General features: G+C 44.5%; 2 protein-coding genes across 15 annotated transcripts; one reads left to right on the top strand and one right to left on the bottom strand.

Annotated features, from left to right (window-relative positions):
* Window positions 1-1,515: 1,515 nt before the first annotated feature.
* On the top strand, window positions 1,516-90,153 carry LOC140717437 (mitochondrial import receptor subunit TOM40B-like). Of its 14 annotated transcripts, XM_073031035.1 has the most exons (11): window positions 1,522-1,775; window positions 37,340-37,407; window positions 37,741-37,830; window positions 41,184-41,285; window positions 42,834-42,939; window positions 44,516-44,638; window positions 49,931-50,007; window positions 56,904-57,006; window positions 57,577-57,707; window positions 78,726-78,780; window positions 89,912-90,153. In XM_073031035.1, the coding sequence occupies exons 1-11, from the start codon at window positions 1,700-1,702 to the stop codon at window positions 90,049-90,051; spliced, it is 1,071 nt and encodes a 356-aa protein (XP_072887136.1). In that variant the 5' UTR covers window positions 1,522-1,699; the 3' UTR covers window positions 90,052-90,153. The 14 variants fall into 14 exon arrangements, 13 of the variants coding, with proteins under 13 accessions (XP_072887125.1, XP_072887136.1, XP_072887126.1 ...); XR_012096545.1 differs by lacking the exons at window positions 1,522-1,775; window positions 57,577-57,707; window positions 78,726-78,780; window positions 89,912-90,153 and adding exons at window positions 1,860-2,181; window positions 58,725-58,864; window positions 65,485-65,582; XM_073031024.1 differs by lacking the exons at window positions 56,904-57,006; window positions 57,577-57,707; window positions 78,726-78,780; window positions 89,912-90,153 and adding exons at window positions 58,725-58,864; window positions 65,485-66,001 and having other exon boundaries at window positions 1,516-1,775.
* Window positions 90,154-106,307: 16,154 nt separating this feature from the next.
* mpz (myelin protein zero) lies at window positions 106,308-114,461 on the bottom strand. The gene is made up of 6 exons (XM_073031021.1): window positions 114,277-114,461; window positions 110,877-111,043; window positions 110,207-110,420; window positions 109,482-109,629; window positions 108,672-108,720; window positions 106,308-107,822 (listed from the first exon to the last, which is right to left on the bottom strand). The coding sequence occupies exons 1-6, from the start codon at window positions 114,335-114,337 to the stop codon at window positions 107,724-107,726; spliced, it is 738 nt and encodes a 245-aa protein (XP_072887122.1). The 5' UTR covers window positions 114,338-114,461; the 3' UTR covers window positions 106,308-107,723.
* Between the last annotated feature and the right edge of the window lie 7,435 nt (window positions 114,462-121,896).

The raw sequence follows: 121,896 nt of genomic DNA, 5'->3' as shown, positions 1-121,896 counted from the left end.
AGTTTTGCCATTCAGGATGGAATGGGGAGAAATTTCTTCCCCAGAGGGGTCACGGTTTTTGCTGATTGAGGCCAGTGAGTTATAGTTATTGTTACAGTTGGAAGCTTCCACCTACTTCATTAGGGCAACAATCATACAGTGCCCATGAAAAGTAGAGTGATTTGCCATAATAACTATTGTTCAGTGGCTCTCACATTTATGGCGATGCAGTGCCTTAAGAGGTTGGTTATGGCTGCAATCAACTCCTGCCTAAGGAAGGACTTGAACCCACTGCAATTTTCCTATTGTCAGGTCTACTGTGGATGCAATCTCATTGGCTCTTCACAAGGCATTAGATTACCTATACAATACCTATATAAGGTTGCTGTTTATTGACTACAAATATGTGCTTAACACAATCATTCCTACAGCTCTGATTGAAAAAGCTCCAAAATCCGGGGCCCTGTACTTCCCTCTGCAACTTGAGCCTCGACTCCTCACCAGAAGACCACAGTCTGTGCTGATCGGAACTAACATCTCCACCTTGCTGATAATCAACACTGCCGCACCTCAAAGATATGTTCTTAGCCCAGTACTCTATCTCTCTATACCCGTGACTGTGTAGCTAGGCACTGCTCAAGTGCCATCCATAAATTTGCAAATGATGCAACTATTGTTGACACAATTTCAGATGGTGACAAGAAGGCATACAGGAATGAGATAGATCAGCTGGTTGAGTGGTGTCACAGCAACAACCTTGCACTCAATATCAGTGAGACAGAAGAATTGATTGTGGACTTCTTGTGGACTTCAGAAAGATAAGAGGTGGGAACACATAGCTGTCCTCGCCGAGGGATCTGAAGTGGAAAAGTGAGCAATTTCAGGTTCTTGACTGTGAACATCCCCGAGGATCTATCCTTGGCCTAACATATTGATGCATCTCAAAGAAATCACAACAGTGGCTATATTTTATTAGGCATTTGAGAAGATTTGGTATGACACAAAGACACTTGCAAATTTCTACAGATGTACCATGAAGAGCATTCTAACTGGGTGCATCTCTGTCTGGAGTGGGAAGGGGTCACTGCACAGGATCGAAATAAGCAGCAGAGAATTGTAAACTCAGTCAACTCCATCATGGGCACCAGCATCCTCAGCATCCTGGACATTTTTAAGGAGCAAAGACTCAAAAAGATGGTATCCATTGTTAAGGACCCGCATCATCCAGGACATACCCTCTACTCATTGGTATCATCAGAAGGAGTACAGAAGCCTGAAAGATCACACTCACAAATTCAGGAACAGCATCTTCCCCTCTGCCATCTGATTTCCATGAACACTACCTCACTGCTTTTTTCTCTTTTTGCACTATTTATGTATTATATATTTTTATTGTAATTTATTATGTATTGTAATGTACTACTGCCGCATAGCAACAAATTTCATGACATATGCCAGTGATATTAAACTTGACTTTGGTTCTAAAATATTAGTGCCTGTGACGTAACAGGCGGACGCAGAGTGACGTTGGCCGCAGAGAGCGTCTGACGTCTTGGGAACTAGTTGACGCGGCGTGCGCACAGTGCAGGATGGCGGCTTCCACTGCGGTGTTATTGGTAGCTGACGGTGGGAGAACAGCGGGGCTCCCCGGGGTATAGGTTGGAGGAATCATCGGACAGAGCGGAAATCGGCGCTGTCCGCTCCGTTACGGTACAAGCCGATGGGCAATGGCACGAGCACCGAGCGGCGGCTTCGCAACCCCGGCAGCTTCGAACGGCTTCACAGGCGTTGCAAGGGTGAGGGACCGGGTGCGTGACGTAATGTGGGCGGGTCGTAGTAGTGGTAACCATGGCAACTGTACTGCGAGGGATTGGGCACGGGAAACCTTGTGGTGTGGCTTATGTCTATGTTGGGATGAGGTTTGAGGCTGTCACTGGAACCGTGACCAACCTCTCAGTCTATAATGGGTTATGGTATGCTGAGGTCATTCACGTGTCCATGTCCTGGGGTCTGTGTGTTTTGATGCTCGTGTCCCAAGGTCTGTCTTTATGTGGGGACCCACATCCATGTTACAGCGTCTGTATCCTGTGGTAGGGACCTTGTTCCACGGTGGAGTCAAGTCTGTCGGTGGTCCCAGAGTGCGTCATGTGATCAGTTTCTCAGCGGTTGATGCGGGGGTGATGCCAAGCCTCTTGATAAAGGGTATTTAATGCTTGCTTCCATTTATTCCATTTCCCTTGACCTAGCACATTCTGATAGGTTAGTAGTTTTTGCTATTGGCATCTGGAGCATTTTGGGGCTACTTAGTCTGTTACTTGTAATGTAGTTCCAGAAAGGCACAGAGTAGGTCTGCAGGTTTGAGTTAGACAGAAACCTGCAAAGATTAATTTTTTAAAAATTCAAAAATAATTGTGATGCAATGTGGTATAGGCTGTTCTGGCACTTTGAGCCATGTTGCCCAGCAACCCAAATTTTAACCCTGTGCAATTTACAATGACCAATTAACCTACTAACCAGTACACTTTTGGAAACTGGGAGGAAACCAGAGCACCTGTTGAAAACCCATGCATTCCACTGGGTGGATGTACAAATTCCTTGCAGATGACACCAGAATTGAACTCCGAACTCTCACACCCGTGCTGTCATACGCTAACCGCTATACTACTGTGGTGCCCATTGGGCTAGGATGTTTGCAGACAAATGGATCTGTGACAAGTGAGAAGTTTTTGAAGTAAGATAATAAGAGCTCAAGAACTACATGTTCCTGTTAGAGTTGAGGGCAAAACTGCTGGGAGAGTGGAGACTCTGGATGTCAAGGATATTGTAACTTTTGTCAAGAGAGGGAAGAGGTTTGGGTCAGATATGTACATGCAAACTGAATCACTGAGCTAAAGAGAATACAGCGTGTATTCAGGGTGGTAAAGAATGTGTATGGAATGCATGCCTTCATTTGTTGGGATGCTCAGAATAGCAATTGTGCTGTAGCTATATAAAACTTAAGTCAGACCACACTTGTAGTATTGAATCTGAACAGTACAATGCAAAAAGAGGGAAAAATAGTGAGATAATGTCCATGGGTATGTGGAACCTAAAATGCTAGTGTGTGTATTCAGGCACTTGTACTTCCTGATGATAGTAATGAGGACATGTCCTGGATGGTGAGGTTCCTTAATGATAGATGCTTTTTTGCTTATGTTCCATACAAACAACAGATAACTTGAGTGGATCAATCATAAGTGCATTTATTTTACTTACAGCAAAGGGAGACCATCACACAAGTGCAGGTGATAGCAGCCAAAAAAACAGACAGCATAGTCATTCCTTTATACACAATTGCAGGCACCCACACCTCAATTTAAGGAAAGGGTACATACTGGCTTGCTTAATTAGTATACTTGGCATTCTTCCAGTAATGCATCTGCTGGTCTGCAGTTTGTCAGGGATTCAGGTTCTGTCAGCATAATGTTGCACAACATTATTAGCAAAGGCACAGCACGTACAACACGCGGGAGGGACTCAGCAGGTCGGACAGCTTCTGTGGAAATGAGCAGTCAACGTTTCAGGCCGAGATCCTTCGTCAGGACTGAAGAGAGGGGGGGCAGGGGCCCTATGAAGAAGGTGGGGGGAGGGTGGTGTTATGTGTGCTGAACAAACCAGATGGAAATGGGGTCCAGAGCTGCCCCCCCCCCAAGAACTATGCTGCTAATGAGAGAGAGAGATAAAGAACAGAGGTAGAGCATCTGCTACAGATGAGAGAGAGAGAGAGGACTGATTTATGTATAATGGCTTCTTCACTGATTATTTACCTTTTGCTACAAGGACACTTCTTTGCTCGTTAACATTCTTGCTGAGACAGCAGGGAGTGGACTAGTTTGATAGACATGGTCATGTGGAGTTGATGGATGGCTGATACCCCGTCAGTGAAGATAAAAGACTGGTCTGGGGAGACACCCTCAGACACACCAGTGGACACTGAAAGAGTGTTGTGCACCCACAGGAAGGTGGAGGCCTGGAGGATCGGTTCAGGGGAATTGGTCTGGAGCACAGTGGATGAAGGCAGATCAATGGGGACTTGTGTGTGTGTCCACCCTTGCCTGGGTGACGAGTCCATCACTGAAGAATGGTGTAACCTGGAATGGAAGGGTCATACTCGGTGACCCCAACGGTACAACGGAACGAGAAGACGACGGAAGGTTTGCCTGCTGCAGCTGCTTATCTCTCGCTCTCTCTCTCCAAAATTGCAACACAACAACTACCTCAGCATAAACTCTATATTCTCCTGTGACAATTCATTTACCCCTAGACTTTGATAGAGCTTGTTTTTTTACTGTTGCTCATTATTCCTACACTTCTGTTTTTACTATTGCTAACCTGTTTTATATGTATATTTTCATTTTTGAGACTGTACTGTTTAGTTTACTAATAAACACCTTTAGTTACAGTACCACCAGACTCCAACGTATCATTCCATTTCTGCTGGTCTGTTAACCCAGTTACGGGGTATGTAACATAATGCATCTGCTGGTCTGCAGTTTGTCAGGGAATCAAGTTCTATCAGCATAATGTTGCACAACATTATTAGCAAAGGCACAACACGTACAACAAGCTGGAGGAACTCAGCAGGTCGGACAGCATCTGTGGAAATGAGCAGTCAACGTTTCAGGCCGAGACCCTTCGTCAGGACTGAGGAGAGAGGGGGCAGGGGCCCTATAAAGAAGGTGGGGGGAGGGTGGGAAGGAGAAGGCTGGTAGGTGCCAGGTGAAAAACCAATCAGAGGAGAGATCAAGGGGTGGGGGAGGGATAGGCAGGAAAGGTGAAGAAGGAATATAAGGGGAAAGCACTGTGTAGTCGAAGAAGGCAGAATCATGAGAGAGGCAGCTGGAGGAGGAGACAGAGTGAAACTGGGATGGGGGAGGGGAGAGGGAGGGAATTACCAGAAGTTGGAGAATTCAATGTTCATGTTAATAGCAAAGGACTCTGCTACAATACAGGTTCCATGTTGTTACAGTCAAAAATGCACGTGGGTAAAGTACATTTCCACATTCCCTCCTTTTTGTCATTTCATGAGAACATTACATAATCACCAAATACAGTAATTGAAATATGTGTATATATGTCAAGAAGAAAAAGGGAAAGTATGTAAAACTTCAGAACTTAGGACCAAACAAAGCACAAGAAGATTATAAAGAAGCCGGAAAACAACTCGAGTGAATTTGGAAAGTGAGGAGGGGCCATGAAAAGTCTTTGGCAAGTACGATTAAGATGAATACCAAGACTTTCCATACAAACATCAAAAGCTAGAGGATTACTAGGAAGTGGATAGGACAACTTAAGGATAAAGAGGGGAGCATTCGCTTGGCTGTGGAGGAACGGAGTGCATAAATATGTTAGGGCGTTTAGAGGTCAAGGAGGATGAAATAGAAAACCTACAGCACAATACAGGCCCTTCAGCCCACAATGCTGCGCCGAGCATGTACTTAGAAATTACCTAGGGTTACCCCTAGCCCTCTAATTTTCTAAGTTCCATGTACCTATCTTAAAAGGCCCTATGGTATCCGCATCCACCACCATTGCAGGCAGCCCATTCCAACTGTTGGGTCTTCTAATGAGTATTAATGTTGATGTCACCAGACCCTGATGAGATTTACCCCAGATTATTGAGGGAGGCAAGAGACAAGATTGCTGGGGCCTTGACCAGTATCTTTGTGCCTTTTCTCGGCACAGGCAAGGTCCTAGAGGACTGGCGAGTTGCTTAATGTTGTACCTCTATTTTAAAAGGGAACCAGAGAAACTCCTGGAAACATGAGACCACTGAGCTCATGTCAGGGAAGTTAATGGAGAAAATTCTTATGGGTAGAATCTATGAGCATTTGGAAACCCATGACCGAATTAGGGAGAGTCAGCATAGCTTTGTGTGCAGCAAGTTGTGTTTTACCAACTTCACTTGAGTTTTTTTGACAACGACAAGAGAGATTGATAAAGGTAGAGCAGTGGAAGTTGTCTGCATGGATTTTAGTAAGGCTTTGACAAAGTCCTTCATGAGAGGCTAATCCAGAAGATTAAGATGCATGGGTCCTGTGGCGAATTGACTATTTGGATTCAGAATTGGCTTGTTCATAGAAAACAGGCTAGTGGTTGAAGGGAATTATTTGAGCTAGAGGTCTGCAATCAGTGGTGTTCTGCAGGGATGTGTGCTGGGACCTCTGCTGTCTGTGATGTATATAAATGACCTAGATAAAAATGTAGGTAAGTAAGTTTGCTGATGATACCAAGATTGGTGGAGTTGTGGATAGTGTAGAAGACTGGCAAAGTATGCAGCATGATATATATCAGTTGCAGATATGGGCAGAGGAATGGCTGATAGATTTAATGCAGATAAATGTGAGGTGCTGTACCTCAGTAGTACAGATGCAAGGAGACTCAGGCTGAACAGGGGGATCTTGGGGTCCAATTTCATTGCTCCCTGAAAAAAGCTATGCAGGTCGATCGGGTGGTTAAGAAGGCTTAAGGAATTTTATAAGCTGAAGCATTGAGTTCAAAAGTCAGGAGATTATGTTGAAATTTTATAAAACTCCGGTTAAGTCACATCTGGAGTATTGTTTACATTTCTTGTTGCCCCACTATAGGAAGGGAGTTGAGGCTTTGGAGAGGGTGCAGAAGAGGTTTACCAGGATGCTGCCTGATTTAGAGGGTGCTATCATGAGAGGCTGGACAAACTTGGGACAGCAGAGACTGAGAGGGGATCTGATCGAGTTTTACAAAATTATGAGAGGCACAGATAGAGTAGACGGGGAGTATCTTTTACCCAGGGAAGAAATGTCTAATACCAGAGGGCATATATTGAAAGTGAGAGGGGATAGGTTCAAGGGGAATATGAAGGTTAAGTTTTTTTACTCAAGAGTGGTGGATGCCTGGAATGCACTGCCTGGTGTATGGTGGTAGAGGCAAATGTAGGAGTTTTTTAGGAGATGTTTAGATAGGCACAAGAATATGAGGAAGATGGAGGGATATGAACATTGTGTAGGTAGGAGGAATTAGTTTTTGTTTTTTTTAAATTTTCAGCTAATTTGACACAATATTGTTGTCTGGAGGGCCTATTCCTGTGCTGTACTCTTCTATGTATTTAAAGCAATGATGTAGTTTCAAACCCCTACCCAAAACAACACACAAAATGCTGGAGGAATTCAGCAGGCCAGGCAGCATCTATCGAAAAGAAGAAATAGTCTAAGTTTCAGGCCGAGACTCTTCATCAGGACTGCAAAAATTCCCTTTTCATCCGTCTACCTCACCGAGTACTCATTTCTTTGCAAATGTTACTCCACTATTTAAGAAGGGTGGAAGGCAGCAGAAAGAAAACTATAGATCTGTTAGCCTGACATCAGTCATTGGGAAGTTGTTGGAATCGATTGTTAGTGGTGAGGTTATGGAGTACCTGGAGGCACATGACAAGATAGGCCAAAGCCAACATGGTTTCCTGAAAGAAAAATCCTTCCTGACTAACCTACTGCAATTTTTTCAGTAAATTACAAGCAGGGTAAACAAAGGAGATGCAGTAGGTGTCGTGTACTTGGATTTTCAGAAGGCCTTTGACAAGGTGCTACACATGAGATTGCTTACTTAGCAAGATAAAAGCCCATGGAATTACAAGGAAGTTACTAGCATGGGTGGAGCATTGGCTGATTTGAAGGCACAGCGAGTGGGAATGAAAGGATCCTTTTTTTAGTTGGCTGCCAGTGACTAGTGGTGTTCTGCAGGGGTGAGTGTTGGAACCTCTTTTTATGCAGAATATCAATAATTTAGATGATGGAATAGGTGGCCTTGTTGCTGTTAGCAGATGATACAAATAGTGGTGGAGGGGTGGATAGTGTTGAGGAAATAGGTAGGCTACTGAAGGACTTGGACTGATTAGGAGAATGGCAAGAGGGGGTGGCAAATAAAATATAGTCTTGGAAAGTGCATAGTCATGCACTTTGGTAGTAGAAATAAATGTGCAGACTATTTTCTAAATGGGGAGAAAATCCAAAAATCTCAAATGCCAAGGGTCTTGGGATACTTGTGCAGAACACTCTAAAGGTTAATTTGCAGGTTGAGTTGGTGGTGAGGAAGGCAAGTGCAATGTTAGCATTCATTTGAAGAGCACACACAAAGTACAGTAAGAACTTGGCAGGCCAGGCAGCATCTATGGAAAAGAGTGTTGTCGCCATTTTGGGCTGAATCCCTTTGGCAGGACTGGAGAGGAATAAAACTGAACAGATTTAAATGGTGGGGAGAGGGGAGAGAGAAACATAAGGTGATAGGTGAAACCTGAAGGGGGTGGGATGAATTAAAGTGCTTGGATGTTGATAAGCAAAAGTGACAGAAGGCTGTGGAAGAAAGAAAAGGGGGAAGAGCATCAGAGTGAGTTGATGGGCAGGCAAGGAGTTAAGGTGAGAGAGGGAAAAGGGGATGGGAAATGGTGAAGCGGGGTGGGGGCATTACCAGATGTTGAGAAATCGATGTTCATGCCATCAGGTTGGAGGCTACCCAAACGAAACATAAGGTGTTGTCCTCCAACCTAATTTTGGCCTCATCATGATAGTGGAGGAGGCCATGGATAGACATATCGGAATAGGAATGGAATATGGAATTAAATTTGGTGGCCACTGGAAGATCCGGTTTATTTTAGCGAATGAAGCATAGGTGCTCAGCGAAGTGGTCTCCCAGTCTACATCAGGTCTCACCGATATACAGGACGCCACATCAAGAGGACCAGGCACAGTATATGACCCCAACGGACTCACAGGTGAAGTGTCACCTCACCTGGAAGGACTTTAGGGCCCTGAATGGTAGTGAGGGAGGCAGTGTAAGGGCATATGCAGCGCATGTTCCGCTTGCAAGGATAAGTGCCAGGAGGGGGAACAGTGGAGAGGGACGAATGGACAAGGGAGTTCTCATAGGGAGTCATCCCTGCGGACAGCAGAAAGTTGGTGGAGGGGGGAGATGTGCTTGATGCTGGGATCTCGTTGGAGCTGGCAGATAATTTGGAGAATTATGTGCTGGACACGGAGACTGGTGGGGTGGTTGGTGAGGACAAGAAATATCCTATCTCTGGTAAGGTGGCAGGAGGATGGGGTAAGAGCAGACATGGCTCCTCCCCTTTTTCTTTTTTCCCGTGGCCTTCTGTCTCTTTCACCTGTCAACTTTCAAGCACTTGCTTCATCCATCCCCCTTCAAGTTTCACTTGTCACCTTGCGTTTATCTCTCCCCTCCGCCCACCTTTTAAATCTACTCTTCAGGTTTGTTTCTTCAATCCTGTTTGTTTGTTTGTTTCTCCAATTCGGTTTTGATCCGAAATGCCAACAACGCTCTTTTCCATAGATACTGCCTGGTGTTGCTTGGATTTCCAGCTTCTGCAGATTTTCTGTTGTTTGTGATTGGTTCACTTCAGAAGGTCTAGAGTGCAAGAGCAGGGATGTGATACTGGGGCTTCATAAGGCACTGGTGAGGCTTCACTTTTATTGTGAACAGTTCTGGGCTCCTCATTTAAAAGATGTGTGGGCATTGGAGAGGTTCAGAAGAGATTCACAAGGATGATCTCAGATTGAAAAGGTTATTATATGAGGAATGTTTGATGGCTCTAGGCCTGTACTTGCTGAAATCTAGAAGGATGAGGGGGGATGTCATTGGAACCTTTCAAATGTTGAAAGGCCTAGACAGGAAAGTGGTGGAAAGAATGTTTCCCATGGTGTAGGGGAGTCTAGGACAAGAGGGTACAGCCTCAGGATAGAGGGGAGTCCATTTAAAACAGATTTGGAGAAATTTCTTTAGCCAGAGGGTGGTGAATTTCGGAATTTGTTGCAGCTGTGGAGGCCAGTTCGATGTGTATATTTAGGCGGAGATTCATAGGTTCTTGATTGACTGTGGCATCAAAGGTTACAGGGAGAAGGCCAGGGTGTGGGGTTGTGGAGAGGAAAAAAGGATCAGCCATGATTGAATGGCGGAGCAGACTCAATAAGCCAAATGTCTTAATTTTGCTCCTGTCTTATGGTCTGTGGTCTCGGATTGAGAGGAGATTTGATGGAGGTATACAAAATTATGATGAGTATTGATAGGGTAAATGCAAGCAGTTTTTTCCATTGAGGTTAGGTGGGACTACAACCAGGGGGCAAGAGTTAGGGTGAATTGTGAGAAGTTTAAGGAGAACTTGAGGGGTAACTTCACTCAGAGGGTCCTGAGAGTGTGGAATGAGCAGCCAGCGCAAGTGGGGAAGCGAGCTCAATTTCAACGTTTAAGTGTAATTTGGACAGGTACATGAATAGTCGGACTATGGATGGCTATGGTCTGTGCAGGTTGATGGGACTAGGTAATTTGAATGGTATGGCACAGACTCAATGGGCCAAAGGGTCTGTTTCTGTGCTGTACTTATGTATGACTCTATGACTCTAAATTTGTAATACGAGATCTCCCATGCACAAAACCATGACTCCTGATCAGTCCCTGTCTTTCTAAATGTGAGAATATCTTATCCCTTGGAATACTTTCCATTGACTTGCCAACCACAGGCGGTAGGCTAGAGAGTCTGTAATTGTCAGCCAAAGGCACATTTACTATCCTCCAGTCTTCCAGCACCCTCCAGAGAATTGCGATGTTGTGAAAATCCTTGAAGGGACTCTTGTGATTTCCCCCCCCCCACCCCCCCATTGTGTTGTTGGATATATGTTGTCCTGACCTGGAGATTTGTCTGTCTTCATATATAATATATGTAATCTCTTCCACTGTAACATTGTATGAAGGGGTATAAAGGGCTATAGTCCCAGTGCAGATCGATGGAAGTGGACAGTTTAAGTGGTTTGGCACAGACTAGATGGGCCAAAGGACCTGTTTCTTTGCTGTACTTATATTCTATGACTCCAATTCAGAATAGTTGCCCACCTTCCTCCCAGTGCTTAGAATGGCTACCATCCACCTCTCAGAGTGTAACAGTTGTGATACTGATCCCCTACTTATATTTTCAGATTCATCAGGTATGTAATTAAAGCATTCTTGCCTTATCAAGGCACGTGTCCCCTGATAGAATATAATCCAAAGCCATTCTGTTCTCTAATGCTACTGTACAAGCAGCCATCAGTTCTGCCAATGACTTGGTTAATACTTATTAGATTTGTTCAAGGGCATAGGCTGTCTCATTCGCTATTTTCTCCAAAGCCAATACCATATTAATCTGTTCCCAGAACAGTCTAGCAGTCCCATATACCAGAAAAGCAATAATCGAGAATCTCAGTCCCTATGGACCTCTGGTGCCACAAAATCAGAGGATGGTGAAGAAGTGACACAAAGGGTCGCATGTAAGGGACTCTGTGGGCACAATAATAGCAGCCCTTCCGGGGCCATGGCTCTTTCCACTTCCCCTCGTGCTCAGGGGACATGCCTGCCAGCTGTATACCCAATTCAGCGGATGGGAAAGAATGAGATTTGTCAGTTCCATACATGTACCTTTATTACACCCAAAAAGGAGCACTTGTCCTTCCGGTTGCAGTAACGTTAACTGATCAATGCCTTTTGCCACTGCACTAGACAGTTTCATGTGAGAAATCTAGTTCCCATACTTCCTTTGCTTAAGGGGGCGGGGAAATATGCCACCCATTAAAGTACAGTCAGTGCTGTTCTGTAACTCTTCAGGGTTTTCAGTTCAGCTCCACTCATCTCCAAGTTATTCCTGATTACATACCCAAGAGTTTAAATGGAGACACCTTATAGAGCAGGCGACAGAGTAGGAAGGCTTTGGCTCAACGGGGCTTCGGCGATAATGGGTTGAGGTGTGGTAGGTTGCCTGTGTAGAATACAGACAGGAAGAATGTGTGTGAGACCGGTGTTCTGTACTCAGTGTTAGATGTGGGAAGTCTGGGAGACTCCAGGCTTTCCTGGATGGCTACCTCTGCGCCAGGTGCGTCGAACTGCAGCTCCTTAGGGATCGCATTAGGGAACTGGAGATGCAACTCGATTACCTTCATCTGGTCAGGGAAAGAGAGGAGCTATAGGCAGGTAGTCGCACTGGGGACTCGGGAAACAGATATGTGGGTAACAATCAGGAGAGAGAAAGGCAGGAGTCAGAGGCTAGGGAGTACCCCTGTGACTGTACCCCTTGACAGTAAGTACTCCTGCTTGAGTACTGTTGGGGGGGATGGCCTACCTGAGGGAAGCAACAGTGGCTGCGCCTCTGGTAGAGAGTCTGGCCCTGTGTAGGGAAAGGAAGAGGGTGGCAGCAGTGATAGGGGACTCTATAGTTAGGGGGTCAGACAGGTGATTCTGTGGCTGCAGGAAAGAAGCATGGATGATAATTTGCCTCTCAGGTGCCAGGGTCCGGTATGTTTCTGATCGTGTCCACAATATCCTGAAGTGGGAAGGAGAACAGCCAGAGGTCGTGGTACATATTGGTACCAATGACATAAGCAGGAAAAGGGAGGATGTCCTGAAAGCAGACTATGGAGTTAGGAAGGAAGTTGAGAAACAGGACCACAAAGGTAGTTATCTTGGGATTACTCCCTGTGCCACGTGACAGTGAGTATAGGAATAGAGTGAGGTGGAGGATAAATGCGTGGCTGTGGGATTGGTGCGGGGGCAGGGATTTGGATTTCTGGATCATTGGGACCTCTTTTGGGGCAGGAGTGACCTGTACAAAAAGGATGGGTTTCATTTGAATCCCAGCGGGACCAATATCCTGGCAGGGAGGTTTGCTAAGGCTAATGGGGAGACTTTAAATGAGAATTGCTAGGGGGTGGGAACCGAACTAAAGAGACGGAGGAAGAGGTGGTTGGCTCACAAATAGAGAAAGGTTGCAGACAGTGTGAGAGGAAGGTAATAGAGAAGGGATGTGCTAAGACTGATGGTTTGAGATGTGTCTATTTTAATCTAAGGAGTATTATGAACAAAGCAGATGAATTTAGACTGTGGATCAGTACTTGGAGCTATGATTTGACCATTATGGAGACTTGGATGGCTCAGGGGCAGGAATGGTTACTTTGAGTGCCAGGCTTTAGGTGTTTCAGAAAGGACAGAGGTCAGCAAAGGAGGTGGGACTGTGGCACTGTTGATCAGAGATGATGTACTGCTGCAGAAAAGGAGGAAGACATGGAGGGATTGTCTACGGAGTCTCTGGGTAGAAGTTAGGGACAGGAAGGGGTCAGTAATTCTACTGGGTGTTTTTTATAGACCACTCAGTAGTAACAGAGACATCGAGGAGCAGATAGCGAGACAGATTCTGGAAAGGTGTAATAATAACAGGGTTGTTGTGGTGGGAGATTTTAATTTCCCAGATATCGATTGGCATCTCCCTAGAGCGAGGGGTTTAGATGGGGTGGAGTTTGTTAGGTGTGTTCAGGAAGGTTTCTTGACACAATATGTAGATAAGCCTACAAGAGGAGAGTCTATACTTGATCTGGTATTGGGAAATGAACCTGGTCAGGTGTCAGATCTCTCAGTGGGAGAGCATTTTGGAGATAGTGATCACAATGCTATCTCCTTTACCATAGCATTGGAAAGGGATAGGAACAGACAAATCAGGAAAGCGTTTAATTGGAGTAAGGGGAAATATAAGGTTATCAGGCAGGAACTTGGAACAGATGTTCTCAGGGAAATGTACGGAAGCAGTGTGGCAAATATTCAGGGGATATTTGCATGGAGTTCTGCATAGGTATGTTCTAATGAGACAGGGAAAGGATGGTAGGGTACAGGAACCGTGGTGCACAAAGGCTGGTGTAAACCTAGTCAAGAAGAAAAGAAGAGCTTATGAAAGGTTCAAAAAACTAGGTAATGATAGAGATCTAGAAAATTATAAGGCCAGCAGGAAGGAGCTTAAGACTGAAATTAGGAGAATCAGAAGGGGCCATGAGAAGGCCTTGGCAAGCAGGATAAGAAAAACCCCAAAGCATTCTACAAGTATGTGAAGAGCAAGAGGATAAATGTGAGCAAATAGGACCAATCAAGTGTGACGGTGGAAGAGTGTGTATGGAACTGGAGGAGATTGCAGAGGTACTTACTGAATACTTTGCTTCAATATTCGCTATGGAAAAGGATCTTGGCGATTGTAGGGATAACTTGCAGTGGATCGAAAAACTTGAGCATGTAGATATTAAGAAAGAAGATGTGCTGGAGGAGGTTTTGGAAAGCATTAAGTTGGATAAGTCATCAGGACCGGATAACATGTACCCCAGGCTACTGTGGGAGGTGAGGAAGGAGATTGCTGAGTTTCTGGCGATGATCTTTTCATCATCAATAGGGACGGGAGAGGTTCCGGAGGATTGGAGGGTTACCAGATGTTGTTCCATTGTTCAAGAAAGGGAGTAAAGATAGCCCAGGAAATTATAGACCATTGAGTCTTACTGCAGTGGTTGGTAAGTTGATGGAGAAGATCTTGAGAGGCAGGATTTATGAACATTTGGAGAGGCATAATTGGATTAGGAATAGTCAGCATGCTTTGTGAAATGCCAGTCGTGCCTTACAAGCCTGATTGAATTTTTGCAGACATGATTAAACACATTGATGAAGGTAGAGCAGTAGATATAGTGTATATGGATTTCAGCAAGGCATTTGACAAGGTACCTCATGCAAGGCTTATTGAGAAAGTAAGGAAGCATGGGATCCAAGGGGACATTGCTTTGTGGATCCAGAACTGGCTTGCCCCCAGAAGACAAAGAGTGGTTGTAGATGGATCATATTCTGCATGGAGGTCGGTCACCAGTGGTGTGCCTCAGGGTTCTGTTCTGGGACCCCTTCATGATTTTTATAAATGACCTGGATGAGGAAGTGGAGGGATGGGTTAGTAAATTTGCTGATGACACAAAGGTTGGAGGCATTGTGAACAGTGTGGAGGGCTGTCAGAGGTTACAGCGGGACATTGATAGGATGCAAAATTGGGCTGAGAAGTGACAGATGGAGTTCAACCCAGATAAGTGTGAAGTGGTTCATTTTGTTAAGTCAAATATAATGACAGAATATAGTATTAATGGTGCGTCTATTGGCAGTGTGGAGGATCAGAGTGATCTTGGTCAGAGTCCATGGGATACTCAAAGGTGTAGCGCAGGTTGACTCTGGTTGAGAAAGCATACGGGGCATTGGCCTTCATCAACCATGGGAATTGAGATTTGGAGCTGAGAGGTAATATTGCAGCTGTATAGGACCCTGGTCAGACCCCACTTGGAGTACTGTGGCTCAGTTCTGGTGGCCTCACTGTAGGAAGGATGTAGAAGCCATAGGGTGCAGAGGAGATTTACAAGGATGTTGCCTGGATTAGGGAGCATGCCTTATGAGAATAGGTTGAGTGAACTTGGCCTTTTTGCCTTGGTGCGACAGATGTTGAGAGGTAAGCTGATAGAGGCATATAAGATAATGAGAGGCATTGATTGTGTGGATAGTCAGAGTCTTTTTCCCAGGGCTGAAATGGCTAGCATGAGAAAGCACAGCTTGGAAGTCGGTACAGAGGGGATATCAGAGGTAAGTTTTTTATGCAGAGAGTGGTGTTTGCGTGGAATGGGCTGCCAGCAACGGTGGTGGAGGCGGATACAATAGGGTATTTTAAGAGACTCCTGGACAGGAAAATGGAGCTCAGAAAATTAGAGGGCTATGATTAACCCTAGGTAATTTCTAGGGACATGTTCGGCACAGCTTTGTGGGCCGAAGGGCCTTTATTGTGTTGTAAGTCTTCTATGTTTCTATATAAGCCGAATCCAATTCACTTTAATTAAGGTGAACTGCTCATAGCAGGATTCCTCCTTCATCATGAAATGGAAAGTGCATGTCCATATATTTCCTGACACTGTATTTCATCTGACACTTTTTCGCTCATTCTCCTTATCTATCAGTCCTTCTGTAGCCTTTCTACTTCCTCAAAACTGCCTATCCATCCACCTCTTTGTATCATCTGCAAACCTGGCTACAAAGCCATCAGTTCCATCATTGAAATCATTGACATATAACTTAAAAAGAAGAGGTTCCAACACAGACAACTGTGGAGCACTATTAGTTGCTGGCAGCCAGTCAGAAATGACTCTATTTATTCTCTTTGCCTCCTGCCAATCAACCAGTGTTGTATCCAAGCTAGTATCTTTTCTGTAAAACCATGGGCTTTTAACTTAAGTTGCCTCAGGTGTGGCACCTTGTCAAAGGCCTTCTGAAAATCCAAGTACAGAACATCCACCGATTCTCCTTTGTCTGTGCTACTTGTTATTTCCTCAGAAGGTTCTAACAGATTTGTCAGGCAAGATTTTTCCTTAAGGAAACCATGCTAACTTTGGCATATTTTTATCATGTGCCTCCAAGTACCCTGAAACCCCATCCTTAACAGTCGACTCCAACATTTTCCCAACCACTGATGTCAGACTAATTGGCCTATAATTTGCTTTCTTCTGCCTCTCGCCCTCCTTGAAGAGTGAAGGGACATTTGCAATTTTCCAGTCTTCCGGAACCTTGCCAGAATCTGTGGATTCTTGAAAGGTCATCATTTGTGCTTCTAAAATCTCTTCAGCTACCTGTTTCAGAATCCTGGGTTGTAGACCATCTGGTCCATGTGATTTGTCTAACTTCAGACCTTTCAGCTACCCAAGCACCTTCTCCATAGTAATTGCAACTTCACTCACTTCTGTCCCCTGACACTCTTGAACTCCTGGCATATTGCTAGTTTCTTCCACAGTGAAAACTAATGCAAAATACTTAATTCAATTCTTCCTCCATTCCCTTGTCCTCTAGTACTACTTCTCCAGCATTATTTTCTAATGGTCTAATATCTGCTCTACCTTTCTTTTACACTTTATATATCTGAAGTACTTTTGGTATCCTCTTTGATATCCGTGACTAGCTTACATTTGTATTCTTTCATTTCCTTCTTTATGACTTTATTAGTTGCCTTCTGTTGTTTTTAAAAGATTCCCAATCCTCTAACTTCCCACTAATTTTTGCTGTATTATATGCATTCTGTTTTGGCTTTTGTGTTGGCTTTGACTTCTTTTGTTAACCATGGTTGTGTCATCCTGCCTTCAGAATAGTTCTTCTTTGGGATGTATCAATCCTGCACTTTCCAGACTTCTCCCAGAAACTGTAGCTATTGCTGCTGTGCTGTCATTCCTGCTAGTCTTTCTTTCCAATCAATATTGGCCAGCTCCTCTCTCATACCTCTATAATTCCCTTTACTCCACTGTAGTACTGATATATTTGACTTGAGCTTCTCTTCCTGAATTTGCAGAGTGAGTTCTTATTATATTATGATCGCTGTCACTACGGTTGCTTTACCTTAAGTGCTCTAATCAATTCTGGTTCATTACATAACACTGAAATAAGTATAGCTCAACTGCTAGTGCGATCAACTGCAAGCTGCTGTAAAAAGCCATCTTGTAGACATTCTATAAACTCCCCCTCTTGGGATCCAGCACCAACCTGATTTTCCCAATCTATCTGCATTTTGAAATCCTCCATGATTATCGTTACATTGCCCTTTTGATTTGCATTGTCTATCTCCCATTGTAATATGTAGTCCACATCTTTGTTGCTGTTTGGAGATATTTATATAACTTCCATCAGGGTCTTTTTACCCTTACAGTTTCTTGGCTCTATGCACAACGATTCTACACTGATCCTATGTCACCTTTTCTAAGGATTTGATTTCATATTTTTTTTTACCAACAGAGCTACGCTACCCCCTCTCCCTACCTGCCTGTCCTTTCAGTACAATGTGTATCTTTGGATGTTAAGCTATAATATTTCAGCCACGATTCAGTGATGCCCACAATATCATACATCCCATTCTCTAACTGTGCTACAAGTTCATCTACCTTATTCCATATACTGCATTTAAACATAACACTTTCATTCCTGTATTCATCACTGTTTTTGGTTTTGTTTCCGTTTTACATTGCAGCTCACCCCGTTGACTGCACCTTTGCCCTATCATCAGCCTATTCTTGCTAACAGTCTCACTACACACTGCCTATTTGTAAACCAAGTACCCAATCCTCAACCCTATCACTCGAGTTCCCATCCCCCTGCAAATTATTCTAAATCCAGCCAAATTACTATAGCAATCCTGCCTGCAAGGATGTTAGTCCCCCTTAGGTTCAGATCTAAACTGTCTCTTCTGTTACAGATCATACTTTCCCCAGAAGAGGTCCCTGTGATTCAGAAGTCTGTACCCTGCAATTGTTTTTTAGCCATGTATTTATCTGCCAAATGCTCCTATTCTTACTCTCATTAGTGCGTGGCACCCTGGAAGTCTTGTTTTTCAGCTTTCACCCTTGCTCCCTAAAATCTCTCTTCAGAATGACCTCCACCTTTCCTAACTATGTCATCGGTGGCAATACGTACCAAAACTTCTGGCTACTCACCTACCCCTTTTTGGGTGTCTCTTATTGCGTCCACAGAATATTGATTGAATTCCTCTAACTAAAGAATCTCCTATCATTGCAGTGTTCTTCACCTCTCTTCTCTTCTGCAGTGCCAGACTCAGTTCCAGAGACCCGATTGCTGCAGCTTCCCCTAGTGGGTCAACCCCCTCAACGGTATCCAAAATGGTATACTTATTATTGAGGGGGCAGCCACAGGGGTATTCTGCACTGGCTGTCCATATCCCTTCCTTCTAACAGTCACCCTGTTACCCTTCCTCATGCAAACTAGGGGTGACTACTTCATGCAGCTCCGATGCATCACTTTCTCACTTTCCTGTATGAACTGAAGATCATCGAACTTCAGCTCCAGATCCTTAACACATTCTCTGAGGAGCTGCAGCTTGGTGCACCTGTTGCAGATGTGATTATCTGCATCTGGGAGGCTGGAGGTCTCCCAAAATTCCCACATTTCACACAAAGAATACAACACACCCCCTGAAACTATTTTCACTGCACCAACTGTGTCCTAACCAATTGTGGCACGTGGCCAAGTGGTTAAGGCATCAGTCTAGTGATCTGAAGGTTGCCTGTTCGAGCCTCAGCTGAGGCAGCGTGTTCTGTCCTTGAGCAAGGCACTTAACCACACATTGCTCTGCAACGACACCGGTGCCATGCTGTATGGGTCCTAATGCCCTTCCCTTGGACAACATTGGTGGCATGGAGAGGGGAGACTTGCAGCATGGGCAACAGCCAGTCTTCCATACGACCTTGCCTAGGCCTCAGTCATCATTGAAAATAAACGATGGACAGCCGAAGAGAAGATTTTGTCCTAACAGACAAGGAATGAAGAATAAAGAAGAGGCTAGCTTAACTCCCAGTTGTGCATCAAACAGTAAGCACCTTGGCTGCCCCATTATGATTTTGTTGGGTGGGGGGAGGAACAATCCAGTAGTCCTGTTGGCTGCAGCCCTAATGGTCATGAGGACCAAAGGTAATACTTGTTTCCGTATTAATCCAGTTTCTTCATACATTTTACTCAGCTTCTATTTAATCTTTCTATTCATCCTTTCTGCTAAGCCTTCCTTCTGAAGATGGAAGTTACAATGGAAATGTTTGTCAGTATGTAAGGCCTTCCATTCTTCTTTTATTACCTTCCTAGTGAAGAGAGTACCATTTATGCTAGATAGATAGATAGATACTTTATTCATCCCCATGGGGAAATTCAACTTTTTTCTAATGTCCCATACACTTGTTGTAGCAAAACTAATTACATACAATACTTAACTCAGTAAAAAATATGATATGCATCTAAATCACTATCTCAAAAAGCATTAATAATAGCTTTTAAAAAGTTCTTAAGTCCTGGCGGTTCCAAGGGATTCCAAACCTCAGGGTGATTTGCTTAAATAAACATTTAGTTACCAAATAAGCATTGGCTGAGTGAACTCGGCCTTTTTTTCTTGGAGTGACTGAGGATGAGAGGTGACCTGATAGAGGTGTATAAGATGATGAGGGGCATTGATCGTGCGGATAGTCAGAGGCTTTTTCACAGGGTTGGGATGGCTAGCATGAGAGAGCACAGTTTTAAGGTGCTTGGAAGTAGGTACAGAGTAGATATCAGGGGTAAATTTTTTATGCAGAGTGGTTAGTGGGTGGATACAATAGGGTCTTTTAAGAGACTCCTGGGCATGTATATGGAGCTCAGAAAAATAGAGGGCTATGGGTAACCCTAGGTAATTTCTCAGGTAAGGACATGGTTGGCACAGCTTTGTGGGCGAAGGGCCTGTATTGTGCTATAGGTTTTCTATGTTTCTATGTTTACTGTGACTGCATCACTCTTTCTACAAGGAAATATTTCAACCCATCGTGAAAAAACACCAGTAACGAACAGTACATATTTATATCCTTCACATGAGGATGTGCTGAAGGGTTTGGAAAGCATCGAGTTGGATTAGTCTCGGACCAGATGAGATATACCCTAGGCTACTGTGGGAGGTGAGGGAGGAGATTGCTGAGTCTCTAGCAATGATCTTTGCATCATCAGTGGGGACAGAAGAGTTTCCAAAGGATTGGAGGGTTGCAGATGTTGATCTCTTACTCAAGAAAGGGAATAGAGAGAGAGCCCAGGAAATTATAGCCCAATGAGTCTTACTGCAGTGGTTGGTAAGTTGATGGAAAAGATCCTAAGAGGCAGGATTTATGAACATTTGGAGAGGCATAATATGATTAGGAATAGTCAGCATGGCTTTGTGAAAAGCAGGTGATTGAATTTGTTGAGATGTGACTAAACACATTAATGAAGGTAGAGCAGTAGATGTATATATGGATTTCAGCAAGGCATTTGATATGTACCCCATGCAAGGCTTATTGAGAAAGTAAGGAGGCGTGGGATTCAAGGAGACCTTGCTTTGTGTATCCAGAATCAGCTTGCCCACAGAAAGCAAAGAGTGGTTGTAGACGGGTCATATTCTGCCTGGAGGTTGGTAACCAGTGGTGTGCCTCAGGGTTCTGTTCTGGGACCCCTTGTTGATTTTTATAAATGACCTGGATGAGGAAGTGGAGAGCTGGGATAGTAAATTTGCTGATAACACAAAGGTTGTGGGTGTTGTGTATAGTGTGGAGGACTGTCAGAGTTTGCAGCAGGACATCGATAGGGTGCAAAATTGGGCTGAGAAGTGGCAGATGGAGTTCAACCCTGCTAAGTGTGAAGTGGTTCATTTTGGTAGGTCAGCTATGATGGCTGAATATAGTATTAATATTAAGACTCTTGGCAGCGTGGAAGATCAGTGGGATCTTGGGGTCCGAGTTCATAGGACACTCAAGGTTGCTGTGCAGGTTGACTCTGTGGTTAAGAAGGCATACGGTGCATTGGCCTTCATCAACTGTGGGATTGAGTTTAAGAGCCAATGTTATAGCTATATAGGACACTAGTCAGACCCCACTTGGAGTACTGTGCTCAGTTCTGGTCAGCTCACTACAGGAAGCATGTGGAAACTATAGGATGGGTGCAACGGAGACTTACGAGGATGTTGTCTGGATTGGGGAGCATGCCTTATGAGAATAGGTTGAGTGAACTTGGCCATTTCTCCTTAGAGCGGCAGAAGATGAGAGGTGACTTAATAGAGGTGTATAAGATGATGAAAGGCATTGGATTGTGTAGATCATATATGTCAAACTCAAGGCCCGCGGGCCAAATCCGGCCCGCGATGGAATTATCTTTGGCCCGCAAGATAATATCTAATTACTATTAAAGCTGGCCCCAGTAATTGAAGCGCCTATGGCATATGATATGGCTAATGCTGAGTTTATTCAGGTACCAGGTTTTCAGGGTTTTTAGTGTTTATTCGGCAGTCTTCTTCATAAGAAACAAAATTTGTAAAGTGAAACACTTTGTAGTTATAGCAGAGACTGAGACACATGAGAGCAGGATGAAAAAACGGAGGCAACGAAAGCTGCGTTTGCACGTGTCCGACTGATCCGGCCCGCATGAAGCTGCATTTTGCTCAATCCGGCCCGTGACCTAAAATGAGTTTGACACCCCTGGTGTAGATAGTCAGAGGCTTTTTCCCAGGGCTGAAATGGGTAACACAAGTGGGCACAGTTTTAAGGTGCTTGGAAGTAGGTACAGAGGAGACGTCGGGGTAATTTTTTTACGGGGAGGGCATGGAATGGGCTGCCAGCGATGGCGATAGGGTCTTTTAAGAGAATCTTGGCTAGGTACATAGAGCTTAGAAAAATTGAAGTCTATGGGTAACCCTAGGTAATTTCTAAAGTAAGTATATTTTCGGCATAGCGTTGTGGGCCGAAGGGCCTTTATTGTGCTGCAGGTTTTCTGTGTTTCTTTGAAGGTAATTCTATAAATCCGTCTGAAAATGCATGAATGATCCATCAGAGGGAGGTGTTCGAGATCCTTTCACCATCACTAGTTTCCCTCACTCTGAAGACCGTCTGAGTGAAGAAGATTCCCCTCATGTTCCCCCTAAACTTTTCCCCTCTGTCCCTTAACCCATGACCTCTAGTTGTAGGTCCCTTCAACCTCAGTGGAAATAGCTTGCTTGCATTTACCCTATCTATACCCTTCATAATTTGTTTAACTCTGTCAAATCTACCCTCATATAAATGATCATTAGGTGAATTTAAGGCAGAGATTGATAGGTTCTTAATTGGACACAGCATCCAAGGTTACAGGGAGAAGGCTGGGGAGTGGGGCTGAGGAAAAAAGGATCAGCCAAATGGCCTAATTCTGCTTCTGTGTCTTTGCGTCTTGTACAAAATAAGTTGAATATAGTCGGCCCTCCATATCCGCGGGTTATGGAAGTTCTCTCTCCAGCACTCATTGTTTGAGCATGTACAGACTATTTTTTCTTGTAATTATTCCCTAAACAATACAGTATACCAACTATTTACATTGTATTAGGTATTATAAGTCATCTAGAGATGATTTAAAAGTACAGGCAGTCCCCGGGTTGTGAAGGAGTTCCGTTCCTGAGTCCGATTTTAAAACTGGTTTGAAGTCGGAACAGGTACATCCAGTGTTATTTAGCGTCAGTTAGTCAAACGTTTGTCATAGTATATATTTTACCTTTCTATGCATATAAAACACTTAAGAAACGTATGTATTTCAATAATCAAACCACTGCGTTGCTTAGTAATAATTGTAGCTTTCATCGGGGCAGGGCCTTTCACATTATCCATTAAAATTGTTCCAATCATTGACCAACTGTAGCCTAACAATTTTCCAATGACCGATGGCGTTTCACCTCTTTCTGATCGCTTTATTACTTCCACTTTATTTTCAATGGTGATCGTGATTATTTTTGTGAACAGAAACACTGTGGATTCAGAGCTGTGCTGGGTCCTAAAGACCACCGCACTGAGACAGGTTAAATAAGGGATTTGAGTATCCGCGTTTTTTGGTATCCGTGGGGGGTCTCAGAACCAATCCCCCGCGGATAAGGAGGGCTGACTGTATGTACTGAAATAGTATAGTCCACTGTGGCTCTCTAGAATACACACATTTAAATTCCTCAGGAATGCAGGTATTAGTAGCTCATGTTTTATACTATACAGTCGGCCCTCCTTATCCGTGGGTTCCACATGCATGGATTCAACCAACCACGGATTGGAAAAACCCGGAGGTTCTCTCTCCAGCACTTGTTGTTTGAGCATGTACAGACATTTTTCTTGTCATTATTCCCTAAACAATACAGTATAACAACTGTTTACATAGCATTTATATTGTATTGGGTATTATAAGTAATCTAAAGATGATTTAAAGTATACAGGAGGATGTGCATAGGTTACTGCAGATCGGGATCGAAAAAAAGCTGGAAGTTCTCTAAGTCGGAACAGGTACATCCGGTATTATTTAGTGTCAGTTAGTCAAATGTTTGGCTTAGTATATAGTATATATTTTACCTTTCTATGCATATAAAACACTTAAGAAACATATGTATTTCAATAATTAAACCACTGTGTTGCTTAGTAATAATTGTAACTTTCATCAGGGCAGGGCCTTTCACATGCTCCATTATTCTCACCTTATCCTTTAAAATTATTCCCATGATTAACCGACTGCAGTCTAACGCTTTTCCAATGACCGGTGGCGTTTCACCTCTTTCCGATCACTTTATTATATCCACTTTACTTTCAATAATGTTCGTTTTTCGTCAATGGAACAGAAACAATGCAGGCGGCAGGTCCCGAGCTCTGCTAGGTCCTAAAGTCTACCGCACTGAGACAGCTTAAATAAGGGACTTGAGCATCCGCATTTCTTGGTATCTGCGGGGGGTTCCGGAACCAATCCTCCGTGGATAAGGAGGGCCAACTGTATATCTCTTCCCCTTAAGTTTACAGATATCTGGAGAAAGTACAATGTTTGTAGAAAGGTATGATATAAATCCTGCTCTCCAATGCTAATCTCCACTGGGTCTGATTTTGGGACATTAGTAACCTGTCCCCTAATCTGGTTAAATAAGTATTATTAGCAACACACACAAAAATGCTAGAGGAACTCAGCAGGCCAGGCAGCATCTGTGGGAAAAAGTACAGTTAGCCTAAAATGTCGACTGTACTTTTTTCCATAGATGCTGCCTGGCCTGCTGAGTTCCTCCAGCATTTTGTGTGTGTTTCTTTGATTTCCAGCATCTGCATGTTTTCTCCTTTGTACATAAGTAATGTCCTTACCTGACCTTGGAATACAGTTGTCCTATTTTAACAAAGAATAATTGGCTCCTGTATCCACCAAAAACGGTTTGCACTATCCACTTGACCCATCTAGGTAATTGCATTGCTTCCTCAGCACTACCTACCCCTCCACCTATCTTTGTATCATCCGCAAACTTTGCCACAAAGCCATCAAATCCATTATCCAAATCATTAACACAAGCAATGTGCAAAGTGGTGGTCCCAGTGAGGAACACCACTTGTCACTGGCAGCTAACCAGATAAGGCCCCTTTTATTCCCACTCACTGCTCCTGCCTGTCAGCTGTTCCTCTATCCAAGCCAGTATTTTTCCTGTAATGCCATAGGATTTTATCTTTGTTAAGCAGCCTCATGTGGCACATTATCAAATGACTTGTATTAAATTGAATTGACTTTATTACTTGTATCCTTCATATACATGAGGAGATATGTCTCCATCTAAATGTGCAATTTAATAGTACACCAGGACAGTCAATATAACAGAGAAATACAATTGTATCTGGTGGCCTGGTGGAAGATGCTGACCCAGAGCCTGTTGGTTCTGGCTTTCATGGTACAGTACTGTTTCCCGGATGGTAGCAGTTGGAACAGTTTATGGTTGGGTGATTCGGGTCCCCAGTGATCCTTCAGGCCCTTTTTACACACCTGTCTTTGTAAATGTCCTGAAATAGTGGGAAGTTCATATCTACAGAGTGGCCTATTTGCACCATGCTCTGCAGAGTCCTGCGATTGAAGGAAGTACAGTTCCCATACCAGGCAGTGATGCAGCCAGTCAGGATGCTCTCAATTGTGACCCTGCAGAAAGTTCTTAGGATTTGGGGACCCATACTAAACTTCATCAACTGTCTGAAGTGAAAGAGGCACTGTTGTGCTTTTTTTCACCACACAGCTGGTATGTACAGACCACATGAGATCCTTGGTGAAGTGTATGCTGAAGAATTTAAAGGTTGTTCACCCTCTCAACCCCAAATCCATTGATGTTAATAGGGGTTGGTCTGTCTCCATTCCTCCTGTAGTCCACAGCTAGCTCCTTTATTTTTGCAACATTGTGGGAGAGGTTGTTTTCTTGACACCACTGTGTCAGAGTGATGACTTCTTCTCTGTAGGCTGCCTTATTATTATTTGAGATTAGGCCAATCAATGTAGTATCATCAGCAATTTTAATTAGCAGATTGCAGCTGTGGGTAGCGACACAGTCATGGGTATACAGAGACTAAAGGAGGGGCACCTGTGTTGAGGGTTAGAGGGGCAGAGCGGAGGAAACCTGAGATCCAGCTGCACGAGGCAGGGTGAAGGCCAAGGTCTCTGAGCTTCTTGTCAAGCTTGGAGAGAATTATGGTGTTGAATGCTGAACTGTAGACCAAGAACAGCATTCTCACATAAGCATCCTTCTCCAGTTATGTAAGGATGGTGAGTAGAGCTATGGCTATTGTGTCATCTGTCAATTAGTTGTGTTGGTAGGCAAATTGTAGGGGTCCAATGTGGGTGGTAGCATGCTGAAAATGTAGTCCTTGACCAGCCTCTCAAAGCATTTGCTTATTATTGAGGTGAGTGCAACAGGTCGCCAGTTGTTCAGATATGCTACCTTGGTCTTTTTAGATACAGGGACAATGGTGAATGTTTTGAAGCAAGAGAGCCATAAGACAAAGGAGCAGAAGTCGGCCATTTGGCCCATCTAGTCTGCTCCACCATTTTATCATGAGCTGATCCATTCTCCCATTTAGTCGCACTCCTCCGCCTTCTCACTATAACCTTTGATGCTCTGGTTGCTCAGATACCTATCAATCTCTGCCTTAAATACGCCCAATGACTTGACCTTCACTGCCGCTCGTGACAACAAATTCCACAGATTCACCACCCTCTGGCTAAAAAAAATATCTTCGCATCTCTGTTCTGAATGGGCGCCCTTCAATCCTTAAGTCATGCCCTCTCGTACTAGACTCCCCAACCATGGGAAACAACTTTGCCACATCCACTCTGTCCATGCCGTTCAACATTTGAACTGTTTCTATGAGGTCCCCCCTCATTCTTCTAAACTCCAAGGAGTACAGTCCAAGAGCGGTCAAACGTTCTTCATATGTTAACCCTCTCATTCCCGGAATCATTCTAGTGAATCTTCTCTGAACCCTCTCTGACGTCAGCATATCCTTTCTTAAATAAGGAGCCCAAAACTGCACACAGTACTCCAAGTGAGGTCCTACCAGTGCCTTATAGAGCATCAACATCATATCCCTGCTCCTACACTCTATTCCTCTAGAAATGAATGCCAACATTGCATTCGCCTTCTTCACCACCGACTCAACCTGGAGGTTAACTTTAAAGGTATCCTGCACGAGGACTCCCAAGTCCCGTTGCATCTCAGAATTTTGAATTCTCTCCCCATTTAAATAATAGTCTGCCTGTACCATACACTTTCAAATATTGTATTTCATGTGCCACTTATTTGCCCATTCTCCCAATCTATCCAAGTCTCTCTGCAGACTCTCTGGTTCCTCAGCACTACTGGCCCCTCCACCTATCTTTGTATCATCAGCAAACTTAGCCACAAAGCTGTCTATTCCATAATCCAAATGGTTGATGTACAACGTAAAAAGAAGCAGCCCCAACGCAGACCCCTGTGGAACACCACTGGTAGCAGCCAACCAGAATGGGATCCCTTTATTCTCACTCTCTGTTTCCTGCCAATCAACCAACGCTCTATCCACATATGTAACTTCCCCGTAATTCCATGGGCTCTTATCTTGTTTAGCAGCCTCATGTGCGGCACTTTGTCAAAGGCCTTCTGAAAATTCAAATACACAGCATCCACTGCATCTCCCTTGTCTAGCTTACTTGTAATTCCCTGAAAAAATTGCAAAAGGTTTGTCAGGCAGGATTTTCCTTTAAGGAAACCATGCTGAGTTCTGCCTATCTTGTCATATGCCTCCAGGTACTCCGTAACCTCATCTTTGACAATCGACTCCAACAACTTCCCAACCACCGATGTCAAGCTAACAGGTCTATAATTTTCTTTTTGTTTCCTTGCCCCCTTCTTAAATAGCGGAGTGACATTTGCAATCTTCCAGTCCTCCGGAACCATGCCAGGATATATTGGCTTTTGAAAGATCATTTCTAATGCCTCCGCAATCTCCACAGCTACTTCCTTCAGAACACGAGGATGCATTCCATCTGGTCCGGGAGATTTATCTACCCTTAGACTATTCAGCTTCCTGAGTACTTTCTCTGTTGTAATTGTGACTGCACACGTATCTCATCCCTGACACTCTTGACTGTCCGACATACTGCTGATGTCTTCCTCAGTGAAGACTGATGCAAAATACTCATTCAGTTCCTCTGTCATCTCCTTATCTCCCATTACAATTTCTCCAGCATCATTTTCTATCAGTCCTATATCTACTCTCCCCTATCTCTTTTACTCTTTATATACTTGAAAAAGCTTTTAGTATTCTCTTTGATATTAATTGCTAGCTTCCTTTCATAGTTAATCTTTTCCCTCTTAATGACCTTCTCAGTTTCTTTTTGTAAGCTTTTAAAAACTTCAGAATCCTCTGTCTTCCCACTAATTTTTGCTTCCTTGTATGCCCTCTCCTTTGCTTTTACTTTGGCTTTGACTTCTCTTGTCAGCCACGGTTGCATCCTTTTTCCATTCAAAAATTTCTTCTTTTTTGGAATACATCTGTCTTGCACCTTCCTCACTTCTCACATAAACTCCAGCCACTGCTGCTCTGCTGTCCTTCCTGCTAGTGTCCCTTTCCGGTCAACTCTGGCCAGTTCCTCCCTCGTGCCACTGTAATTTCCTTTACTCCACAGAAATACCGACACATCGGATTTCGGCGCAGTGAACTCTAATCATGTTATGATCACTGCCTCCTAAGGGTTCCTTCTCCTCAATCTCTCTAATCACCTCTGGTTCATTACACAATACCCAATCCAGTACAGCTGATCCCCTAGTGGGCTCAACAACAAGCTGTTCTAAAAAGCCATCTCATAGACATTCTACAAATTCTCTTTCTTGAGATCCAGTGCTGACCTGATTTTCCCAATCCATTCGCCTGTTAAAATCTCCCACAATTATCATAACACTGCTCCTGTGGCAAACCTTTTCTATTTCCTGTTGTAATTTGTAGTCCACATCACTGCAGCTGTTAGGAAGCCTGTACTGCCATCAGGGTCCTTTTACACCTGGGATTTCTTAGCTCAACCCATAAAGATTTTGCACCTTCCAACACCTTTATGTCACCTCTTTCTAATGATTTAATATCATTTCTTAACAATAAAGCCATGCCACCCCCTCTGCCTAACTGCCTATCCTTCCGACACACCGTGTATCCTTGGATGTTCAGCTCCCAGAGACATGCATCCTTTAGCCACATCTCAGTGATGGTCACAATATCATACCTGCCAATCTGTAGCTGTACGACAAGATCATCCACTTTATTCCTTAAGCTGCGTGCATTTAAGTATAACACCTTAAATCCAGTATTTCACGCAGCATGTACAGGAAGAAGCACAGTTGACGTTTCGGACCAAGACCCTTCATCAGGACAAACTGAAAGAAAAGATAGCAAGAGATTTGAAAGTAGGAGGGGGAGGGGGAAATCTGAAATGATATGAGAAGACAGGTGAAGGAAGGGTGAAGCTAAGAGCTGGAAAGGTGATTGGCAAAAGGGATGCAGAGCTGGAGAAGGGAAAGGATCATGGGACGGGAGGCCTAGGGAGAAAGAAAGAGGGAGGGGAGCACCAGAGGGAGATGGAGAACAGGCAAACAGTGATTGTGAGAGGGGCAGAGAGGGGAAAAAATAGTGGGGGATAAATAAATAAATAAGGGATGGGGTAAGAAGGGGAGGAGGGGCATTAACGGAAGTTAGAGAAATCAATGTTCATGCCATCAGGTTGGAGGCTACCCAGACGGAATATAAGGTGTTGTTCCTCCAACCTGAGTCTTGATAGTAGAGGAGGCCATGGATAGACATATCAGAATGGGAATGGGACGTGGAATTAAAATTTGTGGCCATTGGGAGATCCTGCTTTCTCTGGCGGACAGCGTAGGTGTTCAGCAAAGCAGTTTCTCTGTCTGCGTCAGGTCTCACCAATATATAAAAGGCCGCACCGGATGCAGTTTACCACACCATCTGACTCTCAGGTGAAGTGTTGCCTCACCTGGAAGGGCTGTCTGGGGCGCTGAATGGTGGTGAGGGAGGAAGTGTACGGGAAGGTGCAGCACTTTTTCCGCTTACAAAGATAAGTGCCAGGAGGGAGATCGGTGGGAAGGGATGGGGGGACAAATGGACAAGGGAGTTGCATAGGGAGCGATCCCTGCGGAAAGCAGAAAGAGGGGGGAGGGAAAGATGTGCGTGGTAGTGGGATCCCATTGGAGGTGGCGGAAGTTACGGAGAATTATATGTTTGGCCCGGAGGCTGTTGGGGTGGTAGGTGAGGACAAGGGGAACCCTATCCCGAGTGGGGTGGTGGGCACATGGGTTCAACAGAAACAACACTTTATATTCCGTCTGGGTAGCCTCCAACCTGATGGCATGAGCATTGATTTCTCTAGCTTCCGTTGATGCCCCTCCTCCCCTTCTTACCCCATCCCTTATTTATTTATTCCCCCTTTTTTTTCTCTCTCTGCCCCTCTCACAATCACTCTTTGCCTGTTCTCCATCTCCCTCTGGTGCTCCCCTCCCCCTTTCTTTCTCCCTAGGCCTCCCGTCCCGTGATCCTTTCCCTTCTCCAGCTGTGTATCCCTTTTGCCAATCACCTTTCCAGCTCTTAGCTTCACCCTTCCTTCACCTGTCTTCTCATATCATTTCAGATTTCCCCCTCCCCCTCCTACTTTCAAATCTCTTACTATCTTTTCTTTCAGTTAGTCCTGACAAAGGGTCTCAGCCCAAAACGTCGACTATGCTTCTTCCTATAGATGCTGCCTGTCCTGTTACATTCCACCAGCATTTTGTGTGTGTTGCTTGAATTTCCAGCATCTGCCGATTTCCTCGTGTTTGTGAAGTCCAGTACTTGATACTTTTTGCTTTGATTGCACTGCAACTCATCCCAATGGCTGCAAATTTGCCCCATCACCTGCCTGTCCTCCCTGACATCTTTACTGCTCACTATCTTAAGATTTATTTCTGTTTTCCCCCTCCTCCACTCTATCATTCCAGTTCCCATCCCCCTGCCTAACCCTAGTTTAAACCCTCCCTAACAGCTCTATTAAACCTTCCCACCAGGATATTGGTCCCCTTCAGGTTCAGGTGTAACCCGTCCTCTTTGAACAGGTCATACTTCCCCCAGAAGAGATCCCAATGATCCAAGAATCTGAAGCCCTGCCCCTGCACCAGTCTCTCAGCCATGCATTCATATGCCTGATCCTACTATTCTTGCCCTTACTAGCACGTGGCACAGGTAGCAATCCTGAGATTACTACCCTGGAGGTCCTGCTTCTCAGCTCCCTTCCTAACTCCCGGAAATCTCTCTTCAGGACCTCCTCCCTTTCCTCTCTATGTCATTGGTACCAACATGTACCAAGACAGCTGGCTGCTTGCCCTCTCCCTTCAGAATATTCTGAACCCGATCCGTGACATCCTGTACCCTGGCACCTGGGAGGCAACACACCATGCGGGTATCTCTACCAGGCTCATAGAATCTCCTGTCTGTTCCCCTGACTATGGAATCCCCTATGACTACTGCATTCCTCTTCTCCCTCTTTCCCTCCTGCACAACAGCGCCAGGCTCAGTGTCAGAGACCTGTTCACCATGGCCATCCCCTGTCAGGTCATCCCCCTCAAAAGCATCCAAAACGATACTTTTTTGTCCCCTGGGCATTTCCCTTCCCTCTCCTGACAGTCACCCAGTTTTCTGACCCCTGTAGCTTAGGATTGACTACCTCCCTGTAGCTCCGGTCTATCACCTCTTCAATTTACCTAATAAGCAGTAGGTCATCAAGTTGCAGCTCCAGTTCCCTAACATGGTCTCTGAGGAGCTGCATCTCGGTGCACCTGGTGCAGATGTGGCCATCAGGGAGACTGGAGGTCTCCCAGGATTCCCACATCTGACACCCTGAACAAAGCACTAATCCTGCAGACATGATACCTACGGTAATTCTACAGGAATGAAACAAAGAAAAATAAGTTTACTCACCCACTTACCTTGCCAAACACATGAACTTTCTAAACCATTAGCTATGTGAGCCCTGCTGTTCCTCCATCTGTCCAGGCCGATTCACCAAGGGGGGGGGGGGGAAAGAGTTGGTGCTCGCTCTCGCCTCTTCCCTTTACCGCCAAAGCCCTACACTTTGCTGCCACTCACTCTGCTGCCCGCTGTATAGGGTGGTCTTTTTAAATTCTCCGCCTGCGCAGTCGCGCCCTTCTTGTACTTGAAGTTTTTAAAGAAACTTGCCTTTCTTCAGAATTTAGCTCTCACGCCACCTTTCTTGACTCGATCCAAAAAACAACTGTTGGAAGTCCCCTTCCTTTTTAAACTCTCTGTGCTGTCCTGTCTACGTCACGCGCCTGCGCAGTTTTGCCCTTCTTGTACTCGGAAGTTTTTTAAAAAAACTGCCTTCCTTCAGAGTTTAGCTCTCACGCCATCCTTCTTGTCCCGATCCAAAAAACTCTACACTGGAAGAGGGAGAGATTAAAAATGCCTTCTGAAAATCCAAGTAAATGACATCCACTGTCTCTGATGTTTGACTCTGCCTGGCCATACAGTTGTCAGTGTAGAGAGAGTGCTGTCTACTATTCTGTTCACCCCATTATGTGGAGAGTCTACAGCAGAAGTTCACCAGTATGCTCCCGGGATTATAGTGTATTAGCTATAAGGAAAGATTGGACTAACTTGGGTTGTTCTCCCTAGAGTGTCCGTTCCAGAAAGGAGCCTACTAGAGGTTCATAAAATTATGAAGCATAGCCAGTCAGGGTAAAGATGTGAGACACCAGGAGACATGCTTTTAAGGTTAGAAGTGGCACATTTTTAATGTAGGGTGTAATAATGTGTAATTTCCCTCTTGGCACATATTACTGCAAGCAGCAGAAGTGCTGCACCTGTCCATTCACCTCCTCCCTCACCACTATTCATAGCCCCAAACAGTTCTTCCAGATGAGACAACACTTCTCCTGTGAATCTCTCGGGCTGTCTACTGTATCCAGTGCTTTTGATGCACCTCCTCTACATTGGTGAAACCCAGTATAGATTGGGTAACTGCTTTGTCAAGTTACCTCCGCTCCATCTGGAAAAAATAGGATTTCCTGATGGTCAACCATTTTAATTACAATCCCCATTGCCATTCCCTTTATATCCAAATACCCATATACCTAGTCCCAGAGAATACCTTTCAGTAACTTTCTCACTACTGGTGTCAGGCTCATTGGTCTATAATTTCTTAGTTTATTTTCAGAGCCTTTCTTAAACAGTGGAGAAACATTAGCTATCCTACAATCCTCTGATATGTCACCTGTCATAGAAACATAGAAAACCTACAGCACAATACAGGCTCTTCGGCTCACAAAGTTGTGCCAAACATGTAGAAACATAGAAACATAGAAAATAGGTGCAGGAGTAGGCCATTCGGCCCTTCAAGCCTGTACCACCATTCAGTATGATCATGGCTGATCATCCAACTCAGAACCCTGTACCTGCTTTCTCTGCATACCCCCTGATCCCTTTAGCCACAAGGGCCATATCTAACTTATCTAACTGTCGCCAAGAAGGAATTAAATGTCTCTGCTGGGACCCTTGCAACTTCTGCACTTACCTCACACAGGGTCCAAGGGAACACCTTGTCAGGCCTTTGGGGATGTATCCACTCTAATTTGTCAGAAGACAGCAAACACGTCCCCTGTAAACTGTATAGGGACCATAAAGTTGATGCCATTTTGCCTGCTGGCATAGACTCTGTGTCCATCTCCTGAATAAATATAGATGCAAAAAAATTCATTTAAAATCTCCCGCATCTTTTCTGGCACCACACATAGATTACCATTCTGATCTTCCAGAGGACCGATTTTATCCTTTGTAATCATTTAAATCCCTTAAGGTTTCTCCTTCAACTTATCTGCTAGGGCAACCTCTTGCCTTCTTTTAACCCTTGTGAGTACTTTAAGTGTTCTTTTGCATTTCCTTTACTCCATGAGTACCCCATTTGTTCCTACTTGCCTATATATGCTACACACCTTTTTTAACCAAGTCCTCAAATTCTCATGAAAACCAGGGTTCCCTAAACCCTTTATTTTTGCCTTGTTTTCTGACAGGCACATAAAAGTGCTGTACTCTCAAAGTTTTATTTTTGAAAGCCTCCCACTTACCAAGTATACCTTTGCCAGAAAGCAACCTGTCACAATCCACACTTGCCAGATCCTTTCTGATATTTCAAAATTAGCTTTTCTCGAATTTGAAATCTCAACTTGCATACCAAACTTCTCCTTTTCTATATTTACTTCAAAACTAATGGAATAATGATCACCAGTTGCAAAATATTCCCCAAAACAATTTTTTGTCACCTGCCCTGTCTCACTTCCTAACAGTAGTTTAAGTTGGTGCACTCTTTCCTTGGGCTTTCTGCATACTAATTAAAGAAATTTTCCTGAACATATTTGAGAAACTCTATCACATCTATTCCTTTTATAGTATGGGATTCCCAGTCAATATAGGAAACTTAAAATCACCTACTATAATAACCTTATGTTTTTAGCAACAGTCTGCAATCTGCCTACAAATTAGTTCCTCCAAATCACGGGGACTGTTGGGTGGTCTATGATATAACCCAATTAATGTGGTTGTACCTTTCTTATTCCTCATTTTCACCCGTAAAGCCTTACTGGATAAGTTCTTCTGTCTGTCCTGACTGAGCACTGTTGTAACATTTACCCTGACTAGTAATGCTACCTCTCCCCCTTTAATCCCTCCCTGTCACATCTAAAACAATGGAACCCTGGAATACTGAACAGCCATTCCTACCCCTCTTGCAACCAAGATGCAATAATGGCTACAGTATCATAATTCCATGTGTTAATCCATGCGCTGAGTTCATCTGCCTTTCCTGCAATACTACTTGTATTGAAATATATACAGCTCAGAACATTAGTCCCACCATGCTCAACCTTTTGATTCCTGACTTTGAGGCCTTAACATCTGTCTCCACAACTACTCCACTCTCTGTTCTGGCACTCTGGCTCCCATCCCCCTGCAACTCTAGTTTAACCCTCACTCATCCATGCAGCAGGAGCAAACCTTCTGGCGAAGCTATTAGTACCCTTCCAGTTCAGTTGCAAGCTGTCTCTTCTGTACAGGTTCCACTTTCTCTGGAAGAGAGCCAAATGACCCAAAAACCTGACGCCATCCTTCCTACACCAACTCCTTCGTTATACTGTCTAAACTCTTCCTATTTCTGGCCTCAATAGCACATGGAACAGGTAGCAATCCTGAAATCACAACCCTGGAGGTCCTGTCCTATAACTTAACACCTAACTCCCTTAGCACCTAAACCTTCTGTCTAGTTATTGTAACTTCACACACTTCATGCCCCCTGACACCTGGAACTTCCACCATACTGCAAGTATATTCCACAGTGAAGACTTATGCAAAATATTGTTCAGTTTGTCTGCCATTTTGTTGTTTCCCCCATTACTGTCTATCCAGTAGCATTTTCCAATGGTCTGATATCCACTTCCACTTCTTTTACACTTTATGTATCTGAAGAAGTTCCATATCTATTCCATCATCTGTCACCATTTGATTGACAGATTCAACAGTACAGCGCAGGAACAGGCCCTTTAGCCCATGGTATATGCGCTGATCACGATGCCAATCTAACTGGTCCCATCTGCTTGTACGCTTCCATTTCCTGCCTGATCATATGTCTGTCTTACTACTTAAACATCACAATCAACTGTCTCCACCACCTTCCTTAGCAGTGTGTTCCACATATCCTTCATTACCTGTGTATACAAAAATCTTGTCTGGTAAGTCTTCAAACTTTCCTGCCTCACCTTAAATGCCTTCTAGCATTTAACATTTCCACCCTGGGCTCCAACCATCTACACTATCTGTGCCTCTCACAATTCTATTTACTACTCATAGTATCTAATCCAAGCAACATCTTGGTGAACCTCTCCTGGTGCTTGATTTAAATGCCTCCACATCCTTCCTGTAGCGTGATCAGAACTACACTCATTACAACGAAGGTTGCTACCATATCCACTTTTGTTCCTGTTTTTGGTGAAACTTACACTTGTAACTCAAGCTCCCTCTGTACATCAGTGCTCCTGCTTTATACTTTTTTTATATCATTTGATCTCACGCTTATCAGGATTAAACTCCATCTGCCATTTCTCTGCTCACATTCCCAAATGAACTCTATTCTGTTGTATTCTTTGATGGCCTTTCTCACTATTCACAACACAACATTTTCCACGTCATCTGTGTATTTTCCATACAGACAACCTTAATCAAATCCTTAATAGAAATAACAAATTGCACATGTCAGAATTAATAGCAATGGTCATAGATCAACAGTTATCCACCACTACTGATGCTTTCTATGGTCAAATCAACTTTTGATCCAGTCTTTCGGGTTACCGTAATTCCCACGTGACTATCTTCTGGAGTATGAAACACCTTATCAAATATCTTGGGGAAATCCTTGAGACAACTTCCAATGCCCTATCCCCCATCGATCATCCTCCTCACCTCAAAAAGCTCAATCAAATTGAAGACACAACTTCCCCTGTAAAATGCAGACTGTCCCATATTTTCCATATGTTTGGGCAGGTGAAGCTCATCAGCCTTATATGGCAGCCCGCCTAGAAGAAGGAAAACACTGGTTTTAAACTTCCGCTGCCTTGCAGCTATACCCACCCATGGGAAAGGCTTCAGAAGTAAATTCTGAGGAAGAAGTCTGGAGTCGGCGTCCCTAAGGCAGTTTGATGGTGTTTACAACTTCACTCTGGCAACCTCTGCAATGACACTGGGACCAAGAAGTAACCATGCATGCCCTTCCCTTGAACTACATCAGTGTCATGGAGAGGGGGAAGGCCACTGCATGGGCAACAGCCGATTCTTCAAATCTTCACACCCAGGCTTGCGCTCTGGAGAGGACACAGTCCACCAGAGGTGCAAAACCATGATCCCCTGGGATCGATGGCTACCTAATACTATTTTACCATATGTGAATAGATCCAATCTTTGAGAAACTTCTCTACTACTTTCCTACCACTGAAATAAGGCTCACAGGGTCATAATTTCCTGTTTGTCCTTATTCCACCATCTAGGACCTCACCTGTGATTACAGAGGGTACAAAAATCTCTGCCAAAGTTCCGCAGTCTCCTCCATTGGTTCCTGCAGAATCCAGGGTATAGATCCTGTCAGGTCCATGGGACTTAATGTTCTTCGATACCCAACACCTCCTGCTTCCTAATAAAACCTAATAAAAACATGCTCTCGATCTCACCATCACTTATATCCCTTTGCTTTCTTAATGCTGTTGTAATGTGCTTGTTTAGTCCCTCACCCACTTCCTGTGGCTTCAGGTGGAAATTCTCTCATTTGTCCTCAAGTGGATTTGCCTTTCCTAAGCTGTCTTCTTGTTCTTATAAATTGCCTTTTCCTCAATCCTACTATAGAAAAACATTTCCTGCTCTGCTTGACCATTTGTCTCAGTGTCAGAATTCCTCAGATGTGTGCCAAGGAAACAGTTAGTTACCCATCCCAGTGGGAGGGACAGTCCTAGTGGCAAAGGACAGGAGGTGGTCACCCTGTTGATGGGAGAGGGGATATGACTTAGGGTGTGCAGTTTTCAAATTAACTTCTGTCTCTGCAGATGTTTTCCCTCAGCAACTCGAAGGTGTGAAACTCATCATCAACAAACATCTCAGCAGCCACTTCCAGGTCAGTATAATGAAAAACCTACTCAAACTGTAACCCCAGTCCAGACACAGACACAGAGTGAAGCTCCTTCTACACTGTCCCATCACACACTCCCAAGACATGGGTTAGACACAGTGAAACTCCCTCTACACTGTCCCATCACACACACCCAGGACAGGGGCCAGACACAGAGTGAAACTTCCTCTACACTGTCCCATTGCACACTCCCAGTATACGGGTCAGACACAGAGTGAAGCTCCCTCTATACCTTCCCATCTCTTTGTCCTGGGGGATGTTAGATCTAGTAACACTTGCCTATTTTGAACTTCTCACTCTTGATCTCCCTTTCCACAGGCTGCACATACAATCCACCTGAGCTCAATGTCACCGCATTACCATTTCAAGGCAATGTACTCAGGAGATCAACAGGCGGACTCTAATGAGGTGGGTACTGTCTGTGGCATGTGACTGTGTGTATGCGCCTCCCAGCTCATTTTCTCATTGCACTGGTCAGCACTATGGGTCACAGAGTGAGCCATCTCCCTGTTCAGGTCATTTAAGACTATAAGACATAAGAGCAGAATTAGGCCATTCTGCTCATCGAGTCTGCACTGCTATTTCATCATGGTTGATCCATTTCCCCCGAAAGCTATTCTCCTTCTCCCCATAACATTTCTCACCCTGAATAATCAAGAACCTATCAATCTCTGTCGAATGGCGTGGCCTCCATAGCCGCCTGTGGCAAAATTCCACAGATTCACCACTCTCTGGCTAAATAAGTTGCTCCAATAATGCTGTATTAAATTAACTCCTTCTGCCTCTAGGTGATCCATGTCCCTCCATATTCAATGTCTGCCTACAAACTTCTTTAGAGCTTCTTTTGTATCTGCTTCTACCTCCACACCTGGCGACACATTCCAAGCATCCCCTTGACTCTATGTCAGGGGTTCTCAACCTTTTTTAATGCCATGGACCGCTACTATTAACTGAGGGGCTCCATGGATCCCTAGTTGGAAACCTCTGCCCTATGTAGAAAAACCACCACACATCTCCCAAACTTTCCCCCTCTTACCCTGAAGTTATGCCCTCTAGCATTGAACATTTCTATCCCGGAGAAAAAGATTCTGACTGCCTATGCTTTCTCCCTCTTAGTTTTTCCTGCTCTTACTCTGCTCTCTCTCACACCATTTCTTTGTCACACTCACTTTTCCCTCTCTTTCTCTCTCTTCCTTTCTCTGCCTTATTCCATCTCTACTTGCTCTCTTTGTTCTTCCTCTTGTTATCCCTGTCTCCCTCTCTTTGTCATGCTTACTGTCTCCCCCCACCCCTCTCCCCCCACCCCTCTCCCCCCACCCCTCTCCCCCCACCCCTCTCCCCCCCCCACCCCTCTCCCCCCCCCCACCCCTCTGCTTGGGCCTCTCCCCAGTTGAGGCCCCTTGGGATTCCAAGTTTCCATGAATCCCCTCATTCTCAATGGGAGCCTAACCACTCACCTGTCCTTCAATCTTCCAGTTTTAGTCACTGGGTTATTTTACTTACAAGACGTGGGTGTCTATGATTTCATTTGATTTGATGTCACTTGAAACCAATGTCTTGGCAGGCTGCTTCACAGCACAGGAATTACATCACATATCCACCGTTCTGTGGGGATTTCTTGGGCCCCAACCTCTCAGTGCCCAGTGACAGCAGTAGGTAGGGGTCTCCAGTGCAGCTGTCCCTGCAGAGGGACACTAGCGTGGCATACCCACAGGTGAGAGGATGAAGAAGCCTTCTCAGCAGTGTCCTACAGCAGGTGCCCATGTTCTTCAGCTCTGTGGTCACAGGGAGCTGTGTGGTACAGCCTACACACTATTCACACATCTAGTGTCATCTGTGGAAAGCAGTTTGGTACAGCAGAGAGCCTGTACACCACACCACTGTTTGCACCCCAGTCAGCCTGTGGAATGCCAGGTGGTACAGGGCTCAGCCTGCACAACACGCCACAGCTACTTTACGCTTCTAGTAATATACAGGTATTGCAACTATTCCCAGTTCTCATTGATGGTGACCACAATACAAAGAGTTGGTTGTAACAATCCATCTGGGATGTATGGGGCCCACAGTGTGTGTGATGTGTGGGTTTGTCAGAGTAATCTCTGCCTGTTTTCCCCCTTTCCCTCAGTTCGTATCCTCACTGTTGGGAGTGAATGGGAAGGTCCATTGGGGATGTAGACAATGCTAGTAAATGGAAAGGGTTGAAGTCTTGTTGGGAATATGGATGGTGGGAGTAACTGGGAAGGAGTCACCTATTGGGGATGTGGACGGTGGAAGTGAATGCAAAGGGGTAGGTTCCACTGGAAATGTGGGTGGTGGAAATTAATGAGAAGGAGTGGGGTTTGTTGAGTGTGGACTGTGGGAGAGAAATGGAAGAGGTGGGGTCCAGTGGGAGTGAATGTGAAGGAATGGGGTCAGTTGAGTGCAGAAGATAGGAATGAATAGGAAGTGGAGTCTGGATGGTGGGAGTGAATTGAAAGGGTTGGGAATTATTGAGGATTTGACTGTGGGAGTAAATAGGGAGGGGTGGGTCCCATTGGGAGTATGGTCAGAGAGAAAAAATGGGAATGGGTGGAGTCTGTTAAGTGCAGATGGTGGAGTGAATGGGAGTGGGTGGGCTCTGGTGTGATGTTGGTGGGAGTGATTGGGAAGGGGTGGAGCCCATTTGGAGTGTGGGTGGTGGAAGTGAATGATAAGACTTGGGTTGCAAGGGAGCGTGGATGGTGGGAGTGAATAGAAAGGGATGGGTTCTGTTGAAAGAGCAGATGGTGAGAGAGTGGTCAGTGGGTAGATGGAGTGCGTGTGAAGAAGTGAGGTCTGTTCAGAGGGCAAACGGTGTGAATGAATGGAAAGAGGTAGATTTTGTTAGTGCAGACAGTGAGAGTGAGTGGATCACTTTGGGAGTGCACATGGTTTGAGTGAGTGGGAAGGGATGCAGGCTGCTTAAAGTGCAGATGGTGGGAGTGAATGTGAAGGGTGGGGTCTGTTGCAAGTGTGGACAGTGGGAGCAAAAGGAAAGGGTTGGGATCCCATTGGGAATGTAGAGAGTCAGAAAGGTTGTGGTCCCATTGGGAGTGAATGGGAAGGGTGCAGGTCCTTTTGGGAATGTGGGCAGTGAGTGAATGGGGAAGGTTGGAGTCCAATTGGGAGTGTGGATGGTGGAGTGAATGGGAAGAGTTGGGGTCCCATTGACAGTGTGGGCAGTGGGAGTGAATGGAAAGGTTGGGATCCGTTGGGGGTTAGATGTGAGTGAATGGCAAGGGGTGTCATCTATTAGTGACGTAGACAATGTGAGTGTATAGGAAGGGGTGGGTCACTTTGGGGGTGTGACAATGGGAGTGAATAGGAAGGGGTGGGGTCCATTCAGTGCGGATGGAGGAAGTGAATCATAAGCGGTGGGGTTGGGTGGGAGTGAATGTGAAAGGTAAGGTCCCATTAACAGTGTGGATGGTGGGAGTGAATGGAAAGGGGTGGAGTCTATTGGGAACGTGGATGAGCGGAAGTTGCAGGTTGTGAGGGGGTGAGGATTGTGGGAGTGAATGGAAAGGGGTTTGTTCTGTTTGTAGTGCAAATGGTGGGAGTGAATGAGAAGATGTGGAGTCCATTGAGTGCGTCTGCTAGGAGTGAATGACAAGGGGTCAAGTCCGTTAGGACTGTGGTTATTGGGAGTGAAAAGGAATTAGTGGGGTCTGTGGGGACTGGGAACATTTTGAAGGGTAGCATTTTGACCTTGACTTTTCCTGTTGCTTCGTTCCCCACTGTAGAGCTTCCCACAGGCCCTGGGAGAAGTGGACAGCACAGGCAGTTTGAACGCTCAGTGTGTCGCCTTGTTGGCTAGTCGGATCCGAGCCAAGGCTGCCTTCCAGGTGTGTTACTGGGCAGAAAAAGGCTGAGGCTGAGCTTGCAGGGGCAATACCCTCAGTAGTGTTAGCAGAAGGAGAAGGAGCTTGAAAGCAGTCATTCTCTCAGTGGTGCCCACCCTGACGTTCCTAATCTTTGACTCCCCACACGTTGGCGAGGAGGAATTTGGAATATTGTAGCCAGTTTTGGTCGCCTTACTGTAGGAACGGTACCAATAAGCTGGAAAGTACTCAGAAGAGATTTATGAGGACATTGCTGGATCTCGAGGGTCTGAGGTATGGAGAGGTTTGGCATGCTGGGGCTTTATTCACAAGAGTGCAGGAGACTGAGGGGTGATCTTATGGAGCTATATAAAATCAAAAGCGTCATAGATAGGGTAAATGAGCACATTCTTTTTTCCAGAGTTGGGGAATTGAACTGGAGGGCACAGGTTTAAGGTGAGAGGGCAGAGATTTAAAAGGACTGCTGGCGAAGGATGGTCAATATGTGGAAAGAGCTGCTTGGGAAAGTGGCTGATATCAATAACTACACTTGCAACAACAGGTACATTAACATTTAAAAGACAGATCTGGCTATTCATGTTAGGGATATGGGCCAAAAGCATGCAATGGATCGAGTTTAGATGAGCCTCATGGTTGACATGGAATAATAGGGCTGAAGGGCCTTTCTGTGCTGAATGACCAATTTACTCCGCGACTATTCATGACTAGGATGTGGGAATCAAGAGGAGTATATCGAAGAGAAGGAACTAGCAGGATCCAGAACCAGGTACAGAGCTTTCTGAAAGCTTAGTGTGATGCTGACCCACAAGTGACCAGATAAAATCCACCCTGTAAACCTGGGTGCCTGACAGCCCGGTGAGGTTGGACACAGAATTAGGAGGAGCTGCCTTTTGGAAGGAGCAGGAAAGAGGTCTCCCATTGGTTGGGAAGATGAACTCCATGATCTACAAACACGACCATTGCTGGAGTAGGTTAGTGGGGCTGTAGAAAAGGTAAATCCAGACTAGGCTCACTTGCAGAAGGACAGGGCTGGACTAGTGGGGGTTACACTGAGCCAGGTCCCACCCTGGTTAGACCATAATATATAGGCAATGTCCGTGTGTAGTTCTGGCTCTGTACCCTGGGACACTGGAGGGAGCAGATATTTAGAGAGGGCTGGTCTATCATGAAACAATGAAGGGAGGGGTGGAATAGTCTGGGTGCAGTGGGGAGGTTTCTGTTGGTGGAGGAGAGTAGCAGGATGAGAGGGTCCCAGAGATGGCTGTGGGGATTTGGGGGATAATCCCCTCCCTGAGAATGGTATAGGATCCGCCCTCACAGGGAGGGGCTGAAGGCAGCGCCTTGTGTGCATACAGTAGGGCTGGAGAGAATAGTGTGGGGGAAGAAGTGAAGGGAGGGCCACCTGGAAACTCTTACATGAGGAAAGACGGAGGGAGTGGAGGGCTAGTATAGACAGGTGAGCTGAAGGATGTGTGTGCACAAAAGTGTTGGAGGGAGGGAGGAAGGAAGGATGGGACAGTATCCAGTGATGAACTTTCTCCCCAAAACCAGACCCAACAGGAGCGCTTTCAGACGTGGCAGTTTGACACGGAGTATCGGGGTGACTCCTTCACTGCCACCATCACCCTTGGCAACCCTGACATCATCAGTGAATCTGGTGAGTAGGTGCTGATTGCTTCTCCAGCAATTTGGAGATGGGGAGAGGGTACCGGTAGTGTTGGGCAGAAGCTGCTCAGCACAGGGGGTCCTACACACCACATGTCTCAGCAAACATAGATTAACTCACATTCAACTGGGGAGCTCACAGCTCCACTGCTGTACAAGCTCCCTCACTGACCCATCACAGTGGAGAGCTTACTCACCACCATCCCTCGCTGCCTCAACACAACACACCCCTCCACGGAGTGGAGTTCCCTCAGTGCCCTCCCCGATGCACCTTCCAAAGTGTGGTGCTCCATAAGACCATAAGACATAGGAGCATATTTAAGCCATTCTGCCCATTGAGTCTGCTCTGCCATTCCATCACAGCTGATCCTGGATCCCACTCAACTCCATACACCTGCCTTCCCGCCATATCCTTTGATCTCCTGACCGATTGGTAACTATCAACTTCTGCCTTAAATATACCTGTGGACTTTGTCTCCACTGCAGTCTATGGCAGAGCATTGCACAGATTCACCATTCTCTGGCAAAAAAAATCCTCTTCACCTGCATTCTAAAGGGTAATCCCTCAATTTTCAGACTGTGCCTTCTAGATCAGGATGCCTCCACCATAGGAAACACCCTCTCAACATCCACCCTATCTAGTACTTCCAAAATTAGGTAGGCTTCAATGAGATCCCCATACATTCTTCTAAATTCCAGTGAGTACAGGCCCAAAGCTGCAAAAAGCTCCTCAAATGTTAACCCCTTCATTCCTGAAATCATCCTCATGAACCTCCTCCGGACCTTCTCTAATGACAACTTATCCTTTCTGAGATACGGGGTCCTAAACTGTTGACAATACTCCCAAGTGCGGCTTGACAATGTCTTATAAAGACTCAGCAATGTCTTCTTGTTCTTATATTCTGTTCCCCTTGAAATGACTGCCAATATTGCATTTGCTGCCTTTACCACAGACTCAACCTGTAAATTAACCTTTTGGGAGCTTTGCACACGGACTGCTAAATCCCTGTGCCCCTCTGATGTTTGAACGTTCTTCCCGTTTAGATAATAGTCTGCACTATTGTTCCTTTCACCAAAATACATTATCATACATTTCCCTACATTGTATTCCATCTGCACTTTTTTGCTCGTTCTTCCAATTTGTCTAAGTCCTGCTGCAAACATATTGCTTCATCAACACTATCTATCCCTCCACCTATCTTCGTGTCATCCACAAACTTTACCACAAAGCCATCAATTCCATTATCCAAATCATTGACAAACTGTGAAAAGTAGTGGTCCCAATAATGACCCCTGAGGAACACCATTATTCACTGACAGCCAACCAGAAAAGGTCCCCTTTATTCCCCCTTACTGTCCCTTTCACAAGAGTCCAACTCTCACTGCCCCTCCCACAGTGTGGATCTCCCTCACCACCCCCCTCACAGCACAGACCTCCTGGGATAGGGCATCCAGCATCTGTTGGGGTCCCCATTATGTTACTGAGAATGGGAGAGGTGATTGGTGAGGGAAGGGAGAACAGTCAGGACACCAGTGGTTATCTTACTCTTTGTCTTCCCATCACCCAGTCATCCTGGTTGCACACTTCCTACAGAGCATCACCCATAACCTGGTGCTGGGTGGTGAGATGGTCTATCATCGCAGGCCAGCAGAGGAAGGAGCCATCTTCACCTTGGCTGCAAAGTACACCAGTGAGTGAGAAGGAGAGATGGACAGTGAGGGGTGGGGGTATACCAGAGTATCAATGATGGATGGGGTGTGTGTCTGTGTTAGAGTGTGAGGTGGGGTGGGGAGGCGTGTCTGTGTTAGAGTGAGGGATATGGTATATACCGTGAGGACTTGGGTGTGTGTCGGTGTTACCATAAGACATAGGAGCAGAAATTTTGCCATTTGGCCCATTGAGCCTGCTCTGCCATTCAATCATGGCTGATCCTTTTTTTTTCTCCTCCTCAACCCTATTTCCTAGCCTTTTCCCCATAACCTTTGATGCCATGTTCAATCAAGAACCTATCAATCTCTTCCTTAAATACACCCTACGACCTGGCCTCCACAGCTGCAGGTGGCCACGAATTTACCACCCTCTGGCTACTGAGATTTCTCCATATCTCCATTTTGAATGGACTCTCTATCCTGAGGCTGTACTCTCTTGTCCTAGACTCTCCCACCATGGGAAACATCATTTCCACATCTACTCTGTCTAAGCCTTTCAACATTTGAAAGGTTTCAATGAGATCCCCCCCCATCCTTCTAAATTCCAGTGAGTACAGACCCAGAGCCATCAAACATTCCTTGTATGATTACTCTTTCGTTCCTGGAATCATTCTTGTGGACCTCCTCTGGACTCTCTCCAATGCCAGCACATCTTTTCTAAGATGAGGAGCCTAAAACTGTTCACAGTACTCAAGGTGAGGCCTCACCTGTGCCTTATAAGCCCTCAGCATCACATTCCTGCTCTTGTATTCTAGACCTCTTGAAATGAAAGCCAGTATTGCATTTGCTTGCTTCACCGCTGACTCAACCTTTAGGGTGTTCTGCACAAGGGCTTCCAAGTCCCTTGGCATCTCAGAATTTTGGATTTTCTTCCCGTTTAGAAAATAGTGTGCACATTTATTTCTACTACCGAAGTGCATGACCATGCATTTTCCAATATTGTATTTCATTTGCCACTTTCTTGCCCATTCTCCTAATCTAAGTCCTTCTGCATCCTAACTGTTTCCTCAACACTGCCTGCACCTCCACCAATCTTTGTATGATCTGCAAACTTGGCAACAAAGCAATTTATTTCATCATCTAAATCATTTGTATACAGCATAAACAGAAGTGATCCCAACACCAACCCCTGCAGAACACGATTAGACACTGGCAGCCAACCAGACAAGGATCCTTTTATTCCCACTCGCTGCCTCTTTCCAATCAGCTAATGCTCTAGTAACTTTCCTGTAATACCACAGGCTCTTAACTTGCTAAGCAGCCTCATGCATGGCACCTTGTTAAAGGCCTTCTGAAAGTCCAAATGTACAACATCCACAGTATCCCCTTTATCTATCCTACTTGTAATCTCCTCAAACAATCCATACAAGTTTGCCAGACAGGATTTTCCCTTAGGAAACCATGAAGATTTTGTCCTTTCTTGTGTCACCAAGCACTGCATCACCTCATCCTTAACAATTGACTCTAACATCTTCCCAACCACTGAGGCCAGGCTAACTGGTCTATAATTTCCTTTCTGCTGCCTTCCTCCTTACTTAAAGAGTGGAGTGCAATTTGCAATATTCCAGGCCTCTAGCACCATGCCAGAGTCCAATGATTTTTGAAAGATCATTTCTAATGCCACTACAATCTCTAACACTACCTTTTTCAGAACCCTAGGGTGCAGTTCATCTGGTCCAGGTGACTTGTATACCTTTAGGTCTTTTCAGCTTTTTGAGCACATTCTCCTTTGTAATAGTAACTGCATCTGCTTCTCTTCCTTCACACGCTAGAACATCTGGCACACTGCTCGTGTCTTCCACAGTGAAGACTGATGCAAAATACTCATTTAGTTCATCAGCCATCTCCTTGCCCCCATTATTATTTCTCCTGCCACATTTTCTAGCGGTCCTATATCCACTCTCATCTCTCTTTTATTTTTTACATACTTGATAAAGCTTTTGCTATCCACTTTGGTTACAGTGAAGAGTGCAGGTTCTGTTGGTGTTACAGTGAGCTCAAGGTGTATTGGTATTTTCAGTAAGGGCTGTGGGGTGCATCAGTAAGGGGCATGAGGTGCATCAGTGTTACAGTGAGAGTGTTGGGAGTGTCAGTGTTTCACTGGGGTGAGCATTGCACGGTGTGACAATGTTAGAGTGAGGGTTGCAGGATATGCCAATATTAGTGCTGTGGGGTGTGTTGTTACAGTGAGAGCTGCAGGGTGTGTCAGTGTTAGAATAAGTAGCGCGGGATGTGTTGATGTTACAGAAGTGTGCAGAGTGTTACATGGAGGGGTGCAGGGTGTGTTGGCGTTAGAGTGAGATATGTGGGGTGTTTGGTGTTGCAGTGTGGGTGTGGTGTGTGTCAGTATTCGAGTAAGCGGTGCAGGGTGTTTTAGCGTTAGTGAGGTGTGTGGGGCGTTCCAGTGTCACGGTGAGGGGCGCGGGGCGTTTCGGTGTCATGGTGAGGGGTGCGGGGCATTCCGGTGTCACGGTGAGGGGTGCAGGACATAACAGTGTCACAGTGAGGGGCGCGGGGCGTGCCGGTGTCATGTTGAGGGGCACAGGGTCACAGTGAAGACACTAGTAGTATGCCTGATGCTATTGTGTGTGAAGGAAGAGAAGTAGATACAGTTACTGTTACAAGAGAGAAGGTGCTCAAAAAGCTGAAAGACCTGAAGGTACATAAGTAGGACCAGATGAGCTGAATGAGGTAGCGTTGGAGATTGTGCTGGCATTAGATATGATCTCTCAGAAATCATTGTACCATTGCGTGGTGCCAGAGGACTGGAAAATTGCAAATGTCACTCCACTCTTTAAGAAAGGAGGAAGGCAGCAGAAAAGAAATGATAGACCAGTTAGCCTGACCTCAGTGGTTGGGAAGATGTTAGAGTCAATTGCTAAGGATGAGGTGTTGGTATACTTGGTGACACAAGACAAGATGGTACAAAGGCAGCATGGTTTCCTTCAGGGAAAATCTTACCTGATGAACCTGTTGCAATACTTTGAGGAGATTGCAAGTAGGATGCAAAGGAACTTGGGAGTTCTTGTGCAGAGCACCCTAAAGATTAACTTGCAGATTGAGTCAGTGATGAGGAAGGCAAATGCCATCTTAGCATTCATTTCAAGAGGTCTAGAAAACAAAGCAAGGATATGATGCTGAGAGTTTATAAGGCACTGGTGAGGCCTCACCTTGAGTATTGTGGAGTTTTAGGCCCCTCATCTTAGAAAAGATGTGCTGGCATTGGAGAGGGCCCAAAGGTAGTTCACAAGGATGATTCCAGGAATGAAAGGGTTATCATACGAGGAATGTTTGATGGCTGTGGATCTGTACTCGCTGTAATTCAGAAGGATGAGGGGGGATTTCATTGAAGCCTTTTGATTGTTGAAAGGCCTAGACAGAGTAGATGTGAAAAGGATATTTCCCATGGTGGGAGAATCTAGGACAAGATGGCACAGCCTCAGAATAGAGGGATGCCCTTTCAATACAGAGATGTAGAGAAATTTCTTTAGCCAAAGGGTGGTGAAATTGTGGAATTTGTTGCCACGTGCAACCGTGGAGGCCATGTCGTTGGGTGTATTTAAGGCAGAGATTGATAGGTTCTTGATTGGGCAAGATATCAATGGTTACGAGGAGAAGGCCAAGAAATGGGGTTGAGGAGGAGAAAAAACAGGATCAGCCATGATTGAATGATTCGATGGGCCAGCTAGCCTAATTCTGCTCCTATGTCTTATGGTCTATAGGTGTGTAATATCAGTGCTGCACTGGGGGGTGCAGGGTGTGTCACGTTGTTACTGTGAAGGGGGTGGAGTGTGTTGGAATTATAGTTAGTATGGGCGGTGTCAGGGTATTAAAATAAGGATTGCAGGGTGTATCAGTGTTATAGTGAGAGGTGCGGGATGTGTTGGTGTTGCATTCACAAGTGCAAGTATATCATTCAGTGACTGGGTGTGGTATCAGTAGTACAGTGAGGGGTGTAGGGTGTTTGGCAGTGTTATAGTGAGGAGTTGGCTTGTGTCAGTGTTACTTTGAGGGCTGTGGGGTGTGTTGGTGTTTGAGTGAGGAATGTGGGCTGCATTAGTGTTACGGTGAGGGGTGTGGGGTTTGTCAAGAGTTACTTTGCAGATTGCAGGGTTTGTAAGTGTTGCACTGGGGAGTGTAGGATGTATCGGTGGTATAGTGAGGGGTGCGGGATGTGTCAGTTTTACAGTGAGGGGTCCAGGTTGCATCAGGTGTACAGTGAGGGTCATGGAGTATGTCAGAGTGAGGTGCGCTTGGTGTGTCTGTGTTACTATGAGGGATGAGTGTGTCATTGTTGGAGTGAGTGGTGCAAGGTGTGTCAGTGTTACAGTGAGGGGCACGGAGTGTATCAGTATTGGGGTGAGTGGTGCAAGGTGTGTCTGTTACATTGAGGGGTACAGAGTGTGTCACTGTTGAGGTGAGTGGTGCAAGGTGTGTCAGTGTTACAGTGAGGGGCACGGAGTGTATCAGTATTGGGATGAGTGGAGTGAGGTGTGTCAGTGTTACATTGAGGGGTGCGGAGTTTGTCAGTGTTGGGGTGAGTGGTGCAAGGTGTGTCTGTTACATTGAGGGGTACAGAGTGTGTTGGTGTTGGGGTGAGTGGTGCAAGGTGTATCAGTGTTAGAATGAGCAGTGCAGCATCTGATTACAGCAAGGGGTGCAGGATGTGTTGTTACAATAAGGTTTATGGTGTATGTCAGGGTGTAACTGATAGTGGTGCAGTGTGCGTTTGTGCTAGAGTGTGGGGTGCATTTTATGTCGCTGTTAGAGTGAGTGGTTCATGGTGCATCGGTGATACAGTGAAGAGTGCAGGATGTGTCAGAGCCTTACAATGATTGGTGCAAGATGTCTTGGTGTTATGGTTTGGGCGCAAGTTATGTCGCTGTTAGTGAGGAGTGCCAGTTGTGTCAGAGTCTGAGAGTGAGGAATATGTGGTGCGTCAGAGTTTACATTGAGCTGTGAGGGTTATGTTTGTGTTAAATTGAGGGGCGCCAGTGAGTTAGTGTTACAGAGAGGTTTGTGGGTGTGTCAGTGTTGAAGGCTGTAGGTTGTATCGGTGTGAGAGTGTGAAGTGCAGATTGTATTGGCGTCAGAGTGAGGGGCGTGGAGTGTGTTGGTATTAGAGTGAGGGTTGCCTGGGGTGTGGGATGTGTCAGTGTTACAGTGAGGGGTGGGGTGTCTGTGCTACAATGATTGCAGTATGTATTGGAGTGTTTCACTGAGGGTATCTGTTGTATTTTCTGGTACCTGAATCTTTTCTCTGTATCCTGCAGCCTCTCATTGGGTTGGGACATTGAACATTGGTCGAGGGGGTGCCCATGCTAGTTACTACCATCAAGCCAACGATCAGGTGAGCAAAGAGAAGGACAATGAACCGTCATCACTGGCCTGGGCTCTGTGTGGGGTGGGGTTTCCTGTGCAAGCATTGTACTTGTGTGTGTATGTGTCTAAATACACAGGATGGTATGTTTGTTTATGTGGGGCAGCAGTGTGTGTTTACCTGAGCGGTGGTGTGTACTTACACAGGTGGTAAGTGAGTGTGCTTATATGGGTAGTGGTGTGTGTGTGTATGTGTTTACACTCACACTCCACCGTGTTACATGGGGCAGCAATTTGTGTGTATGCAGAGTCTGTGTGTGCTCTATGTATATGTATGCCATATGGCAGAGTGTGTGTACACTGGATGGTGTGTATCTTTATGTTTGACAGTAGTGCACCTTTACACTGGCAGTGGTGCTAGCATGTGTGTTTAAGTGGGAGGTGGTGTGTGCATTTACACGGGTGGTGTGTGTGCGCGCACAGGTGGCAGTCTTGTGTATACACAGGGCAACTGTGTGTGCACGCGTGGCAGCTGTGTGCATACACAGGGCACTGTGTGTGTGCATGCGCGCGTAATGTGACAGTCTGTATATGTGAATGCTGGACAGAGTGACTGCCTACTCTGGGTGTGTGTAAGCAGGGCAGAGTCTGTGTATGTGTACATGCATGGAAACTGTACGTGTGTATGCAGCATGGTGTGGCTGCCTACACAGAGTGTGAGAGTCTGTGTGTGTACTGTATATGTGGTGGCTCTGTGTGCATCTCTGTTTTTCTGTGTATATATCCATGTTGCAGCTGTGTGTGTATATGCGGGTTGACTCTGTGCGCGTGTGCGCATCCATGGGGTGCCTGTGTTTGTTGGCTGTAGGCTTTGTCTTTGTAAACGGGGTGTTGGATTGTGTGTGAACAATCAGGGTGCTGGTTTGTGTATGTGCACACAGGTATTGGGGTGTGTGCATGCTCTGGGTGGCGCTATGTGTACATCTGTGTGATGGTGGTGTATGTGTACATGACATGGCAGTCTGTGTACATGGAGCAGTAGTCTTTGTAAATGGGACGGCAGTCTGTATGTAGGTAAGGCAGTTTTTCCCCACAGAGCCATGCTGATAATCTCTGTAAGGTAACAAGTATGGCAAAGCCCACAAGTCATGGGATATCAAAGGAGAGATGGAAACACGAGGAAATCTGCAGATGCTGAAAATCCAAGCAACACACACAAAATGCTGGTGGAACGCTGCAGGCTAGGCAGCATCTATAGGAAGAAGCACTGTCGACATTTCGGGCCGAGACCCTTCATCCCGAAGTCCTGAATTAAATTTCCTCTTAATCTTCCATGTTCCAAAGAATGTCCCAGTTAGTCCTGACGAAGGGTTTCGGCCCGAAACGTCGACAGTGCTTCTTCCTATAGATGCTCCCTGGCCTGCTGCGTTCCAGCAGAGATGGAAACATATGGCTGGTGTGGAGAACTAAACAACACAGACATAAATAGTTAGTGTAGCATAGGAACAGTACATTCAGTTCACTTTCTTCATGCAGTCCACAATGTCAATATAACTAAACCAGTTTGCCTGTTCATGGTCCATATCCTCCGCATTCCAGGCGCCCACCACACTTTGTTTCGATGCTCTTGCCCGACACATTGCCACCAAACTCCTAGTCTCACCTTTAATGGATGTCCTTATGTCATAGTGATAGAAACTGGTCCTTTGACCCATCTAGTCCATGCTGAACCACTAAAACTGACTACTTCATCAACCTGCACTAGGACCATAAACCTCCATACCACTACCATTGATGTACCTATCCAAACTTCTCTTAAATATTGAAATCAAGTTCCCATGCACTACTTGTGCTGGCAGCTCATTGTACACTCCTACGACCTTCTGAATGAAGAAGTTTGTCCTCATGTTCCTCTTAAACTTTTCACACTTAACCTATGACCTCTGGTTGCAGTCCCACCCAACCTCAATGGAAAAGCTTGCTTGTATTCACTCTGTCCATACCCCTCATAATTTTGTATAACTGTATTAAATTTCCTCTCAATCTTTTGTGTTCCAAAGAATACAGTCCTAACCTATTCAATCTTTCTTTATAGCTCAGGTCCTCCAGACCCAAGAACATCCTTGTAAATTTTCTCTGTACTCTTTTAACCTTCTTTGCAACTTTCCTGTAGGTAGGTGACCAAAACTGCACATAATACTCCAAATCAAGCTTCACCAATGTCTTGTACAACTTCAACATCACATCCTATCTCCTATATTCAGTACCTTGATTTATGAAGGTCAAAAGCTTTCTTTATGACTCTATCTACTTGAGCTGTTGATTTCAATGAATTATGGGCCTGTTTTCCCAGATCCCTTTGTTCTACTACCACATTCGTCAGTGCCCTACCGTTCACCGCGTATGACCTACCTGGTTGATCCTACAGAAGTGCAACACCTCGCACTTGTCTGCATTAAATTTCATCTGCCATTTTTTAGCCCATTTCTCTAGCTGGTCCTGATCCCACTTGAAGCTTTGGTAGCCTTTGTCATTTTCTACTACACCTCCAATCTTGGTGTCATCCATAAATTTTTTGATCCAATTAACCACATTATCATCCAGATTGTAGATATACAATAGAGAATAAGCAACAATAGACCCAGCACCTCACTAGTCACAGGCCTCCAGTCAGAGAGGCAACTATCTATTACCACTCTCTGGCTTCTCCCACAAAGCTAATGCCATACTGACTATCCTCAACCAGTCCATCTCTATTCAAATACTTAGATGTCTGATCCCTCAGAATACCTTCCAGTAAATTTCCCACTACTGATGTCAGGCTCACCGGCCTGTAATATCCTGTTTTATTTTAAAGACTTCCTAGAACAACAGAACAACATTGGCTATCCTGTAATCCTCTTGTACCTCATCTATCACTAAGGATGATTTAAATATCTCTGCTAGCTGTCCAGCAATTTCTTCACTTGCCTCCCACAGAGTCAAATGGTCCACCTTGTCAGGCCCTGGGGATTTATCCACCCTAATTTGCCTCAAGACAGAAAGCATGTCCTCTATAATCTGTATAGGGTCCACAAAGTTGATGCTGCTTTGTCTCACTTCTATAGACTCTGTCCTCTATGTCCTCAGTAAATATAGATGCAAAAAATTATTTAAGGTCTTCCCCAACTCTTTGGCTTCTCAAATGGAATAACATGCTGATCTTCCAGAGAACCAGTTTTGTCCCTTGCCATCTTTTTCCTCTTATATCTGTAAACTCTCCTTCACCTTGTCTGCTAGAGCAGCCTCATGCCTTCTTTTAGCCCTCCTGATTTCTTTCTTAAGTGTTCTCTTGCGTTTCTTATCCTCCATAAACACTCGTATTTATCACTCCGTCTATGCACCTCCTTTATTTTCTTAACCAGGGCCTCAATATTTCTTGAAAGCTTAGGTTCATAGCCTATCTTTACCTTTTATTCTGACAGGCACATACAAACTTTTTACTCTCAAAATTTCACGTTTAAAAGCCTCCCACTTACCAAGTACATTTCTGCCAGTAAACTGCCTGTCCCAACCACACTTGCCAGATCCTTTGTGATACCATAAAAATCTGCCTTTCTCTAATTTAGAATCTCAACTTGCAGACCACTTTGCTTATTTACTTTAAAATTAATGGAATTGTGATCACTATACGCGAAGTGTTCTCTTACATGAAATTCTGTCTCCTGCCCTGACTCACTCCCTAGTAACAGATCAAATATCACACACACTCTCATTAGACTTCAATATACTGGTTAAGGAAATGTTCCTGAACACATTTGACAATTCTATCCTATCTGTCCTTTTACAGTATAGGAGTTCCCGTCAATATATGGAAAGTTAAAATCACTTATTATAACAACCTTGTGTTCCTTGCAATCTCTCTGCAAGTTTTTTCCCCAAAATCCCTCCGACTGTTGGGTGGTCTATATTATAGCCCCATTAATGTGGTTGTACCTTTCTTAATTCTCAGTTCCACCAATAGCACCTCATGGAACGAGTTCTCCAGTCTCTCCTGACTAAGCACTGCTGTGACATTTTCCCTAACTAGTAACACCACTCCTCCTTCTTTAATCCCTCCCTCTCTGTCAAGCCTAAAACTACAGAACCCTGGAATATTGAGCTGCTAGTCCTGCCCACCTGCAAACAACTCTCACTAATGGCTACAATATCATAATTCCAGGTGTTGATCCATGCCCTGTGCTCGTCTGCCTTTCCTACGATACTCCTTGCATTGAAAAATGCACATCTCCGGACCTTAGTTGCACCATGCTTAATCTTTTGGTTCTTGACTTTGTCAGAGGTCGTTACAGCATCAAATTCCACAACCTCTCCACTAACTATTCTGGCACTCTGTTTCCCATTCCCCTCAACTCTAGTTTCAACCTCGCTGTACAGCACTAGCAAACCTTCCTGCTAAAATATTAAAACACACACAAAATGCTGGTGGAACACAGCAGGCCAGGCAGCATCTATAGGGAGAAGCGCTGTCGACGTTTCGGGCCGAGATCCTTCGAAGGGATCTTCTCCCTATAGATGCTGCCTGGCCTGCTGTGTTCCACCAGCATTTTGTGTGTGTTGTTTGAATTTCCAGCATCTGCAGATTTCCTCATGTTTGCTAAAATATTAATCCCCCTTCCAGTTCAGGTGCAAACTATCTCTTCTGTGCAGATCCCACTTTCCCTGGAAGAGAACCCAATGATCCAAAAATCTCATGTTCTCCCTCATACACCAAGTCCTTAGCCATGTGTTAAACTGTGTAATCTTCCCACTTCTGGCCTCACTAGCATGTGGCATGATTAGCAATCCTGAGATCACAAATGTAGAGGTCCTGTCCTCTAACAGAGCATCTGACTCCTTGAACTCCCTTTGCAGAATCTTGTCATTGTCATTGGTACCTGCATGGACCACGATTTTTGCTTGTTCACCCTCCCACTTAAGAATGCTGAGGACTCAATCCAAGATGTCCCAAACCCTGGCACCCAAGAGGCATTATACCATCTGGGAATCTCATTCTTGTCCACTGAACCTCCTTTCTGTTCCTCTAACCAATGAATCCCCTATCACCACAGCTTACCTCTTCTCCCCTTTTCTCTTCTGAGTCATTGACCTGACTGATGTGACTTTCCTCTTCCAGGTCATTGTCCCCACCATCTCCAAAGTGGTATATCTGTTGTTGAAGGGGATGGCCACAGGGCTACTCTTTACTTGCTGTTTTATCCCTTTCTCCTTCCTAACTTTTACCCAGTTTCCTGTGTCTTGCACCTTGTGTGTAACTATTTCTGTATATGTCCGAACCATCACTGCTAAGCCTCCTGAATAATCCAGAGTTCATCCAATTCCAGTTCCAACTCTTTAGCGTGGTGTTTTTAGAAGCTGCAGTTGGATGCACTGGATGTCTCCCTGCCTTCCCACATCCCACAAGAGGAGCATTCAACTATCCTGCCTGGCATCTCTACTATCCTAACTGAGCAAATGTAGAGAAACAAAAACAATAAAGTGTGGCAGAGGAAAAAAAATCACCACCTACAACTTTTTTGCCTTCTCTCCTGCCTCTCTTGCTGAAACTTCGAAGAGCTAAAGCCTCAAAATTCCCACTCTAACTCTGTCCAATCCAACAATAGCAGTTCCACTTGTCCCTGCCTTATTTTGATTTATTCTTGCCAATGAATCCCAAACATGAATTGGGCACTGTTGAAAGCTCCAAACTGCCAAGAGTTGCTGCCTTTTCTACTCAATCAGCAAACCTGTATTTGACATTTCTATTTTGGGAGAAAGATTCTGACTGTGCCCTACTATTTATTCCTCTCACTATTTTATAGATCTCTGCCAGGTCTCCCCGCTACTTCCAACTCTCCAGAGGATGGAACCCAAGTTGATCCAAGCTCTCCTTCTCACTAATACTTTTGCATCCAGGCAGTATCATGATAACACGAAATGCTGGCCTCATCATTTCCCTTCAGCCTATCACTTCCCAGCTCTGTACTTCATCCCTCCCCCTACTTCTTATCCCCCCCTCGGCCATCCCATGTTACTTCACTCCTGATGAAGGGTTTCGGCCTGAAACGTCATCACTACCTCCTCCCATAGAAGCTGTCTGGCCTGCTGAGTTCTGCCAGCATTTTGTGTTTTTATTTATTTCCAGCATCTGCAGATTCACTCGTGTTGCAGTATCATGATAAACCTCTTCTGCACCCTCTCAAAAGCCTCCACATCCTTCTTGGAATGGGGTGACCAGACTTGCACCCTATGCTCCATTATTTAATGACTCATATACTGACTAATGAAGGCAATCATGCCATGTGGAAATCTGCAGATGCTGGAAATTCAAGCAATACACACAAAATGCTGGTAGAACGCAGCAAGCCAGGCAGCATCTATAGGAAGAAGTACAGTTGATGTTTCGGGCCGAGACCCTTCGCCCAAAACATAGACTGTACTTCTTCCTATAGATGCTGCCTGGCCTGCTGCATTCCACCAGCGTTTTGTGAATCACGCCATGTGTCTGCTTTACCACCTTATCAACCTGTGTCACAACTTTCAAGGAGCTATGAATTTGGTCACTAAGACCTCTCTGTACTTCAGCATAAATCAGAGTATTGCCATTAACAATGTGCTGTACCCAAAGTACTTCACTTTATAATTGTCTGGGTTATCCTCCATCTGCTATTTCTCTGCCTATATCTGCAGTATATCTACCATCCTGATGTTTCCTGTGGCAGTCTTCTACATAATTCACCGTGCCACCATTGTTTGATTTATAAATTAGCTCGTCAGTACGTTCATCCGGGGCATTTATATATTTTGTGTGTGGGTTCATGGTTCCCATATATGGGCAGTTTGAGAAAGCAGTGCATCTGTATTTGTGGGCAGAGGTGGGCATTGATGGTGGCGGCTCTCCCTGCACAGGTTCAGGTGGGGGTGGGCTTCGAGGCCAGCACCCAGACCCAGGACACCACTTTCTCCTTCGGGTACCAGCTGGACATCCCCAAGGCAAACATGGTGTTCAGAGGTAGGTGATAACTGTTGGAGGGGATCAATGGGAGTACGGAGGTGGGATGGAGCAGGTGGGAAAACTGGATGCGAGTACAGTGATGTGGGTAATATGGAGAATGGGGTGTATGGGGTTGGGGAGTGCAGTGGTAAGGACTATGGGGCTCTTGGGAGGTATGGTGGGTAGAAGACAAAACAGAAAATGTGGGGGAGATGCCTGAGAGAGGAGTCAGACACGATGAGGTGTAGGGGATATGGAGAGAAGGAACAGGGCAGGGTGAAAAGGAGACACAGTGAGGGGTAAGACAGGGTCGGGGTGGGGAGGGGGAGTGATAGACAGGGTGAGGAGCTGAGGGAGAGGGTACTTGAGGATGAGGGTCATAGAGACCTGTGGAGAGGGTGAATGGAGCTTCACTGAACACCATAGATAGTAAGTCTCTGTGCAGATCTGTTTAACAGTCTCTCACCCCACTTCCCCCTCTGCACCTCTCTCCACCCCTCACATGCTCTCCTTCACCTGCCTCCCTGCTCCCTATCCTTCTCTCACTCCCATCCCCTCTCTTAATCAACTTCCTCTTCCCCAAACCAGGTTCCTTGGACAGCAACTGGGTGGTGGGAGGGCTCCTGGAGAAGAGGCTGGCTCCCTTGCCTCTGACCCTTACCCTTGGCGCCTTCATTGACCACTTGAGAAATAAGTTGCAGTACGGCTTCACAGTGACGGTCTGTTGATGGATGGGAGGGTGTGGAACACCACGTCTCATACAGCGGACGACCTGGAGCAACTCCAAGGGGATGTGGACAGCCTGGAGAGTAGCAGCTGACCTTGCCTTGGAATCCACTGGAGAAGCGTGTCAGAGCAGGACTCTGGGCGGCTGACTCATCGGTTATCTTCCTGTGGCCTGTCCCTAGCTTCACGCTATTCAGTCTGCCTTATTTAACAGTATCAATGCTCGTGGGGAGAGGGCTTGAAGAGAGTGAGACCCTTAGCAGAGGCACAGTGGAGAATAGCAGTGCTTCCAGTGTAGGGACCTGGGGATATGCAGATGGGAGTTGTGTATGGTGCTCCTAGTGTAGTTTAACCCAGGAATATGCAGAAGGGAACTGTGCACATTGCTCCCGGGATGGTTTGACCCCAAGGATAGGGAGACCAGAACTGTGCTCAGTGAAGCGAGTGTGTTTGAACCCAGGGATATGGAGGCAGGTAGCACAGGATCTCTTGTGGTTCTCCCCCTGTATAATCAGTACACCACTTAGGAGCCTCTCAGGGGAAAGCAACAGCATCTATCAGATCAGTGATACCACAGCTGGCTTTTTTGTGTAGCAGGTGAGGACAAAATCTACACAAACAATAGTGATAGGAGACTCCATAGTTAGGAACACAGACAGTTTCTGTGGTCACAAGTCTGTAGGACAGTTTATTGGCTCACTGGTCCCAGAGTCGAGGATAGGGTTAAATAGTATGGAAATAGGCCCTTTGGCACAACTCCTCCCAGGTTGCCCACCTAACCTAATCCCCATTCCGTGAGTTTAGCCCATATTCTACCAAACCTTTCCGATCTGTGTACTTATCCAAATGTCATATAAATGTTGTTAATGATCCAACCTCAACCACTTCTTCTGGCAGCTCATTCCAAATACCCACCACCCTCTGCATGAAGTTGTCCCTCGGGTTTCTTTTAAATTTTTTCCCCTCATCTTAATCTTATGACCTCTAGTTTTTTTGGTTTATTTCTCTAGGAAAGAAGACTGCATGCATTCACCTTATCTATGTCCCTCATGATTTTATACACTTACAGTTCCTGTACTCCAAGGATTAAATTCCTAGCCTTACCAATTTCCTCATATAACTCAGGTGCTCGAGTCCTGGCAACGTTCTTGTAAGTATTCTTTGCATTCTTTCTATCTTGTCACATCTCTCCAACAAAAGGGTGACCAAAACTGAACACAATACTCCAGGTGTGGCATCACCTTTGTCTTGTACAAGTTGACACCTCTGCCTGAGCACAGGATATCCTGAGAGGGAGATTAAGCAGTCAGAGGTTGTGGTCCATATATTGGTACTAATAACATCAGCAGAAAGGGAGATGTGATCCTGTAAAGCAAAGTTTAGAAGTTGAACAAGCAAGATCTCCAGGGTTATAATCTCTGTGTTACTTTCTGTGCTATGTGCTGGTGAGAGTGGCAGTAGGAAGAGAGGATAGATGAATGTACGGATGAAGAGCTAGTGCAGGGTAAAGAGCTTCTGCTTAGAAACATAGAAAACCTACAGCGCAGTACAGGCCCACAAGGTTGTGCTGAACATGTCCCTACCCTAGGAATTACTAGGCCTACCTATAGCCCTCTACTTTTCTAAGCTCCATGTACAAAGCTCCAAGCTCCAAAGGTCTCTTAAAAGACTCTATCGTGTCCGCCTCCACCACCTTTGCCAGCAGCCCATTCCACGCACTCACCACCCTCTGAGTAAAAAAATTACCCCTGGCATCTCCTCTGTACCTACTCCCCAGCACCTTAAACCTGTGTCCTCTTGTGGCAACCATTTCAGCCCTGGGAAAAAGCCTCTGCCTATGAATGCCTCTCAACATCTTATACACGTCTATCAGGTCACCTCTCATCCTCCGTCGCTCCAAGGAGAACTTGGTTCTTGAATCATCACCTCTGTATCAGGAAGGAGGAAATGTTAAAGATATAGATACACGTTAAGGTGGATAAATCCTCAAAGCAAGTGTGATCTATTCCAGAATATTAAAAGATGCAAAGAAGTGATTGGGGCTTTAATGGAGATGTTTTTGCATTTTTGTTTGCTTCAGGTGAAGTACCAGAGGACTAAGGGATAACTAACATCATCTGCTGGTTGAGTGGAGCAGAAGGGAAATGTGAGACATCTACAGGCCTGTAAATCTTATATCAGTGGTTGGAACTTTATTGAAAATAATGCTAAGAAACAGGATTTGAGTTCACTTGGAAAGAAAGGGACTGATTAGGAGAGGCCAGTACAGTTTGAGCAGGGCAGATCATGTCTCACGAAACTGATAGTTTCTTGAGGATCTAATAAGGAAAATTATGAAGGGCAGGGCAGTAGATGCAGAGAGACATGGATTAGCTGGAAAGTTGGGTGGAGCGGTGGCAGATGTAATTTAATCTGGACAAGTGTAAGTCACACACTTTGGAAAGTCAAACACTGACAGAATATGTAGAGTAAAAGGCAGAGGCCTTGAGAGTGTTGATGTACAGAGAGACTCTCTGTGCAAGTCCTTAGTTCTCTGAAAGTGATGACGCAGGTGGATAGGTTAGTGAAAGTAACACTTGGAATTCTTGCAATGACAGGCTGAGGCACCAAGTGTGACAGAATGTTGTATTGCAGCTATACAAAACACTGGTACATGTTATAATGCGGTATACATATATGGTTGTCACACAGGAAGCATATATCTAGCATAGAGTGCAGAGGAGATTTACTAGTATGTTGACTGTAATGGACGGCTGTAGTTACGGGTAGATTGAGTTTGTTCCTTTTGGGATGTAGGGGACTGTGTCATGACCAGATAGATATTTATAACATTATGAATGACATAGATGGCTTTGATAGAATCTTTCTCCCCAGCATGGGGGGTGGGGTTCTAGAACTAGAGACCACAGTTTTAAGGTGGAAGGGGACAGATTTAAAGGTGCCCTGTGAGGGTACAGAGGGAGATGGATATGTGGAATATGCTGCCAGAGAAACCATGACCTTAACCTTAGCAGTGAAACATTACAGAGAGGTCAGTACATTAGCAGAGAAACCTTACAGCGTGTTTCATGATTGTTATAGAACATAGAATAGTAGTACAATACAGGAACAGGCCCTTCAGCCTATGATGATGTGGCATGCGAATGAAGCTATTAATTAAATCCACAACTAAACTAATGCACTCTCCATTTCCTTCCATTCTCTGAAAGGCTATGTGCTTATCTAAGAACTTCTTAAATGCCTCTGTTGGATTTGCCTCTACCACCATTTACCACATTCCAGACACCCACCACTCTGTATGAAAACTTGCCCCTAACATCTCATTTAAACTTACTTCTCTCACCTTAAATACAGGCCTTAGTTTTCTCTAGAGCACTGGAAACCTGACTGTAATAAATATAGTTAAGAGGGACATAGAGTCATACCTCACAGAAATAGGCCCTTGACCCCAGCTTGTCCTGGTTGACCAAGGTGTCAACCTGAACCCCTTTCACCTGTGTTTGGAGGTATCTATTTGAACCAGTCCAAATATCTTTTAATTATTCTAATTATACCCACCTCTGCCACTTCCTCTGGCAGCTTGTCCCATATACCCATCACCCTCTGTCTGAAACGTTGCTTCTCTGATCCCTTTTCAATCTTTTCTCCTTCACTTTAGAGGTGCCCTTTAGAAATGGACTCACATACCCTGGGAAAAAGACTGACTATTTACCTTATCCATCTCTTCATCATTTTATAATATGTGATTTTTCCCAGGGTGCAAATGTCAGATACTAGAGGGGAGAGGTTTCAGATGAAAGGGGGATTATTTAAAGGAGATTACCAGGTAAGGTTTTATTTAACACAGTGGTGGGTGCCTGAAACATATTGGCAGAGAAGCTGATGCAGGCAGATACAATAGTAATTTTCAAGAGTCATTTACACAGACACGTGAACAAGCAAGTAAATAAGGGATATATACTATATGCAGGCTGATGGGAATTAGTTTAAATTAGTATCGGGGCCAGCACAAACACTGGGCTGAAAGGCTTGTTCATGTGCTCTGTTTTATGTTCTATGTTGAACTTTCAAACAGGGTCCTCATGAGCTTTGTGCTGAAGAGTCATTTGTCAATGGGCTCATGACCCTGAGAAAGAAAGAGAAGGCATCCTTGGCTGAGAGGAGGTACAGAGAAGCAGCAAGTGTGGCTGCTGCCTTGCAGCGCCAGAACTCCAGATTCAATCCTGACCTCCAGTGCTGTCCATGTAGAGTTGACATGTTCTCCCTGTGTTTACATGGGTTTTCCCCAGTTGCTCTAGTTTCCTCTCATATCCCAGTGATGGACAGGCAATGGGTTAATCAACTTGTAAATAGTTCCTTACGGAGAAACACATCCTCATTGGAATTGTACACATTGATGAAAACAGTCCTGCAACTGGGTCCAAAATTCTAAAGAAACTTTTGTGTTATTTCATTTAATATATGTATATAACTAATAAATTATTGAAATATTCAGGATGTTTTACTATTATCTGTATGTGTGTTTGGGTATGTGTAAGAAATCTGTTCACTCTTTGCATCCCCACTGATGTTAACCCAACTCCCTCACATCTTCCCACCAGTAAACCCATTTCTATAGCACCCTGCATCACCGATTGTATCCCCACTGATGTAAAGCCAGCTCCTTCACAAGGTCCCTCAGTAACCCCTCTCTCCCGAGCTCTGTCACTGTTTCCCTGCTGCTGTTAGCCCAGCTCTCTCACACTCACTTAGTAGCTTTCTCCCCAGTACCCTGTATCAGAGACTATATCCCTATTGATGTTAATCCAGTTCCCTCACACTATCCGTCAGTGTCCCCTCTCCTACATTATCCCATATCATTGATTGTATCCACACTGAAATTGATCCAGTTCCCTCACTCTGTCCTTCCGTAATGGATCTCCGATGCCATGACTCTGATATGACTGTGTACGGGTGTTGGACTCTATCATGAATCCTACAACATAATCTCAAAGCCAGCAGAAGGTTGTCAATGAGCTGTGAACATTGGTGTGCTGGGATGGATGATGCAGCTTCTTCCACATGCCAGCTACCACCGCTTTGAGCAAGGGATCTCATTGGTCTGGTTTATCCACTCCTCACCACTGCCCTCTGTTCACTTAACGATCCAGCCTTCTGAGCTCGTCCAGGCTCTGAATTCCACACCCAGCCTGTCTGCCCTTTAGGTCCCATGTGTCTCATATGACACTGGAACAAAATTAGCCCATCTGGCCCATCGAGTCAGCTCCACCATTCAATTATGGTTTATCCTTTTTCCCCTCCTCTGCCCCACTCCCCACCTTTCTCCCCATTGCCTTCGAGGCCATGTCCAAACAGGAACCTATCAAGCTTTGCCATTAAAAAAAAAACCAAACCAACTGGCCTCCACAGCCGCCTGTGGTAATAAATTCCACAAATACACCACCCTCTGGCTAAATAAATTTTTCTGCATCTCTGTTTTAAATAGATGCCCCTCTATCCTGAGGCTGTACTCTCTTGTTCTAGATTCCCTCATCATGGGAAGCATCCTTTCCACATCGACTCTGTCTAGGCCTTTCAACTTTAGAACAGTTTCGATGAGATCTCCGCTCAGCCTTCTAAGTTCCAGTGAGCACAGATCCAGAGCTATCAAACGTTCCTCATATAATAACGCTTTCATCCCTGGAATCATCCTGTAAGCCTCCTCTGAACCCTATCCAAAGGCAGCACATCTTTTCTTAGATAAGGAGCCCAAAACTGTTCACAATGCTCAAGGTGAGGCTTCACCAGTGCCTTATAAAACCTCAGCATCACATCCCTGCTCTTGTATTCTAGACTTTTGAAATAAATGCTATCATTACATTTGCCTTCCATAACACCGACTCTGCCTGCAAGTTAACCTTTAGGTTATTCTGCCCAAGGACTCCCAGGTCCCTTTATTTCTCAGATTTTTGGATTTTCTCCCCATTTAGAAAATAGTTCGCACATTTATTTCTACTACCAATGTGCATGACCATGCATTTTCCAACATTGTATTTCATTTGCCACTCTCTTGCCCATTCTCCTAATCTGTCTAAATCCTTCTATATCCCACCTGTTTTCTCAATGCTACATGCCCCTGCACCAATCTTTGTATCATCTGCAAACTTGGCAACAAAGCCATCTATTCTATGATCTAAATCATAGATATACAGTTTAAAAAGAAGCGGTCCCAACATCCACCCCTGCAGAGCACCACACGAAAAGGATCCTGTAATTCCCACCTCCTGCTTCCTACCAATCAGCCAATTCCCAAAAAATGGCAGTGATTTTCCTGTAATACCATGGGCTCTCTTGTAAGCAGCCTCGTGTGGCACTTTGTAAAAGGCCTTCCGAAAGTCCAAATCTACAACATTTACTGCATCCCCTTTATCTATCCTATTTGTAATCTTCTCAAAGTATTCCAACAGGTTCGTCAGGCAGGATTTTCCCTGAAGGAAACCATACTGACTTTGTACTATCTTGTCCTGTGTCGTCACCAAGTACCTCATCCTTAACAATTGACACTAGCATCTTTCCAACCACTGAGGTCGGGCTAACTGGTCTATAATTTCTTCTGCTGCCTTCCTCCTTTCATAAATAGTGGCGTGAGAATTGTAATTTTCCAGTCCTCCGGCACTATGCCAGAGTCCAATGATTTTTGAAAGATTATTACTAATGCCAACACATTCTCTACTGCTACCTCTTTCAGAATCCTAAAATGCAGTTAATCTGGTCTGGATTACTTAGGTACCCATAGGACTTTCAGTTTTTTAAGCACCTTCTCCTTTGTAATAGTTACTGCGCTCACTTCTCTTCCCTCACACCCTTCAACATCTGGCACACTGTTAGTGTCTTCCACAGTGAAGACTGATAGAAAATGCTCATTTATTTCATCTGCAATTTCCTTGGCCCCCATTATTATTTTTCCAGCCTCATTTTCTAGCAGTCTTAATTCCACTCTCACCGCTCTTTTATTTTTTATATACTTGGAAAAAGCTTTTACTATCCACTTTGATATTATTTGCTAGCTTGCTTTCATATTTCATCTGTTCCTCCTAATGATTCTTTTAGTTGCTCTCTGCAGGGTTTTTAAAGCTTTCCAATCCTCTGAAGAAGGATTTTTACTTTGTTGTGTGCCCCCTCTTTTGCTTTTACATTAGCTTTGACTTTACTTGTCAGTTGTACTATTTTGCCATTTGAGTATTTCTTTATTTTTGGAATACATCTATCCTGCATCTTCCTCATTTTTCCCAGAAACTCGCACCATTGCTGCTCTGCTGTCATCCCTGCTGGCATCTCCTTCCAATTTACTTTGGCCATCTCCTCTCTCATACCACTAAATTTCCTTTACTCTGCTGAAATACTGCTATGTCAGACTTTACTTTTTTCCCTAACAAATTTCAAGTTGAACTCAATCATATTGTGATCTCTGCTTCCTAGGGGTTCTCTTACCTTAGGCTAAGGTATGTACCAATTGATTATGTACCAATAAAAAAGATTTTTAAAATGAAAATTACCTTAGGCTCCCTAATCACTTCCGGTTCATTACTTAACACCCAGTCCAGTATAGCTGATCGCCTAGCAGGCTTAACAACAAACTACTGTACTTTAAAAAGTCATCATGTAGGTATTCAAAAAAGCTTGCTCTCTTGAGATCCTTTTCCAACCTAATATTCCCAATTGGCCTGCATGTTGGACTATCATAACATTGCCCTTAATATTTCCTGTTGCAATCTGTTGTCCACCTCCCAGCTACTGCCATCAGGGTCCTTTTACCCTTCCAGCTTCTCAACTCAACACACAGCTCGACCACATCATCAAGTTTGCCGATGACACGACTGTGGTGGGTCTCATCAGCAAGAACGACGAGTCAGCATACAGAGAGGAGGTGCAGCAGCTAATGGACTGGTGCAGAGCCAACAACCTGTCTCTGAATGTGAACAAAACAAACAAGATGGTTGTTGACTTCAGGAGGGCACAGAGCGACCACTCTCCACTGAACGTCAATGGCTCCTTGGTAGATCGTTAAGAGCACCAAATTTATTTATGTTCACCTGGTGGAAAATCTCAACACCAGTTCCATAGCAAAGAAAGCCCAGCAGCATCTCTGCTTTCTGCGAAGGCTGAGGAAAGTCTATCTCCCACCCCCCATCCTCATCACATTCTACAGGGGTTGTATTGAGAGCATCCTGAGCAGCTGTATCACTGCCAGGTTCGGAAATTGCACCATCTCGGATTGCAAGACCCTGCAGCGGATAGTGAGGTAAGCTGAGAAGATCATCGGGGTCTCTCTTCTCACCATTACAGACATATACAGTACACTACATACTGCATCCACAAAGCAAACAGCATTATGAAGGACCCCATGCACCCCTCATAAAAACTCTGCTGATACAGTACACAGTAAAAATGAGACAACATTTTTCAGGACCATGGTGCTACATCAAACAGTACAAAAACTACACTGAACTACGTAAAATCAACACAGAAAAACTACACTAGACTACAAACCTACCCAGGACTGCATAAAGTGCACAGAACAGTGCAGGTATTACAATAAATAATAAGACAATAGGCACAGTGGAGGACAGTAAGTTGGTGTCAGTCCAGACTGGGTATCGAGGAGTCTGATGGCTTGGGGGAAGAAACTGTTACATAGTCTGGTTGTGAGAGCCTAAGTGCTTCGGTGCCTTTTCCCAGATGGTGGGAGGGAGAAGAGTTTGTATGAGGGGTGCATGGGGTCCTTCATAATGCTGTTCGCTTTGCGGATGCAGCGTATAGTATATTGTTATATACCTACATCCTATTTTATCAAGTGCCTCCAACTATCTTGAGACCTCATCCTTAATAATTGACTCCCAACCATCCTCCCAACCGCAAAGTTCAGCCTAACTATTCTTTAGTTGCCTTTCTTCTGCCTTTCTCCCTTCTTGAAGAGTGAAGTGACATTTGCAATTTTCCAGTCTTCTGGAACTATTCCAACATCTAGTGATTCTTTAAATATTATTACTAATGCCCCTATGATCACTTCAGCCCCCTCTATCAGAACTTGGGTGTGTACACCATCTGGTCCAGGTAAGTTATCTTCCTTCATAACTTTTAGTTTCCTAAGAACCTCTCTAGTAATGGTACCTTCGCACATTTCATGTTCTCCAACAGCTCTAATTTCCACCATACGGCTAGTGCTTATTCAGTTTGCCTGCCACTTGCTTGTCCCCCATTACTACCTCCACAGCATTGTTTTCCAGCGACCAATATCCATTCTCACTTCTCTTTTACACTTTATGTATCTGTAGAAACTTTCGGTATCCTCTTTTATATTATAAGACCATAAGATATACAGTGGGAGCAGAAGCAGGCCATTCAGCCCATCGAGTCTGCTCTGCCATTCAAACATGGGCTGATACAATTCTTCCAGTCACCCCACTCCCCTGACTTCTCCCCATACCCTATAATGCCCTGGCTAATCAAGAACTTATCTATCTCTGCCTTAAATGCACCCAGTGACTTGGCCTCCACAGCCACTCGTGGCAACAAATTCCACAGATGTACCACTGAAGTATTTTCTCTGCATCTGTGTTCTAAATGGACGTCCTTCAATCCTGAAGTTGTGCCCTCTTGTCCTAGACTCCCCTACCCTGGGAAATAAATTTGCCAAATCTAATCTGTTCAGCCCTTTTCACATTCAGAATATTTCAATGAGATCCTCCCTCATTCACCTGAACTCCAGGGAATACAGCCCAAGAGCTGCCAGACATTCCTCATATGGTAACCCTTTCATTCCTGGAATCATTCTCGTGAATCTTCTCTGAATTCTCTCCAATGTCAGTATATCCTTTCTAAAATAAAGAGCCCAAAACTGTACACAATACTCCAAATGTGGTCTCACAAATGCCTTATAGAGCTTCAGCATCACATCCCTGCTCTTTTATTCTATGCCTCTAGAAATGAATGCCAACATTGCATTCACCTTCTGCACCACCGACTCAACCTGGAGGTTAACCTTTAGGGTATCCTGCACAAGAACTCCCAAGTCCCTTTGCATCTCTGCATTTTGAATTCTCTCCCCATCTAAATGATAGTCTGTCCATTTGTTTCTTTCACCAAACTGCGTGACCATACACTTTCCAACATTGTATTTCATTTGCCACTTCTTTCCCCATTCCCCTAAACTATCTAAGTCACTTTGCAGGCTCTCTGTTTCCTCAACACTACCTGCTCCTCCACCAGTCTTTGTATCATTGGCAAATTTAGCCACAAGTCCATTAAACCCATAGTCCAAATCATAAAAAGCAGTGGTCCCAACACCGACCCCTGTGGAACTCCATTGATAACCACCAGCCAGCCAAAATAGGATCCCTTTATTCCCACACTCTGTTTTCTGGCGATCAGCCAATGCTCCACCCATGCCAGTAACTTCTTTGTAATTCCATGGGCTCTTGCTAAGCAGCCTCATGTGCAGCACCTTGTCAAAGACCTTCTGAAAATCCAAGTATACCACATCTACTGCATTTCCTTTGTCTACCCTGCTTGTAATGTCCTCAAAAAATAGCGGCAGGTTAGTCAGGCAGGATTTTCTTTTTAGGAAACCATGCTGGATTTGTCATGTGCCTCCAGGTACTTTGTAATCTCGTCCCAAACAATTGATTCCAGCAACTTCCCAGCAACTGAGGTCAAGCTAACAGGTCTATAGTTTATTTTCTGCTGCCTCCCACCCTTCTTAAATAGCAGAGTAACATTTGCAATTTTCCAGTCATCTGGTACAATGCCAGAATCTATTGATTCTTGAAAGATCATTGTTAATGCCTCCGCAAACTCTCCAGATAACTTCCTTCAAAACCCAAGGGTTCATTCAATCAGTTACAGGAGATTTATCTACCCTCAGACCATTAAGGTTCCTGAGCACCTTCTCAGTCGTAATTTTTCACTGCACATACTTCACTTCCCTGACTCTCTTGAATGTCCAGTATGCTGCAGTTGTCTTCCACTGTGAAGACTGATGCAAAATACACATTCAGTTCCTCTGCCATCTCTGCATCTGAATGCGTATTTTGCATTGGTCTTCACAGTGGAAGACATCTTAACCAGAACTGGAAGGAGACTTAATATCCTAGTGGAAAGGTTTGCTAGTCCCACACAGTGTGGTTTAAGCTAGAGCTGCAAGGGGATGGGAACCAGAATACCAGGACAGTTTGTGGAGACAGGTATTGTTTAGACTTCAGACTAAGTCAGGAATCAAAAGGTTGAGTATGGTGCAATTAATGTCGTAAGCTTTATATTTTTATTCAAGGAATATCCTAGGAAAGCCAGATGAGCACAAGGCATGGATCAACACGTACAATTACAATATTGTAGCCATTAGTGAAACAGTTGCAGGAGGAGCAGGACTGGCAGATCAATATTCTGGGGTTCTGTTGTTTTAAATGTGACAGAATGCGAAAGATTAAAGAGAAAGGGTGGCGTTACTAGTCAGAGAAAATGTCACAACACTAGTGAACCTGTCTAGTGAGGCATTATAGGTGGAACTAAGAAATAAGAAAGGTATGACTATGTTAATGGGGCTTTATTACAGACCATTAAACTGACTAAGGGCTTTAGAGGAACAAATTTGCAGAGAGGTTGCAGTCTGTTGCAAGAAGCATAAGGTTATTATAGTAGGTGATTTTAACTTTCCACATATTGACTAGAACTCCCATACTGTAAAAGGACTGGATGGGATAGAGTTTGCCAGATGTGTTCAGGAAAGTTTCCTTCATTGAACATAGAAGTCATAATGAGAGAGTATATCATACTTCATCTGCTGTTAGCGAATGAGACAGGGCACATGACAGGTAACACTTCTCATCAAGTGATCACAATGCCATTAGTTTCAAAGTAAATATGCAAAAAGATAGGTCCGGTCTGCAGGTAGAGATTCTAAATTGGAGAAAGGCAAATTTTAATAGTATTAAGAGAAATAGACAGAGTGGACAGTCAGTGCCTCTTCCCCAAGGCACCACTGCTCAATACAAGAGGACATAGCTTTAGGGTAAGGGGTGGAAAGTTCAAGGCAGATATTAGAGGAAGGTTTTTTTACTCAGAGAGTGGTTGGTGTGTGGAATGCACTGCTTGAGTCTGTGGTGGAGGCAGATACACTAGTGAAATTTAAGAGACTACTAGACAGGTATATGGAGGAATTTAAGGTGGGGGTGTTATATGGGAGGCATGGTTTAAGGGTCGGCACAACATTGTGGGCCAAAGGGCCTGTACTGTGCTGTATTGTTCTATGTTCTATCACAAAGGATATGGCAAGTGTGGATTGGGACAGACTGTTTTCTGGCAAACATATACTTAGTAAATTGGAGGACTTCAAAAATGAAATTTTGAGAGTACAAAGTGCAGAGGATGAGCCGTTTGAGAATAGGACCAATCAGGTGCGATAGTGGAAACGTGTGTATGGAGTCAGAGGAGGTAGCGAAGGTACTTAATGAATACTTTGTTTCAGTATTCACCAGGGAAAAAGACCTTGGCAATTGTGGGGATGACTTACAGCAGACTGAAATGCTTGAGCAAATAGACATTAAGAAAGAGGATGTGCTGAAGCTATTGAAAAGCATTAAGTTAGATAAGTCACCAGAACCAAATAAGATATACCCCAGGCTACTGTGGGACTTTAACCCAGATAAGTATGAGGTTTTGGTAGGTCCAGTTTGAAGACAGAATATAATTTAAATGGTAAGGCTCTACAGTGTGGAGGATCTGAGAGAACTTGAAGTTCGTGTCAATAGGACACTCAAGGATTCTGCGCAGGTTGACAGTGCTGTTAGGAAGGCATATGGTGTGCTGGCATTCATCAACCATAGGATTGAGTTCAAGAGCCGTGAGGTAATACTACAGCTATATAAGACCTTGGTCAGACCCCACTTGGAGTACTGTGTTCAGTTCTGGTCACCTCACTACAGGAAGGATGTGGGTACTATAGAGAGAGTGTAGAGGAGATTTACAAGGATGTTGCCTGAATTTGGGGGCATACCTTATGGGAAGAGATTGAGTGTACTTAGCCTTTTCTCTTTGGAGCGATGGAGGATGAGAGATAACCTGATAGAGGTGTATAAGATGATGAAGGGTATTGATTGTATGGATAGCTAGAGACTTCATCCCATGGCTGAAATGGCTAACACGTTGAGGCATAGTTTTAAAGTGCTTAGAAATAGGTACAGAGGGGATGTCAGGGATAAGTTTTTCACACAGATGAAAAAACAGATGTTTTCACACACTGACGGATGCATGGAATGGGCTGCTGGTGGCAGCAGTGGAAGCAGATTCAATAGGTTCTTTTAAGAGCCTCTTAGATAGGTATACGAAGCTTAGAAAAGTACCAGCCAAGCATTCGGGAAATTCTAGGCAGTTTCTAGAGTAGGTTACATGGTTAGCACAGTTTTGTGGGCCAAAGGGCCTATAATGTACTGTAAATTTCTATGTTCTGTGTTCTAAAGCTTGTATGTGCCTGTTAGAATAAAAGGTAAAGATAACAGGAGAACCCTGGTTTTCAAAAGATATTGAGGGCCTGTTTAAGAAAAAAAAGAGGTGGATTTCAGGTATAGAGAGGTGGAACAAATGAGGGGCATTATGGAGGATAAGAAATGCAAGAGAACACTTAAGAAATAAATCAGGAGGGTGAAAAGAAGGCTAAAAAGGCTAAAAGATGACTTTGTACTTGCTGACAATTGAAGGAGAATCTTAAGGGATTCTACATATGCTGTAAGTTAAGAGCATAGGGATTGCATGGGACAAAATTAGTCTACTAGGAGATCAGAATTGTCATCCATGTGTGGTCAAAGGAGATAGGGGAAATCTTAAATTAATTTTTTACATCTGTATTTACTCAAGAGACTGACACAGAGTGAGGCAAAGCAACATCAACTTCATGGACCCTATACAGATTACAGAGGAGGAGGTGTTTGCTGTCGTGAGGCAAGTTAGGGTGGATAAATCCCCAGGACCTGACAAAGTGTTCCCTTGGACCCTGTAGGAGGCAAGTGTAGAAGTTGTCAGCACCTGAGCAGAGATATTTCAATCATTCTTAGCGACAAGTGAAGTACCAGAGGATTGGAAGAGAGCTAATGTTGTTCTGCTGTGTCAGAAAGGCTCTAAAAATAACTCAAGAAATTATAGGCTGGTGAACTTGACATCATTAGTAAGAAAGTTAATGGAAGGTATTCTAAGAGCATTTGGATAGACATGGACTTGTCAAGATAGCATGGCTTCGTGTGTGGTAGGTGATGCCTAACCAATCTTCTAGAGTTTTTTGAGGAAGTTACCAGGAAAGTTGATGAAGGCAGGGTAGTGGGTGTTGTCTACATGGACTTTAGTGAGGTATTTGACAAGGTCCCACATGAGAGATTGGTCAAGAAATTTCAGTCATTCGGCATTCAAGATGAGCTAGTAAATTGGATTAGACATTGGCTTTGTGGGAGAAGCCAAAGAGTGGTAGTGAATGGTTGCCTCTCTGACTGGAGGCTTGTGACTAGTGGAGTGCCACAGGGATCAGTTCTGGGTGCATTGTTGTTTGTCAACTATATCAATAATTTGGAGGATAATATGGTTAACTGGATCAGCAAATTTGCAGATGGCATCAAGATTGGGAGCATAATAGACAGCAAGGAAGGCTATCATGGCTTGCAGAGAGATCTGTACCAGATAGAAAAATGGTTGAAAAATTGCAGATGGAATTTAATACAGACAAGTGCAAGGTGTTGCATTTTAGTAGGACTATCCAGGATAGGTCTTTCATAGTGAATGGTAGGGCACTGAGAAGAGCAGTAGAGCAAAGGGGTCTGTGAATTCAGCTCCATATCTCATAGAAAGTGGTGTCACAGCTTGAAAGTGTTATAAAAAAAGCTTTTGGCACATTGGCCTTCATTAATCAAGTATGGAGCAGGCGATGGGATATTATGTTTAAATTGTATAAGATGTTGGTGAGGCCTAATTTTGAGTATTGTGGACAGTTTTGGTCACTTACCGACAGGAAAGATTAAAAGAGAACAGAGAAAATTTACCAGGATGTTGCTGGGATTGGGAGACATGAGTTATGAGGTAACTTTATTTCTTGGAAGGCAGATGATTGATTGTGAGAGAGGTATACAAAATTATGTGGGGCATAGTTAGGGTAAATGCAAGCAGGCTTTTTTCATTGAGGTTGGGTGGGACTACAACCAGAGGCCATTTGTTAAGGGTGAAAGGTGAAAAGTTTAAGGGGAACCTGAGGGGAAACTTCTTCACTCAGTGGGCCATGAGACTATGGAACTGGGGCATGCGAGCTCACTATCAACATTTAAGAGAAGTTTGGATAGGTACATGGATGCTTGGAGCATGACGAGCAATGGTTCCCCACCGGCAGGTCGATGAGAGTAGGCAGTTTAGATGGCCTAGCACAGACCAATTGGGCCAAAGGGCCTGTTTATTTTCTGTATTTTTTATGACTCTATGACTTATAATAGAGGAAACATTTGTGGAAAGTTAGGGGATTGAAAAGCTTTTAAACACCAGCAGAAGGCAACTAAAAAAAATCACAAAGAAGGAAAAGATGGAATACGAAGGTAAGCTAGCCAATATTAATGAAGATACCAAAAGTTTCTTCAGATATCTAATGTGTAAAAGAGAGGTGAGAATAGATATTGGAGCACTAGAAAATGATGCTGGAGAGGTAGTAATGGAGTACAAGGAAATGGAAGATGAACTGCATAAGTGTTTTGCATCATTTTTCACTGTGGAAGACATCAACAGTATGCATGAATTTCAAGAGTATCTGGGGACAGAAGTGATTGAAGATGGTGCTTGTGTACCTGAAAGGTCTGAAAGTAGATAGGTCACCTGGACTTGTGCATTCTTGGGTTCTGAAAAAGCTAGCTGAAGAGAATGAGGAGGCATTAGTAATGATCTTTCAAGATCAATAGATCCTAGCATGGTTCCAGAGGACTGGAAAATTGTAAATGTCACTCCACTCTTCAAGAAAGGAGAGAGGCAGAAGAAAGGAAATTAAAGACCAGTTATTCTGATCTCAGTGGTTGGGAAAATCTTAGAGTAACCATATAACAATTACAGCACGGAAACCATCTCAGCCCTTCTAGTCCGTGCCGACGCTTACACTCACCTAGTCCCACTGGCCCGCACTCAGCCCATAACCCTCCATTCTTTTCCTGTCCATATACCTATCCACTTTTACTTTAAATGACAATACCGAACCTGCCTGAACCACTTCTACGGGAAGCTCATTCCACACAGCTACCACTCTCTGAGTAAAGAAATTCCCCCTCATGTTACCCTTAAACTTTTGCCCCCTAACTCTCAAATCATGTCCTCTTGTATGAATCTCCCCTACTCTCAATGGAAAAAGCCTATCCACGTTAACTCAATCTATCCCCCTCATTATTTTAAATACCTCTATCAAGTCCCCCCTCAACCTTCTACGCTCCAAAGAATAAAGACCTAACTTGTTCAGCCTTTCCCTGTAACTTAGGTGCTGAAACCCAGGTAACATTCTAGTTAATCTAGTAATTTGTTAAGGATGTGGTTTCAAGAGGCTTATGATAAAATAGGCCGAAGTCAGCATGGTTTCCTTCAGGGTAAATCTTTCCTGACAAGCCTATTGGAATTCTTTGAACAAATAGCAAGAAGGATAGACAAAGGAGAATTGGTGGATGTTGTGTACTTGGAACTTCTGACGGCCTTTGACAAGGTACCATCATGAGGCTGCTTAACATGTTAAGAGTCCACGGCATTACAGGAAGGATTCTACCATGGAGAGGGCATTGGCTGATTGGCAGGAGGCAAAGAGAGGGAATAAAGGGAGCCTTTTTTGGTTGGCTGCCATTGAGAAGTGGTATTCTACAGAGTTCTGTGTTCAGACCACTTCTTTTTACATTCTATGCTACTGATTTGGATGATGGAATTGATGACTTTGTGGCTATGTTTGTGCATGATACGAAAATTGGTGGAGATGCAGGTAGTGTTGAGAAAATAGAGAGGCTACAGAAGGACTTAGGCAGTTTAGGAGAATTGACAAAGAAGTGATAATGCAATACAGTGTCAGGAAGTGTATAGTCATGCACTTTGGTAGAAAGAACAATAGCATAGACTAATTTCTTCATGAGGAGAAAATACAAAAATTTGAGGTGCAGAGGGACTTGGGAGTCCTCATGCAGTATTCCCTATAGGTTAACTTGCAGGTTGAATTAGTAGTGAGTAACGCAAACACAATACTAGCATTCATTTTCATAGGACTAGTATATAAACAGAAGGATGACCTTTATAAGGCACTGGTAAGGCCTCACTTGGAGTATTGTGAGCAGTTCTAAGAAAGGATGTGCTGTATTGGAGAGGGCTCAAATGTGGTTCACAAAAATGATTCAGAGATTTAAATTCTTAAATGAGAAGCACTTGATGGCTGGGCTTGAATTCACTGGAATTTAGAAGAATTGTTGGGAGGGGTGAGCGAATCTCATTGAAACCTATTGAATTTGAAAGGTCTCAATAGACTAGATTTGGAGAGGGTGTTTCCTATAGTGGGGGAGTCTAGGACCAGAAGGCACAACCTCATACTGGAGGGATGTCAATTTGGAACTGAGATAAAGAAGAATTTCTTTAGCCAGTGAGTGGTGAATCTGTGGAATTCTTCACCACAGGTGGCTGTACAGGCCAAGTCACTGGGTGTATTTAAAGTGGATGTTAATATATTCTTGGTAAGTCATGGAGCGAAAGGTTATCGGGAGAAGGCAGGAGATTGGGGTTGAGAAGAACATGGATCAGCCATGATGAAATGGTGGAGAAGACTCAATGGGCTAAATGGCCTAATTCTGCTCCTATATCATAATGTTTATCCCTCAAAACTCCCTATGTTTACCTCACTCCAAACCTCTCCACATCATCCTATTCTCCTGCCGAACAGCCTACATCTCTCTCTAGCCCTGCCCAAACCTCCCCTATTTTACTGCCTGAACATCCTATCCAAAACTCTTTACCCCTGCCCCAAAATCCCCAATATCTCCCTTTCCCCTCCTCAAAATCCCTCCACTTTTTATACTACTCCAATCCTTACATCTCTCTCTCCTCTCAAAAGCTCCAAAATCTGCCCCTGCCCAAACCCCCTATATTTCCCTTTCCCCCTCCCAAAACATCCCAACATCTCTTTCTCCTCTCAAAAGCCCCACATCTGCCCCTACTCCACAACATCTCTCTTGCACAAACCTCTCCACATCTCTCTTTGCCCTTGACTGACCCCCCCATTTCTCCCTTTCCTCTCTCCAATCCCAAACCCCGCTCCCACACTCCCTTTCCCTTTCCCTAAATTATCCCCTGCCCAGGTCTCCCCACATTTCCTCCTCTGCTGAAAACTCCTCATATCTTCCTCTCCCTCTCCTCAAGCTCTCTCACATGCCCCCCTCCCTCTGTCGAAGCCCCCTCACTTCTCCCTCTTAGCCTCTCTCATCTCTGACATTTTCTCTGCCTGACACTACTTAATGTTAATTCTTTCGGTGGAAAGACGAAGATGCTGCAGTTAATCTCATTGATAGAGGATGGGCTGCCCGGACTGTGGATGGTGAGAGGGCAGTGAGAGAGTTAATCCCACCGATAGTGGATGGGCTGACCTGATTGTGGGTGTGATGGGGTTAATCCCACCGTTAGTGGGTGGGTTGCTCTGACTGTGGGTGTGAGAGGGTTAATCCACCAAATAGAAGTGGGGCAGCCCCATATGTAACAGGGAGCAGAGAACGGTTGAGTTCCTTTTGCTGTAATCTGGCTCCTCCCATCCCCTCTGCCTCTCTCGATTGGTTCCCATCGCTGCTCCCTCAACTGTGTCTGTGAAATCACGGGACAGAGAGCACTGCAGTGGATCGATAACAAAGGAGAGGAGGGGGCAAGGACAGAGAGCGGGAGATTGAATCAGTACGGACGCCTGTAAAATTGGAGACTATTTAAACGATGAGTACGGTAGGAAAGCAAAGCTTCACCTACCCTTCTCTGGGAGACACGAATGAGGAATGTGCAGCGAGTGAGATTCAGAGAGTTGGTAGGAAGAAGGAAAGCAGAGAGGGGAGAGGATAAAGCCGAGGGACATAACAAACGGATAGAGAGATGGTGGAAGACGAGGGAAGGAGATGCAGAGGAAGAGAGAGGGACGAGAGAGACATAACATATCGGGTGAGAATATAAAAGAGACAGACGTTGTCCAGCACTGCCAGAGAGGTATGCCGTGGGCCCAGCAACCTGCTGTCACTGTCATCATCTGCTTCTATGATCCAGCGCATTAACTATTCAAGCAGGATGGTGAGAAAGACAGACTCAGTGACACAGACAGAGAGGGAGAGAAAGAAGGTGACAGTCAGAGAGAGAGTGTGACACAGACAGAGAGGGAGAGAGAGCGAGAGTGACAGAGAGGGAGAGAGTGAAAGTGATAGAGAGAGAGGGTGACGTAGAGAGAGAGAGGGTGGCAGACAGGGAGGGAGAGAGAGGGTGACACAAGGGGGAGAGAGAGAGTGACACAGATGGAGGGGGAGAGAGAGGGTGACACAGACAGAGAGTGACAGAGAGGGTGACACAGGCAGAGAGAGAGGGAGGGTTACATAGAGAGGGAGAGAGAGGATGACGCAGACGGAGGGATGGAGAGAGGGAGAGGGTGACCCAAGGAGGGAGAGAGAGAGAGAGGGTGACACAGACAGAGAAGGAGAGAGAGAGAGTAATATCGAGATAGAGGGTGACACAGACAGAGAGGGAGAGAAAGAGTGCGGGTGACACAGACAGAGAGAGAGAGTGCCATAGACAGAGGGGGGAGAGAGAGAGTGACGCAGACAGAGGGGGAAGAGAGAGAGAGTGACAGACAGAGGGGGAGAGAGGGTGACGCAGACAAGGAGGGAGAGAGAGAGTGTGACACACAGAGGGAGAGAGAGAGAAAGGGTGACAGAGAGAGAGGGAGGGTGACAGACAGAGGGAGAGAGAGAGAGTGACACAGACAGAGAGGGAGAGAGAGAAAGGGTGACAGACGGGGAGAGAGAGAGCGAGGCTGACACAAACAGAGGTGGAGAGAGGAAGGGTGACACAGACAGAGAGAGAGGGGGAGGGTGACACAGACAGAGGGGGAGAGAGGGAGGGTGACACACAGAGGGAGGGTGACACAGAGGGAGAAAGAGAGGTATGGTGACGCAGATAGAGAGGGTGAGAAAGAGGGTGACAGAGAGGGAGAAAGAGTGGCACAGACAGAGGGGAGGGTGATGCAGACAGAGTGAGAGTGAGAGAGAGGGCGACACAGACAGAGGAGAGAGAGAGAGAGGGCGATGCAGACAGAGAGTCATGCAGGCAGAGTGAGAGAGAGAGGGTGACACAGATAGGGAGGGGGAGAGAGGGTGACGCAGAGAGAGAGGGTCACGCAGGCAGAGGGTGACGCAGACAGGGAGAGAGGGTCATGCAGGCAGAGTGAGAGAGAGAGAGGGTGGCGCAGACAGGGAGGGGGAGAGAGGGTGAGGGTGACCCAGGCAGAGAGAGGGGGAGAGAGAGAGAGGGTGATACAGACAGGGAGGGAGAGGGTGACACAGACGGAGAGTGGCGAGAGAGAGGATGATGCAGATAGAGACGGAGAAAGAATGGTTGACACAGATACAGAGGGGAGAGAGAGGGTGACAGAGACTGATGGAGGGGTGACAAAGACAGAGATGGGGAGTGGCCTCCAGTTTCTGTTTCCTCCTTAATTGAGCAAAAGATGGGGAGATTGAAAGATCTGTGGGACAAGCTGTACAACTGTCTGAGGCTTTTTAAAGAAGTGTTTATTCAATGAAGTGCGAGGAATAAAATCCCTCCAGACACATCTGAACGCAGAGTGGAGGTCAGCACAGCTGCAAGTACACATGTGAAAAGAGAGGAAGGAATATTCCATTCCCTGGATTAGATCCCAGCCTGTAAATGACTCCTGAGTTGTAATGTTGCATACTGATGTGCTCCCTCTCCCTCTTTCTGTGTTCCAGGCCAGTGACAGTGATTCCAATCCTCGTGTGGAGGGTCTCCCTCGACCCAGGAGCGGTATGTTCCTTTAGAGGGATAGGCCACACAACTGGCTCATGATCCTACTTCCTAGCAAACCCCCCCCTCCCAAATCCACCTTCTATCCCTCTCTCTTTGTACCTCTCTCCAGCCCAAACTACACCCCTTTCTATCTGCAGCTATACAGCACAAAGGTCCTTCTGCCCATTGTGCACATGCCAACCATATCACCATCTACACCAATCCCATTTTCCAGCACTCGGTCCACGCCATCTTGCCTTGGTGATTCAAGTGCTGGTCTAGGTGCTTCAATGTTGTGAGAGTCTCTGCCCGCACCTCCTCCTCAAGTAGGATGTTCCAGGTTCTAACACCACATCCCCAAAACACTCTCCCTCAGACACCTCAAAACCTTCCACTCCTCATTCTAAAGCTATGGTCTCAGTTCAAGCCATGAGCATTATGGGACAAAACTTCTCACGATCTCCTCTACCTATAGCCTCCATTACTTGGTACTCTTACCAGGCTCCTTCCGCTCCAGGGACCACACCCTAGCCTCTTCAGTCTCAGTTCACTAATTAAACCCAGCCACTGCAGGCTACCCCTCAGAGAGGTTCTACAGCTTTCTCCTATTCTGGCCTACCTCTTTACCACTGCAGAGGAATTTCCCCAGAATGGTGCATGGTCTGAAGGTGCTTTAGTTACAGGGAGAGATTGAACAGACTGGGCCTGTTTCTCAGGAGCGAAGGAGGACGAAGATGACCTGATACAGAATCTAATACATAGGACACTATAGCAGAGGCCTGCAATATCTGTGCCAACCATAATGCCAGTCTAACTAACTGATCTGCATGGACATAATCCATATCTTCTCACTCCCATGTGTCCAACAGACTCTTAAACACCACTCTTGTATATGCTTATGTTTCCACCATCTCCAGTGGCAGGGTATTCCAGGCACAAACCACTCTGTGTAAAACTAGGGCTTTCAACTAAATAATAGGGGGGTGTGGGTTCAACAGATTGGAGAAATATAGCTAAAGTAAAAGAGAAAAGTGGGGATAAAGATTAAAAAGTATAAAAAAAGAAATGTAAGAGTAGAGTAAAGAAATGTCAAGTGTAAAAGAGAAACTGATTACAAGATTTTAAAAGCACAATGAGTACAAGGGCACTTTATTTGAATGCCTGTAGTATTCAAAACAAGCTCAGTGAACTTCTGGCACAAATCAGTACAAAGGGGTGTGATTTAGCGGTCATGACAGAGATGTGGTTGCAGGGTGGAGAGGATTGGGAATTAAATGTCCAAGGATATCAGGTTATATGGAAGGATAGGCAGGAAGGTAAAGGAGGTGCGGACACGCTCTTAAAGGTGAGATCAGGGCAATAGTGAGAGACGATACAAGGTCTAAGGAGCTGAATGTTGAATCCATCTGGGTAGGGATTAGGAATAGTAAAAGGAAAAAATCACTGGTGGGAGTTCTCTATCGGCCACCAAATAATAACGTTACAGTGGCACAGGCAATAAACAGAGAAATAACTGAGGCATGTAAGAATGGAACAGCCGTTATCATGGGGGACTTTAACTTGCACATAGATTGAGTGAATCAAGTTGGTCGAGGCAGTCTTGAGAAAAATTTCATAGAATGCATCCATAATGGCTTTCTTGTACAATATGTTACTGAACCTACAAGGGAATGTACCGTCTTAGATCTGGTCCTGTGCAATGAGACAAATAAAATTAGTGATCTTGTAGTTATGGATCCTCTTGGAAAGAGTGATCACGGTATGATTGAGTTTCCATACAAATGGAAGGAGCAATAGTTTGATCTAAAATCAATGTTTTATTCCTAAACAATGAAAACTACAATGAGATGAGGGAGGATTTGGCTAATAGAACCATAGAGCATTACAGCACAGAAGCAGGCCTTTTGGCTCTTCTTGACTGTGCCAAACCATTTTTCTGCCTAGTCCCACTGACCTGCACCTGGACCATATCCCTCCATACACCTCTCATCCATGTACCTGTCTAAGTTTTTCTTAAGTATTAAAAATGAGCCCACATTTAGCACTTCATCTGGCAGTTCATTCCACACTCCCACCACTCTCTGTGTAAAGAAGCCCCTCCCCCAATGTTCCCTTTAACCTTTTCCCTCTTCACCCTTAACCCATGTCCTCTGGTTTTTTTTTCTCTCCTAACCTCAGTGGAAAAAGCCTGCTTGCATTCACTCAATCTTTACCCATCATAATTTTATATACCTCTATGAAATCTCCCCTCATTCTTCTACGCTCCAGGGAATAAAGTCCTAACCTATTCAACCTTTCTCTATGAATCAGTTTCTCAAGTCCCAGCAACATCCTTGTAAACCTTCTCTGCACTCTTTCAACCTTATTTTTATCCTTCCTGTAATTCGGTGACCAAAACTGCACACAATACTCCAAACTTGGCCTCACCAATGCCTTATACAACCTCATCATAACATTCCAACTCTTATACTCAATACTTCGATTTATAAAGGCCAATGTACCAAAAGCTCTCTTTACTACCCTTTCTACCTGTGACACCACTTTTAGGGAATTTTGTATCTGTATTTCCAGATCCCTCTGTTCTACTGCACTCCTCAGTGCCCTACCTTGTACGTTCTACCTTGGTTTTTCTCTAATAGAGAAAGTCCAATAGATTTGTTAAACATGACCTACCACGCACAAAGCCGTGTTGACTCTCCCTAATAAGTCCCTGTCTATCTAAATACTTGTAGATCCTATCTCTTAGTACTCCTTCCAATAATTTGCCTACTACCGACGTCAAACTTACTGGCCTATAATTTCCGGATTACTTTTAGAGCCTTTTTTAAACAACGGAACAACATGAGCTATCCTCCAATCCTCCGGCACCTCTCCTGCAGATACCGACATTTAAAATATATCTTCCAGGGCCCCTGCAATTTCAACACTAGTCTCCTTCAAGGTCTGAGGGAACACCCTGTCAGGTCCTGGGGATTTATCTACCCTGATTTGCCTCAAGACAGCAAGCACCTCCTCCTCTTCAATCTGTATAGGTTCCATGACCTCACTACTTGTTTGCCTTATTTCCATTGACTTCATGCCAGTTTCCTTAGTAAATACAGATGCAAAAAAAACATTTTAAGATCTCCCCCATTTCTTTTGGTTCCATACATAGCCGACCACTCTGACCTTCAAGAGGACCAATTTTATCCCTTACTATCCTTTTGCTCTTAATACGCCTGTAGAAGCTCTTTGGATTATCCTTCACCTTGACTGCCAAAGCAACCTCATGTCTTCTTTTAGCCCTCCTGATTTCCTTTTTAAATAATTTTTTGCACTTTTTATACTCCTCAAGTACCTTATTTGCTCCCTGTTTCCTATACATGTCATACATCTCTCTCTTCTTCTTTATCAGAGTTCCAATATCCCTCAAGAACCAAGGTTCCTTATTCTTATTCACTTTGCCTTTAATCCTGACAGGAACATGCAAACTCTGCACTCTCAAGTTTTCTCCTTTGAAGGCCTTCCACTTACCAACGACATCCTTGCCGGAGAGCAACCTGTCCCAATCCACGCTTTTTAGATCCTTTCTCATTTCTTCAAACGTGGCCTTTTTCCAGTTTAGAACCTCAACCTGAGGACCAGATCTATCTTTATCCATGATCAAGTTGAAACTAATGGTGTTATGATCACTGGAACCAAAGTGTTCCCCTGAACACACTTCCGTCACCTGTCCTAACTCGTTTCCTAATAGTAGATCTAATATTGGATCGTCTCTCACTGGTACCTCTATATATTGATTTAGAAAACTTTCCTGAACGCATTTTACAAACTCTAACCTGTCTAGACCTTTAACAGTATGGGAGTCCCAATCAATATGTGGAAAATTAAAATCCCCTACTATCACAACTTTATGCTTCCTGCAGTTGTCTGCTATCTCTCTGCAGATTTGCTCCTCCAATTCTCGCTGACTATTGGGTGGTCTATAATACAACCCCATTAATGTGGTCATACCTTTCCTGTTTCTCAGCTCCACCCATATGGCCTCGGTAAACAAGCCCTCTGATCTGTCCTGCCTGAGCACTGCTGTAACATTTTCCCTGACTAGCAATGCCACCCCTCCCCACCCTTCATCCCTCTGCCTCTATCATATCTGAAACATCGGAACCCTGGAACATTAAGCTGCCAGTCCTCCCCCTCCTGCAGCCAAGTTTCACTAATGGCTACAATGTCATAATTCCACGTGTCAATCCACGCCCTCAGCTTGTCAGCCTTCCCCACAATACTCCTCGCATTGAAATAGACACACCTCAGAAGATTATTACCACCACACACAACCCTTCTATTTGTGACTTTGCATGAACCTTTAACATCATTTATTTTCACCCCCACTCCACTATCTACTCTGGCACTCTGGTTCCCATCCCCCTGCAAATCTAGTTTAAACCCCCCCCCCCCCCCCCACAGAGAGCACTAAAAAACCTCCCTGCAAGGATATTGGTCCCCTTGTAGTTCAGGTGTGACCCATCTCTCTTGTACAGGTCCCATCTGCCCCAGAAGAGGTCTGAATTATCCTGAAATCTGAAACCCTGCCCCCTAGACCAGGTCCTCAGCCACGTGTTCATCCTCCAGAGCATCCTATTCTTACCCTCACTGGCACGTGGCACAGGTAGCAATCCTGAGATTACCACTCTCAAGGTCCTGCTTTTTAACTTCCTACCAAGCTCTCTATACTCACTCTTCAGGACCTCCTCACTCTTTCTTCCTATGTCATTGGTACCGATGTGTACCATGACATCTGGCTGCTCACCCTCCCACTTCAGAATGCTGTGCACGTGATCAGAGACATCCCTGACCCTGGCACCCGGGAGGCAACAAACCATCCAGGAGTCTCTGTCACAAGCCTCCTGTCTGTATCTCTAACTATCGAGTCCCCTATCACTACCGCTCTCCTCTTCTTACCCCCTCCCTTCTGCACTGCAGAACCAGACTCAGTGCCAGAGATCCTGCTGCCGCAGCTTGTCCCAGGTAAATCATCCCCACAACAGTATCCAAATCAGTATACTTGTTGAGGGGAATGGCCACAGGGGAGCCCTGCCCTGCCTGCCCTTTCCCTTTCCCTCACCTGACGGTAACCCAATTACCTGTGCGCTGCTCCTTTAGCGTAACTACCTCCCTGAAACTACTATCTCTAAACTTCTCATTCTCCCGAATGATCCGGAGGTAATCCAGCTCCTGCTTCAGTTCCCTAACGTGGTTTGTTAGGAGCTACAGCTGGATGTAGAATGGGAACACAATCTATATGGTGGGGTGGTCGAGGAACAGTGGAAGAGTTTCAAAGAGATTTTTCATGCTCAACAGAAGTATATTCCAGTTAAAAGTAAGGACAGTAAGAGTGGGGAGATCCAGCATTGGATAACTAAGTAAAGAAAAAAAGCATCAAACTAAAAGCTCATGCATACAAAGTTGCCAAGAATAGTGGGAAACTGGAAGATTGGGAAAACTTTAAAAAGCAACAAAGAACCACTAAGCAAGCAATAAAGGAAGGGAAGATAGATTATGAAAATAAGCTAGCACACAATATAAAAACAGATAGTAAAATTTTTTGTAATTATATAAAGTGGAAAAGGTAGCTAAAGTCAATGTAGGTTGGAGGATGAAAAGGGTGAATTGATATTGGGTAATGAGGAAATAGCAGGGGCTTTGAATGATTATTTTGTGTCGGTCTTCACGATGGAGGATATGTCTAACATGCCAAAGAGAGATGTTATGGATGTGATGGGAGGTGAGGACCTCGATACAATAGCTATCATTAAAGAGACAGGGTTGAGCAAGCTTGTGAATCTGAAGATTCCTGGTCCTGATGGAATGCATCCCAGGATACTGAAAGAAATGGCAGAAGTTATAGCAGAGGGTTTGGTGATGATTTACCAAAGTTCTCTGAACTCTGGGCAGGTGCCGGCAGAATAGAGGAGGGCAAATGTCACACCACTGTTCAAAAATAGGATGTAAGCAAAAGGCAGGTAGCTATAAGCCAGTTAGTTCAGCATCTGTAGTTGGAAAAATGCTTGAAGAAATATCGAGGCAACTGGGAAGAAATGGATCTATCAGGCAGATGCAGCATGGATTCTGCAAAGGCAGGTCTGTTTGACAAACTTACTGGAGTTCTTTGAGGACATAATGAGTGTATTTGTTAGAGGGGAACAGATGGATGTTATTTACTTGGATTTCCTGAGGGTGTTCAATAAGGTGCCACATAAAAGACTTCTCCATAAGATAAAGATGCTTAGAATTGGGGGTGTTGCATTAGCATGGATGGAGGATTGGTTAACTAATAGAAGGCAGAGAGTTGGGATACATGGGTGTTTCTCTGGTTGGCAATCATTAGTGAATGGTGTGCCACAGGGGTTGGTGCTGGGCCTGTAACTGTTCATGACATACATTAATGATCTGGAAGGGGGACCGGGTGTAGTGTATCTAAGTTTACTGATGACACTAAATTGAGTGGAAAAGTCAATTGTGCAGAAAATACGGAGAGCCTACAGAGAGATATAGATAGGTTAAGTGATTGGGCAAGGGACCAGCAGATGGAGTACAATGTTGGTAAATACAAGGTTGTCCACTTTGGAAGAAAATAACGGAAGAGCAGATTATTATATAAATAGCATGTTGCTGTGCAGCAGGATTTGGGAGTGCTTGTGCATGAATCACAAATGGCTGGTTTGCAGGTGCAGCAGGCTATCAAGAAGGCAAATGAAATTTTGGCCTTCATTGCTAGAGGGGTTGATTTTAAGAGCAGGGAGGTTATGCTGCAACTGGACAGGGTAATGGGGAGGCCGCACCTGGAGTACTACGTGCATTTCTGGTCTCCTTACTTGAGGAAGGATATACTGGCTTTGGAGGCGGTGCAGAGGAGGTCTACCAGGTTGATTCCAGAAATGAGGGATTTAGACTATGAGGAGAGATTAAGTTGCCTGGGACTATACTCACTGGAATTCAGAAGAATGAGAGGAGATCTTATAGAGACATATAAAATTATGAAAGGGATAGATAAGATAGAGGAAGGAAATAAAAACACAAAATGCTGGCAGAACTCAGCAGGCCAGACAGCATCTATGGGAGGAGGTAGTGACGACGTTTCAGGCTGAAACCCTTCATCAGGAGTGACGACGTTTCAGGCTAAAGGGTTTCGGCCTGAAACGTCATCACTACCTCCTCCCATAGATGCTGAGTTCTGCCAGCATTTTGTGTTTTTATTTATTTCCAGCATCTGCAGATTCATTCGTGTTGCCGTAGAGGAAGGAAAGTTGTTTTCACTGATAGGTGAGACGAGAACTAGGGGACGTAGCCTCAAGATTCAGGGGGAGAGATTTAGGAAGGAGATGGGGAGAAACTGCTTTTTCCAAAGAGTGGTGAATCTGTGGAATTCTCTGCCCATTGAAGCAGTGGGGGCTACCTCAGTAAATATATTTAAGACAAGGTTGGATATATTTTTGGATAGTAAGGGAGTTAAGAGTTATGGGGGAAAAAGCAGGCAGTTTGAGATGAGTCCATGGCCAGATCAGCCATGATCTTATTGAATAGCAGAGCAGGTTGAAGGGCTAGATGGCCTACCCCGTTCCTATTTCTTATGTTCTTAAACGGTAGCATCGTGATTAGTATGATGCTATTGCAGCTCAGGGTGTCAGAGTTCGGAGATGAATTTCAGAGTCCTCTGTAAGGAGTCTCTGTACATCCTCCCTATGGAATGTGTGGCTTTTGCCAGATGCTCCAATTTCCTCCCACAGGCCAAAAGCATACTGGATAGGTTAATTGGTCATTGTAAATTGTCCTGTGATTTGGTGAATGTTAAATTGGGATTGTCAGAGGTTACTGAGGCAGCACGGCTCGATGGGCCATAGGGCCGATTCTACGCTGTATTGCTAAATAAATACATAAATCTTGTCCTTTTATAATATATATAAAAATAATGAGAACACAATTGGAGTAGATATGTTTTTTATGTCATATGTCAATGATTTGGATGATGAAATTGATGGCTTTTTTGCAAAGTTTGGAGATGACAAAGACAGATGGAGGGGCAGATAGCTTTGAGGAAGTAGAGAGGCTACAGAAGGATTTAGACAGATGAGGAGAATGGCGAAAGAAGTGGCAGATGGATTTCAGTGTCGGGAAGTGTCTGGTCATGCACTTTGTTAAAAGAAATAAAACGGCTGAGTATTTTCTTTTCCAATATTTTTATTAGTTTCTACATAGAAGAATACAGAGTACAAGAAAGTGTATATAAAAGGTCAAAAAAGATTCTAAAAACTACCAATTACATTATATCTGTTCATAATAACAATCTCATACCCCATATTCATGTGTTAATCAATAGTTATATTGAAATATACCAATTTATTACAAAAAAAATAATCTAACCCCTACCATGACTGAAGCTGTTTATTAAGGAGAAAAGAAGGTAAAATACCTTCTCATATAATAAAAATTAATAATGGCCAAGATCTGAGTTTAAACAATGAATTGAAGGTTTTGAAAATAATTCAGAAAAGGTCCCCACAATGTTTGAAAGTCTTGACGGGATTCGGAAATTGAACAACGAATCTTCTCTAAATCTTAACATGACATAACGTTGCATAGCCATTGAGCTTGAGTAGGAGGAAAAACATCTTTCCATTTAAACAAAAGCAACCTCTTAGCTATAAGAGAGCTAAAGGCCAAAATATGTAAATCAGATGCCTTCAGCTTAATATCTTGTCCTGCAACAATACCAAATAGGGCCATCAGAGGGTTAGACTTAAAATTGACTTTAAAAAGTAAGGAAAAAGTTTGAAAAACTTTCCAATATTTTTCAAGATTCAGACAAGTCCAAAACATATGAATTAATGAAGCTTCTCCGTTATTACATCTGTCACAGTAGGAAGATATATCTGAATAAAATGAAATAGCTTATCCTTAGTCATAAGAGCTCTATGTACCACCTTAAATTGTATGAGGGAATGATGAACACATAGCGATAAAGTATTAACCAGTTTAAAAATCTAATTCCAAGTTTCCTCAGATATTGATGTCTGTAAATCTTGTTCCCAGAGATTCTTAATTTTGTCTAAAGGAACATTCCTCATCTCCAGTAACATACCATAAATATTAGATATTGAACCATTAATAAAAGGTGTCAAACTAAAAATTACATTTAGTAGGTTCTTATCTGTGCTTATAGGAAATGTACATAATTGAGATCTTAAAATGTCTCTGATTTGTAAATATCTAAAAAGAAAAGTGTGTTTTAGGTAAGCTATATTTAGCTGCTCAAATGACAATTGCTCAAATAAAGAAAAGGTTTCCTCCAACAAACAAATCCCAAAAACATTTAATACCCAACCTCTCTCATTCTTTAAAAACTATATCAGTCATGGAGAGTTTAAAAAAAAATAGCATAAATGGGACTTGAAAGGGAAAATCTCAATAAACCAAATTGTTTTCTAAATTGTATCCAGATCCTCAGAGTATGTTTAACTATTAAATTATCAGTTTAGTTTACTTACAAATAAAGGAAGTGAGGATCCAAGAAAAGAAATAATAGAAAATGTATTAACAGAGTTAGCTTCTAAAGAGACTCATACCAGACAGTCTACACGATTAATATAAAATAGCCAAAATGTAAGATATCATATATTAACTGCCCAGTAATAAAACCTAAAATTAGATAAGGCTAAACCTCAAGACATTTTAGATTTTTGAAGATGAAGTTTATTTAAACGAGGATGTTTATTTTTCCATATATAGGAGGATAAAATAGAATCAAGAGAGTTAAAAAAGGATTTAGGAATAAAAACGGGTAAAGCCTGAAAAAGATTTATAAATTTAGGTAAAATATTCATTTTAATAGAATTAATTCGTCCAATCAACGATATTGAAAGAGGTGACCAATTTAATGATATAATTTTTACATGATTCAATAAAGAAAGTTTTCTTTAAACAGGTATTTGTAATTCTTAGTGACCGTTACACCCAAATAAGTAAATTGATTTCTTACAACTTTAAAAGGGAGATTAGTATTAATTGATACCAAATTATTTAAAGGAAATAATTCACTCTTATGTAGGTTCAATTTATATCCTGAAAACTGACTAAAATGGGAGAGTAAAGCAAGTACGCAAGGTAAAGTCTCAACATTAGAGATAAACAGTAATATATCATCAGCATAAAGCGAAATTTTGTGAGTAATACCTCTCCTTAAAATACCACGGATATCATTAGATTCTCGAAAAGCAATGGCAAGGGGTTCTAAAGCTAGAGCAAAGGGCTCAACGTACAGCCTTGTCTAGTTCCGTGATGAAGTTTAAATAGTTTGGAATTCTGAAAATTAGTAAGAACTTGAGCAGAAGGAGATAGATAAAGTAATTTAATCCATTGAATAAAATCTGGTCCAAAATTAAATTTTTCTAAGGTTTTAAATAAATAATTCCATTCAACCCAATCGAAGGCTTTCTCAGCATCTAAGGATATCATGCATTCCGATATCTCCTGGGAGGGAGAGTAAATAACATTTAATACACAGCGTATATTAAAATGGGAATGTCAGTTTTTAATAAATCCAGTCTGATCATCAGAAATAATAGAAAGTAGAACATTTTCAATCCTACAAGCCAGAACTTTAGAAAGGATTTTAGTATTAACATTGAGTAATGAAATTGGCCTATATGAAGAGGTTGAATCTTGTACAGGTTAATTTGCAGGCCAAGTTTGTGATGAGGAAAGCAAATGGTGATAGGACAACTGATCATTCTGAAATAAATGATACCTTTAGAGAATTCTATTCTAAACTTAATATTTCTGATTCCCCTAAAGATAATACTGTAATGAAGGGATACCTAATGATGAGGGCTATAGATAAGGGAGATAGTGAGAAGTATTTCCACATGGCAGATGTGTCAAACCTGACTGGGGGCATGGGTTTAAGACCAACACTTGAATCACTGAGATAGGAAGATACAGATCAAGTGCTGGGAAGCAGGATCATAGTAGATGGGGACAGTGATGTGCATGTGCATGATGAGCTGAAGGACCTGTATCTGTGCTCTAAGACTGTGACTATGTGAACCAATTGGTGTTTCCTGCAGCATGTTGAGTGCGCTCTCCATGTAACTGTCCCTCCTTCACCTCACAGAAAAGGCCCAATATCTGGGGAAGGCAGAGGAGGATGTCGACATTGACCTGAATGCACCAGAGACGGAGAAGGCAGCCCTGGCCATCCAGGGCCAGTTCCGCAAGTTCCAGAGGAGGAAGAAACCCGGGCCTGCTTCGTAGGCCCATCATCAGAGGCAACCATGGCTGAAGAAGTCAGTGACATTCAGCTTGGTTGGCATAGGCAAGCTCAGAAATAAAAGCAAGAAGTGCTTTCATACAGCCTGTGTCAGTGTCGGACTGAGTTTGTGGGCTTTCTCAGAATATCATATTACTGTGGCTCTCAGGAAGGCCCGAGCCATGGTGATACAAACCTGAGAGGGGAGGCAGGGACAGGACAAGTGGATCATAGTGTGGAGAAATGTTCCCACCAAAATGGTGAGGGATGGGGCAGTGATGCTAGGAGTCTTGGACACCAGTCACTAGAATTTGCCCTACAGGATCTCAAGGCTTTAGCTCTTTGAGGCTTCAGTCAAGAGTCAAAAAAAGAAAAGCTCAAGGTCAAGATTTTCTTTCCTTCCCTTCTTTATATCTGCTCAGGACAGTTGAGATGTCAGGCAGAATAGTTGAATGCTCCTCTTGCGGGATGTGGGAAGACTGAGAGACCTCCAGTGTCCCTGATGATTCTAACTGCAAGAAATGTAACCAGCTCCATCTTCTAACAATCCACATTAAGGACTTGGAACTGGAACTGGATAAACTCCAGATCATTCGGGAAGCTGAAGTGGTGATAGATAGATCATATAGAGAGGTAGTTACACCCATGGTGCAGGACACAGGAATCTAGGTGACAGGAAGGGGATAAGAAGCTAGTGTAGAGTACCCCTGTGACCATCCCCCTCAATGGCAGGTTTATCACTTTGGATTCTGTTGGGGAGTTGGGGTGAGTTAACCCAACAGAGGAAAGTCACAGTGATTGGATCTCTGGCACTTTCAGCTCTATGACTCAGAAGAGAAGGGGGAAGAAAAGACATGTTGTGGTGCTAGGAGATTTGTTAGTTGGATGAACAGATAGGAGCTGCTGTGGATGAGAACGAGATTCCAGGATTGGTAAGTTGCCTCCCAGGTGCCAGGGCCTGGGACACATCAGGTTGTCAGCAATTTTAAGTGGGAGGTTGAACAGCCAGAGGTCATGGTCCATGTAGGTACTGATGACATAGGTAGGATGAGTGATGTGGTTCTGCATATGTAGACAAGGTGAAGAGGTCCTAAAGAGAGATTTTAGGGAGCTAGGTAGAAAGCTGAGACTCAGAACCTCCAGGGTAGCAATCTCTAGATTGCTGCCTTTGTCACGTGCCAGTGAGGGTACGAATAGAATGATAAGGCAGATGAATGCATGGCTGAGGAAGTGGTGCATGGGGCAGGGGTTCAGATTTATGGATCATTGGAATCTCTGCTGAGATTTTGCTATACAAAAGAGATAGGTCACGCCTGAACCTGAGGGGTTCCAATATCCTTGCGGACAGGTTGGCTAGAGTTGTTTGGGTGGGTTTAAGCTAATTTAGCAAGGGGATGGGAGCCAGAGTGATCATGCTGAAGATGTGGTAGTTGGTTTACAAGCAGAGGCAGTGTGTAGTAAGACTCCAAGCAAGGAGAGGCTGATGATTGGGCAAAATTCCAGTCAACAGGATGAGCTGCAACATAAAAGGAGGACAAAATTGAAAAGGATGAATACTGGATTGAAAGTGTTAAATTTAAATGCGCGCAGTTATGCATTAGCATCTGTGATGTTGTAGGTATCACTGAATCATGGCTGAAAGAGGATTACAGCTGGGAGCTTATTGATCAAGGATACACATTATATTGAAAGGACAAACAGGAAGGCAAATGGGGTGGTGTTGCTCATTTGGCATAAAATTAAATCAAATAGTTAGAAAGAGGGGGTTGAATCATTGTGGATAGAGCTAAGGGACTGCAAGGGTAAAAATGACCCTGATGGGAGTTATATACAGACTACCAACCAGTAGTAAGAATGTGGTCTACAGATTACAACGGGAGATAGGAAATGCATTCAAAAATGCAATGTTATAATAGTTACGGGGAATCTCAAAATACGAGTAGATTGGGAAAATCAGGTTGATTTCAAAAGGAAGAATTTTTAGAATGCCTTTGAGATGGCTTTTTAGAGCAGCTTGTGGTTGAGCCCACTGGAGGATCAGCTATGGTGGATTGTGTGTTGTGCAATGAACTTGAATTGATTAGAGAGATTAAGGTAAAAGAATCCTTAGGGGAAAGTGATCATAATATGATCAAATTCATCCTGAATTTTGAAAAAGAGAAAAAATCAGATATATTAGTATTACAATAGAGTAAAGAGAATTACAGAGGCATGAGAGAAGAGATGGTCAGAATTTAGAAGAGATAGCTAAAAAAAAAGTCAGAAGGTAAAGATTGAATTCAAAAGTAAACAAGGCAATAATATTAATGAGACTACCAAAAGTTTCTTAAGATGCATAAAGAGTAAAAGAGAGGTAAGAGTGGATATCAGACCACTGGAAAATGATGCTGGAGAGGTAGTAATGGGAGACAAGAAATGGCATGTGAACTGAATCAGGTGAATTTTGCATCAGTCTTCACTGTGGAAGACACTAGCAAGTGTCAGTTATCATGAAGTATATGAAGTTACCATTACTAGGAAGAAGGTCATTGGGAAAATGAAAGATCTTAAGCTGGATAAATCACCTAGGCAGATGGGGTACACCCCAGAGTTCTGAAAGAGGTGGCTGAAGAGAAAATGGAGGCATTAGTAATGATCTTTCAAGGATCACTAGACTCTGGGATGGTTCCGGAAGACTGGAAAATTGCAAATGCCACTCTTCCCTTCAAGAAGGGAGAGAGACAGAAGAACAGAAATTTTTGGCTAGCTAGCGTGAACCCAGTAGTTGGGAGGATGTTGTAGTCAATTATTAAGGATGAGGCCTCACAGTACTTGGAGGCACATGATCATATAGGCTGTGGTCAGCATGCTTTCCTTGGGAAGTAATGTCTGACAAATCTGTTGGAATTCTTTGAAGAAGTAACAAGCAGGATAAACAAAGGAGAATTAGTTGATGTTGTATACTTGGATTTTCAGAAGGCCTTTGACAAGGTGCCTCACATGAGGCTGCTTGACAAGCTAAGAGCCCATGGTATTACAGGAAAGATTCTAGCATGGATAAAACAGTGGCTCACTGGCAGGAGGCAAAGAGTATGATTAAAAGGAGCTTTTTCTGGTTGGCTGCTGCTGACAAGTGGTGTTCCACAGGGTTCTATGTTGGGACCGATTCTTTTTACGTTATATGTTAATGACTTGATGAAATTGTTGGCTTTGTTGCAAAGTTTGCAGATGATATGAGGCTGGGTGGAGGGGCAGGTGGTTTTGAGGAAGCAGAGAGGCTGCAGAAGGACGGACAGACAGATTAGGAGAACTGGCGAATATGTGTCAGATGGGTGAATATGGTCATGCACTTTGTAGAAGAAATGGAAGTGCTGTCTGTTTTCTAAGGGGAGAGAAAATACACAAATATGAGGCACTAAGGGATCTGGAAATCCTTGTGCAGGATTCCCTGAAGGTTAATATGCAGGTTGAGTCTGTGATGAGGAAGGCCAATGCGATGTTAGCATTTATTTCAAGACGACTAGAATATAGAATCAAGGATGTAATGTTGAAACTTTATAAAGCACTGGTGAGGCTTCACTTAGAGTATGTGAGAAGGTTTGGGCCCCTTGTCTTGAAAAATATGTGTTGAAACTGGAGAGGGTTCAAAGGAGGTTCAAGAAAATGATTCCAGGATTAAATGGCTTGCCATACGAAGAGTATTTGATGGCCCAAGGCCTGTATTCAATGGAATTCAGAAGAATGAGGGGTGGCCTAATTGAAACTTATGAAATGATGAAAGGCCTTGATGGATTGGATGTGGAGAGAATGTTTCTGATGGTAGCAGTGCCTAAGACCCAGAAGACAGAGCCTCAGAGTAGAGAGACGTCCTTTTAGAAAGGAGATAAGAAATTTATCTAGCCAGAGAGTAGTGAATCTGTGGAATTTATCACACAGGCAGCTGTGGGGACCAAATCCTATGTACCTTCAAGGCAGAGGTTGATAGATTCTCGATTGCTCAGGACATGAAGGGATATGGGGTGGGGGGGAACAGCAGATGCAATGGCTCTCCACACGGCTTTAGACCACCTGGACAACATAAACACCTACATTCATCGACTATAGCTCAGCATTTAATACCATCATTCCCATAATATCTGACTGAGAAATTGCAGACCTCTGTATCCCCCTCTGCAATTGGATCCTCGACTTCCTAACTGGAAGACTACCGCCTGCAGATTGGTGATAATTTCTCCTCCTCATTGACAATCAACACTAGCACACCTCAGGGGTGTGTACTTAGCCCACTGCTCCACTCTCTATATATACATGACTGTGTGGTTAGGCATAACTCAAATACCATCTATAAATTTGCTGACGATACAACCATTGTTGGTAGAATCTCAGGTGATGACGAGAGGGCGTACAGGAGTGAGATATGCCAAAAAGTGGAATGGTGGCACAGCAACAACCTGGCACTCAATGTCAGTAAGACGAAAGAGCTGATTGTGGACCTCAGGAAGGGTAAGACAAAGGAACACATACTAATCCGCATAGAGGGATCAGAAGTGAAGAGGGTGAGCAGCTTCAAGTTCCTGAGTGTCAAGATCTCTGAGGATCTAACCTGCTCCCAACTTATCCAAGTAGTTATAAAGAAGGCAAGACAGCAGCTATAATTTATTAGGAGTTTGAAGAGATTTGGCATGTCAACAAATACACTCAAAAACTTCTATAGTTGTACCGTGGAGAGCATTCTGACAGGCTGCATCACTGTCTGGTATGAAGGGGTTACTGCACAGGACCAAAAGAAGCTGCAGAAGATTGTAAATCTAGTCAGCTCCATCTTGGGCACTAGCCTACAAAATACCCAGGACATCTTTAGGGAGTGGTGTCTCAGAAAGGCGGTGTTCATTATTAAGGACCTCCAGCACCCAGGACATGCCCTTTTCTCACTGTTGCAATCAGATAGGAGGTACAGAAGCCTGAAGGCACACACTCAGCAATTCAGGAACACCTTCTTCCCCTCTACCATCCGATTCCTAAATGGACTTTGAATCTTTGGACACTAACCTCACTTTTGTTTAATATACAGTATTTCTGATTTTTGCACGTTTTAAAAAATCTATTCAATATACGTAACTGATTTACTTGTTTATTTATTATTATGTTGTTTTATTTTATTTATTATTATTATTATTATTATTATTATTATTATTTTCCCTCTGCTAGATTATGCATTGCATTGAGCTGCTGCTGCTAAGTTAACAAATTTCACATCACATGCCGGTGATAATAAACGACCTGGATGTGGGGGTAGAAGGGTGGATTGGCAAGTTTGCAGATGACACGAAGGTTGGTGGTGTTGTAGATAGTGTAGAGGATTGTCGAAGATTGCAGAGAGACATTGATAGGATGCAGAAGTGGGCTGAGAAGTGGCAGATGGAGTTCAACCCGGAGAAGTGTGAGGTGGTACACTTTGGAAGGACAAACTCCAAGGCACAGTACAAAGTAAATGACAAGTTACTTGGTAGTGTGGAGGAGCAGAGGGATCTGGTGGTACATGTCCACAGATCCCTGAAAGTTGCCTCACAGGTAGATAGGGTAGTTAAGAAAGCTTATGGGGTGTTAGCTTTCATAAGTCGAGGGATAGAGTTTAAGAGACGCGATGTAATGATGCAGCTCTATAAAACTCTAGTTAGGCCACACTTGGAGTACTGTGTCCAGTTCTGGTCGCCTCACTATAGGAAGGATATGGAAGCATTGGAAAGGGTACAGAGGAGATTTACCAGGATGCTGCCTGGTTTAGAGAGTATGGATTATGATCAGAGATTAAGGGAGCTAGGGCTTTACTCTCTGGAGAGAAGGAGAATGAGAGAAGACATGATAGAGGTGTACAAGATATTAAGAGAAATAGACAGAGTGGACAGCCAGCACCTCTTCCCCAGGGCACCACTGCTCAGTACAAGAGGACATGGCTTTAAAGTAAGGGGAGGGAAGTTCAAGGGGGATATTAGAGGAAGGTTTTTCACTCAGAGAGTGGTTGGTGCGTGGAATGCACTGCCTGAGTCAGTGGTGGAGGCAGATACACTAGTGAAGTTTGAGAGACTACTAGACAGGTATATGGAGGAATTTAAGGTGGGGGGTTATATGGGAGGCAGGGTTTGAGGGTCGGCACAACATTGTGGGCTGAAGGGCCTGTAATGTGCTGTACTATTCTACGTTCTAAACCTGATTCTGATTCTGTTTGGGGGTGAGAGGAAAATGGATCAGCCATGATGAAATAGCAAAGCAGACTCAAGGAGCCAAATGGCCTAATTCTGCTCCTATATTTGTGGTCTAGTTAATGACAATGCAAGGTAATCATAGATATTCTATTAGCTCCCCAAACATATCCCACGATTAAGGTTTGCCTTATATCTCCAAAGCATTTTATTGACATGAAGCTTCTAAGCAAGTTTCAGATCCATCCAAATACCTAGGAATCTCATCAATGATAACTGTTCTAATGTCTGTCCTTACAGTCTAAGGTCAACAATGGGCTTATTGATCTGTTTACTAAAACAAGTAACTTCAGTTTTTGCTACTAAAACCCTCACTGCTTGCCCCATTTCATCACAGCCTAAACCTTATTTATTAAAAATAGATTCATGCCCCTTTTCTAGTGAGCCCTATTATCAGTATGCAAAGACTTAGAGATGTCAGGATCAACTTTAGAAAAAAATATAGTTTATCATAGTATTGAACAGGACACCTCCAATCTTCTGAATCTTCAGCCTCTTAAAACGCTCCAGTTTGGACCATCTGGGAGTGGACCCAGTAACCCTTCTCTGCCCTTTCCCCAATGCCGGGGTTTGGGGGGGCATCCTTAAACAAGGAGGGCAGCGCTGTGACCGCACTCCAGGTGAGATACCACTAACACCCTGTCAGCTAGTACTGACGCTTCCCTACTATAATACACGCCAGCCAATCACTTGCCCTGGGAATGATTCCCCATATGCAGCCCTCCTCTGTACTGTGTACGGTGATATCACATCCTCCACACCCAGATTTCTGTCCACTCTCTGTTTACACAGCCTTCTGTACCTCCCATCTCTATATCTCTCTCTGTAGCAACTGTAATGGCCGACAATGGCTAAAGGTGAATCAGATCCTGAACTCGCTAACATCCCGGTTGCTTCTTCTGAGGAAATCCACTGTAGGCTCAGTGCCGGAAAATTGTTTCGAGCTAGCCAAAGAGAATGCTGTTAAACGAAAAGGGAGGCTCGATGAGATGCAAGGCAGTCTAGGTGGGATTTCTGGTGCCTCACAAATTTGTTGCAAAGAGAGGCAAACAAGATGTGAGGTAATGTTGCAGACCTCAGTAAGAGCGATATTTTTGACCAGAAGGGAAGTAACAGTGGATTTCTTTTGGAGTGTTACTTTCCTTTGAATTACTGATTTGAGTCATAGAGACTGAGAGTCCAGAAGCAGAACCTTCAGCTCATTATAGAAAAGTACAGCACAGAACAGGGCCCTTCAGCCTATCTAATTCCTGCCACCCCATTTAAACTGCCTATTCCCATTGGCCTGCACCCGGACCAGGGGGATGGGAACCAGTATGATAGAGTTGAGGATGAACCAGCATGACTGTAAGGAAGGGCAAGCCAATGATTGGGTACAAATACAGACAGAGTAAAGAGTTAAATTGTACTGCAGAGGTAAAGTTCAAAAGGTTGAAGAATGTAGAACTGAAGGTTCTGTATTTAAATATACATAGCATTCGGAATAAGGTGGGCAAACTCATGGTGCATTTAGAGATTGGTCAGTATGAGTTGTGGGCATCGCTGAGTTGTGGCTGAAAGAAGGCCATAGTTGGGAGCTTAACATCAAAGTGTTTACTTTGTATTGAAAGGACAGGCAGGAAGGCATAGGCGATGGTGTGGCTCTGCAAGTAAGAGATGGAATAACATCTTTAGAAAGCAGTGACAGAGGGTCAGTGAATGTTGAATTTTTGTGAGTGGAATTAAGAAACTGCAAGGATAAAAAGAACATTGTGGGAATCATATATAGGCTTCCAAAATGTAACCCAGATGTGGAGTTGAGATTGCAAAGGGAGCTGGAAAAGATGTGTAGTAAGGGTAATGTCACAATTGTAATGGGGGACTTCAATATACAAAGGGGTTGGTGTCAGATCACAAGAGAGGGAATTTGTTGAATGCCTATAAGTTCGCTTTTTAGAGCAGTTTGTGCTTGAGCCTACTCGGGGAAAGGCTGTCATAGATTGGGTGTTGTGTAATAACCCAGATCTTATTAGGGAGCTTAATGTAAAGGAACCCTTAGGAGGCAGTGATCATAATATGATTAAATTTGTACTGCAATTTGAGGAGAGAAGTACAAGTCACATATATCAGTATCGCAATGGAATAAAGGGAATTACAGAGGCGTGAGAGAGAAACTTGCCCAGGTGGATTGGAGGAGGACACAGGCAGGGATGACGGCAGAGCAGAGATGGCAGAATTTCTGAGAATAGTTCACAAGGCACAGGATAGCTCTCCCAGAGCCCATTGGTCCTGGCTTTTATGCTGTGGTACTGTTTCCCAGATGGTAGCAGCTGGAACAGTTTGTGGTTGGGGTGAGTTGGGTCTCCAATGATCCTTCGGACCCTTTTTACATACCTGTCTTTGTACACATCCTGAAAAGTGGGAAGTTCACATCTACAGAGGTGCTGGGCTGTCCGCACTGCTCTCTGCAGAGCCCTGCGATTGAGGGAAGTACAGTTCTCATACCAGCCAGTGATGCAGCCAGTCAAGATGCTCTCAACTGTGCTCCTATAGAAAGCTCTGAGAATTTGGGGGCCCATACCAAACTTACTCAACCGTCTAAGGTGAAAAAGGCACTGTGCCTTTTTCACCACACAGCCGGTAAGTACAGACCATGTGAGATCCTTGGTGATGTGTATGTCGAGAAACCTGAAGCTATTCACCCTCTCAACCCCAGATCCATTGATGTCAATAGGGGCTAGCCTGTCTCCATTCCTCCTGTAGTCCATTACTGGCTTCTTTGTTTTTGCAACATGGAGGGAGAGGTTGTTTTCTTGACACCACTGTGTCAGAGTGATGACTTCTTCTCTGTAGGCTGCCTCATTATTATTTGAGATTAGGCCAATCAGTGTAGTGTCATCAGCAAATTTAATCAGCAGATTGGAGTTCTGGGTGGTGACACAGTCGTGGGTAAACAAAGAGTAAAGGAGGAGGCTTAGTACACAGCCCTGAGGGGCACCTGTGTTGAGTGTCAGAGGAGCAGAGTTGAGGGAGACCCCTCTTACTAGCGATGTGCCAGAGGTCTGTGAGCATCAGGAAGCAGGAGTGAGTGCCATTGCTATTAGAAAGGAAAAAGCGCGAAGCAAACTCAAAGGTTTTAAGGTGATAAGTCATTGGGCCAGATGGACTACATCCCAGAGTCCTGAGAAAGGTTGCTGAAGAGAGAATATTGGTCACGATCTTTCAAGAATACTTAATTCTGGCATGGTCCTGGAGGACTGGAAAATTGCAAATGTCACTCCACTCTTTAAGAAGGGAGGAAGACAAAAGAAAGGAAATTATTGGCTAGTTAGCCTAACCTCAGTGGTTGGGAAAGCATTGGAGTCTATTATTAATGTTACGTACCCCGTAACTGGGTTTACAGACCAGCAGAAATAGAAGAATATGTTGGAGTCTGGTGGTACCGAAAACTAAAGGTGTTTATTTGTAAACTACACAATACAGTATCAAAAATACAAATATACATATAAAACAAGTTAGCAATAATAAACATAGAAGTGTAGGAATAATAATCAACAATAATAAACAAGCTCTATCAATGTCTAGGGATAAATAAATTGTCATAAGAGAATATAGAGTTCAGTTCAATTCATGTGTGCTGAGGTAGTTGCAATTGTTGTATTGTAATTTGCCGGAGAGAGAGAGAGAGCGAGCAAGAGATTGAGCATCTGCAGCCAGCAAACCTTCTGTTGTATTCTGATTCCGTCGTACCGTTGTGGTCATTCGGTTATGACCACTCTGTCCTCAGCCAGACCGTTCTTCTGTGGTGGACTCGTCACTCTGGCATGAGTGGACACACACACAAGTCCCCACCAGCCCTGCCGTCACACTGTGAGCTTTGTTGACCGATCTCCTGATTCGGTCCTTGAAGCCCCCACCTTCCTGTGGGTGCACAACACTCGGTCAGTGTCCACTGGTGTATCTGAGGGTGTCTCCCCACACCTGTGTTTTATCTCCACTGACGGAGTATCAGCCATCCATCAACTCAAAATGACCATGTCCATCAAATCAGGCCACTCCTGCTGTCTCCTGAGGAATGTTAACGAGCAAAGTAACGTCCTTGTAGCGAAAGGTAAACAATCCAGGAAGAAGCCATAATACATAAATCAAATGTGTGTCTCTCTCTCTCTTATCTGTAGCATAGCAATAGCAATAGTTCATAGTTCTCAAAGGGGGGGGGGAATGGTTAACTCTGCACCCCATTTCCATCAGGTCTGCTCAGCACTCATAACATTAAGGACAAGGTTTTGAAGTACTTGGAGAATAATGATAAAATAAGTCAAAGTCAGCATGGTTTCTGTAAAGGAAAATCTTGCCTGACAAGTCTATTTAGAGTTCTTTGAGGAAGCAATCAGCAGGGTGAACAAAGGAGATACAGTGGATGTCATTTACTTGGATTTTCAGAGGATGTTTGATAAGGTGCCACATATGAGGCTGCTTAACAAGATAAAATCCCATGCAATTACAGGAAAGATACTGGCATGGATAGAGGAATAGCTGACAGGCAGGAGGTAGCGAGTGGGAATAAAAGGGAGCCTTTTGTGGTTGGCTGCCAGTGACTAGTGGTGTTCCTCAGGAGTCAGTATTGGGACTGCTACTTTTCACACTGTTTGTCAATGATTCAGATAATCGAATTGATGGCTTTGCAGCAAAGTTTGTGGTTGATATGAACATAGGTAGTGCTGAGGAAGCAATGTGATTGCAGCTGGACTTGGACAAATTGGAAGAATGGCCAAGAAAGTGGCAGATGGAATACAATGTTGGAAGTATATGATAATGCATTTTGGTAAAAAGAACAATAGTGTGGACTATTATCTAAATGGGGAGAACATTCAAACATCATAGGCGCAATAGGACTTAGGAGTCACAGGCTGAGTCTGTGGTAAAGAAGGCAAATGCAATGTTGGCATTTATTTCAGGGGAGTAGAATATAAAAGCAAGGAGATAATGCTGAGGCTTTATCAGACACTAGTCAGTCCATGCTTGGAGTATTGTTAACAGTTTTGGGCACCATATCTCAGAAAGGATGTGTTGTCATTGGAGAGAGCCCAGAGGAGGGTCACAAGGATTATTCTGGGACTGAATGGGCTTAACATATGAGAAGCATCTTGCAGCTTTGGGCCTGTACTCACTGAAATTTAGAAGAATGCAAAGGGATATCATTGAAACCTACTGAATGTTGAAAGGACTACATTGGATGGATGTGGAGAGGATGTTTGCTATGGTGAGGGTATCCAGAACTAGAGGGCACTACCTCAAAATTGAGGGGTGACCCTTTAGAAAAAATGTAAGGAGAGATTTTTCTAGCCAGCGAGTATTAAATCTATGGAATGCTCTGCCACAGACTGCATATTAAAACGGAATGTGATAGTTTACTGTGTGGTCAGGGCATAATAACAGGGGACAAGGAAATAGCTGATTAACTAAATGTGTATTTTGCATCAGTCTTCACTGTGGAAGACACTAGTAGTATGCCTGATGTTGTGTGAAGGAAGAGAAGTGGATGCAGTTACTGTTATAAGAAAGAAGGTGCTCAAAAAGCTGAAAGACCTAAGGGTACATAAGTCACCCAGACCAGATGAACTGCATCCTAGGGTTCTGAAAGAGGTAGTGTTAGCGATTGTGGTGGCATTAGAAATGAACTTCCAAAAACCATTGGACTTTGGCATGTTGCCAGAGGACTGAAAAATTGCAAATGTCACTCAGCTCTTTAAAAAAGGAGAAAGGCAGCAGAAAGGAAATTATAGACCAGTTAGCCTGACCTCAGTGGTTGGGAAGATGTTAGAGTCAATTGTTAAGGATGAGGTGATAGAGTACTTGGTAACACAGAACAAGATGGTACAAAGTCAGCATGGTTTCCTTTAGGGAAAATCCTGCCTGACAAATCTTGGAATTCTTTCAGTTGATTACAAGTAGGATAGATAAAGGGGATGCAGTGGATGTTGTATATTTGGACTTTCAGAAGGCCTTTGACAAGGTACCACACATGACGTTGCTTAGCAAGTTAAGAGCCCACGGTATTACAGGAAAATTACTAACATGTTTAGAGCATTGGCTGATTGGTAGGAGGCAATAAAAGGATTCTTAATAAAATTCAATAAAAGGGAATAAAAGGATTCTTTTCTGACTGGCTGCCAGTGACTAGAGGTGTTCCGTTGGGGTCGGTGTTGGGACTACTTTTTATGTTGTATATCAATGATTTAGATGATGGAATAGATAGTCTTGTTGCCAAGTTTTCATATGATACAAAGATTGGTGAAGGGGCAGATAGTGTTGAGGAAACAGGGAGGATGTAGAAGGGCTTGGACAGATTAGGAGACTGGGTGAGAAAGTGGCAAATGAAATACAATGTTGGAAAATGCATTGTCATGCACTTTGGCAGTAGAAATAAATGTGCGGACTATTTTCTAAACTGGAGAAAATCCAAAACTCTGAGATGCAAAGGGACTTGGGAGTCCTTGTGGAGAACACCCTTAAGGTTAACTTGCAGGTGGTGTCAGTGGTGAGGGGAGCAAATGCCATGTGAGCATTCATTTCAAGAGGTCTAGAATACAAGAGCAGGGAAGTGATGCTGAGTCTTTATAAGGCACTGGTGAGGCCTCATCTTGAGTATTATGAACAGTTTAGGGCCCCTCATCTTAGAAAAGATGTGCTGGCATTGGAGAGGGTCCAGAAGAGCTTCACAAGAATGATTCCAGGAATGAAACGGTTATCATACGAAGAACATTTGATGGTTCTGGGTCTGTACTTGCTGGAATTCAGAAGGATGAGGGTATCTCACTAAAGCCTTTCAAATGTTGAAAGGCCTAGACAGAGTAGATGTGGAAAGGATGTTTTCCATGGTGAGAGAGTCCAGAACAAGAGGGTGCCCTTTCAAAACAGAAATGCGGAGAAATTTCTTTAGCCAAAGGCTGGTGAATTTCTGGAATTTGTTGCCACATGCAGGTGTGGAGGTCACATTGCTTAGTGTTTTAAGGCAGAGATTGATAGGTTCTTGATTGGACATGGCATCAAAGGTCACAGGGAGAAGGCTGGGAACTGGGGTTGAGGAGGAGAAAAAAATGTATCAGCTATGATTCAATGGCGGAGCAGACTTGATGGTTGAATGGCCTAATTCTGCTCATATGTCTTCTGGTGTTCCAATAACTTTCTCACAACTGATGTCCGACTCAGCAGCCTAAAATTTCTTTTTAGAGCCTTTTTTAAATAGCAGACAGCATTAGCTATCCTCTGGCACCTCACCTGTCACTAAGGATGATTTAAATATCTCTGCTTAGGTCCCGGCAATTTCTTCACTGGCCTCCAGTAGGGTCCAAAGGAACACCTTGCTACCTTGTGGATTTACCCACCCTGATTCCTCACAGGGTAGCAAACACCTCGTGTTCTGTAATCTTCATAGGGTCCATGATCTCACTGCTGCCTTGCCTCACTTTTATAGACTTTGTATCTGTCTCCCAAGTAAATACAGATGGAAAGAAAGCATTTAAGATCTCCCCATCTGTTTTGGCTCCACACATGGATTATCATTCTGGTCGTCCAGAGGACCAATTTTATCCCTAGCAATCCTTTTGCTCTTAACATACTTGTATTATCCCTTGGGATTCTCCTTCCCCTTGTCTGCTAGAGCATCTTCATGTCTTTTCTTGGGTTCCTGATTTTTCTTAAGTGTTCTCTTGCATTCGTTGTGCTCCATAAGCACTTCATTTATTCGTACTTGCCTATGCGTGCTATGCACTTCCTTTTTTCTCTTAACTAGGGCCGCATTAACGCTTGGAAGCCAAGGTTCCCTACACTTGTTGTCCTTACCTTTTATTCTGACAGGCATATACAAGCTTTGCATTCTCAAAAATTCATTTTTGAAGGACTCCCACTTTCCAAGTATACCTTTGCCAGAAAACAGCCTATCCAAATCCACTTTTGCCAGATAATTTCTGATACCATCAAAACAGGCCTTTCTCCAATTTGTAATCTCAACCCGCAAACCAGACCTACCTCTTTGCATATTTACTTTGAAACTAATGTCATTGTGGTCATTGTATGCAAAGTATTCCCCTACACAAGCTTCTGTCACCTGCCCTATCTCACTCCCTAATAGCAGATTCTGCATCACACAATCTCTCATTGGGACTTCTACGTACTGATTGAGGACACTTTCCTGAACACATTTGACAAGCTCTGTCCTATCCAGTCCTTTTACAGTATGGAATTCCTAGTCAATGTGTGGAAAGTTAAAATTACATAACTATCTTATATTTCTTGCAACAGTCCTCAATCTCTTTACAGATTTGTTTCTCTGAATCCCTAGGACTGTTGGATGGTCTGTAACATCACACCATTAATGTGGTCATACCTTTCTTATTTCTCAGTTCCACCCATAACACTTCACTAGTCGAGTTCTCCGTTCTGTCTTGACTGAGCACTACTGTGACATTTTCCCTGATGAGTAACACTACCCCTCCTCCTTTAGTACCACCCACTCTGTCATATTCAACTATCAAGAGGTTATTTCCACTATCCTGCCTAGCATCCCCACAGTTCTAACTGTGCAAATACGAAGAAGGAAAACACTAAATAAACTGGGGGGAAATGATCTGCCTACAGCTTTTACACCTCCTTGCACTCAAGCTTCTACTCACTGCCTTGATGAGATAAAGCCACAAAAACCCCACTCTAGCACTGTCCAACCAGCCACTCCAACAACAGCCACTTTACCCTATTTTATATTGTCCTTGCCAATCAATCCCGATCACTGATTGGCTGCTTCTCAAAACACCATACCACCGTGAATCAATACCTTATGTACTCATTGGTGAACCTGAGTGAGCTACGTCTTCTCACGCTTTGGACCGCAGATAGGCTGCAGAGAGCTGAGAGATGATGTTACAGCTACATATATTGAGCCCTGGTCAGACCCCACTTGGAGTACTGTGCTCATTTCTGGTCACCTCACTACAGGAAAGATGTGGAAGCTTTAGAAAGAGTGCAGAGGAGATTTACAAGTATGTTGCCTGGATTGGGGAGCATCCCTTATGAGAACAGGGTGAGTGAACTTGGCCTTTTCTCCTTGGAGCGACACAGGATTAGAGGTGTATAAGATGATGAGAGGCATTGACCATGTGGATAGTCAGAGGCTTTTTCCCAGGGCTGAAATGGCTACCACGAGAGGGTACAGTTTTAAGCTGCTTGGAAGTAGGTGCGGAGGAGATGTCAGGGGTAAGTTTTTTACGCAGAGAGTGGTGAGTGCTTGGAATGGGCTGCCAGTGATGGTGGTGGAGGCAATAAGGTCTTTTAAGAAACTCCTGGATAGGTAAATGGAGCTTAGAAAAATAGAGGGCTATGGGTAACCGTAGATAATTTCTAAAGTAAGTACATGCTTGGTACAGCATTGTGAGCCAAAGGGCCTGTATTGTGCTGGAGGTTTTCTATGTTTCTATGTTTCTACAATGCTTACCCATGCCTGATCTATACTTTCTCTATTTTGTCAATTCAGGTTCTCTTCAGATGTTTCTTAAACATTATTTACTTCCTCCACCCCTAATAGATAGTGTGCTGCAGACTCCAAGCATTCTTTGGAGGAAAGCAAATACCCTCTTAATGTCATTCCCTCCCATTGTTTAGACACCATTTTCATTTTTATTGTCGATTCCATCTATGCTCCTCACAGTTTTGTACACTCACATCACTCTCCCATCAACCTTGTCCTCTCCAAGGAAAACAGATCCAACCCTTCCCAGTCTCCCTTCATCACTGAAACAGCCAAGAAAAAATCCTCAAGAATCTCCACTGCAGTGTCCCCTGCACTGTCATAATCTTGCAGTGCTCTGAAGATGTCCCAGCACTCTGTTCCCACTGCTCTTTGACCAAAAGAGTGCTGAAACCCTCCCTTGCCTACCCTACCCCTACGACAGGTATAAAGCATGCCTGCTGCCTATATCATATGGCTGAACAAGTACAGAGCTGAGAGAGCTACAGTCCCCAGTAATCATCCACTCACACGAGGCAGGCAGGTTTCTATCTTATATTCTTTATTACTGAAATGTCTGTTACATCATTAGGGGGCCTCTGCTTTTCCATTCTCACACACTCGGCAGAGGTTGCAGACCCCATGGGATTAGACACAGATTCTTGCCGTTAATTCCATTAATACAACAAACAGGATAACCCGCATTGCAATGTTAGTCTTACGGCCTGTCTTGGGAGAGAGGGGGAAGTGTCACCCCCCCTTGACCTGTCTGGGTGGGGGAGTACAGGGGGTTGGAGGGGGTCATTGGTGAGACATGACAGACAGCCCAACTCAGGCACTATTCAGGTCAGGTCCCCAAACAGCCAATTACAGCTTGGGGTCAGAGCAGTGCTTGAGTGGGCCAACTTGAGTTTGAGCAGAGTGCACTCTTGAGCTGACCAATGGTGGCCATTGTGTCTCAGGTCATTAATGAACTCAATTGACCAGTGGCAGCCAGTGTCTCTCTGGTCATTGGCCAGCCAAGCTGATCAATGGCAGCCAATGTCTTCCTGGGTGCTGGCCAGCCAGGCTGATAAATGACAGCCAAAGAGCAGCCAGGCTGACGAATGAAACCAAAGTCTTTCTGGTCATCGGTCAGCCAAACTGACCAATGGTGGCCAGAATCTCAGCCCCTTCCTGATTTTGTTCTTTTGGTTTCAGAAGCCAGATTTTTGGTAGTTCAGAGTAACAACCAGCCCCATCCCTGCTCCCGGAGCTGTGCTGGGGTTGAGGCACTTGTTGGTTGGGTCTTCTTCCACCCCCTTGAGCATACAGTGAGGGTTTGGGATGCACCCAGAGACATAAGATAGTACCGTCTGGGGTGAGCCAGGGGAGGAGAGGGTCAGTTTTGGCCATCAGGAATGAAAGGGGATGGGATTCCCAGGGTCACGGGTAATGTTTCCAATGCAGGGTCACCCCTACCCTCTGCCACCAATGGGGCAGGAAATGGGAGAGAGGTTAGGTTGTCTGCTTGCCCCCACAACCCTAACTGACCTGACGCAGGAACCACACATACCAACTCCAAGGGCCGTTGGCAATCGTTGGAGTCCACAAGGATTGCCCCTTCCCCTTTGCCCTATTCCAATATCACCCCCCCCCCACCAACCTATTCTCAACCCAGCTGGACCACCAACCCCCTTGCCAAGCCCTGGGACTGCATGGAGGTGGTAGAGGAGCCCGAGGTGAGGGAGAGCTGGAAGACGGGAAGGGGGGAGCTGCAACTTGTGGTGATGGGTAGGCATTGGCAGAGTCTGGCCGGTTATCTGGTGACGGCCCCTGGACCCCTGCCCTCGGTGTCACTGCCGGTGTCCGAATCTGTCAGCGTCAGCTCGATAGTCATAAGCACACGCTGGCCGTCCCCAGCCCTGGCCGGTGCCCCTGCATTGCCCCTCCCAGCGCCCCCCCGGCGGGCTAACCGCTATTTCCGCTCCCTCTTGGACTCCGAGGTCTTCGCCTTCTTCTCACTGGCCCCCTTGCCGCTCTTGCTCTGGTCCAGGGTGGCGTAGAGGACAGGGCCCTGACCGGGAGAGAGGCCGCATGGAGATCAGCCCATCCCCGTCACCTTCACTGTCCCTCCACTCACAACCCACCCTCCATCCTCACCACCGATCCAGCACCACCCATTCCTCCCTTCACCACCCTTCCCCCCCCTCTCTCCATCCCTGTCACCAATCCAGTAGCCCCCTTCCCTCCCTTCACCACCTCCCTCCCTCCCACCCACCCACCCATTGCCACAATTTACTTCCCTCCCACCATTCATCCCTTCACAGACTATCCAGAGTACTGGAATAACCCCCTCCCATCCCTTCAGGAACACTCTGCTCCTTTCCCTTCCTGACCTCCCTACTCCCCCTCCCCTCACATCCTGCAATTGTTGCTCCTCCTTTCTCCCCTCAATCCGCTTTGGTCACCTCCCATTTTTCTCACTCATCTACTCTCTTCACCATTCTCTGTTACATCCCTTTTTGATCCTCCCTCCCCTTACCTTTAATCCATCCTACCCCAAGACTCTATTCCACTGCCAATATCTTACCAAATTACCTCATCCCTTACCCATTTCCCCTCTACCTATAAACTTGCCATCCCCAGAGCCCTCCCTCCACACCTTCTCCAGTCCCCTGACCCCTCCCTTCCAAGCACTCCTCCAAAACCTCTATCCACTGGACAGACAGCTCCCTCCACTTCCCCTCCCCTTCCCTCCCCCCTCCCACCTTGCCCATGATCTCTCCCATGTACCCCTCTTTCCCAGACCTCAGTAAGATCAGGGGGACTGGTCATCCTGGGAAATGGGAAGTCCTCTCCGATCCGCCGGCAGAGAGCTCCAGACTTAGAACCCTCCCTTCCACCCGCCAGGTTTCATACTCACCTTAGTCCCAGTCCCAGACTTCCCGCTGGCCTTTCCACGTTCTGCAGCACTGCAGGGGGATCAAAGTGAACATATCATGGTTATTTAGGATATCAGGGCTCTGATCTGGTGGATTATACACAGAATCACAGATCTCCAGGCAGGGATCTAATCCGGGGGTGTAGGGAGACGGTATATATCCAACAACAGATCTCTGGAAGTGGGTTATAGGCTGAAGTCTAATCCAAGAGTTCAGGAGGTCTACATATACAATAGAACCCCAAGAGTGGGTTACTGCTGGGAATTAAGCTAGGGTTTCAGGTATTTATATATGGAAATACAGTGGGAGTGAGTTACAATTTGAAATCTAATCTAATCTAATCTAATCCTGGAGGTTGGGATCTCATCCAAGGGTTTGGTGAGTTTATATAGTAAATCCTTGGGAGTGGATTACAAACTGGGATCTGATCAACTATTATCTTGCGCTCTCTTTCGCTTACTCACTTTCATTTTTTCATGTTCTCTCACATTCTTCCGTTTCTACATTCACTTTTCCTCATTTTCTTCATTTCTCTCATTCCTTTCTCATTTCCTCATTCTCTCTCCCTGATTAACTTCATTTCTATCTTACATTTTCTTTATCTCTCTCATTGTCATACACTCTGTCTCTCATTCTCTCTTCCACTCCCTGTCTCTCTCTCCCAGATGCCTCCATGTCTTGTTTTTCTCATTCTATCTCTCTCCTTCATTGTTGGTCTCTCTCATTCTCTCAGTCCCTTCACCTCTCCCTCTCATTCCTTCTGTCTCTCTCTGTCTCATTCCCTCATTTACCTGGCTCCTTTGAAGAAGATGGTCTCACTCCTTGCCCGTCTCCGGACAATGTAGCGGAACAGGTATAGTCCTCCAACAATTAGTAGAATGATCCCAAGGAAGGTGCCGATGATAGCACCCGACACAACTCCAGCACCGATGGGGGGAACTGTGGAGAGCACACAGAGGAAACCTTACATCAAGTACTTGCAGTAATGTCCTACCACCAAGATCACCATAATGCCTCTGTACAAATCCCCAGCAACTGTATTTCAACTGTGCAACCCCTCAACCTGCCTCTGTCATCCCAGACTTGGTATCTTGAATCCCTTTAGCCCTTACACCAATCCCAGTCTCTGTAATACCCTCCAGCACCTATACTCTCCTCATCTCTTTAACCCTCCTTGACACATACACCCCTACCTATCTCATGACCCACTCAGGCCCCTACACCCCTCGCTCTCTCCATGACCCACTCCAGTCTGTAGGGCTCAGTCATCCAGCCAATGGCACTCGTACCTCCAGCTCCTTGTGTCCTACTTTCTGGAATTCCCAGAAGAGTTTGTGCATCTCCCCTCTCTCCCTCCTCTCCCTAGGCTGAGCTTGACTTGTGTAAAGCTGATTGTTCAGTACACTTTACAACACTTCAGATATTTTGAAGCAGTTGATGCAAATGACATAGTCATGAGGGTTGGGCTGACATAGTGTGTTAAATGTCTACACAGGATGTACGTGGTTTGGCTTACTTCTGTCGTAGACTGTCAGATGAACATCTGATGAGGTTCCAATCACATCTGGAGGGTTCTTGACATCACAGGTGTAGGTACCATTGTCGATGTAGTCCAGATTTCGGATGACAATTGAACCATCGTGCTTGGATATATCCCCAACCCATTCCACTCTCCCTTTGAATTGGCCCCACTTCTCAATGTAAGGAACTCCATTGCCATAGTGAAAGATCTGTAAAGTGAATGAGAGGTGTAAACATATTCGTATACTGTCCCATCACATATTCCCAGGACATGGGTCAGACACACAGTGAAACTCCCTCCACACTGTCCCATCACACACTCCCAGGGCACAGGTCAGACACAGAGTGAAGCCCCCTCTACACTGTCCTGTCATACAGCTCCAGGGTAAAATATAATCTCCTTTGAAGAATCCACAGATGCATTGTATGTGTATAGGATGTTCACGCACTCCCTGCATTCCCCAGTATCAGATTTCGGAGGGCTTCCCATTGAGCAACCCACAGTTGTCAGATCAGCTGCTTCTTCCACTATTCCATCTTGCTGAGCTTGACTGTGCTACATTAGGGGCTCATTACCCCTTAAGCCTGAGCTCCAACTAGCACATAGGTAGTACCTAGCACCTTCCAGTGCTGACCATACACTTTCCAACCACAGCAGCACTCACCGAGATAATTTCTCTGGAGTTGTCAGGGCGGAATCTCCAGCTCAGTGTGGTGAGATCAGAGACGTACTCACTGGACCAGAATCCACAGTACAGCGTCACATCCGAGCCGACAGTTTTGTGGAGATTATGGTGCGTGGACACCGAGATGGCATGTGTGGAGCTCAGCACTGACCAATGAAAAGAGAATCAGGTTAATCCAGCTCCCTCACCCTTCTACCCCAGAACCCCATGTCACTGGCTGTGTCCCAATTGATGTTAATCCAGCTCCCTCATCCTGCAATCTGTTAAGCATGCCATTGCATGCAGGGGTCAGGCACAGGATGAAGCTCCTTCTACACTGTCCCATCACACACTTCCAGGACACGAGTCAGAAAAAGTGTGCTGTTTCCACTCTGTTCCACCACATGCTCCCAGATCATGGGTGGATGAAAGGTTTGCTCAGTAGCAGGTGGCAGAGGATCGTGGTGGATGATTATATTTCTGACTGGAAGTCTGTGAGTAGCAAGTGTACTACAGGGGTTGGTGATGCAATACTTGTTTCTGAAATTTATCAATGACCTGGATGTGATGTAGATGATACTATCAGTAGGTCATCTTGATAGGAGCATTTCTGCTCCAGATGGTGAAGGAAGCTTGTGCAGTGCTACAGCAGGACATAGATCAGTTGGAAGGCTGGGCAGAACACTGGCAGTTGCAGTTTAATTCCAACCAGTGCCAGCTGTTGCACTTTAAAGGGTAAACAAGGGCACTACAGTAGCATGGTAGTTAGTGTACACTATTACAGCTCAGGGCTTTGGAGGTCTTTTCCAATGCCATCTGTAAGACCTTTTGTATGTTCCTTCCCGCAAGCACCTGCATTTCCTTCGGGTGCTCCAATTTCCTCCCACAGTACAATGATGTACCAGTTAGTAAGTTAATTGGTCATTATAAATTGCCCAGTGATTAAGCTAGGGTTAATTAGATGGGTTGCTGGGCTAGAATGGCCTGTTCCACACTGTATCGTTAAATAAAAATAAACAACAGATGTGCTCAGTGGTCAGGCCTTGGGGAGTACTGGCATTCAAATTTATAGTTCCTCCAAAATGGGAACACAGGTTGATCTGGTAAAGGTGTATAGCATGCTACCAGAGATTCCTCTGGAACACTCATTATGGAGCAGAGGGGTACAAGTGATGACGCAGACAGACAATGTGGTAAAAAAGACGTTTAACACACAGGTCTTCATCAATCACGGCAGTCAGTATGGGAATTGGTTCAGTTGTATAAGTTGCTGGTGAGGCGACAGTTGGAGCTTTGGTCACCCTCTGATAGGAAAGATTGCAGAGAGGATTTACAAGAATGTTGATAGGATAGAGGGTCTGAGTTACAGGAAGAGGTTGGCCAGGCTAGGTTTTTATTACGCAGAACATATGCGACTGAGGGGAGATCTTATAGAAGTGTTTAAGATCATGAGAGGTGCAGATAAGGTGGATGGTACCAGTCTCTTCCTGGGGTGGGGAATTCCAAACCTAGGGGAATAGGTTTTAGAGTGAGGGGTAAGATTTAAAAGGGACCTGTGGAGCAACTTCTTCACTCAAAGGCTGGTGAGTACATGGATCAAACTTCCAGAGGAAGTATTTGAGGCACATAAGAAGCACTTGGATAGGCCTTTGTGAGAAGGGATTTGTGCTTAGAGGGAAATGGGCCAAATGCAGGAAATTAGGTGGGCACCATGTTGGGTGAAGGACATGTATCACTGCTGCATTGCACTTTGGCTCTCTGCTGGCCTTTGTCAGCCTGGACATCAACTATAGCAGCTTGGATGTCAGGTTATAAGTTTATAAATCATCAATTAGACCTGACTTACAGAATCAGATGAGGTTCTGGTGCCCCACACAATAGGAAGGATGGGACTGCATCGGGGAGGGTGCAAAGGAGATTCACCAGGATGCTGTCTGCATTAGTTTGAAGGAGAGACTGGATGGACAGGCTTTGTATTCCCTGGAGCAGAAGAGGCCTTGGGATTACTTTGGGATAACCTAATTGAGTTGTACATAAGAATGAGGGAACAGACAGGGTATACAGTAGGAATCTGTTTGCTTTGGTGGGGTTGCTTAAAGCAAGAGGGTTTAGATATCTGATTGCATGATTCCATAAAGCTCACTCTAAGCATCCCATCACACTCCCAGGGTCAGACACAGAGTGAAGCTCCCTCTACACTATCCCATTACACACACCCAGGGTCAGACACAGAGTGAAGCTCCCTCTACACCATCCTAGCACACACTCCCAGGGTCAGACAAAGAGTGAAGCTCCCACTACACTATCCCATCACACACTCCCAGGGTCAGTCACAGGGTGAAGCTCCCTCTACACCAACCCATTACACAATCTCAGGATCAGACAAAGAGTGAAGCTCCCTCTAAACTGTCCCATCACTCACTCCCAGGGTACAGGTCAGATACAGAGTGAAGATTTCTCCACTGATTTCCTGTCCTTGCTCTCTGTGAAAGAGAAGGATTATCAATTTATTTCAGTGACTGGATGTTAGATTCCATACTCCACCTCCAGCCATAGCCATCCCACAGGATGGCATTCCAGGGAAAGTTGCATGGGCTCTGGCATTCCGTGGGAACAGAATAGCAAACAACTGAAAGGGCCTGGTTAGGTGTTTGTCTTCGGAAGCATTAAACATACCCCACATCTTTTCATACTAACTGGGCAGCCCAGTCTCTGTCGGTGGGAATTAACCTCTCACCACCCCCATTCTGACATACGCTGAGTGGCCTGTCCACTATTGGAGGAGTGGAGGGGGAAAGGGAATTAACCTTCTCACTTCCTTCTCTGCACCTCCACACTGGGTGGTCCAGGCTGTTTCCTATTGGGCTATTAATTCTCTCTCCTCACCCCCAGAGGCACACACCAGGCAGCCTGTCCCATATCAATGAGATAAACCTGCTCGCCCTCTCCCCCACCCACCCACCCACACACACACCAGGCAGCCTCACCGATATCTGTGGGATTAACCATCTCACACTCTCTCCCCACCCACCCACACGAGGCAGCCTATCCCGTATCTATAAAATTAACCCCCTTGTTCACTCTCCCCACACAGACACCCACACGGTGCAGCCTGTCCCATACCTGTGAGATTAACCCTCTCTCCCCACCCACTCACCCATCCACACACACCAGGTAGTCTGTCTCATATCTATAAAATTAACCCCCTTGCCCCCTCTCCCCACAAAGACACCCACACCAGGCAGCCTGTCCCATATCCGTGAGATTAACCCCCTCACCCTACCCACCCACCCACACCAAGCAGCCTGTCTCATACGCACGGCACGAACCCCCTCATGCCCCATTGACCATGTAGCACCGACTGGAGTTGGGGTGAAGGGGCCATTGCTGTGCATCTTACCAGAGAGTGCGTAGAGCACGGCGACACAGCAGACAGATGCAGCTTTCCCGTTATGGCACATGCCTGCGCCAGGAGCTTGTGTTCGAGGGAACGATGAAGGTAGAGAGGATCTCCCTGGCGTTTAGTGATGCCCTGCTGTTACTCAGCCAGCCCTTGTCCTGCGCTCTATCTCGATAACAGAGTGCCAGCGGCCACTTTTAAGGCACATTGAACCCACCCCTTGGATGTCAGTGGGGCAGGGTGGGCTGGACCGGTTGGCAGTGACAGGGAGCAGGGCTGCACTGGGCGGGCATTCAGCTCACGTACAAAGAAACAAGTGTTTGGTGGCAGAGCGCGCACACTCGAACACTCACACACTCACACACACACAAGCACAGAGAATTCCAGGGATTGTTCTGGAACAAAGGAGGGAGTCTACTCATCCATCGGCACACGGGGGAGATGTCACTGAGAGACTGCCGCTGACATTACCAGTTAACTGCCTGCTCTCTGAAAACTTCACTCTGTCCCACAGGGCATGGCGAGGCAGAAGTTTTATAGCATGCTAATCTTCAGGTTTGGGGGTTTATATACACATAACAAACCCCCAGGAAGGGATTACAGGATGGGATCTAATTCTGGAATTTGTGGTGTTTATATGTAGATTAACAGGTCCACAGGAATGAGTTACAGGCTGGGATCCAATCCAGGGGTTTTGGGAGATTGATTAAGTATATATAATTACAGAATGCTGGGAGTGTGTTAGAGGCTGCTATCTAATCCAGTGGTTTAGGGGTGTACGTACAGAATAAGAGATGCTCAGGAGTGACTTACAGGTTGGGATCTGAGTTTTATATATACCCAAGGGGGATCAGGGTTTATTTTTTATAGAGTAATAGATTCCTAGAAGTAAGTTATAGACTGGGATTTAATCCAGAAGTTCTTAGTGTTAAAGTATAGCTCAGGAACAGGCCTTACCACCCATGATGTTGTACCAAACTAATTAACTGACTGAACCAATTCCTTCTGCCTACACAACATCCATATTCTTCCATTCTATGAATATTCATGTACCTATCCAAGAGCCTCTTAAATGCCTTTGTCATTCTTGCCTCTATTACCACCCCTGGCAGTGCATTCCCAGCACCCACCATTCTCTGTAAAGAACTTGCACCCTTTAACATTAACCACATGCTTATAGTATTAGGCATTTCAACCCTATGAAAAAGCTACTGGAAGCCCACTCTTTCTTATAATTTTATAAACCTCTATCAAGTTTCCCCTTAGCCTGTGACACTCCAGGGGGAGAAGAAACAGGATTGTCCAAACTCTCCTCTAATCCAGGCAGCATTGTGGTGAACCTCTTTTGCATTCTCTCCAAAGCCTCCACATTCTTCCAGAAATGAATGGAATTTTCCAGGTGTGGCTTAACCAGAGCTTGATAAAGCTGCCACATAACCCCCTGAATCTACAGCTCAGTGCCTTGATTAATAAAGCATATCCTATGCCTTCTTTACTACCCTATTAACCTGTTCAGCCACTGTTTTCAGGGAGCTATAGACTTGAACTCCACAATCTCTCTGTATATCAACACTATTCAGGGTCTTACCAGTAACAGTGTACTGCCTCTCTGCAATGACCTCCCAAAGTGCAACACTTCACATTTGGGTGAGTTAAACTGCACCTACTCCATCTATTTTGCCATCTATGTCTGCAACTGATCTATTCTTTGGCAATCTTCCACTCTATACACCGCACAAACAATCTTTTGTATCACCTGGGAACTTCCTAACATATCCATCCATGTTTTCATCCAAGTTTTTTATGGAATATTACTACTCATTGACCCCCCTCCAGAATATGTTTCATTGATGATTACCATCAACCTTCCATGGGCAAGTCAATTCTGAATCCAGATGGCAAAGTCACTGTAGATCCCATGCATCTTAATCTTCTGGATCATCCTTTAACAAGGTAATAGATCCCTAGAGTGACTCACAAGCTGGGATCTAATCCAGGGGTGTATATAGATATATATGAAATAATATATTCTTGGGAATGGGTTTGAGGCTTTGATCTAATGCTGGGTTTCTGATCTGGGTTGTGGGTTACAGGCTGGAAACAAATCTAGGAGTTCATATATAGAATAAACAATTTCTAGGAGTGAGTTACAGACTGGGATCTCATCTGTGGGGTTGGAAGGTTTATATATGGGTTTGGAATGTTTAAACTAATTTGGTGGTGGGGGGGGGGGATGGAACCAAAGTGAAGGGACTCAGGATAGTTAAAAAGCAAAGATGGCATGCAGTCAGACTGTCAGAAACTGGCAGATAGATGATAGGACATAATTGCAGCCAGCAGGGTGAGTATCAGAGCATTAGGGATGCAGAATCAAAAAGCATAGCAAATACATTACTCAAAGTGTTATATTTCAGTGCATGGAATACAAGAAGTAATGTGATATCATATTTCATCTTTTCCCTCCTTACAATTCTTTTAGTTGCTCTCTGTAGTTCTTTAAAAGCTTCCCAATCCTTTGTCTTCCCACTAATTTTTGCTTTGTTGTATGCCCTCTTTTGTTTTAACATTGGCTTTGACTTCCTTTGTCAGTTGTACTATTTTGCCATTTGAGTATTTTTTCAATTTTGGAATACATCTATTCTGCATCTTTCTCAATTTTCCCAGAAACTTATGCCATTGCTGCTTATGCCATTCCAACCTGTTGGAATTCTTTGAGGAGATATGCAGTGGATGTTGTATATTTGGACTTTCAGAAGACCTTTGACAAGGTGCAACGCATGAGGCTGCTTAGCAAGTTAAGAGCCCATGGTATTACCGGGAAGTTACTGGCATGGTTAGAGCACTGGCTGTTTGGTAGGAGGCAGCGAGTGGGAATAAAAGGATCCTTTTCTGGTTGGCTGCCAATGACTAGTGGTGTTCCGTAGGGGTCGGTGTTGGGACCACTTCTTTTTATGCTGTATATAAATGATTCAGATGATGGAATAGATGGCTTTGTTGTCAAGTTTGTAGATGATATAAAGATTTGTGGAGAGGCAGGTAGTGTTGAGGAGACAGGTAGGCTGCAGAAGGACTTAGGCAGATTAGGGGAATGGGTAAGAAAGTGGCAAATGAAATACAATGTCGGAAAATACATGGTCATCCACTTTGGTAGTAGAAATAAATGTGCAGACTATTTTCTAAATGGGGAAATTTAGAATTCCCCCCGAGAATCCAAAAATCTGAGATGCAAAGGGACTTGGGAGCCCTTGTGCAGAACCCGGTAAAGGTTAACTTGCTGGTTGAGTTGGTGGTGAGGAAGGGAAATGCAATGTTAGCATTCCTTTCAGGAGGTCCAGAATGGAAGAGCAGGGATGCGATGCTGAGGCTTTATAAGTCACTGGTGAGTATTGTGAAGAATTTTGGGCTCATCATCTTAGAAAAGAGGTGCTGGCATTGGAGAGGGTTCAGAGGAGGTTCACCAGGATGATACCAGGAATGAAAGGATTTTCATACGAGGAACGTTTGATGGCTCTGGATTTGTACTCACTGGAATTTAGAAGGATGGGGAGGGGGGGGTTCAATGAAACCTTTCAAATATTATACCATAAAATATAGGGGCAGAACTAGGCCATTTGGCCCATCAAGTCTGCTCCGCCATTCAATCATGGGCTGATCCAATTCTTCCAGTCATCCCCACTCCCCTACTTCCATGCCATACCCTTTGATGCCCTGGCTAATCAAGAACCTATCTATCTCTGCCTTAAATACACCCAATGACTTGGCCTCCACAGCCGTTCATGGCAACAAATTCCACAGATTTACCACCCTCTGACTAAAGTAATTTCTCCACATCTCAGTTCTAAAAGGACGTCCTTCAATTCTGAAGTCTTGCCCTCTTGTCCTAGAATCCCCTACCATGGGAAATAACTTTGCCATATCTAATCTGATCAGGCCTTTTAACATTCGGAATGTTTCTATGAGATCCCCCCCTCATTCTCCTGAACTCCAGGGAATACCAGACGTTCCTCATACAGTAACCCTTTTGAAAGACCTGGACAGAGTAGATGTGGAAAGGATATTTCCCATGGTGGGAGAGTCTAGGACAAGAGGGCACAGCCTCTGGATAGAGGAGAGTCCATTTAAAACAGAGATGCAGAGAAATTTCTTTAGCCAGAGGGTGGTGAATTTGTGAAATTTGATACCACAGGCAGCTGTGGAGGCCTGATTGTTGGGTGTATTTAAGGCAGAGCTTGTTAAGTGCTTGATTGGACATGACATCAAAGGTTTCAGGGAGAATGTGTGAGTGTGGGGCTGAGGAGGGGATAAAAGGAACATCCAAGAATTAGGCCTTTTAGCCCATCGAGTCTGCTCCACCACGATTAAATGGTGGAACAGACTCGATGGGCTAAAAGGCCTAAGTTTTCTCCTATGTCTTATGGTCTTATATAGGATAACAGATTTCCAGGAGTGAGTTACAGGCTGGGATCTAATCCAGGAGTTCAAAAATTTATATACAAATTACTTGGCTGGGATCAAATCATGCATGCAGTTGTGTACTTTTAGTACTGGATTTGAAGCTTGTGCCTGTATAGCATTTTGTTTTACAATAAGAAATTAGCTCTAAGTTTAACTGTGAATAAGGAAGGCAAAACTTGTGTTTAAATTAACTGGGAATGTAAAATCAGTCAAAGAGCCCTAGACTGTCAGTGAAAATCATGCCTACTTACTCAGATCTTACAATATCCCCATTTATTCTTCCATGTTCCATCGACTTTCTACCCTGCTCCTCCACCCCCACCCCCACACTGCATAGACAGCCCAGATTCGCACAGGGTATCAACCAATTACCCAACCAATGCTGTACATACATGTGCAGGTATTGTGAAAGACACTCTTGCCACACCATCATTGGCACATGGCATCAGCGAAGTTCCATTCACAATAAAAGCATATATCAAACACAAATTATAGGCAATTTTTACAAGTAAAACAAAATTGGAGCCAAACAAATCCATATAATGCAAAGTGGTCATAGTGTTGCTAACTGTAGTGACAGGAATTTTCCTGGCTGGTTCAAGAACCAAATTTCTGAATCTGGTGGTGTGGGACTTCAGGCTTCTGTACCTCCTAAGTAACACACACACCACTCACAAAATGTAGAAGGAGAACTCAGCAGGTCTGACATCATCTATGGAAATGAATAGATAGTTAACGTTTTGGGCCGTGAAGTTCCTCTAGCATTTGGTGTGTGTTGCTTTAGATTTCTAGACTTTCTCGTGTTTATGATTCTGTGCTTTCCGCAGAATGCAGCTGCAAGAAGATGGTGTGTCTCAGAAGGTGGTGATCTTTGATAACAGCTGTTGCTTTATTGAGGGGAGAGAAGTGCCCATGATAAATTGTGCAGAGTCCTCTATTCTTTGCATCTTAAGGGAATGCAATTTTAGCAAGAATGCAAACTCCATACAGCCCCAGAGGTCAGGATCAAATCCGGTCACTGGAGTGCTAGGCAGTGGTACTACTCGCTGCACCACTATGTCATGCAGTGGAGTTTCTGTAGTAGAAGCATGTTAACAAAGTGAGCATTATTCCTTTCAAGGGTCAGAATCATGTTTATTATCACTAACGTATGTTGTGAAAACTGTTGTTTTGTGGCAGCAGTACAGTGCAAGGCATAAAATGATTATACATTACAAAAATATGTAACACAAAAAAGGCAATGTGTGTTCATGGGTTCTTGGATCATTCAGAAATCTGATGGCAGAGGAGAAGAACGTTTCTGAATTATTGAGTGTGTGTCTTCAGACTCTTGTACCAGCTCTCCAATGGCAGTAATGAGAAGAAGACATGTCTTGGATGGTGAGGATCTTTAATGATGGACGCTGCCTTCTTGAGGCACTGCCTCTTGAAGATGTTCTTGATGGTAGGAGGGCTGTGCCAGTGATGGAGCTGACTGTGTCTACAACCCTCTGCAGCTTTTTGCAATCTTTTGCACTGGAGCCTCCATATCATGCCGTGATGCACATCACTCTGGGGAATGGAGAATAAGATGCATGGATCAGATATTTAGTATTAGGTCCAACAAAGGATGACTAACATCCTAGAAAAAATTGAGCATCTGGAAGTGGCAGGTAAGGGGAAAATGGAAAATAAGTCTCTATCCTGGTAATCCCTGTGTCCTGATGTATTTTATCCCAGGGTCACCTGAGAACTTGCTGCTGAAAAGTTGAAGTAATCTTTTCAAATTTTCATGAAATCCTGAGATTCAAGACAGTTTCATTCAATTGGAAAATATCAAATGTAATTTTTTAATCAAGAAGACAGGGAGAGAGAACCCAGGAAATAATGGGTCAGTCACCTTAAACCTGTCAGAGTAAATGTTAAAAGTTACTACAGATGTTCTTGAAAAGTTTGAAGTGATCAGCCCAAGTCAAAGTGGTATTAGAGTCATTGAGTGAAACAGTAGAGAGGCAAATTCTCCATGCTGATGAAGAGCCTGCATAAGGACCTGCCTACATTTCATCCATATCCCCATATAACTTTTCTATCCACATACCCATACAAATGTCTTTCAAATAATAGTTATAGAAACTACAGCATAGAAACAGGCCCTTCGGCCCAACTAGTCCATGCAGACCATTTAAACTGTGTAGTGCCTTTGACCTACACCTGGATCATAGCCCTCCATACCCCTACCACTGATGTACCTATCCAAACTTCTCTTTCAATGTTGAAATCAAGCTCATATGCTCCACTTGTGCTGGCAGCTCATTCCACACTCACATCACCATCTGAGTGAAGAAGTTTCCCCTCACTTTCCCCTTAAACTTTTCACCTTCCACCCCTAACCTGTGACCTCAGGTTGTTTTCCCACTGAACCGCAGTGGAAAAAGGCTGCTTGCATTTACCCTATCTATATCCCTCGTAATTTTCTATATCAAATCTCCGCTCGATCTTCTATGTTCTAGGGAATAAACTCTAACCTATTCAATCTTCCCTTATAATTCAGATAGTCCAGTCCCAACAACACCCTTGTAAATATTATGTGTATTTTTTCAATCTTATTTACATTTTTCCTGTAGGTTGGTGACCAAAACTGCACACAATACTCTAAATTAGGCCTCACCAACATCTCATGCAACATCAACATAACATTCCAACTCCCGTACTCAGTACTTTGATTTATGAGGGCCAATGTGCCAAAAGCTTTCTTTACGATGCTATCTACCTGTGATGTCACTTTCAATGAATTATGGACCATTATTCCCAGATCCCTTTGTTCTACTGCACTCCTCAGTTCCCATGTCATTCACTGTGTAAGACCTACCCTTGCTGATCCTCCCAAAGTGCTTCACCTGACTCTTATCTGCATTAAATTTCATCTGACATTTTTCAGCCCATTTTTTCCAGCTAGTCCAGATCTATACAGCTGTTATAGCTATATAGGACCCTGGTCAGACCCCACTTTGAGTACTGTGCTCAGTTTAAGTCACCTCACTACAGGAAGGATGTGGAAGCCATAGAAAGGGTGCTGAGGAGATTAACAAGGATGTTGCCTGGATTGGGGAGCATGCCTTACGAGAATAGGTTGAGTGAACTTGGCCTTTTCTCCTTAGAGCTACAGAGGATGAGAGGTGACCTAAT

Source organism: Hemitrygon akajei, chromosome 27, assembly GCF_048418815.1.
Source record: "Hemitrygon akajei chromosome 27, sHemAka1.3, whole genome shotgun sequence".
NCBI classification, from domain to species: Eukaryota; Metazoa; Chordata; class Chondrichthyes; order Myliobatiformes; family Dasyatidae; genus Hemitrygon; species Hemitrygon akajei.
Note: the sequence above shows the minus strand (reverse complement) of the source record. Positions and strands in the feature narration are given on the sequence as shown.

Bases quoted from the DNA above. Each gene is read 5' to 3' on its own strand.
- LOC140717437 (XM_073031022.1), top strand. From the start codon at position 2,028: ATGTGGGGACCCACATCCATGTTACAGCGTCTGTATCCTGTGGTAGGG. The intron at 42,940-44,515 runs GTGAGTAGGTGC...CCCATCACCCAG, and splicing joins TGACATCATCAGTGAATCTG to TCATCCTGGTTGCACACTTC. The intron at 58,865-65,484 runs GTAAGTATTCTT...TCCACCTCCCAG, and splicing joins CGAGTCCTGGCAACGTTCTT to CTACTGCCATCAGGGTCCTT.
- mpz (XM_073031021.1), bottom strand. From the start codon at position 114,337: ATGTGCCATAACGGGAAAGCTGCATCTGTCTGCTGTGTCGCCGTGCTC. The intron at 110,421-110,876 runs GTGAGTGCTGCT...TTCACTTTACAG, and splicing joins ACTCCAGAGAAATTATCTCG to ATCTTTCACTATGGCAATGG. The intron at 108,721-109,481 runs GTAAATGAGGGA...ATCCCCCTGCAG, and splicing joins ATCTTCTTCAAAGGAGCCAG to TGCTGCAGAACGTGGAAAGG.